Genomic DNA, 144179 nt, shown 5'->3' on the forward strand with positions numbered 1-144179 from the left:
GGGATGGACTCTGATCAATGACCATTAGAACTTAAACCCATTGATTTGTTATAATGCATGGGTTTGTGGTTTTGATTATTCCTCTTACTCCTTATGAAAAGCTGCCATGAAACCATAGTGAAGAATGAACTTTTCCGTGTTAAAATTGTGTTGAAAAATCTGTGGTAAGAATGGTGAAATTCCTAGTTTCTAATCATTCTCTTGATCTTGAGAGGATCATTTTTCAGGTAGTCAGACTGAAAGTGGGAAGGGACTGATTTAAAAAGCATATTATGAGAAGACACTCCAAAATTTTAAAGCTGCAAAGCTAAGCCAAACTCTTGGTTATTATTAGCTGATACAAAGTTAGTGAAAAGTATTTGTAACAGAATTAAGAGAAAATAGTTTTCCCCCCCCAATCTCAAAACATAGAAGTGGGGAACCACTGCCTCCCAAATAATAGCAGCAGTCATAAAGGCCTCATCTAAGGACTGTGTCTTGTTTGACTTTTAAGTAAACATGAAAGATACCAAATTCTTAATTCTAAATAGCATTTAAGTAGAGAGAGTAGCAAACAGAAAACACAACTCAAAAAGTCCCATTATTTTACCTCCAGAATTGCCAGTAAACATGTTCTGAGTGCTCTTCAGATACTAAGGACAATTCTTCTGCCTTAACATCACATCACTAAAAATTAGATCTGTTATTTCTAATAACTCTCTTAAACATTGTTCTTTTAAAGACATTCCATACATAAACAAATGGTGGTATTCATCTAAGAAAAGTGTACAATGGCCAGAAACAAAAGCCAGCTACTAACAATGTGAAACTGAACTTTGTTTGTGTTTCATCTCTCTCAGGTTACATACATATTTAAAGGTTCCCAAGACCAAGGCCTCAGGTCTTTTTGCCTGAACAAATATCTGCAATGTTACAAAGGTAAGGAGGATTTTGAAGCTGTGAAGGTATTTGATATCTTCTGATATAAGAAAGTTAATTTAGTTGTTTAAATCAAAGCAAAATGCAAACCTCAACAGAGTATTAATAACCTCAGCCTCAACAGAAAGGCATTTGATTATGTAGAGTGGGATTTTTTCTGAAAATCATAGAGAAACCTCACTCCAGAGTAATGTCAGACGCTGAATTTTTCCCTCTGTGGTGATAACGTTCAGTGCAGCAACAGATTAACTTTCAGTGAGGAGGAAACAGATCTGGTTGCTTTTGTTGGCATTATTATGCTCAAGCTGCAGACACTCTGGTATACTCAGTAAGATTCTGAAAGGGAATTGAATTTTCCATTCTTTTTTTTTAATATACAGGATCAGCCTCAAACATTTGAGCACATTATACTTGTACTGCCCTGTGGGTCTGGAAAAGACACATATGGTCGCCAAGAATTCCATGTAGTTCCAGAATGCTGTTGAGCGTGACGTTTTCTGATGAAGATCATCTATGATTTTTTTCATCCGTCTGTTTCTGCTGTCCAGTTGTTAAAACCAATTACAGCTCATTCAGTTTTCTGCCCACTATAGCTAGACACAGTCATAGGACAAAACTCCCATAGAGTGTAAATGCTCTGATCAGCATATTAAGGGTATCATGTCAGAATGGTTAGCACCAAGAATTCCCACTGAGAACAATGAGAAAGGATGTTTGCTCATTTAATTGTCTTCTCTGATGACTGAACAGGTTATGAAGTCCCAAGGACTTATGAAAACATAAGCTTCAGGTTCTAGCCTGGAAGCATTTATTGTGAGGGATCTTGTTTCCTTCCATGTGGTCATGTGAGAAAGCCTGTTTCCCATCTATAAGGTGTAACACTAACTTCACTAATCTCTCATCTTTCTTCTCAGTCTGTGCCTAGACTCACAACACTGTATCTTTCATTTGCAATAGGTAAAAAAGAAAAATATTGTAGGTAGTCTTCTTCAGTTCATTACTGCAAATATAACAATTCTATTGCAAAATTGATGACTCTTCTCAGTGTGTTGTCCTAATCACTTTCTCTTCAAATTCATCAAAATACATTACCTATAACTCAATTATTGCTTGCCAATGACTGGTCAAAGGGCTGCTGTGGTCTTGTTTCTTTTAAACAAACTGTTTTCTTCTTCTTTTTCAAGGAGTGAGGAGAAGGTAGCTGTTGCCTCTCTCCCTCTGCCAGGGGTTGTGTCTCTCACTGGGTACTGGAGCTTCAGCACTGTGATCAGGAGATGTTGTTGGTGGTGATTTCTTTCCCATGGCACCTTTCATGCTCTTCAGTGGCTTTTTTGTAGCAGCAGAGTGGTTTCACAGCTGACTTCAGGTGTGCTGTTTGAATACCACTTTTCCAACACTGTGGTTCAAATGAGTTCATACATTCCTGGCACTTGCACACAAGCACGCTGGAAATGTATTATTTAAAGCCTTCCTTCCTTGGTGTTTCAGAAATAAAGGTGTAAACTTTCTTTAGAGGTCTGAGAAAAAAAATATTTCCTTTGCTCTTGTAGGAAGAAGTGAAAGGCCAGCCTTTGAGCCGTGTGTAGCCCCAGAGGGCCCTTGTGCCAGGAGAGGTGAGAATTACTGGAGATAATATTGTCATCTCCCTCTCTGCATCTGAGGATGGTGAAGCCACCGAGGCATGCTGTGCTGACACCTTGCCGCTACAGTTGCTAGAGGGACGGTGTGACATTACCAGAGCAACCATGCATTCCGCATCACACTTTCTGCTGGGCTGGGGAGGTAGGAGCTGCTTTAAAATTTTTATCATGTCTCTTCAAGATTTAGGATGCTTCTGTGCCTTCTACTATTGCCTGATTTACCAGTTGCTTGTGGTGGAGAGCAAACAAGGAAGCTGAAAAGCACACCATGTGGTAAACATATTTTGAAGGGCATTGTGAAGATTCAGCATAAAGACCATGAGGAGAGCTGGCTAGATCTTGTTTGGATTTTCATCAAATGTCCTTTTTCCTTCTCCCAGAAATACTTCACCAAGGAGTGCCCATTTGAAGGAAGGTGTGAAGAAGAGCCCTTTTGAGGGCCAAGACTCCTTGTCTCTCAAGGGTGTAAAAATCTGCAATTTTCCAAGCCAGAGTCTGGAGGTTTTTTTATTCTGCAAGTCAAGAATTTTGCAAAATATGAGTCTGTGAAGCCTCTCAAAAGATGGGCTTTTCACTCCATTACAGAATGAAAACAAGTTTGAAAGCTTATGAACTGGAATTGCTGGTCTCCAGATAGCAGTACATGATGAGCATTTCCCTTACAAAAAAACGGGTAAATACTCCAGAATATTGCAATAGCAATCCCAAGTAGAGCCGTAAAACCAATGTACAGTGGATGTGTTGAAGCAGAATGGTGACAAACTGCAGTAGTTTAATAGAAGCATCTGTGTGTGTGGCCATGTGGAGTACAGATCCAGTCAGTGTGTCACACACAAGTGGCACCTCTTGTTGGAGCCATGTCTCTGTAAAGCAATAGAAAAGAGCTGAGCTTGTTGAAGCATGGGATGTAAGAACATCTGCCCTTCAAAATGACAGTAATGCATCAGGTAAATGGAGGTGAGCTTGAGCTGCATGCTGCATCTGACATAATTAAAGGTGATGGAAAAGTACTGCTGTTGTAATGGGGAGATATGGTTTAATATATCTATCACAAAGAATGACTTTGTAAGAAGAGTGGAGCAGGAAATAAAGATGCACCAGATTTGTACCAGCAACAGGACTTCCCAGTACGCATTCTGCAGCATTCATCAGACACTTACTTGGTAGCACCTGCTGCATGACTGTTATCTCTGGGCATGTTTGAAATGTTAAGCTACACTTCCATGGACTATGTCAGGTCACACACATCTTGTTGCAAGGGACAAACCATGTGCAGTGGCTTACCCCTCTAACTTCTGTTCTTAGATGAAATCTTTGGGTAACTGTCAGGACAGTATGAGAAGTGACAGACAAACCTTAGATCAGGTCAGGGGACAAGGGTGTCCCCTGTTGTATGAGGACAAGACCCTGACCTTGTCCTCATACAACAGCCTCCTCCCCAGACTCTATAAGAAAATGGTTTTAATAAAACAAGACCTGTATCAAAATCTTAAATGGAATATGCAAAATAAGAATAATAAAACAGGAGTGATGCAAGTAACAGAGTTTCATGAGGAGAATGTGAAGCATGCAAAAGAAAAAAAAAAAAGAAATCAGGCCAGGCAAATGACTGCACAGATTGCAATTTAGATAGAATAAATGCACTAAGACCAGCAAGAAACCCATTTAAATATTCAAGCTGAGAAAGAACCAAGGCATGCACCAGAGTTTTAGTTGCCTCAGTCATTAACCAAGCACAGATTTTAAAGATGTTCAATAAATGGAATTGACAGGTCTTCACAACACAGTTAATACGGGAATGAAATGACAAATCAGAGTAAAAGGTTACACCCAATTGCTGTGCTGCAGCAGAAGAAATTTTATGTGGTGATCTTATTTCAGGAAAAAGAAAGAAAAAATAAATAAATGGGAAGGAGGCAAGTTAAGAGACAGAGCCTGAATAAATCTTATGCCTTATTCTTGTTATTAGAAATAAAAAATTAGCAAACATCGACTGGGAGACGTCACTGAAGCAATGCAAGACATGAGGAAAAGGATCCTTGAAAGAATAGAGAGACAACATCAGCTGACTGGAGATTTTAATGTAAAATATAGCAGATCCACTATGAACACAGAGACATTCCCAGCTCCCAGGTGGAATGCTTGGTCTGGTGCCATGGCTGAAGTGCTATGGAACAAGCAAACCTGGACACCTCTCCCAGGAGGGAAGGACTTGATATTTACCCAGACAAAGCCTGCAGTGAATCAGCTCTGCTGTTGGCATCTTTTGTATCCTTCTCAAGCTAAAAATTGCTGAAGATGGCTTGCTGAGTGGCCTCTGGTCCTCCCCACTTCCCCACGCTGCAGATGCGGGTAAGCCTGTGATGTCCTTCAGACTTCCTGGGGAATTATTGGGTCCCTTCTGGTGGAGGGCCAGTGCCACAAAGAACTATGGTGTATCAGAGCTTAGGCAATGGCACGGGCAACTCATTGCTACAAACACAGGGGTTCTTGGCTGAAGCCTGCTAGTGAGAGTGCAGGAGTCTTATAAGAAGACTTGGCCGTATGCTGCAGAGAGGGAGCAGCCAGCCAGCAGGGCTTGGACGTTGAGCCCTCTAGGGTGGCAGATCTGGGAATTCCTGAAGGAGAATAACAGTCTTTACTGATGCTTTTGCTTTTATTGCATTCAGGAAAATGGGCCTTGGGTGAAATTTTTCCTCCCTTTTTGGGGGGGTAAGTAAACAAGATTATTTTAAGATTATGCCAAGAGTACAATTGACTTACGCTGCTGATTTCTTATGCTAATAGAAACAACTCTGCAAGGCTTTGAAATTTTGGCTAATCATTCAGCCAAAATTGCTACTCTATTTTAATAATAAAGACATCTATTGATGATTTTGTTCTGGATTCACTAATCCAATCACAAATGCCTTTTCTCTGTAGTTTCTTTGTACTCATATTTCTTACTCTTTTTTTTTTTAATATAAAAATAATTGGAAAAGCCTCAATAAATAGATTACAGGAACAGAGAGGATTTCCATTACCATGCAAGTTCTTCCCCTTTCAGCATTTGCATGATGATCATTTAATAGCAGAACACAATTAGGGCAACTAGGGAAAAGTGTATGGCTCTGGGTTACGTGATACTGCCTTCATTTGCCAATACTGTGAGTGCACAAACAGACCCACAAAGCTGATTTCACTTGAAAATCCAGATTGGACACTGGTGCAGATGTTACATTGAGACCTTTTGTGAATAGAAATGCATGTCTTAGAACTGTTCCAGGCTCTTTTTCTCCTCAAAATGGAAAGATGAACTGAGGTCAACTGTTTCTTTTTTTTTTTTTTTTTTTTTTTTTCCTAGTAATTTTACAGACACGATTATTTTTAATCCAGTTTTCTGGTAAGAACTAGTTCATGCTCAGCAATTTAAAAGTTCCCTGCTTCTTTTCCTTCCAAAACTGCTGTGCTGCTTTCTGCGCATAGCCCTCTGCTCTCACCTCTCCTGGTGCTGTGGTCACTACCTTCTCCTGTCAGGTTTCAGCTGCTGAAGCCTTATGGATACATTCTCCTGATCCTTTCAGCTCAGTAGAGGGGGAGATTGCACTTGAAAAGACAAAGAGCTGACCAAAAAATGTGTAGGTCCAACTCTTAGTGATCAGATACAGTGGACATCTGCCAGGCAATTGAGGATGTGATAGTAATGGTCTGGAAACAACAGAAATGGGTTGTTTCTGCTATGGCTGCCCCACTTCGTCTCTCCTCCCATCTCCCTTCCAAATTATAATCCATACATCTACCATGGCCCTGCTGCACACAAGGTGTATCCCTGTGTTCCCACCACCTCCAACCTCCCTTCCAGGCACCAGGTGCGAAACACTGCTTTTGGATTTAGAGAGCTCAAGACACATCAGGAGATCTGGTCTTTTCCAGATAAGGGACAGACCAGCTGTGCTGTGGATGTAGAAGAATAAAGATCACTACACCCTTGTCACATCCAGCAGGAAAGTGCAGACACAGGGAACTGTAGGGATGTCATTTTCTCTTTGCTTATATCTAATTTTTTCACACTGCTGAAACCCTTTTCAGGGGAATACTATTTTGCAAGAATTTAGTCTCATGAGCTGTATTTCTCAACTGGGCAAATTTTTTCTATATTCATGTGATAAGATTATTTATAAGGACTATAACAAGTACTATTCATTTCACAGATTATGACTGCAGCCTCCACACAATGGATAGTGTTGGGGTGGGAAAAATAATTCAGTCAGAAAGCTCAAGAACTAATCTGTCATATTTACAGGGAACAACTTATTAAAGAGGTTTCTGGGAGGCTAAAGTTAACATTTTTGTGTGCAGATGATCTGAAGTGGTGGTGGCAGTGGTGAGAATGAGGTAGGACATGAGAAAAAAACTTAGCTTTTCTTCGCTTTGTTTTTGTGATAGTTTTGTTCAGTGTGGGACTTCACTTTTTACCAAAGATATTTGTGGTTTTGTGGGATGTATTTTCATACAGGTAATATCCTAGTCATAAAAGTATTGGGTTGCCAAAGAACTTGTATTCTAGCAGTCTTCCCTTTTCTCATGCCTGTAGGGGAAGGTGAGCTCTGCTTTATGAAGGGGTGATTTTCAACTTCCTGGAAAGCCGTCCCACATCCTCCAGTGTTGTTTAAAGGTGAATACAGCTAGTGGAACAAAGGTGTGTTGCTTGTCCTCCATTATTCTGGAAAGCAACCCTGCTCAGTACTCTTTAGGGACAAGAGACTCCTTGTGGTTCTGCTTCTGTCCTTCTCTGCAGTGTGGCAGAGAGCAGAGGCAGGGGTGCAGTGGGGGCACCAGTTGAGTCAGAGGTTTCCCCCTTTCACTGCTGAGCTCCCAGGGGAGCATGTGATTGCCCACACACTTGTGTGCAAAGGAGGCAGCAGAGTTACCTGGTGGGACTGGAGTGGTGATTCCCCACTCTGCCATGTCCCACAGCTCCCAGGCTCCCCAGCTCCTGCCTGCTGCAGGGCATCGGGCAGGGCAGGTGAGGGATGATCTTTTCTCCTCAGACAGCATGTGCAGAGGTCGATGACAGTAGCTTCATGCTTATTATTTTTTGCCTATAGCTGCTATGGATAATATTAAAAAGGAAAAGGTGACTCATAATAACTTGTTGTTGCTTTCCCTCGTTGTCTTTTTTAGGGTGTATCGATGTGTGTGCCAGTTTTATCAATTAAATAGCAACCACTTCAAGTACATTTACCGTCTGCCTTTGAAATGCCAGCCCCATACTGTACTTACCAATTAAGCATGAGCAGATTAATGGGATGCATTGTTCTCTTGGGTTAACTCCACCATATTGTCATTAGGTGGATACGCCCTCATGAATCCCAGTCTTCTTTCTGTGAAAGGAAAAGAAAGTGCATGCTCAAAAAGTAGGGCAATTTCTACCAAGCAGAATCAGCTGAGAGGAAAAAAAGAAAAGAGAGTCTCCTCCCTCCCACTTTGTTTTTCAGTTGTTGTTTAATTGTTTCTTTGACCCAGTGGTTTAGTGATTTCACATCTATTTAATTAACAGAGAAATGGATAGAGCGCACTGAAAAACAAGAAAGGAAGATCAGATAGACAAATGGTCTCTGTAAGTTCACAGTTCTTAAAACAGATGTTCACCTCCGCTGGCTATGGTATATCATTATCTCCAGGAACCCTGAAGAGAAAGCAAAATCCTTCATTACTTGTAGGAAAAATAGAGCAGGCTTACAGGACTAAAGAGATACACTAGCCCATTCCATCAAATCACATCTTGATGCTGTTGTGCTACTCACAGGTCAAGAAGTGTGTGTGTCTGGGGGAGAGTGAGACTACAGATAAACATTTCAGATGTTTGTGGAATGAAAGACTATGAAGATATGATGAAGAGGCAGTGTCTAAAGCAGAAGCAATAAAATGGGTGTGAGGTTGGGACAATTCCTCCTTTATTTGGTGCAATGGCAAGGTGGCAATTATCTCTTGGACTTCTTACTTTCTTTTTGGACAGGATCAGCTTATTCTTGGAGCGGGGCTGCCTGTTCCCTGCTTGGCTATTCTTTATAGTTGCCGGAGCATCCTGATTCAAAGGTTAGGTAGTGTGTACAGTGGAAAAGCACATTGCCCCTTGCTTTCTTTTCTCTATTCTTACTGTACATTGCAGACATAAATAGGTAAAATGTCAATCCAGTGCTAAGCAGTCTTCATCCCTCCTACCCAGAAAAATCAATAATTATGGGAATTCCTCCTCTTCTAGAGAGATAAACAAAAACGCAGGAGAATTTTGCCTGTGCAGTCACATCTCCATGCACAAATGAATGTGCAAATGCCTGCACAAACCCACCTGTGCAGAATGGCCACTCTGCTTAACTCCCTAAGCCTTGCATCTGGCTTCCCCACCTGTGGGGCAAGAAATTCTATGTTCTGCTCTGTAAGCAGTTGTGATGGCAACCATGAAAGAGTCCCTTGGAAATGTGGCCTGAACAGTTTGATTACTAGTGCCCCAGATTTAGTTTGTCTTGTGATTATGCTTTATCACTCTTACTGTCTCCACTAACTTTTAATCACAGTTGAGTATTTCCAATCTGGCTGACATTTCTGACTTCGAGTGTATTAAAGGAGTGTTCAGATTCCCAGATAATAAAAGTGTGAGGATTTGCTAGGCAGGAGGCACTAGAGGGACCCTCTGTTTCCCCTCTGGCTCCCACCCTCCCCCCTTGCATCAGAGCCCTGGTAGCGGAAAAGAGATGTTGAAATCAATATAAGAATAAATTGCCACGTGGTCCTTATTGTGGAGGCAAGGTTTCTACAGAAAATCCTTGTAATCAGAAAAGAGGGAAGATGAGATTAAACTGATTAAACTGAGAAAGTCAAAAAAGGACAACTTGAAAGATTAGCTTGAGGACGACTGAAAAGCATAATCCTCCATGCATGTTAAGTAGAACAGTCCCTCTCTGTTATCAACCCCTTCATCTGGTGACCTTCTGTTGCATTAGCACAGAGCTACTTGATCCAAGGCAAATAGTGAAAATTGAAAAGCCAGAATGCCAGTGATTACAACAGGTATCAATATTACTGCAGTGATGGTTTGTTATCATTAGGGAGCCCCATCAGAGCTCATTCTGGAAGCAAAAGGAACAGAAAATAACAAGGCATTACACTTGTGGCAGGCAATAGAAAAAAAGACCTGATGTTACAATGGAAAAACCTTTTTCATCTGCTTCCACCTCTAAAATTACAGTGGCAGAACAGGAAAAGAGATGGGGGGAAGCAGTACGAGAAGCTCATCTGTGTTCTTGTGTCAGGGAACAATTGAGCCTCAGTGGGTCGCATGCAGTCGGCGTGTGTTACCCTTTTCTTCTGGAGTGAGAGAAAACAAAAGGCCTGTGTCAGTTTTACTGGTTCAATGATTTTTTTGCCTCACACACCCAACTTTATGGCAAATCTGTTCCTGTGCAGTCCCAGCAGCAGCAGCAAGGCTGGCTCCTCTGCAGCCCGGCCAGCAGCTTTACAGCCCTGTGTTGCAGGGCTACATGTCCGAGCTCAGCACTGTAAGGTTCATGGGCAGCATTTAGTCTCTTCTGCTTCGGAGATGCAGGAAGATCTGGAAGAAAAAAGCAAGTCTGCTCTAGCTGAGGGTTGTTGAGTCCAGATACATCACATCTCCAGTCTTAACTAATAAAGTAGGACTCTTCCTGATAAGACTCACATTTAGTGCTTTGGAAATGCACTTAGCACCACATTGGCATAAAACCCCCCCATTTTTAGAGGGCAGTTTCATTGTCTTTTAAGTTGGCAGAGGCCACAAAAGCTAGGAGATAGAGAGTAGCACAGGCTTGTGACTGTGTACTTCACCAGTTACATTTGCTATGAGTAATGCTTCACATTTGTGCTTGTTTTGTCCTTTTCTCTGTTTCCCCCTCCAAAGTCTGTCTTTTTTTTCCCCACTGTTGCCCAAAAATGCAGTATACTCAGGCACTCTTTTCTCTGTCAAAAGCATAAAAGTCTGCTGTGGTATTCATCTCTTGTAATGTTGCTGATGTAAAAGAAGAAGCATGACTCTGAGTCATTTAAATGTTTTGACTGAATCCTAGATTTGTCACTGAGTTGCTGTTTCATTTTGTTCAACCTGCTGCAACTAAGTGCTTCTGTTTCCCCTGCTGCCTTTTGTTGGTCTCTCTCAGTTAAGCAGTGTGTTCTGTGGAGGTCAGAATTGTTTCTTACTGGGCATTTGGCAAGGGCTTACAGGAATGCAGCTCCAGTTGGAAATCGATAAAAATACTGTGCTCAACTCCTATTAATTGAAATAGAAAAATAATATATATTTTAATAATTTTTCATAATTTTTAAAAATACAAAGTACCATTTCACATTGAAAGATCACAAAGCATTATTGTGACAGCCTGAAACATTTTGAAAAATCTGGGGGGAAGAAAGGCCCTGCTACTAGTGAAATTCAATCCAGCTCCAGGATCTGTAGGATAGACCCATTTCTGGCAAGGCTCTTTACTATTCATTTGAAAGATCTTATCTGCATGTAGCCCTAATGTCAGTAAAGGGAACTGATTGCTATAGTCTTACCTTGCCTTTCTTTAGCAGAGAAGAAAGGATCCCACGACACTTTTGCTCACAGAAAGCTTTTGGCCTTCTGTCAGCAGATGGGGTCAAACCTAATCTAGGCAGAAAGAAGCAGTACTGTTGCCTTGGGAGAGCTCCTACTTCTACCATGCCTGAATTTGTCCTCAGTTGCTTAAGTCTCAATGAAAAGAGGTTTTCAGTTCAGGAGGTAAAGGGATTCATTAGATCTCATTCCCAGAAATGTCTACCTGATTGAAAAAGAGTCCCCTCAGGGGTAATGCTCATAAGCAGGGGAAGGCTGAGGGGCTGAAAAATGACCCATTTTGAAGTTTATCTAATTAGCTTCAAATGTATAAGTTGGGTGTTTTGCTAGATGGATTAACGTAATTATCTTAGTGCACCTATTCATGCTAGGAATGTCAGAAAACGAGAGAACAGAGAGGCTCAGAAAAAAAATCACAGCAGCTCAGCTTGTTGACTGCCCTGACACACGAGTAATGTGCTGCAGATGAAAGAGAGAAGGCTGGAAAAGCACAAGGTGAGAGGAACTGCTCCAAAGACAAAATATTGACAGATGACCTACAAATAAACTGAGAGGGATCCACCTTGGCCCAAACTGCCTACACAAAAGTACTACAGAAAAAGCATCCCATGTGCTTGCAGTCACTGCATAAAGGCAGAATCCTTCTTCATACACCAGCAATTAGATCTGAGGGGTTCATTGTAAGCTCTATATCTTTAGTTTTGCCTCTGTCACTGAGCCATATTTAAAATGAGTGAAAGGATTTTTCTTTATCTTGAAAGTGTTTTTTCTGATGGATAATGGATTACTATTGTATTGTTTGGTTACAGTTTTTTCTGATCTGTTGATAAATTAGAACCCACACATCTCCTGAGATCAGTTATAAAGTCCCCTGAAAGACAGTAGACAGCTATGAAAAAGCTTTTCCCAAGAAAGACTTACAGTTAAAAAAGGAAAAAATAAAAAAAAGAAAGAAGGAAAAAGAAGAAGGAAGAAAGAAAAAATAGAAATGAGGACAACTTCTTTATTCCTAAGCTTGTTTTTGTATGGGGTTGTTGTCTAGGTACGCATCTGCTATGAAATATATCAGGAGATTGGAAAAAACCAGCATTGCCAAGTAAACCTGAGAGCAATTGATGATCCCTCCAACCATTTCTTTTTAAACAGTGAGCGCTCCAATTGAGCAGTTTGTTCCACTCACAGAAATCATATTGCTAAACTGGGACTAATGGCCAGACTGCCTCAGTGTCCGTGCATCACGCAAAATCCAGTGGCATCTGGAGTTACTCACGCACCTTGTCGAATGCTTTCTTTGCTCCTAACTCACACTGTCTCCATGCCCCCATTCTGTAGGATTAGCTGAGTTTCCAGCTAATGGCATTTCTAAGTGTATCAAGTGTGCAATGTTAATTTCCCCAGCATCTCATTGACTTTTTAGTCAATATTGCTGTGATCGTTTCAGAACAACTCTCCTGTTTGAAGTATTGTAAATGAGTTTAATCACTGGAATGACCTGGTTTCCAGCAGGGTTGGGCACTGTTGATAACAGTGCAGTCACCAGGTGATCAACACCCCCTCTGCCCAGTGCTTCACTGGGGCTTTGAGTCATGCCTGCAGATTTTAACTCCAAGATTAAAACACCCTTGAGGATGTTCAAAATTGGCAAAATTTTTCCAAAAATGTATTTTTTATTTGGAAAAGCCTGTTTCACCAAAATCTAAATTTTTCATGTGAAAACTGAAACTTATGATTGTTTTTCATGAAAATGCATCTAAGGTTTAAGCACCAGCTAATGATCTGGTTATTGGTTTGTGAAATTTATCTGATTTAATTCAACGTATCACTTATAATAGAGCAAGTCACCTTTATCATTGCAGCTTCCTCTTGTGTTTCCATAATGAAAGGATCAAAATCAAGACACAGTATTTTTGTTTTAATAAAATTGAATGGTTGTGATTTACCTGAAATCATGATTCTTCTTTTTCTTGTAATGTTATGTCAGAAAAACCTTATTTTTCCATTTGGAATTTGGAATGAAAACAAACCCCAGAATGTGGCAATTTCAGATAGTTTGAAATGTCCAAATGCCAACCAGCTTTATCCGCCTGCTTGTGTTAAAGTCATTTTACAGGTAGATCAACTTTCTCCCTTTGTTGATTTTTTCCTGCTGCTTAAAAGGCAAACATTTGTCCTTGAGTCACAGCAGAGGGCAATCAAATGGGTTGGAGACCAGCATTATGTCCCTAGCTTTTGTCTTTGACAGAGCAGAGAAGGTAGAGGGAGATGTGTTCAGACGTTTGTGACATGTGGTGGCTGGTGAACTTTCAACTTCACAGCCACGTTCCTTCCTCATATGTACTCCTTTGCTGTCAGTTCCTCTCGGCATCCCGGAAAAGTGACTACTGGCACCCTCCACCTGGAGAAGGTGGGCTCGTCCTGGCTACAACAGAGGGACATTTGTTCTGAAGAAGTGGATTGGTATAAACATTTTTGTGTGCACACCAATGAGAGAACTCCAAGAGACCTCAAGAGCCAAAAGAAGAAGAAAGTAGGTAGGAATTAAGCGGCTGGAAAGATACAAAGAAATCCCGACCCTACAATTATGTGTGCATTTTAAGCCTGTGAGAAATTTCTGGGCGCGGCATGAAAAAGAATTAGAAGGTTCACACCAAATAGCAGGCTGCTTGCACTGCCAGCTCATGGCTTAAGGCCAGACTCCCACCCAGCTGCCATTGCCATTATGCCCTACAGGATACTTTAACTGTTATACAACTGGATGGATTTTAGCACTTTCCTGGTTAAATCCTCTTTGCTTTTCCAAAGGTTCTGGTTCAGAATGCGGTCTTGATTTTGGAAGTGAATGAGAACTGTCATTTTTAGGGAGCTTTCAGACTGCCTGCTTGGTGCCATCTATTTAAGACATCATAGAAATCCTTTTAGCGTCTGCCTATTTGAACAAGAATGTGGCATTTTAAGAGCCTTGCTTGTTGGTGCACTACGTTTACGGTTGAGACATAAGCTCTTTGACTAAACACTAACAAATGTAGCCTGTAGCAATAAACAGGACATATAAAAAAAGGTAACTGCTGAGGAAGCGGCATTGAGCCAAGGTTAAGGTGCAGAGTTCATGTTCTATGGAAGCTGGTGAGGAAGAGCTACGTTTGACAACTACATGCTTTTTAGGACATGCATGCACAGACAGGGTATATTTGGCATGTCCTGATGTTCTTCTTGATGCATAGACAACTCACAGAAATCAGGACATCTCTTCATTACATTTGTTATTTCTTATTATTGTTTAGCACTGTGTACCCTCTGAGGGCTGACCTTCATAATCACAGAAGCTGAATTCATATAGATTTTTGCTTGACTTGCTGGAGATAGATCACAAAAGATTTGCCTTTATCATCAATCCAGTCCTCTGCTAGTGCTGCCATTCATAGCCTTTCATACCTCTTAACTATTGTCCCTGCTATGCCAGCAGGAAACTTTTCTCATTTATTGCATATATCTCCTCATGTCTAGGCAATTTCTCTTTCAGCTGACACTTTCCCCAGGCTACACAGGTCTGTGTTTCTCCTCTTTCCATCCATCTGCAGATGGAGTGCCTGTTTGCTCCCAGCCTTCTGAACAGACACTTGAATCTGAGTTTTTCACATTTCAGGTGAATGTCAGAAGGATGATACTGTTAGACGTCTCAGCTGAGGCTATCTTTGATTTAGCAGTTGAAACTCTTAAACTTGAATTGTTAAACATACAAACATTTAAAGAAACTAGCTTTATAGTCCCATGGTTAATGAAGTCATGTGAGACACAGGAGAACCAGACTTAAGCCCCACTGTTCTGCTTAACATTTAGTTACTTGTAAAGAAAATCTCTTCTATATAGCAGAGCTCTGATGATTAGGCACTGTGAAAGAGTGGCATGGGAGGGTCTGGGCTTCCCAAGGCTTCTCCAAGTGAGTCCAGCGACACTGTTGTGGGAAACCATATGTCTCTGCATCAATTGCTCCCTGTGTACAGTTTCCTAGAAATATGCTGTTATAGCAGCTGCATTTCTCAGGGCCCCATGGATCACAAATGCCCTCAGCAGAGCAATGCTTGACTCAGGGGAAGAGGTAATACAGCTGTAAAGCCCAGAGTCCTATATTCTTCAGAAAATGTCTTTCACTTCTTTTCCAGTTCTCAGATATTTCCTCGGTGTTTTCAGTGTGGTTGGCATGGTAAGATGGAGGCACATGAATTTGTCTACCACAGGAAAAGAAGATGCTTATTTGGAGGAAAAGTTATTTGTTTGGACACAAGGAAGACTCTCTGGGTTTTATGTATTAAGAAAGGTTTTCCTGTTCTGTACTCTATATTGAGCTGGTTCATTGGTTCAATGTTGCTGCAGAGCTGCTTTGCCTCTGCCAATGTGGAATCTCCAGGCCACCAGAGAGAAGGTATGAACAGTTTATTGCAGTGTCTCTCCACAAAACTGTGTCTTTTCTATGGCTTTTTTTCTTAAAAAAGATAAAAATCCAACTCTGTCAACAGCTTGTGCTTACTTTTTCACCTGTTCTGTGCTTTTTATTCCTGATATATGATTGACAGTCAAAACCTTATAAGTAAAAGCCAGTGGAAAAAAAAAAAACTTTAAAAACATACACTGTAGGATAAAATTGTCCCTCTTCCATTTGATTTCACCAAGCATTACATTTTCCCAGGTTTTTCACTTCTTTCCCTGTTTGTAAAATCAAATGGGTCAGCCTTTCACAGTCTGTCAGGTGGTCAAGAGGATCAGCAGTACCTGGTCTCTCAGATCAACCCAAAACATGGAAAAGTAAATAAGAATGAGACATTTGGAATTATTATTCCATTTGGGATCATACAGACATTGGCTGTATTACATCATCAAAATCCCATGTAGCAAATGGAAATAGCACAGGCTTAGTTCAATGACATCAAAAACCTGTTTGAGCCTAGCTGTAATGCCACTTCTCTCTCCTGCTTCCTAGTCCTCCTCAAGACTCATCCTTGCCCTGATGTCTGTCAGGCAATTACAGAAGGCTAGACTGAGGATCAGAGGGTGGCCACTTTTTTAACTTCCAGCATTAACATGTGAAGACCTGAGCAGGTGTCCACTCTAAATAGGGTGGGGAGAGCATGAGAAAGATGTTGCTCAGGGCAGATGCCTTGTCTCCAAAAGCAAGTCCTTGTGCTCTGTCCCTGATGGTACAAGCTTGCTTCCCAGCAAGGAGCAGCCTGTGGGGGAATGCTGCCTCCTTCTTCACTCCAGCCTTTACCATCGTGACTCAAGAGGCAGCAGGTAGGGGAGGAAACACAGGGGCAGTGGTGGCCAGCCTTATGAATTGGGCTCTGCACCCAGCTGCCCCTCAAAGCCCACCTCAAGGGGGTATGAGTGAGGTGCAGATGCTCTCCTCCCCAACCATTCCACCCCCTTGACAGGCTTGGAGCTCTGTAGTGTGGCATTACCCACCACAGACAGCTGCTGCAGGCAGTGAAATGACCTGTATTGTCTACAGCAGAACGTGTGAGGACCAGGCAGGCCCTTGCTGTCCCTGAGAACATGGGCTGGTGGTGACTGGTGGTGACCAGGGCTGGCACCCCAGGACCTGGGTGCACCTCCTCACCTGCTGTTTACCCCCCATAACAGGAACAACCAATCTGACTTTTCAAGGTCTTTCCCCAAGTCTCACCTCTTCTACTCCCTCCTGTACCTCTTTCTTATTTCGGGACCAGCCTACTTTTGGTCCCGTTGGCTTTGCCTATGCTTCTGAGAAGCCTTGTGTCAGCTGTCTGTGTCACAAAGCTGCAGGTGGATGCACTGATGCCAGCAGGAGCTGTGCCAGTCCCTTCCTAATGCAGCACAAGAGCAGTAGTACTGATGCTGTGGAAGTTGGTATTGTTGTCAGTCACTCCTTGTTTAACTCCGTTTGAAATGAGCTCCGTAAAACTGAAGAATGGCCTAATAGTTAACTGCAATTTGGCTGAATGTCAGGTAGTGCCTTTGGGTCTGTAGAAATTTGCAGTGATTAAACCACCTTCTTAAGGAACCTCTTTTGCTGAGCATTTTGAATCTGTGCTTTTAATGTCACTTTCGTATAGAGTATGATGAGTGCAGGGCACAAGATGAAGTCAGTGTTGTTCTTTGAAATCTATATACAGCAAAATATTAAACGATAAACTATTGACTCCTAGATCCATGACATGTCTAACAAAGGTGGGGCATGCAAGATACTTATTTCCATAATTGATGAGAACAATTCCAAAATAACACACAGACAACCACATTTACGAAACAAAGTAAATTGTACTTACTGCTTCTTAATGTCTGCACTCATTAGGAGTTGAGGATTAATGACCCTTTGCCACTAAAACCCCCCCAAATATTAAACAGTTGGAGCCTTGGAGGGAATGCAAACAGTAATTGTTGATCTTTGGGCTGGCAGGCTTTCTCTCCTAGTCTCTCTGTTTGCTGGCCTCAGTAATGGCTTGCAGCCTGGAAACAAATTTTGCCTGGTCATTCCCAAACTCCAAGATATGTGGGATCTTCTGCATTTTTTAAGGAATACATGATTTGAAGCACTCTACAGGCCCCTTAGCTGTTGTGTCATGCACCCCCACACTTTGCAGCTACAGAGACAACATGAAGTGCCTGGCAGAACTGGTGCTGATTCACCATCCCTTTTAAAAGATCTCAATAAAATTACCCAGATAGATGATATCAATAAAAATTAAAGGCCTCAGTAAAATTTTTTTGCAGACCTCTGTAAAATTTACCTAATGGCTCTAGGCTGGACCTTCATCTGTTGTAATATAAAATAGTTCATTGGAGTGGCTGAAGATGTGTTCTGATGCTGTAAAACTGCATTCTTCACACCAAAAGTTGCCACAGTAGTTTTTATCCCCTTACGGTACAAGTAAGTCCTTGTAGTTGTTACTCTAAATAAAGTTGCAACTTTATACAAAGTGCTGGCAAAACATATAAAGATCAGAAGGTATTTCCAGATGTTTACAAATGAGTAAGTGCAAGATTAATCAGGTTGCTGCTGTTGTTGTTACGGATGTGTGCAAATGTGACCAGGAACCCTAGTTATGGAATGGATGCTGTTGTGTTAGCTGCCATTCAATGTCAGAACAAAAAGATGATTTGAAGACTCTTTTGGACAGAGACCAAGTTTTACATTATCTGTTCTGGAGAAATGCGTGACTGTAAATAAAGGCAAGTCATCAAATACACTATTTGCCCACAGCTACTGTGTATGCCTTGCATGCTGCAGACTGGATAAGTGTGCAACATTCGCTGTCAGCACAGGTCTGCCTAGATTGAAAGGAGTTCTGTCGAGTGCGTATGTAGCCAGAGAGAACCTTTTGTTTGTACAAGAAGATTACTGACACTAATTAAACATTTTCTTTATTTGGAAAACAGACAATTCATGACTACCTACATGCCCCCAGATTTACACAAATAGTTGATTACAAACCTCTTATGTTCTGGAAGACTGAGAGGGAATTCCTATTTTAGGCATGCTGAAATGACAGAGGTAGGCAATTCAAGTAATGGCCTGTTAGTCAGTTATTAGATATTGCTCTTCAGCAAAATTGCTAATGATGATGGTCTTTCCATGCTACCTTTAAAAGAGTGCACAGTATATTCTGAAGAGAGATTATCTTTGCTACAGAAGGCCACTAGCTTGAATACTGTCCAAATCAACCAATTATCTGTGACAATCAACCAACTCTGCCAGGCCACACAGAGATTAGTTGCTATATAAAGTTCCCTGCTTTAAATTAAATGGCTAATGGTACAAACGTGAAATTACTCAGGAGATGAGACTTCATTTTTAGAGGAAGGATAAACTTTTAGTAGAGGTGGACCAGCTCCTGGGGGTATAAGAACCATTGTTCTGGGTAAGTATCTTCGTCATCCTTTAAAAGCAGTTCATAAAAACTGTCCAAGCATAGCTAATCTAAAATTCTTCAACTGACATCGTGGTGGCCAGGTATAACTAGATGCTAATCTGTTCCTAACTGCTGAGCTTTTCAGTCTGAACAGGCAGAGGCTTGTCCATCAGAAAACCATGAAGTTGGTCATCCCAGCTACTGGAGAAATCCCTACTGGTTTGATGGCTTTTTTCATTAGTGCAAACACTGATACAAGCACGTGTGCAAACAGAATGGCTGTCAGTCATCAGTATGGTTGTAAGTACCACTAAAGCTTCCCACATAATTTTGGGGATTCACAAAGTATCTCAGGAATGAACATTCCACGGCTGGGTCCCGTTTACAGGATACAGATTCAAGTACTTTTTGTGCATTAATAAAACATATATTGTATTATCTTTCTTCCTTCACCTGATTGTATTGAGACAGTCTCATATTTTGTTAGTACTTCTAGCACATTGATAAAAAATTTCTTTAAGAGAAATGGAAATCTTTATATTGAAAAGTAGTGTCTTGACTGATGTCTATAGAATGTGCTTCTGCTAAATTACTGCATTTACATTACAGATGAGAATTTATGGTATAAAACCTGATTATTGTGTTTTCATTTAAAAATATAAAATGACATAGATACATAGAATGGTTTGGGTTGGAAGGGACCTTAAAGGTCATGTAGTTCCAACCCACTTGCCATGGGCAGGGACATCTTCCACTAGACCAGGTTGCTCAAAGCCCTATCCAACCTGGCCACTTCCAAGGAGGGGACATCCACAACTTCTCCGGGCAACCCATTCCAGTGTCTCACCAACCTCACAGTAAAGAATTTCTTCCTTACATCTATTCTAAATCTATCCTCTTTCAGTTTAAAACCCTTACCCCTTGTCCTATCACTACACTCCCTGATAAAGAGTCCCTCCCCATCTTTCCTGTAGTCCCCCTTTAAGTACTGGAGGGCCACTATAAGATCTTCCTGGAGCCTTCTCTTCTCCAGGCCAAACAGCCCCAACTCTCTCAGCCTGTCCTCGTAGGAGAGGTGCTCCAGCTCCCCTATCATCTTCATGGCCTCCTCTGGACCTGCTCAAGCGGATCCATGTCCTTATGTTGGGGGCTCCAGAGCTGGACATAGTACTGCAGGTGGGGTCTCAGGAGAGCAGAGGGTAGAATCACCTCCCTCTACCTGCTAGACACAATTCTTCTGATGCAGCCCAGGATACGGTTGGCTTTCTGGTCTGCGTGCACACATTGATGGCTCATAGTCAGTTTTTCAACCACTAATACCCCGAGGTCCTTCTCCGCAGGGCTGCTCTCAATCCACTCATCGCCCAGACTGTATTTGTCCTTGGCCCTGACCTATGTGAAGGACCTTGCATTTGGCCTTGTTGAACTTCGTAAGGTTTGCACTGGCCCACCTCTCAGGCCTGTCAAGGTCCCTCTGGATGACATCCCTTCCCCCCAGTGTGTCGACCGCACCACACAGGTCGGTGTGGTCAGCAAACTTGCTGAGGGTGCACTCAACTCCACTGTCCATGTTGCCAACAAAGATTTTAAACAATGATGGTCCCAGTCCTGAACTCTGAGGAATGCCACTCATCACTGCTCTCCACTTGGACATCAAGCTGTTGACTGCAACTCTTTGAGTGCGACCATCCAGCCAATTCCTTATCTACCAAGTGGTCCATCTGGCAAATCCATGTCTCTCCAATTGAAAGACAAGGATGTCATGTGGGACAGCATCAAATGCTTTGCACAAGTCCAGGCAGATGATGTCAGTAGTTCTTTTCTTATTCACCAGCACTGTAACTCCATTGCAGTAGGCCACCAAATTTGCAGGCACAATTTGCCCTTAGTGAAGCCGTGTTCGCTGTCACCAATCATCTCCTTATTTTCCATGTGCCCTAGTACAGTTTCCAGGATGATCTGTGCCCGGCAAGAGGTGAGACTGACTGGCCTGTAGTCCTCCAAGTCTTCATATTTTCCCTTCTTAAGAATGGGGGTTATGTTTCTCCTTTTCCAGTCAGTGGGAATTTCACTGGACTGGCACAAATTCTCAAATATGATGGATAGTGGCTTAGCCACTTCATCTGCCAGTTGCTTCAGGACCTGTGGATGCATCTCGTCAGTTCTGATGGACTTGTGCATCTTCAGGTTCCTTAGATGTTCTCGAACCTGATCTACAGTGGGTGGTCCTTCATTCTCCCAGCCCCTGTCTTTGCCTTCTGTGACTTGGCTTGTGTGACTGGAGCACTTGCTGGTGAACACCAAAGCAAGAAAGTTGTTGGGTACTTCAGCCTTCTCCATATCCCAGGTAACCAAGTCTCCCATTTCTTTCCAGAAAGAGCCCACATTTTCCCTAGTCTTCCTTTTATCACTGATGTACCTGTAGAAGCTTTTCTTGTTGCCCTTGATGTCCCTGGCCAGATTTAATTCTATCAGGGCTTTGGCTTTCCTAACCTGATCCCTGGCTGCTTGGACAGTTTCTCTGTATCCCTCCCAGGCTACCTGTCTTTTCTTCCACCATCTGTAGGCTTCCTCTTTGTGTTTGAGTTTGTCCAGGAGCTCCTTGTTCATCCATGCAGGCCTCCTGGTGTTTTTGACTGACTTCCTCTTTGTCGGGATGCATCACTCCTGAGCCTAGGGGAGGTGATCCTTGAATATTAACCAGCTTTCTTGGGCCCCTCTTCCCTCCAGGGCTTTATTCCATGGTACTGTACCAAGCAGATCCCTGAAGAGGCCAAAGTCTGCTCTCCTGAAGTCCAGGGTAGTGAGCTTGCTGTGCACCATCCTTGGAGCCCTAAGGGTCTTGAACTCCACCATTTCATGGTCACTGCAGCCAAGGCTGCCTTTGAGCTTCACGTTCCTCACCAGCCCCTCCCTGTTGGTGAAAACAAGGTCCAGCATAGCACCTCTCCTTCTTGGCTCCTCTATCACTCGGAGAAGGAATTTATCATCAACACAATCCAGGAACCTCCTGGATTGTTTATGCCCTGCTGTGTTGTCCCTCCAACAGATAGCAGGGTAGTGGAAGCTCCCCATGAGGACCAGGGCTTGTGAATGTGAGGCTGTTCCTATCTATCTATCGAGGGTCTTCCTGGTCGGGTGGCCTGTAGCAGACCTCCACTATAACATTGTCTGTCCCTGCCCTCCCTTTAATCCTGACCCATAAGCTCTCAGTCCGCTCCTCATCCATCCCCAGGCAGAGCTCCATCCACTCCAGCTGGTCTCTGACATAGAGGACAATCCCCTGCTCCTCATCTCCCCTGTCTGTTCCTAAAGATCCTGTATCCATCTATTCCGACACTCCAGTCGTAGGATCCATCCCACCACGTCTCCACGATGCCAGTAAGATTGTAGCCCTGCAGGCATGTGCACGTCTCTGACTTCTCTTGTTTATTCCCCCTGATACATGCATTTGCATAGAGTAATTTAAGTTGGGCCACTGATGAAGCTGACTTACTGTCTGGAATTCCTTTGTGCTGCTCTTCAGGTGCTCTCCTGCTGCCCCATGATCCCTCTCTAGACTCTGGGCATCTATTGCTGGCACTGGCATCAAGCTGGTAGGAGTGGGATGCATTGAGGTTCCCCTCTCCTGACAACTTTAGTTTAAAACCAGCTTGGCAAGCCTAGATGCTCTTGCCCTTCTCTGTCAGATGGATCCCATCAGCCCCCAGTAGACCAGGTTTCTCAAAGCAAGTCCCATGGTCTAAGTAGCCAAACCTCTGGCTGTGGCACCAGTCCCGTAATCAATTGTTGATTCACCAGATTCAACTGGCCCTTTCAAACACCTTCTCTTTAACCAGGAGGATTGATGAAAAAAAGACCTGCACTTCAGAGTCCCTTACTACCTAGGGCTCTGTAATCCTTCTTGATACTCCTCAGACTGCTCCTGGCTGTATCACTGGTGCCCACATGAGACAACAGCAGCAGATAATAGTCAGTGGACCGTACGAGGCTCGGTAGTCTCTCAGTGACATCCCTGATATGAGCCCCCACTAAGCAGCACCCCTCTCTAGACAGCGCATCAGGTCAGCAGACGGGTGCCTCCATAGCTCTCAGAAGAGAGTTGCCTACTACAATCACCCGTCACCTTCTCTTAGTTGCACTGGTGGTTATACAGGGAACAGACTGGCTTGCCTTACTCAGATTCAGTGTCTCTCCTGATGTGACAGGTCTTTCCTCTTCAGTCTGCAGAGTGGTGAAGTGGTTCTGCAAGGGCACCTGAGGCTTCAGGGGAAGTCTATTCCTCCTGCAGGTCCTTGCCATTGCAAGCTTCTATTCTTCTGCATTACAGTTCCCCCTCTCTTCCATGTGTGTTGGTGGGGGAGTTTTTGGCTGTTTGGCTGTGGATCCACTGCAGAATGCACTTGGAACCATCTATCCAACTTCTTCTCACCCTCCCTGATGCTACAGAGCCTTCTCAACACCTCCTGCAGCTCAGCACCTGCTGCAGGAGGTCCTCTGCCTGGGCATAACTTTTGCAGACAGGTCTGCTGACTGTCCCTGCTCCAGGAGAAAGGTCCAGGTACTTCCTGCAGCCTGAGGTCTACACTGCAGCCTCTCCTTTCAGCAGCTCCATCTCTGTGGAGGCATCAGACACTGCTGGGTGCAGATCCCCCAGGCGGAGCTGCAGCCTTTGCTCTCAGACGAGTGCCAGCCATAACTGCCTTGGGGGTCAGGTAGCTTGAGTGCCCTTGGCCTGTGCAGATTGTCACAGAATGGTGCCCCGTTGCTGGGTTATATGGACTTCAAGCCTCTGCACTCGGCCAATGGAATGTCCCTCCTTTGAAGAGGTGCCCTCTCTGAGCACCCTCCCATGCCAACTGCTGTGACACACCCTGGCTGATGTGCCACACCATTTGCCCATCCTTATCCACATTTCCTGGCAAGCAATATTCAGACATTATTTTATCAGACCCTCCCGGCAGAAAAGTTTTCTCAAATTCCAGGCACTGGCACTGCATGTACTTTTAGTATGGAAATCAAAAATTATAAAAATCTCTTTGTGCTGCTGTTTAAACAAAGGTGTTTCCAAACAAGCCAAAGAAGGATGTATGGGTGGATATGGTGTTGTTTCATAATAAATTTGAATAATGTATGGTGGACTGAGTATGTTCAACTAAACCATAGACAGAGAAAACAAAACAACTAAGAAGAAGGAAAAATGGATCAAAAAAAGCTATAGTCCTGTTAATATTTCAGGGTTACTACAAGATAAGAGTACAAACACTACATCTGAAGAGGTTTGTCCACTAAGCAATGTGTTTTGGACAAACAGGTCAAAAGCTCAGGAACTGGGAATGACAAATGTTTTGGACAGCCACTTGAGTTGTTGACCTCTGGTTTAAGAGAGATTTTTGGGTAGCAGAGGAAACTGGGGTGCCAAAGCAGGATAAGCATGCTGGGAGGTAAGCGTTGTGGGACAGGTAGGTGTGGTGGGACAGAAGCTTGTCCTGTTGGGCAACAGAAGCTGTAGGGCTGACACCTGATGACACATTCAGAACCGAGATGAAGGACAGAAGCACATTTAGCCCTGCACACATCATGAAAAACTAAACTACTGATCAAACACATGAGCTTTAACTATGCTTGCTGGAAACCTTTATCCCCTCTCCCTGAAAACAAAGCACCACATGCAGCTCCAGGCAAAAGGAATACTTGTGCTCTGTGTGAAACTAGAGAAATGTCGATTTGTGACAGTCATACAATGAAAGGAATTTTGATTCATTCCGTCTTTAAAAAAGTTTCAAAAATAATTCAGTGGACAGGCAGAAAGGTTACCATGAAGAAACATGCCCCTCAGTCAGCTGGTGCATGGCTCCATAAACCCTTTGCCCTAAACCTCTTCCTCATCCTGTGCCCAGTCACCAGCAAGGCAATGAGTTTTGCCAAGGCAATGAAACGGGATTAAATAACAGGGCTAAGCCCTCATTGAATGTAAATGGGAGTAATTCCATGGCTTTCACTGGAGCTGACTAAGGATCTTGCCCTTATTTTTCGAGATGCTTCTAAGTATTGGATATAAACAACCTGCCACCACGGATACACTTTGTTTTAGAGTGGATTTTTCACTGCTCCAACGTACCTATTAATTGCAGTAATGTTTTGCTGCACTCCTTTGGATTAAAATGCTATTTCTAAGTGTCAGTTAATGGGTTTTAGTGAAAGCAATTTATTAAACATTATGTACTCAGTTTAAATCTAACAGGGTAACTAAACATTAAAGTAACAGGGGGGAAAATCTATATTGCTCTAATTTGTATTGTATGTTCTTTTCACCAAGTATAATTGCTATTGACTGCCTAAAGCAGCATTCTCCAAATCATGAATAACCAGAAAAAAGAAAAATTACAATTGTATGTAAAAAGCAGTGTCATGGCTTACTAACATAAACGTGGGATCAAGAGCCAAGAGTTATGCAATTTGATGCTCTGCTTTCATACTTTTTTCTCCCACTCTTAGATAGGGACATTAATGACTATCCAGCTCCCAGTGGTGTGAGGAGATGGTGAGCATAATAGATGCAGCACATGTTATTGGTAATGCAAACCACTATAGGGGAGCTAAAACCAGACTGAACAAGTGTCTATAATTGTACAAAGGACAAGGTGGTGTCATGTCACAGAGTGGCACATTTTTTCTCAGTGCTAGAGGATAAACTCTGTTTTCTTGAACTCAGCGTTGTCTCCCTCCTCAATGCACAGCAGGTTAGATTACCATAGCCGTAAGAGAGTGGTGTTCACATTATTTTGTGCGAGTAAGGGAGGAGCTGATTCCAAGGTATCACTGCTATTAAGAAGACTTCCAAGAAACAAATAAAGGCAAAAATCATACCTCCTTCAAATCCACAGGATTTTTTCTTTATTAAATAAAAAATATCTCCAGAGTTATGACTAGTATGAATGCCATTATTCTCTGTAATATTCCACCTAGTATTTGATATCCATCAAGAATTTGACTTGTGAGAGGAAAAACTGTCATCAAGAGGGTCCTCTTGATGCTTTGCCCATCCTACTGAGTGTGGTGGTTTAGTCCCTGCCGGGGTCTGAGACCACGCAGCCGCTGCCCCTCCCCCACAAAGGGAGTGAAAAACAAAGCCCCAAGACTGAAATAAGGAAAGGTTTAATACAACAGTGCAATAGCAACACAACCAACAACAACAATAACAATAACAGTAATAGTGATAGCAACGAACAGAGCAAAATAGCTACCAAATACAGCAGTGAGAAGCACGATGTACAAAACCACGAGTGCACCGCTCCCACGACCTGCCAGGATGTGACGTCAGCATGGTATCTGAATAACCTGGCTAGAGCTCCCCCCCCCACTGCTGGGGAAACTTAACCCTATCCTGGTTAAACCAGGACACTGAGTTAACCAAAACTTCATTATAGCCCTATGTCTATCCAGCATAGCCCTGCATAAATAATGTCCTGGAGATTCAGAAAACTCACAGCAGCCTGTAAAGATGGACGTCAAAGCTGGGGACCCTCATGCTCTCACGCTCAAGGGTTATCTGCAACATTTTTATGAAATCCTACTGACCAATAATGATGCACTCGCTTGATCACTACCATGATCCAAAGAACTGCTCTCCATTCTGACTGTTATTCACGGCAGCTGAATGCACGCCTACGAAAGAAAACATTGTTAGGAGGGGAGGTATGAGCTACTGTATAGCAGCCTTTTATTCACAAAAATGTAGACTTTAATATTTAGCTCATGTCTGCCTGTTAACTTTTGCTTTCTAAACACTAAAACCTGATATTGCTTTTAATTTTCTATAGCAAGAAAAATCCAAAGAAGAGTTATCATTCTTTATATGTTTAACTACTTGCTTTAAAGGTTGAAATGTTCATGCACTAAGTGTTGAAGCTTATGTGGTATGCAATGCATTTGTTTTGTGATATATGTTTTGCAACCTGCCTGCTCCTTCACCTGCACCCTGTCTGCAGGTCGATTCCCCCCTGACAGGTGCAGATTTATAGGGGATAAAAGGAGAACTTCATTTTCCTCACCCTCAGCCCTTGACTCACAATTCCCTTTCATGGCACACGTTTTCCCAGAGCAATGCTGCAGATTATTTCTGAGTCCCCATGCTGCATTTCAAAGACAGACAGAGAGGGAGAAGTTGGGACACTCAGAGAGTTTGGGTCTTGTCCCCACTGCTAGCCCCGCTCCTTTGTGCACAGCCACCATGTGGAGGGGACATAAAACCATGACTCTCTTTCAGCTGATATCTGGGAGACATCCACTCCAGCTTCAGGTCCTACTTCTAATTTGTATTACTCCTTAGCAACCAGAAAGTTGCCAGTTCTCTCCTAAAAGTCAAATTAACTTTTGAAGTAGGTTATTTTTTTGGTAGCCTGTGTGGATTCCATTTGCTGAAAATTACAGTGGTCTAAGATTCAAAATAAGGTGATTTTGGAAAATGTAGTGCACATCTTCTCCCAGGTTAATGTCAATGTTTTTTCACACATTTTTGTGGAAACCACTTGAGCTAAATAACCTATACAATCTCAGGCCTATCTTTTACCTTCAATACCTGTGCCTGGCCAGTTTCTCAGGGTGGGTTTTACATCTGACTTTTCCACTGAACTCAATGACAAATGTTCAACCAGCCTGCGCCAGCAAAAGGACAGTGACAGAGAGCTGTAGGGTAATACTATCTCATATTAGCACAGACATTTCTGCATGAACTTGTCACCTTCTGAAGTAGAAACAGAAAGTTCAAGGCAGCTGTAGAGGCTTAAGTTGTTTTGTGGCACTGGAGCTGGTAGATCTGAAAGCATAGCAACTCCTTGGGGCAGGACCATGTCCATTTTGTTTAGTATTTTATCAAGCTTGGCATTCTGTAAGTAAATAAATATAACGACAATGCTACGGTTCATTAATGTCTGCATACGGAGCCTTTGGCTGGCTGCATTATGCGTGTCAGTGCAGAGGGTGTAGAAACTCCTCTTAAGGAGCTGTGGCCAACAAAGATTGTTCAGCCAGCGGTGTGACAGGGGTGTGCAGGATTGATTCTTACAGTGCTGTTTACACTTTGCTAGCAGAGAAAGCAAACTAAAATGCCTTTAGACAGCAAATGTGGGACCATCCGTGTTTATTGCTTTGCCTGTATTGCAAAAAGTGTTCTTCAGTAACTTCATATTCAAATAGAATTAATATAAATTTCTTAAGGTATAAGCATGCATGCATGCATTCAAAATAGCAAGAATTAAGATTGTCAAATGCATTGATTGGAAAAAGATTCTTTGCTACAAAACTACACCGTATAGAGAGTCAAATAACAGGTAATAATAGAAGCACTTGGTGTATATTTTATAGGTATTTCTAGTTAATTCTGGGTATTTTCCCTTATTACCTAAACATTTAGATTTAGCTGGCCTGCTTTTACCACTTTGCATCTCCTTCTATACAGGAGAGCCTCTGTTGAATGTCGGATGATGGGATTATCAGCACCATTTTACTTTCATTCCACCTTCTCTCAAAGCAGCAATGAGGATGGAGGAGTTAGTTTGCTACTTGACAAATGTTGCAGGTGGGAACAAATTTGGAAAAGGTCTCTGGATCTGAAATCTATGTGTCAGAGTCAACTTTGTTAGTTAATTTCAGCAGTGCTTTTAAGCTGCTGATGCCAGGAGCTGGGACAATCCATAGAGGGGAGAATCACTCAGTCCTTTCTGCTGTGGCTTTTATATTCTTTCACCAGGCAGCAGTTACTGGCAGGTGTTGGAGACAGGATATTAAGTTAAACGAACCTCTGGTCTGACCCCATAGGGCAGTTCTTTCAGTTTTATTTAGAGCCATATCTCATAGTGGAAGAGTCCATAGCCCGATCCATTACCCAGTTAAAAGAACATGTTGCAACTCACTTAAAAGCAAATGCAGTCTTAAATTACACATACAGCAGCTAAAAGTAGCCTCAGCTAAAATTAAAGGGCGTGCTTTCCCAGAGGGGCAGCCAGCTCTGGTCGCCCAGAATGAGTCTTTTCCTGTGTGGGAGATTCTTTTTTAAGGCCGTATCTACTTATGCCAAATTGCTTCCTGCCTCAGAGGCTGTGCTAATGCAGGTGAAAAGGGAAAGGTGAAGTATTACACACTGCTATTACACACTATTTAAACAAATATCCTTTTTTGGACCTATGGAGGTTTGCTGTTTTTTTTTTTCTTTTTAAAGACTGAGCAGGCTTTTGGCAGAAGGATAATAAGGACTCCAGAAGGAATTCAACATGATGCTTTTTTATCATGCTGCCAGGGTTTCATGGGAGAGCCAGGATTGTGGAAAATGCTTTCAGTTGTGGTTCACAATAACACCTATCAACTGCTTGCATGTGGGGCTCCAGTGAGGAGCTACGCAAGTGCTTTGTGCCAGTCATAGAAAGCAGAGGTAACTTAAAGGGAAGATTGCTACACCTGCAAGAAAATGCTTAGGTAGGAGGCAGCCACCTGGACTAATGATTATTTTTGTAACAGATATTCTGAGGGAAAAGGGTTTGTTAGGTCATTTGCAGGGTCTAGGGGGAGGGAGGGAGGGAGAGGAGAGGAGAGGAGAGGAGAGGAGAGGAGAGGAGAGGAGAGGAGAGGAGAGGAGGGCAAGAGTTAGTTGAAAGCTGGACAGCATTTTTATGATCAGAGGTCTGAATTCAAATGCCTGCCTTTGGACAGGTATTAGGTACCTTTGTTGGATCTGTTCCTAAAACTGCAAGATAATCATTAGAAAGGTTTTGATGTGGGGAGGCCAACCTGAGATACAGAAAGTGTTTCCAAGGTTAACATGACTCTGCAGGACTAAATTAGCAATAATGTGACCCAAAGGAGAATGCATAGTACAGATCTGCCTGTCTCCCTCCTGAGAGTTAATCACACATTTTGTTTCATTTTTCTATACAGTAACTTCAGAGCCTCATTCCGTACTCAGTTCTCACTTCAGCTCTTGGGTGTATTTTGTTTCTGTTGTTCTCATTGTGCTGGCTAAATAATGCAGGAAGACTAATAAATTCAAATAACATTTCTGATTGGTTTAACATCAGTTTAACTATCTAGAATAATTTAGTGTTATTGGATACTTTATATGATGCGTCCATGATGTTTAGACTAGAAAACAATAAAATGCACTCAATTGATTAAGCTCTTTGCAGGAGTCTAAGAATTAGCATACTGTCGAATGGCAAATAATTTATAATTACCAAGAAGACCTGATAAAAGGGTTCAGTGCTATTGACTGCCTGAGTTGATAACCTTGATCAGCAAGCTTCATTAAAAGTCCTAGCTTGAACGTAACTCTGTAAAAGGCATGAGATGACTTTAACACGTTGTCTCTTGAATGGGACGCTGCTGTTTTAACAGACAGTCCCTAAGTGCTGCCTTTGGAGACCAGCACATGCTTCAGATTGAGGGGCATATTGCTAGGCTGACTGGCAACAGGTTCCCAAGTGGAAGGTTTTCCTGCAAGCAAAATCTCTGCTTTGAAATGAAGTCGTGCCGGATATTTATAAAGCAACTTACTGCAAGGTGTTGGCCTGTACTTCATTAACTACACATGTCAGAGTAGGAAGATGAGTTCTGCAGTGGTATTTGCTATACTCCATAGACTGTAGTCAGAGATACACTCTGGTTCCTTTCACACATTTCTCTGAAGTGACAGCTGGTTAAGCCAAATTTAAGGTTAGAGATAACATGTAGAAATGTGCGAATTAGTAGATCACAGCTTTTGAGGTGGACCTGTGGTCACTCGATCTTTACTGAGCTGGAGGAAGGTGAATAAGTGGGGCTTTCATGGAGTGGGGAGGGTACTGCATGAAAATTGAAAGACACTGATGTGCCTGGAGGGCTGAGAGCTCTGCCATTTAAATGGACTCTTCTGAAGCACATTCCCCATTCCCATGGCTCAGTTATGGCTGGCAAGTTCTCATTTAGTTTAGAACTGTCCCCGTCCGTGACTGATGACATTGAAACAAACTTCTGGTTGTTCTCTTGTTCCACTGGTGTGGGTGTGGACACACCAGCTTTCTGCTTCAGCTCACACCTTCACTCTAGCGAGCAGAAAGGTCTAGTTAAGTGTTTCACACAAGAGCAGAGTAAGTAGAGCCTGTGGCTGTTGTTGGCATGTAGCAGATTTGTGACAGCCACAGATCTGGCATTTCAAGTCAAAATACAACAAACTGATATGTTTTCATGCAAAGAACAGAATAAAGATGATGAAGGAGGACAAGTTGCTGGAAAGTTGAGGAGTGTAGTAAATGTATCCTTTCTTTGCCTGTGCTTTTGTGGCTTTTTTTTTGGAGTGGCATGGATAGATATTACTACTTTAGGAGGCTAGAAAAACTTGTATTCTTACCATCTGTTCTTGAAATGTTGAGATATTCAGTTTCAAAATGGACCTTTCGAATGTGTCATCCCTTCTGCCCTTGTTCTGACACAGCAGAACAATTGGTTTGAATGCTTGCCTCTAGCCATGCTCTCTTCAATCATCTACTCAAGGTTTCTTGCAGTCAGATCAAAGAGATGGAGCTTTGCAGAATACCTTTTATGGTTTTGAAGACACTTCTTAGGAGCACTGTGCTCAGCTGACATTTATATCTGGGCACTCGGCAGACACTAATAGGAATGGGAATTGCTGGCACTCTATGCAAAGAAAAGGCTGTCTTCCACATATTTTCACTGTATTTGCTAGGTGTCATATTAGAAAGGTTGAAGCTGTGAGGATGAATTATCTATCAAAACACTGCAGCAAATCATGTAGCAGCAAAACTGCTTTGCTAAGAAACAGAACAATTCTCATTTTCAAAAAAAAAATAATTCTCATTGCTTTTAAGACTGGAATGCAATAGTTTGAATGCATCTTATGTGTCATAAAGGCTCAGCTTGGAAGAGTGAGCAGAGAATCTAGTTATATTTCATTCTAAGATCACAAAACTTTGCATGTTTCTGCTAATTAAAAAATGCTTCAGATAATACACTCCAAACTCACATTGCTACAAGTGAGAAGTTTGAGGTAAACTTGGAACTTTGAAAGTTTCAAATCTCCTTAGAGCTTGGCGTTTTGAATTTATCTAATTGTGTAGTGCAGTATGTGTCTAATTCATACAAACAGTTCAGACATATGCAGCAATTCCTTAAAATATATTCAAAGTAATGATGACTAGCTTGTCACAGCAAAGTCTATGACAATAATATCTACTGGTATACATAATATACTACTAACAGTATTAGTACAAACTAATACTGTTTTGATTGGATTCAAATACCTAAACTCATGTTATCTGACTGAGTTTGAAACAGAGAAGGTAGGAGTTCACAAGAAGAAGCTATCTAACAATTAACATTCTTCCTGTTCTTGGAATGCCTGTTTGGATTTTATTTGCTCTTGCAGTTTATTTGAAGAATATCTCTGTGGATAGCTTCCAACTATTTGACATTTGCAATTGTAGGTTTCATTCTCATTGGTCATATCAGTGATATCATGTATTCTATTTCCCAGATGAAATGAACTAACAAATTTTATCTGAGATCCTTGGGATGAAATTCATCTGAGCTAGTCATTCTAGGCTCCCTTTCTACACAGATATAGACACTTCCAGAATATGAAACATGACCTTCTAAAACAGATCTCTAAAATACATCAGGTGATTCACATCTAGCAGAGTCTGCTTTTCTCCTTTATCTACAAAGGAATCACAGGGTGACTAGCTTGGATGTTCATGTCCACATTGTGGAAGTCTGAGGCTAGCTGAGAGGAATCCCACTCTTGATAAGTACAAATTTGATTAAATTCATACTAGAGAGTGCTGTAAAATTATTTTGTCAGAAATTTTATTGTTCTTATCACAGATTCACAGAATCATCTAGGTTGGAAAAGGCCTTGAAGATCATCTAGTCCGACCATTAACCTAACACTGACCGTTCTCAAATACACCATATCCCTAAGTGCTATGTCAACTTCTTAAAAGCTGAACATGATGGAAATGTGAACTGGTGGATAGTAGAGGAACAACTCAGCAGGACTGAGTTCAAGTAAAGTTGTAGATTTCTTCTCTGACCTCACGCAAGTCATATGGAGACAGTTTCCCTGAAAAGAAGAAGTGTTTAACAGAGCTTGTCTGTCTCACAAGAATTTTGTTGTAATTAATACAATGGAGGCTGTGAGGGGACATGTTTATCTAAATTTCTATTTAGATGACTCAGAGCAGATTAGTTTTTAAAATTAGCAGATGTTTATGGAGTTAGAAAAATTTGTTTTACAAGGAAAAATGAGATAGTCCATCTTTGTGGGGAACTTTTCACTGCCTGAGTTTAAAAGACCAATCCATATCAGGAGAATATTTTACCCCAACTATTCATGTGACAAAAAGAACTTAGTGTCAAAGTTGATATGGGGAATAGGGAAGAAGTGGCAGCTGGTGTAAGATTTTTCTTTCTAAATCACATGATAAATTAGGCTCACACATGTGTGCTGTGGAAGCACATGACCATAGAGGATCTCTGACTCAGAAAGAATTCATGAAACCACATGTCTGAGAGACACCTTATGTGCCATCTCAGAATGGAGGGAAGAAAAGTGGTCTATCCTTTGGAAAAATTAGCATCCACTGCTGCCTTTCACTTAAGATGGAAACCTCCCCTGATCACCATGATCTTTCAAAGGTAATCGAGGCCGGCCTCACAATGACACTGGCCAGCTACCTGAGCACTTGTGGGTGCCTCCCATCAGGTCCCAGGGACTTGTGTATGTCTGGTTTGTTTAAGTGTTCCCTACTTACTTCACAAAGAGTAAGTTTTCCTTGCTCCAGACCTTCCTCCTGATTTCTGGTGCCTGGGATACTGAAGGCTGGTCTTTCCAGTAAAAATAAAGGTGCAGAAGTAATGGTGACCTTGGTCTTCTCCATAGCTTTTTGTAAAGGTCCTCATTCCCTTTCAACAGCAGGCCCACATTCTCCTTAGTCTTCCTTTTCCTGCTGTTGTACCTCTAGCAGCTGTTGGTGCCCTTCATGTCCTTTTCCAGATTGAGCTCCCAGTGGGCTTTGGTTTTCCTAACCTCATTGCTGCACACTTGGACAGTGTCTTTGTTCCTCCTGGGTTGCCTGACCCCTGTTTTCCATCTCTTGCATGCTTCTATTTTATGTTGGAGTTTTTTCAGGAGCAGTTTATTCATCTATGCAACCCTCCTACCACCTTTGATTCACAAGGCAGCATGGACAATTCTAGATCTTGGAGAAAGTGATCCTTGAAAATCAGCTCTGCTGTCTCCCTCTTCTCTCTAGGACTGTTCCCATGGGATGCTTCCAAGCAGGTCCCTGAACAAAGTCCTCTCTTCTGAAGCCCATAGTTATGATCCTGTCATTTACCTTGTTCTCTCCTGCTAGCATTCTGAACTCTACCCTGTCTCATTTTATGAACTTATGATGCTGTGGTGCATCATTCTTTTTCATCTTTTTATACAAATTTAACTGGAGCATATTTTCTAATCCAAGACTGACCTCCACCTCCTACTCCCACTGCTCCATTGGGACTGTATGCGAATTTACCCTTCAGTAACACTGGAGTAGTTCTACAGGATCAAACAACTTAGAATAAATCTGGTCTGAGGTAAGAATCATGCCCCTCAGTCCTTGTGGCAGGACTGGCACTGGCTTCTATTACACAGTCTTCTGAAGGATTGTCTGAAATTGTTTTGTGCCTGGACTACCTTTATTTTATTAAAGTAATGAAAGAATACATCTTTAACAACTCCTCAACGCCCTTTATATTAACAAAGCATGCATTATTTCATCTCTGTCTAATTAATATCCTGTTTAATAGGTATCTCACTTCATGTTAGGTTCCTGTATTCTTAAGAATTTTTACTAATTTAATTGAGAGCAGTCTCAAATTAATTGTATAATTAATCTTGTCAAATTAGGTAACATTCATACAGCACCTTATTAAAGAAACTCGAATATTTTAAATTACCATGCTATTAGGCATTAATAAAGAAGTTCTTCCTCTGTATTGTTCTGCTTTATATCACAAAGAAGGTAATTGCAATATAAATTGCAATATAAAAGCTAAGTTCTATAGTACATTAATAATTAGATACACATTATTCCCCATTAAAGCTTTTTCTCTTATTAATTCAATCAGAGAGTGTATAAGCCTTTTTTAAAGCAGGAATAATAAAACCCCCAAAATACTAGGAATGAACTATTGTGCTGATGCCTGAACAATGGGATGGCTAGAACCCGAGCTGTAGCTTGACTGATGTCTTAGAGAAGCAGGTTTCTGAGAAACCTAGTGCTGTGCTGCAAACCACTTAAAGACACATGTAGCTGTGGAAAGCTTTCTTTGCATCTCATGTTTGGGAATAAGTGCATGTCAATTTCTTCACTGAAAGTGAAGAGGTGTGTTCCCTGATATGCTCCTGAGGATTACAGAGCACAGCAGCCTCCTTGCAGCGCCTGAAAGATTTGCCCCCAGAGACCTCTGGAGGTGACCATAAGGCTGATGTACAGGACTGGGGAATCAGAAGTGGCGGCTATGATGTGGGAGAGGAGAGCGGGTGGGCTGAGGAGAAGGGAATGGATAATGAGAAGCACTATCAATTTTTTATGAGTATATGAAAATTGTACTCAAGGTCAGAAAGCCCAAATACTATATTATATCTGTGGGTGCCAAAGAGATTTTCATTTATATAATATATTGGTCTAGTATTTTAAATCCTTAGTCTTAGTGCCTGTAGTTGTGTATACCAAAAGTGCCCATTAGATTAAATACTTTAGGCACAAGAAATCATCCATGCATGAATGCTGAACGAGTAAAACAGCATTTCACATAGGGACATATGCTTGGGTATAATGTGTGGGATACAATAAATTGCAATGTCAGCCATACATGTAGAACAGCCTGTTCTGATAAATTCAAAGTTACTGCTGAGAGGGAAAACCATAAACTAGCAGTGTGAAAGCTGCTCTCACCAGACAGCAAACATTATTGGCATCTTGCAGGTGCGTCATGTGAGAGTTCACGATGTCATCTATGTAAACACGTTCTACCACAGGGCAGTGGATTACCTGCCTTGGGCAGCCACCCATGCAAGGTAGGGACAGAAAATGCAACTTCTTTCCCTCACTTCCTCTTGCACTCTTCCCCCCCCCCCCTTCACCAGGTAAATTCACCCCTGCATTACCTGGAAGTGCACTTTTTGGTGGTACCTTTGAAACAACTCTGTCAGATCGGGCTCTAGCTCCCTTAAGCAGAGCTTTGTGAATAACAGGTCATGTATGTATGTATGTATGTATTTATTTATACAATTGCAATGTGTTTTAAAATAAACCAGAACATTGTATCTATGACATTTAAAGCGAGGGGGGGGGGGGGGGGGGGGGGCAGGGGGGGAGAGGGATGAGACATTGAACTGAAACATTGCAGTCAGCCTGACACCAAGTGTTCCCATGTGCTATTTGAGGCTAGACCTTTCTCATGGTCTTTTTATTTAGCTCTCTTTTTCTACAGAAAAATCCTATTTCAGAACAGAAATCCAGATTTGTTTTGAAATCTTACCAAAAAAACCCTCCTTCATTTTTCTTGGCTGAGACTAATCACCAAATGTGATCAACATTTGGAAATAGGACTTATATTCCTCTTCTGCCCCAAATCTGCTGTCGCTTCTTCTTGGTCTCTCTCTGTTTTTCTTTTCTTCTTTTTTTTTTTTTTTTTTTTTTTTTTGTTGTTTTGTGAGTAAGCTGGCATTGAGAACATTCACCCAGGTCTGCCCTTGGAATCCCATTATCCCAGTGGCCAGCCTACTAGACTGATTAGATATGATGTAGCTGTCCTCTGGAGTAGGGATCCATGCTGATACTTCAAGATTATTTCTCAAAAATAGGTTGTTTGCAAGATGCAATATCAAAGAATCTTTTTCCCACTTATGTTTTGAGGACAGAAGTTTCCTAGATTTGTTCTTGTGTGATAGAGATTGTGATAAAGCACCTAGTCGGTGCAGACAATGAGCAATAGTCCAAAAGGCCGTTAAAGCCTAAGAGAGTAGGCAAACCTGCAAGATGCAAAGTTGGGAAAGCCTTCAAGTTCTCTTTTCCCATCAAGTGTGTTAGATAAGACAAGCTGCTGCAGAACACTGATAAAAACTACAAGAAGAATTCCTCTGAATAATAGGACTTCATAGCTCAGCAGGTGGTTTGCTGCCATCCTGAAGAGTGAGTGGCATGAGGAGATGGCTTCTGAAGACAAGTGGGAGAAAAAAAAAAAGCTTAGCACAACATGTTGCAGAGAAACAACTTCAAAGTTTTAAGCACAAATGCTGATTTTTCACCATACCAGCAAAAATGTCACATACTGTGAAAATCTAATGTACTACACATCCATGTAGCTGCTACTTGAGTGAGTAATTACTGTGGGAGTGACACTGCTGTTACCTGATAAGTCTTGGACAGTTAAACACTGAGCGAGAGCTATGTGGTCACTGCAGAGTGTAATGCCGAGAAGGTATTGTGTTGGACTGCATCCATCACTTTCATCCTGGCTGTAATCTTAAGTCACCAAGACTTGTATTTTTAAAAGAATATGAGCACCTTGCCACTCTATCTGCCCTCTTCAAGGAGTGTGAGATGTAATGCATGTCTGTTGCTAGTGATATTTTTCTTTGTAATTCAGTAGGATTTGAATCTGATGGAGATCAGTTCTTGATGCTTTTTTTTTTTTTTTTTTTTTTTTTTGCAGAGCTGTCATTCTGATTTGTTTGTGGGTTGTTGTTGTTTCAGGGTTTATTTTTGCTGTTGTAATGATATCTGAATAACCCTGGTGCATCCCTGCTCCCCCACATAATCTGTAATATTGGCCATTCTGCACTGCACTACTCCTCTTGGGGATTTGACTTCAGTCCTGTCAGCCACACTGTTCAACTTGTCACTGGCCTCCTGCTGGTAAGACTGACAACTCCAGACTCGGCACATCTTACCCTTCGAAGAGGAGTGGGGGGAGAAAATGTCCCAGAGATATATTTCTTCTGTTACTTTTATTAAAATCAATCTTGCTCACCTGCAGGGTTTCTTTTTATTATTTTAAACATTTTTTTCCCCCACAGTCATTCCACATTATTGTTCAATGTTAATAAAACTGGTTGCTTGCAGTGAGGAGAAAAAAAATGCTTTTTATCAGGTGTGTATTAGCAGAACATGCTGAGTCCAATTGCCACCTCTTGCAGTTAGTCATTTGTTTCTTACAGCTCCTCTCCTTCCTCTCCAACATCCCACCTTCTAAAGCAAATGGATTTTGGGGAGCGAAGCCTGAACGCAGATGTCAAGCCCTGGAGTTGTACTGCAGTAAATTGGATCACACAGGGTGTACCTGTTTCCTTAGGGCTCAGAGCTGACCCATTTCTAGGTAGGGACCTGGACATGATTTTGTCTTGAATCCTCCCAGTCTCTCTGCCTTTGGCCGCAGAATCCACTTTCATAAATTACTAGTGTCAGGATCAGTTTTGAACTGCGGGGCAGTGGATAGTAAACAGGACAAACGTATAGAAATATCTGGGCTTCCTTCAATACTTTTCTTTGATGCAAGATGTTTCATGAAGTATTTGGTAATACAAGAAAAGCTCTCCACTGGAAACAGCCCTAAATTCGTCATCTCTTTAACACATTGACCTAGAGCAAATCTCATATTCACGTTCAAGTAATTACCTTAAATGTTGCCCAGGTTTGTGGTATACACAGAAAAAATACTTGGGTTCAGGTCATCCTGATTCTGAAACATTCAGAGTGTGGAAAACTTTAGGTATTTAGGGAGAAATTGAAATGATGCTACGTAGAGCCTTCGGAGCAGACATGAGAGCAAAAACTCTGCTTTGAGAAAGAGAAAGAACCTATTTATTTCTGCCATGCTTAGATTCATCCCCAGAGGCAATTCCCAGCACCTGCCAGAAAAGTAAATGTTGCTTAGACTCCACCCTTTTGTGAGACTCAAGTAAGGATGATGAAATTCTGTTGCAAGCATTAGTAACAGCAGCACAACGAGATTTTCTGACAAGCTAGTAGGAGAGCTGAAGTAGTTAGTTGCATGGGAAATGTGTGCTTGGACGGATAACATTATTACAGCAGTGGTGGATGGACTGTGAGAAACATTTGCAAATCATTTTGAGGAGTACAGGTGGAAGACTTCACATACCGTATGTTTTGGAGAACAGAAGGCTGATGTGGGTTCAGATTTTTCATAAGTACAGGCTTCCTGTAGACCTTTGGACATGTGACTGATTTTACCTCTTTTGAATGAAAATGAATCATATACTTCCAAAATGCATCCCAGCTGCTAATTTGCCACATGTGCTTCCAGAAAGAACTTTGGCCAACTCAGTTTTCCCCTTAGAGCTCTTGCTGTGGCCCAGTTCTAAAGCTGCTATTGAGGGTAAGGTATCAGTTCTCTGCTGCTGTTCTGAACCACTGCGGCCTTCTGCGAAAGTAGTATTTCTGTTCTCCCCAACATCACAAATCATTCTTTGAAACAGAAACTGAGTCAGCACACACATCTTGCAGTCATGTAGGGTAGCTTCCCTGCCCCGGAGTAGAATGGCCATCTCAAATTTTGTCTTTTCCTTCCCTCTCCTCCTCACTGTTACAGGCTTTCATGACACCGGTAACAGGACAGCCCTGGCTGCACTTCTAGGCCCCCAAGGACATGTCTTCAGGAAACATGCCTGTGGGAATGGTACAGGAAGGTCCAGCATGCAGCTCTCCTCCCAGCCAGTGGTGTAACAGAGCTGATGCTGGAAGGGAAGGAAAAGGGGTTTGGTCCTTTCCCAAATATTGGCATTTTCCCCAAGAGACTCAACAGCAGCATACGGATTCTGCTCAGTATGAGTACGGTCCTGTGTTGTACAAATGGGATACACTGGCCATACTGAGTCTGTACGGCAACTAGACAAAGCATGCATATCACTAAGGATGCATAGATCACTGAAGATGCATACAGTTCAGTAGGGACTTCAGAATGAGTATTTCCATTAAAGCAACTCTGTTTCTGTGAATCTGCTTACAGATCCTTTCAATGAGTGGCTGTAGAAATTGGTCTGGAGGACTGTCTGCACCAAAGATTTTTTCTAAAAGAAACTGAGGGGAGTTTGAGGAATAATGCCATTTTCTTATTCCAGTTTCATTTCATCTTTTGGTGTCAAAAGAAAGCAACTATGAATCATTGTCATGTCCAAAGCTGCTTCAGTGAAATTTTGGAGCTGTCTGCCCAGAACAGCACTAAACCAACATGACAACAATCTAGGATGTAATATATCCCATTAAATTCAAGTTAGCCCACTAAGCTTTCATCTTGGTACTCCTAGTAACTTGCTGTCCTTCAGAAATGTCCCTGGTTGATGGAAGCTCCCTGGGTCTGGCTTGCATGGTCTGGGATTTCTCCCACTGCAGGTCAGGAGATAGTCCAGTGAAGCAGAAAACATAATTTGCTTTGCTTAAAACCACCTGCTCCCAGCTGATTTTTTTTTTTCCTGTGAAGATTTTATTTGGGGAGAGGGATATGAAGAAGGGAGGAGGGGGAGAATGAAAGGCAAATGCCTGCCATTTCAGGAGACCTGAACATTAAAGACAACAGTGATCTTCTTAATGCATGCAAGACTTTCAGAACTATCAGTGTTTCCTGACATGCCACTACCAATTAAGGGCAGAGCTATAAGCTCTGTACTTTTCAGTGCTATGCAGAGAGTAGGAGAATACCACCTGGATGGCTGCTGCAAGAAAATGTAGCTACTGAAATAGATCTAAAGGGAAAGTATTAAATGGTTGGGTTTTAATATCTGGATTATTTATATCAGGGTCTCACTGGTTAGGATAAAAACGTCTTCCATTTTAAAGGTCAGGAAATGCCATCCAGTCCTGCTATGCTAGATAGAATATGCACATACTAGGGTACCATCTGATTACATGACCTTGCAGTATTTTTTCTGTGGGCACAGGAAGTGTTCAGAGAGCAAATAAACAAACTGATGGATGATGAGGCAAGGTGCGAGGAAAGAACGAGCATCCCCTCCAAGAGTTTCTATTCCTATGTGTTCCCCAGATTGTTATGAAATATTAGACAGAAAGGTTAGTCAAAACTCCAGAAGTCTCACTGACAAATGATTGACCCTTTGTAATATTTTTTTTTTTTTTTGCAATAGTGAAGAATTTAGAGGTGGAGGACTTCCAGTTTTGTTTTTGTTTTTTTAATTTCTGCCTTGATTCCAGAGAGCACCAACTATTGAAAGCAACCCTCTAGAGAAAAAGATATCGATTTCCCCCTGTTCTTCATTCTGTTTGAACTCTACAACTTCCCTAATTCCCCCAGGGAACAATTCTCTTTCCTACAGAACTACACTCAGTTTCAAAATTGACTTGAAAACAAGAAAACAAAAATCTGCCTTTCTTTTTCTTGTGTTCTAAAAGTTCTGACAAGGGCCTTTCTCCAGAGAGCCATCTTCTTCAATCTCTTTGTGTTTACTGTCACCTGCCAGCATTTTGTTCTGCGTTAAGGAGACAGTAAACTAGCTATGCTGCCTCCTTTTTGTGGCTTCTTCTACCCACAGGCCAGCTTCCTACTACATGTATCTGAATCTGGTCTTCAGCTTGATCCTATTGATTGCTCTGATTACTTGTCTACATGCAGAACATTAATATTATTTCGTGGATATAGACTTTAATTGCCTGTATTTTTCTCTGCCTTTCTCTCTACTTTCTTTTTCAGTTTGTTCTGCATTTGGGAAAGATTATAGGCCATGATTGTGTGTGGGGCATCACACAAGAGCATTCTGTAGTGAGATACTCACTATTAATCTATAGTAGGAAGCCCTTATTTCTGCTGGAGCTCTGTATTAAATTACCTGGATACTTAATTAGACAAACTTAATTTGGTTTTAAATATCCACATGACTTGTGCAATTATTATTCAGCCTTTTAACTTCCTTCTACCTATGATATACTCTCTGATAAGGGTAGTGACACACACACACAGAGGCAAAAGATGTCTGTCTCTGTGTCACTCCAAGCATCATGTTAGTGATATTTTATGAAGTATTTTGAGATCCTCAGACAGTAGGCGTTTCACTGAAATAAAGAGCAGTATCAAAATATTGTCTTATTTGCTCCCTTATTATATCTATACACTAGTCATGCTTTCTCACCCGGCCTGGGGCCAGAATGCTATTCGGAGCATGTACCTGGGTATCAGCTCCTATGTGTAGCATACGTTTACAAGGCCAGAGACCTTGCATGCTTTTCACCACTTTTATTTCACAACATTTTTTTTTTCTCATGCAATAATTCACTTTCGTGATTGTGCTCAATCATGACTTTCCCTCTGGAACACGGCATATGTTGTCTCTTTCCCAGCGAGCTTTTTTGCCCAATGATGTCAGATGGATATTCAGTTTCTAAAAAGCTGGTGTTCTTCTCCTTGCTGTTAACACAGCTTGCTTGCTTTGTCGAAAATCCTACTCTGAGAGTGGTGTCCTTGTGTTTGGTTGTGTAAGAATTTTCTTCTTTCCTAGGGCTGACCTGGGCAGAACTGTTTTCTTTCAAGGCAAGCATCATCCTTTGCATAAACGTGTCACAAGTTCTGGTAGAAAACATTCAGCAAATTTGAGAAATCACAAATAACAGGACACAAGTTGTTCTACTACAACAACCTTTTGCACAGAAATATTCCCACTGTAGCAGGTCCCAACTGTAGAAATAATGGAGATAATTCTCCAGAGAATCCATGTGGTCAGTGATTTCTTGGATTCACTCTGATAATAGTCTGAATCAGTTCTCTCTTTATTAGCTCTACTTCTAAACCTAGAGAACACCGTGTCACTGAACAACCTCTGGGCCCATGTCCCAAATTCTCTTGGAAGCTGTTGTTAAAGAAGATAGCCATCTAACATCTATTTGAAGGGAAAAATCCTGTCACTCTCTCATAGCAGGAGTCTAAAGCTTAGTTTTGTGTCTTTCACAGATGGAAAACTTGCACCAGTACTCAAGTCTAAGGGACCTGATGGGATACACCCAAGGGTGCTGAAGGAGCTGGCTGGGGTGCTCGCCAAGCCGCTTTCCATCATTTACCAGCAGTCCTGGCTGACCGGGGAGGTCCCGACAGATTGGAAACTGGCCAATGTGATGCCCATCTATAAGAAGGGTCAGAAGGATGATCCGGGAAATTACAGGCCTGTCAGCTTGACGTCGGTGCCTGGGAAGCTGATGGAGCAGCTCATCCTGAGTACCATTACACAGCACATGCAGGACAACCAGATGATCAGGCCCAGTCAGCATGGGTTTATGAAAGGCAGGTCCTGCATGACAAACCTGATCTCCTTCTACGACAGGGCGACCTGCTTATTGGATGAGGGAAAGGCTGTGGATGTTGTCTACCTTGACTTCAGTAAGGCCTTTGACACCGTTTCCCACAGCATTCTCCTGGCGAAACTGGCTGCTCGTGGCTTGGATGGGCACACGCTTTGCTGGGTAAAAAACTGGCTGGATGGCCGGGCCCAAAGAGTTGTGGTGAATGGAGTTAAATCCGGTTGGCGGCCGGTCACGAGTGGTGTCCTCCAGGGCTCGGTTTTGGGGCCACTCCTGTTTAACATCTTTATTGATGACCTAGACAAGGGGATCGAGTGCACCCTCAGTAAGTTTGCAGATGACACCAAGTTGGGTGGGAGTGTTGATCTGCTCGAGGGTAGGGAGGCTCTGCAGAGAGATCTGGACAGGCTGGAGCGATGGGCTAAGGCCAACGGTAGGAGTTTCAATAAGGCCAAATGCCAGGTGCTGCACTTGGGCCACAACAACCCCCAGCAGCGCTACAGGCTTGGGGAGGAGTGGCTGGAGAGCTGCCAAGTCAGAGAGGGACCTGGGGGTGTTGATTGACAGCCGGCTGAACATGAGCCAGCAGTGTGCCCAGGTGGCCAAGAAGGCCAATGGCATCCTGGCCTGTATCAGAAATAGCTTGGCCAGCAGGGACAGGGAAGGGATCTTACCCCTGTACTTGGCACTGGTGAGGCCGCACCTCGATTACTGTGTTCAGTTTTGGGCCCCTCACTACAAAAAGGACATTGAATTACTCGAGCGTGTCCAGAGAAGGGCAACGAAGCTGGTGAAGGGTCTGGAGCACATGTCGTATGAGGAGCGGCTGAGGGAACTGGGGTTGTTTAGTCTGGAGGAGGCTGAGGGGAGACCTCATTGCCCTCTACAACTACCTGAAAGGAGGTTGCAGAGAGCTGGGGATGAGCCTCTTTAACCAAGTAACAAGTGATAAGACAAGAGGTAATGACCTCAAGTTGCTCCAGGGAAGGTTTAGACTGGATATTAGGAAGCATTTCTTTACAGAACAGGTTGTTAGGCATTGGAATGGGCTGCCCAGGGAAGTGGTGGAGTCCCCATCCCTGGAGGTATTTAAGAGTTGGGTCGACATAGCGCTGAGGGATATGGTGTTGTTGAGAACTGTCAGTGCTAGGTTAACAGTTGGCCTAGGTGATCTTCAAGGTCCTTTCCAACCTAGATGATTCTGTGATTCTGTAATTTTGCATTTAAGGAATGTGTACATGAGACATGTCACAAAGCTAGGAGTTCTCAGCTGAAGAGCTTTTAATACCTGTTTAACTTGTAGCTGGCTTAGTCATGTACTATTTTGAGATTTTTCTGCTTCGGAAAATCTCATTTCAGTGTTAAAATTTTAGTGGTGCTGCAATGTTATTTCCATGGCGCCCTGCTTAGCTCCAGGTCACTTATATTTTGTCAGTCAGTCCTACAGTGTTAGTTATTTATCTATCACTTAATAACCATGCTGCAGAGAATAATTTATCTGGCATAGCATGGTAATTTGTACTATAATTTCACCCCTGCTGCTGCAGACTTGCATTCCGTTACAGCAATGATTGAGGAAAATTAAGATTCCTAGGTCACATTTTGGGCTCTGTGTTTTCTGCCTTTCATAATTTCATTTCACTTCATCATCTTTGATTGAAGAAAGAGTTCATCTAGAAATGTGAGTGGTGGCAAAAATCACCATGTTGTTCAGCCCACTAGGACATAGTTCATGAAGACAAAGGGAAGAGGACAGTGCAGTCTTGAAATTGGCTCAGGAGACTCATACACCAGCAAAGTTTCATCCATTGTAAAGGCTCTGCAGACAAGCTCTAACTATGTTTTTTGTTTCTCACTTCTCTTAGAAATGTAAATAAACTATACGCATAACACTGATGCACCCTTTTCCCCAGTCTAGCCAGTGTTAATGCCAGTCAGGTATAGAATCCAACTTTATCAGACACTCATCTGCACTAATTTAGGAGACGTTTATCACAATTAAGTGTGAAGCAAGAAAAGGGAGTAAATACAAAGTAAAGAAAGGTGAAAGAGAAGGTAAAAAATATTACTAAGAGAATTGTTTTTACTCAGCCTCTTTTACAGAGCATAATAGACATACATTTTTTTTTAAACCATGACTTTTAATATGATGATTAGATGGTGGAACTTTTTGCAGTTCAAGTGGCCAGCCATCACAGAAATACTTTATTTCAGGTATTCACTTTCAGACTGAGGAAAAGGTGAGGGCTATAACTTGCATTGGGCAATGGATTTTATCCATTGCCTACTAGTAAGTACTACTTTTTTGGCTGTTCTTTCTGTGGAACAGAGAAACTTTCACATTCGAATTTTCTCTAGTTGTTGCATCCTTCAAGAAAGGTGTTAGAGGTGGTCATTTTTTGATACAAGCAAAATTGATTGATATCTGCTAAAATGAGGCTCTAGTCAGACTTCTAAGTGCTAAGGAAATATAAATAGTAAATAGAATCAGCAATATCAGGTTTTTTGAGATTAATTCAAATGTGAGCCCTCCTCCGACAGTTTCAGGGGACTTGCTACAGACCTACTTCTGCATCCCTAGCATTTATTTATTTATTTTTAGATGGCATTATTTTTTTTTCTGGAGAAGAGCTTCTACATAAATTGCAGATCAGCCAGTCAGTATCATCTGCTTATCCAGCGTTGACACCGAGTTGCTCTTCTCTCTGTGTTTTGAGTAAGATGTTCCTGTGTTTGCTGTATTATTTACTTCAGCTCTGCTTCTGTATTGCTGAACAACCTAGTAAGGAAAGGCTATTCTCATCATCAATCATTTCTTTCTGAATTGCACTTTATCTTCATAGCACGCTAAGCTTGGTTAATGGGTACTTCAACCTGGTACCTCAAGTCTAATTCTCAGAAATTACTTATATAGGACTAGGGAGTTCAGCTTGGATCCGTATTTCTTTGTTTAAAAAGGAACCTGAGAGGTAGATATCTGCTAACAAATACAGATGTGGTGAGCCTACAGTCTGAATGATATTTTTGTTATTTGTAAGTAATAAATAACATTGTGCTGGTAAACCAGCTGACTATCTTTTTCATTATCACAATCTCAGACAGTCTATCTAGAAACAGTTCTAAGCACATACTGGTGAGTTGTCTACACAGTAAATGAATCAATGAAAAATATTAGGTAGAAGAGGAACTCAGGAGAAATTGCTGTGTGGATACCAATACAGACAATTTCTTAGACATTAGTTAACTCCATGGTATTTTGGACTTGTAGTTTATGTTTTATCTGAACTGTTAATGAAGGAGGAAATATTCATGAAACCTGACAGCATCTGGAAATGAGCAGGGCAGCAAGAGTTCATCTGGCAAAACTGCTGGTTTTCCACCATCTGAAATGTTGATGAAATCTAAACATCAAACCATCAGTCTGAGGAGAACTGCAATCAGCCATCTTGATTGTGGTGTGGATCCCCATCTTGGTTTATTTGTTAAGTAGCTTTTTGCTTGCTGAACTCTCATACATGGCTGTGAGGTTAATTTATTGGGAAACATTAGTTCTCAGTATAGTCTCTTGCTGCCTCTTTCTGCTACTTCCCTTTCAAGGATGACTTCCTCCTCCCCACCTCCCCAGTCTTATTTTGCAGGTGTTCCTTCCATTTCTAGCTCATACTCTAGCAGGTGGCTAGTCAACTTCAGCATGACTGAGTAATTGAGCTCAAGCTCCGCTTTGGCAGGGAATCAAGCCTTACAAGTTTACCTCTAAACTTTATGTCTTTTTGTGTATTTAGCCTCTCCAGGTGGTGGGTGATAAGCATCCACCCTTCCCCTCCTGCTAATTTCCACAGAAAATGCAGGCAAGCCTTCCTAATGGTCTTTCAAACACAACAAAGATTAAAAAATAAATTAAATGGTCCATTATTAAAAAAAAATTAAAAATAGACTGCATTATTATAGAGTGTGGATTAAGGAGCTATAAAATATGCCATTTGGCAGATCTTCCTCTTGTTGCCTGTGCTGGCCTTGGATGCAGATAGTATCAAACGTTTATGAGAATTGCCTTTGACTACTTTTGGAGAAAGGCTGGAGTCAAATAGAACCAGCCCTAGAAAACTTCTGGAAGTCTGTATCATTTACAGGACTGGGCAAGGTGGGAAGAAGGACAGGTGGAGCAGTTTGTGCATTAAAGTTTGGTTTTCAGAGCTCACCTTCATGTGGTAAGAGTATGATCAGGAGAAACTCTGCCCTAGTTCAGTTCTGAGTCCATCCACACAGGATGCTTTGGAAAGCCATGAGTCCTGGTCCATCTGTCGAGGAGTGCTAGGTTTCAGGCATTTCACTCGAGCTTTAAGTCAGCTAAAAAGCTTGTATGTAGCCACAAGTCTTTTTTTAGACCTTTTCTGAAATTTGAGAGCAGGTTAAGCCCTCCATGTAAATACAGCCCAAAATAGATACTGGCATACTGCAAGAAATGTTTTAAATGCAGAAACATTTTAGATACCAAGATAGATATGAAAACTAAATCTTTGTATCTGTCTTGTGCTAGCTTTACACTGATGTAACAGCAGATTTTAATCTTAGAGACATATCCATCCATCAGCATATTGCAATGATAAGAAAACTAGTCATAATGGAAGAAATTGCCACAGCTGACCAAGTCCTTGGAGTACAGTAAATCCTGGAGGAGTTGTTCTCTTTATACTAACACCAATTTTCACTCTCAGGTGAAGAAAGATTACTCTGCATTTCTATAGCACCACATAAAGATTTTGGGCACAGAGCCTGGAAGATAATTTAGATACCAGGGCAACTGATAGGAGGGAAGTGAACAACTCCTCTGCCTTTCTTTTCATTTTTTTAAACTCTTAAATTGCTTTCTGGCAGTGCAGAAGAATCTGAAACCTCATATGGAGTATCCATCCTTCTCACTCTGCAGGCCGGATGAGACAGTGGAGTGAGCAACCTTTAATCACTGGGCAGAGGTCATCTCAGCTGAGCCAGGAATAAGAACACTTCCACAGTGTCAACCCATAGCTGAAACTGAGAAAAATACTTGGCAGTTTGTTCTCTATTGGCAAAGGACACTTTCAGGGGGTCTGTTTTTCCCAGCTGCTGGTTTTCAGTCTTCCCCATGCTACTGCTGTTTTTTCACTCATTCAGCTTCTATATCTGGCCCCTTTTCATGCCCTTTTTGTCCTCATCCATCTTTGACTGTCTCCCTTATGGATTGCCCTACCAGAAAGAAAGGGTTTCTTCACCAGTGGTTTGTCCATGTACCAGTGTTTTGGTATATACCAAAGTATGTGGTTCCTCCTACCCCCTTTGCCTCATATACAAGTCTTAGCACCCTCTTTTAATTTGAGAAATCTTTTCAGATTTGCCTCCTTTTACTTGTGTCTGTATATGCCTATTGCCCTTTGCAAAAGAAAATAATATGACTTCTCACAAATTTTCCTCTTTGTCTCTAGGAACATTTTAACATTACCCTTTATAAATGCAAATAAAAAGCTGAGATGATTGGGACTTCCAGTGCCTGTAAACTGCCTCACATTGTCTTGGGATCTACTATCATATAAATAGCAATAAAGCCAGTGATTCAGAAGCTTAGCAAAGGAGTATTTCCAGAATGGACAGAGAAAGGTGAAGTACTGGTCCTGCTGTTTTTCAGTGTCCTCTTGTTACAAGAAGTAGAACATACTGGTCTGGCTCTGACTGGCTTACCCGAAAATCAATAGAAGATGTCTGCTTTGTCTAAGAACGTTTGCTTGCCTTTGTAACTACAGTTGTTCTGACTTTGAAATCTACAATCTAGATTATTCCCTGGTTGCATAATTTGAAGTTAATTATTTGTACATCTGCTTACAAAATCTAATGATTTTAAAAGGTTATTCCTCTATGTACTCAATCGGTTATTTAGATCATTTGAAAGGTTATGTCACTAGCTGGTTTCTTACCCATTTGTTATCTTTGAAGATACAGTTTTTATAGTGTTGTTAGTTTAATTTGACCGCTCAGTGACATTCACAACTGTACACTGGGATGCAAAGCCCTTTAGCACACCACCAAAGTATCCTGCTTAAGTGAGAGTTGCAGGCTAAGGTGTGCTTTCTGCAGTGATAGCTGCTCCTGCTGCCTGCAACCCCACCAGACACCCTCTGGAGCAGCCAGTGTGAACCTTGGTCACTGTCTCATGGATTAAGAGCAAAGAAGCATTCCTAGTTCTGACGTACAGCCTAGAGGAACGCTGTAGTATTAGCAGAAGATATAACTGCAGTCTCAGAGAAAAAAGAAGAAATATCTATGTGAGAAACAGTGCTCTTTTAATATTATTATTGGTTTTGTATACTGGACTTGGTGGTTTGTCTGGATGAACTTCCAGGGTGTTCCTTTCCATCAGGTCCTGCAGCAAACCTCTGAGAACTGAATGGAGGAAGCAGCTTTGTCCAGACAGCCTTCTCCAAAGACGCAGGCTTCCCATTTCACAAAGAATAAACTTTTGGGAGAAAATGGTCCTCTCTTTGTGCTTATATATTCCTGTGGAAGAAACATAGCTGCACAGACCAAATGAATCAGGATCTATGACTGTTACATCATTCTAACAAGTTTTATTTTCATATCAGTGGAAAAGATCCATGTTTTGTGCCCACCTAAACAGCTGCTGTGTGCGTGTGCATGCGCGTGTGTGTGTGTGTATGCATTTAGAAGGATGCTTTACTAAATGAATTGGATCTCCTAGAGAGACACCTGGGGATAATGTGTAGTTGCCTCCCACTGGTCTGCCCAGTTACATCCATATTTATAAACAACTTTATCCTCAGAACAGGAGCCATTAAATCACTATCCCTGAGGCTGCTCTGGCTGTGGTAGATAAACGTAAGTATATCTATGTATTTTTATGTCTAAGGATTGTAAGCCTGCATAGAGAGTTAAAAAGGGCAAAAGTTCAAAGCAGGATATGATTGAATGGACGGATGGTAGGAAATAGGATCAGATGAGAGAACAGTGCCTTGCATGGAAGGAAGTCTGCTCATTAGCAATGCAGAGATGCTCTAGCCAAGAGCCAGGCAAGTGTCTCTGAGGAGCAGCATTTGAGAAGTCTACGGGCACCGGATGCCGGTGAATAGCAGGAAGATGACAGAGGCACCCCAAAAAATTCTGGAAGTTTTGAGATGTTTCAAAGGATTGCAATGAATGTGCTAATCTGACCTGAGTAGAGAGTGATGCAGTTTATAAAAGTAAAATCAGGGGTTTCCATCTACTTTTGTTTTTACACAATGTCTATCTTGCATTGTATTCAAATCCTTATATTTAGCTGGTTTTTTCTAACCTTCTATTCAGCTGGGATCAGTCCTGTGGACTCAGAGTTGCATGGAAGGACATTCGTTCCTACTGGGGACATTGTTCAGTCCCATCATGATACAGGTATACTATATCCCTGCCTGTTTCTTTGAGTTAGTGTGGTTTTATTTCAGTTCCTCTATATTTGTGTTACCTCTCTTGCATCGCTACCATGCTTATGGAAGGTGTTTGCTAGACAGTTTTGGAGACTGAAAGCTGCTTTAGCAGGTGAGTTGAATGGCCTGAAGCCAAATGCAGACTTCAGGATACATTCATATGGTCTAGACAGCACATTCTGATACTCCAGAAGCTTCTTTTGTTTTGTTTTCTTACCACATTTTGTGTATGTTTCTGGCTACAGTGATAGCTTGAGGTAATCAATGTTTAACACATAGAGCAAGCCCATGGTGGTGGTGGAGCAGCTAATCCTGAGAACCATTTCCAGGCACATGAAGAGCAAGAAAGTGATCATGAACAGTCAACATGGAATGATGAAGGGGAAGTCACACTTAACCAACACAGTAGTCTGCTACAAAGAGTTGACTAGCTTGGTGGGTGAAAGAAGAGCAGTAGATGCTGTTTACTGCAACCTTTGTAAGGCTTTTGACACTGTGTCTGGCAACAAACTTATAGACTAGCTGAAAAAGTATGGATTAAAGAAGTGGACAGTGAGGTGGATTGAAAAGTGGTTGAATGGCTGGGCCTAGAGGGTTGTAATCAGCAGCACAAAGTTCAGTGGGAGGCAAGTCACTTGTGGTGCATCCCAGGGGTTGATACTGGGGTCAGTACTGTTTAACATCTACATTAATGCTGTAGACGATAGGATAGAGTGCACCCTCAGTTAGTTTGCTGATGATACAAAACTGTGGGGAATTATTGATACAGTGGATGGCTGTGCTACCATTCAGAGTGATCTCAACAGGCTGCAGAGATGAGCACAGAGGAACCTCATGAAATTCCACAAAGGGAAGTGCGAAGTCCTGTTTCTCGGGTGTGAAGGTTATATTGACTCCAGCTTGGCCACAGGGTCTATTTTATGGTGAGAAGAGTTCATGCCTGTTCCATACAGGACCTCTTGTCTGAGCTCAGCCTCAGAGACACCTGCTTCAATTATACACCTGAGTACTACAATAGCTTTTTTTGGCAAAAGATTTCTGATTTTTCATAGGAAAGTCCTCCTGCATGTGCCAGATGAAGTGGTGATTAGAAGGTGGAGATTAGTAGATGGAACAGTGTGCAAAAAAATGCCTGCTATAATCCAGAGAGATTTATGAAACATTTGTCCTACTCCATGATATGACCCCTACATTATGGTCCTTCTTCTCTGTAATGCATGAGGGAAATCTAATGTCCTGGCTACTTTCACTTCATTTTTCTGTTTTTTAGATCACACAAAAAACTTGTTCTTTTTCAAAATATTTGTTTATTTCTAACCATGGAGAATTGGGTACAATAGCAACATGCCTGCAGGCTGCAGCCCAACATTATTGTACTTGTTAACGTAAACCAGTAAAACGGTACAGGCCAAATACTGCTTTGTTATCCCTTTGTGACCTCCTTGAGTTCATAGGGGCTGTAAGGGGTAAAGAGTAGCTGTCTGACTTCATGTAACTGGCTGAAATAGAATGTGTAAACTTAATACTGACTGTAAGGCAATGACCATTTATTTTGGATTCATGTTACTGACTGCAGTTATGTTCAGCCCAGGAAAGGAGAATGTTGTGCTGCCAGTGCTATGATGAGAGAATGTTATGAGAAAAAAAAATAATTAAGCTATTAAAAGAGAGCATCCTGAGATAATTTAAGAAATCAAAAACTCTCAGGGCAAAGAAAATAGCTGACCCAAACTGAGATAAGCACAAGAGAGGGCTTATAGGGCAAACTCATCTCTGAAACAATTCCTTTCCCTTTAGTAGAGCTACAGTAGGTATAAACTTGACCTATATAGGTGACCTTGCTATAAAAGAGGGATGTCCAAAATCTTAAAATATATTGTTCATAATTTTAGAATTGTTGCCTATATAGAGCAAGAACTGGCCATGTATTGCGCTGACTGGCTCATCTGGGAATGCATGCTACAAACTGTGCAAGCTAAGTTAATGGAAATAATGAGTGTGGGTTTTTTGTAACCTGATTTCCCAAGAAAACAAACCTTATACAAGCACCCTGTCTGAGTGTATTGTCTCAGATATTGAGACAAATATACACATTGTCTGATAACTTGAATCTATTGACTATTTTCAAGCAAATTTAAAAAATGAATAGAGGTTAAGAAATTAATTTATTTCTACAAATTTTGTGAAAATTGAGAGAGGCCCTTCTTACTGCCTCTATCAGTGGAAAAACCAATAATCTGACCTTTTATTTGAATAACAAATGATTTACCCAAGAATGAGATTTGGTTCCTTAATTCTGCTACTCAAAGAATTATTTGTTTCACTTCTCATCTCTACTCCTTTTTCACATGGGAGGTCCCTACTGAAACACTGAATTACTCTTAACTATCTGTGGGTATATTTTCTACTCTTAATTAGAACAGTCACATATAACCTTGTGTTCATAACAACTGGACATAGACTTCCTCTTTGGTACATTTTGCCATCCTGAGCAATCACTGTCAAAGTGCGTACAAGGCTGAGATGTGTGAGAATAGAAAGCTTTCTCTATTGTCCAGTTATATGTATAGCTTCCAGGTTGGAGAACCTGGCATTAAGCGTTATATAAACTCTTAATTTTATAGACTAAACAGAGAGGAAGAGAAATTGAGGGATTGGGCTTGCTCAGAGCTATCCAGAAAGCTAGTGATGAGAACCAGGACTCAAATCCTGATGTCTAATCTGAACTGTATCTTTTAGCCCTACAAGCCTCTTCTTCTTAGCTTTAGTCTACTGCTCTTGAGAAACAGCTGATGTCAGAAGTGTATCTGTAAAGAGACTGTCTTTCCTTTCTTTTTTATTTTTTCCCCTGCTGTTGAAATAATTTCCTGTCTTAGCTGGTTAACCTTTCCTACTCATTTCTATTTTCCATGTAGTTTCTTATTATAGTTGCAAGTTAATCACAAATCTATTGAGAGACTTCTCTTTAATCTAGCAGCCTTCGTTTACTTTCTGTGTCATTTAGAACAGTTGTGCTATGGTTAAGAGTGTCCAATTACATTCACTGCAGGAGAAAAAAACAAGAGATCAGCAGCCTACGATTTCAGTTGAAGATATCATCAAATGGGAAAACAAATTAGGTGCCTAAAAATAAAATTAAGGATAAGGATTCACATGCCAGATTTACTTGTACTCAGTGACACAGAATGACTGGTCAGATAATTGTTAACCTTTTCTCCCTAAATAAGAAAAAATGGGGTGATTTTTTTAAAGCAGTTCTAAACCAGAGAAGGAGAGGCAGCCTTGTAGAATCTGTATGGATGATGTATTTTAGAGCATCTGCCACTCCAGTTTCTTAAATCTCATTGTGCACTTGCTGTCACATAGGAAAACACCAGAGATTTCTCTGACTCAATCAATAGATTCATATCCTAATACAAAAATTATTTAAAACCCCATCTTCTGTATGGTGATGGTGGAGAAACTGGTGAAAATGGGGATGTAACACAGGTTGACTAGTGGGTTACGTGCACCTTTGCTTGCTTTGCTTCCTCCCTCCCTCCCTCCCTCCCTCCTTTTCTTTCTTTCTTCCACTGTCCCTTCCTTCCTCCCTCCCTCCCTTTCTTCCTTCCTCCCCTTTTCCCATCCCTCCCATCCTCCTGCCCTCCCTCCCTTTCTCTCTTCTTAGGGATCTGCTAAATAATACTTTGAAGTACGTCTGATTTCTCCCATCCAGCAGTCAAAGTGTCCGTACGTTAATCAGTGCTCTGAAAGCTCCTCGGTTAGGAAAAACTTATTACCTGGACAGTCATGGTTTCAAATGCAGGCTTGGATACATAATATTTACTCATACTTTTCTACATTTCTAGAATATACAGAAAGTGGTAAACACTGATTCCGTGATGCACATGATTGCTGTAGCCTGTCACTGCCTCACATAAAGCATCTGCCTCAGAACCTTCCAATAACTGCACCATGAATGATCTTTAGCACCAAGGTGCCTCTTTCCTCAGCAGGTCAACAGATTATTAAAGCACTAGGCAACTAAAACAAGCAGTTCTGCAGGTAGAGAGAAAATGAATAAAAGTCTCCGTCTAGTTGTCCAAATAATTAAATTTCTCCTAGAAAAATCAGAGATGATATCCCACTCAGGAATGCTTGATAGAATGAATTTGACAGAAGAGCAGCTCTTTATAGCTGAACTTCAGATATTATTAATCTATCAAGCTCTCCAAAAAGGCCAGGAATCACATACTTCCCAGAATATGTTCTCCAATGGGCAAAACCAGGCATGAATCTGAACCATGTTGTCAAATACCAGTCCTTATAACTTGTCTGCCATGAATGTTCTTCAAGAGTAAATATAATAGAGTAATTTTCCAGGCACCAGATTGATTAAAATTGCAAACTACAATTCAGAGCTTGAAATTCAGCACATGAAACAGCTTAAGCTCGGATTCATTGCCCAAGTTACCATGGCATCTTCTGAAAACATAAAAAGCAAACAAGCCCAGCAATATAATTGAGCCTTTAAAGGGGAAATCTGTCCTCAATTCAAAAGTAATAAAAGGTCAATCTGTTTCAGGTCTGTGGGGCTTAAAATTCTCCTGGATGAACTGAAGATAGGTTGCTGGTCTGTGCGTGCATGTGTGTGTGTGTTCCTTTAACATGCCCATACCCCATTTCTCAGCTTTCAGCACATAAATCAGAGTTTGCCAGTACTTATATGAAAGTGTAAATAAAAGGGGCTTGATAACTCACTGCACAATGGCAAAAACTATAGTATTTCACAGGCAGGACCGCAGCTGCTATCCACCTACCCTTGAATTGGCTCAATATATCCTGTCCGGGTGGATGTTATTGACTTGCCTCATTTGTCTGTGCTAACAGGCCCTCTTTGGAGAAGGGAATGGGGGAAGTGAGACAAACCATTCTGAAACTGCCCTTGCAAGATTCAAAGGTAAGTACTCCAAACGCTCAGTCATTGCAAGTCTAAGTTAGTCATCACATGATGTATGCACCTCCTGGTTTTGGTAGCTTGCCGATGTCCTTCATGGGAGCAGGGCGTAGTATGGGCAAGCCCTCTTCCACAAATGTGCGGAGGTGCTAGGGGCTGCAGAAAGGTGAGTAGGACTGGGCAGATGGAGGACAGGCTCTAGGCAGTGCCTCCCTGATATGGTATCTGGCTCTGGGGAAGAGCAACAGCCCTTGAAGAGCTGGCTTTGCTGCACTTGTTCAGGTGTCTTGTAAATATATACATATATTTACTCACACGTATATATGTATCACTGCCTACTGAAGCATTATTAGTGATAAACAAATAGGAGCTGAACCCAAATGCAGAAGAACCCTGACTATTTCCACATCATCTGATTTCATGAAGCGTAGAAGATTTGTTCATTACCAGAGAGTGTGGAATAGGAGGAAGGTAAAATTACAGTCTTTTCAAGGTAATGTGTAGTACGCTGCTGTGCAGAACTCTGTTTCTTACCTCTTTCTGCACAGAAGAAAGCATGGCTATACAAAAGGAAACTATGCTTTGTAATCCTAAAATGCAGTAGCACTGTATTCTGGGCATTCCACTTTTAAAGTAGGAGTTAAATCAGAGTAATTTATGCCCAATTGCACTAATATATCCTGATAGCGAAGCATTTTGCTTCTGGCCCCAGATTACTGTTTTCATCACCAGATACTTGTTCCTTTGGTGTTTATGCTTACACACACGATTAAGGTTTTTTTAGCATTTGTGCATTTTTCAATACCTGGATATTCTTACATTAAGATTGGCTCTTCATCGATCCTTGCAAGCTGGAACCAAAGAATTCGTTATAAGGCTCCTATAATTCCTGCCCAGCCTGATAAATATGGGCTATGAGGCAATGCAATCTGCTGAAACATTGGTGCACATTTTAAACAGTCGTCATGGTGTAAATATTCCTAAATATAAGTCCATGGTAATCTAATACAATACCGTGATCTGCAATATGGTAATTACAACTGTGACTTGACTCATTAATTTTGGTAACAGTTGTTAAGCAGCTCATTAGGTGGGTATCGAACAGCAGACGTCAATCTGGGGAGCCTCTCAAAACCTTCCAATATTTTTCTTTTCACAGCAAGGAGCATGACAGAGGAGGGGGGAGGCTGGACTTAGGGACTTCTGAGCTGTTAAGTTCTGGGCACTTCATGATCTTGGCAAATATTGTGCTAGCACTGTGAGCCAGAATTAAGAAAAGATATGATCATGTAGTACATTTCAACTGCCGGCCTCGATTGCTCACATCGCTTGTATTCCAGCAGACCCCCCAGTTTCTACTGACAAACAATGGGGCTAACAGAGTACACCCCTGTATAGGATTACACAAAACTGGTCTGTGCTTCCACTTGTTCATTTTATGTCAGACTTGTGTGTGGTTTGATGTTCTAATGGGATGATTTTTGGTGCTTACTTGTATTAATTCAGCTATAGTACATCAGTTGGAAATAAACATGCATTAGTTCCTCTTCATATATCTGTATGCTGGTTACAGTGAACAAGATCACAAAATTCACAGACATGAAAATTAAAGCTGTCAATGGCAAGCACATGATGTATAACATCTTTAACATATGCTTAATCTCTCTGCTTCTGCATATTTTTCCAATTCACTCTTAGGCACTTGAAGAAATGGTGTGATGATGTCCAAGACTGACCAAAAATGGACAGTGCTGACCAGATAGCCACCCTGCACAGAGGGAATTAGGTTTGACTTTAAGTATTTAGCTTTTCCCCTTCTTCTGAGGTGTTTCTTGAGCAGATTCCTCAAGGGAATTTGAATAGACTGTTCTGAAGCTGACTGACTACAAACAGCAATGACAATACACACACACAGGGCCAGGTTCAGCCACAGTGTCCGTAGATTTGCACATAGTTTAATCTTTGAACTGAATGAAGCCTGAATGTTGTCAAACTTGTCTTCTTCCCCCTCCACAAAACCTGTCCAGCCAGGCACAGCAATGCCAAGATCACTATCAGACTCTGCAGTATAGAGGAAAAGAGCTGGAACTATTTGAGAGTTGTTAGTAAAATCTCCCAGTCACACTCTGCAATGCTTCAGCAGGAATAGTCAGGAGCACAGCATCTAAATAGTGTCTCCTGCCCAGTATATCACAGGTGGCTTTCTGTTGGTGCATTTGCCCTCCTGTCTGCAGCCATGAGTGAAGTCTGAGTCTCCACAAATCAAGGACCATCACTGTGTAGTGTTGCTTCAAGGCAATCGTGTTTTGGAGCTGGCAGCCAGTTTCTGGGTTGCAAAAACTTAATCTGTTTTCTTATTCTCAGTCTACTTTCCTGTGTCTCTTCCTTATACCTTTCCTTCTCCATAACATCAGCCCAAGACATATCCTGCTTCTGACATATAAACATTTCTCTGCTAAGTAAATGGCAACTTTCTGATATGTAGGCCAATTAAACCAATAGTGCAATATAGCTGTCTTCTGGACATTTAGGTATTTTTATCCTCTGAGTCACTGGGTATATTAAATAGTGCTCCTATCCTTTAATCATCCCCATTTCATTCTTGATAAACAGTGATGCTGAATAACACCATAGATCCTATATTACTAGGAGAAACACTACTAGTGGCAGCACTTGAGTGACAAACACTGGTATGTTTATGCCAAACTTAAGCTTAGTTTAGAGACGAGAGATCTCTCTAAACTCCTTACTGTGAGTCTGTCCAAGATGTGGTTTGCTGAATCTTTGCAAGCTGGGCTTAAAAAAAAGCTTCCAGTGCCTCGCTGAGTCAGCTGGACAGTACAGCCACATAGTGTAAAGTATCTCCCATCTACAGCAATACTACATTTCCTTAAGTTCTCTGTTAACATCTTCCCCCCCCTCGCAGACCCCACACTGGCTCTTAAATAATGATATTGCAAATAACACAGTCAAAATGGTAGGGTTTTTTCTTCCTGACACACTTTTTACTACTCAGTCACATATGGAATAAGACTTTTAAAAGCCTGCTTTTCCCCCCAAGAATACAGTTTGGCTGCTGTTGAATGCAAGCCTTCTCCCCTGGGTCACCTTCAGTCTGGAACAGCATTTCTTGTCTCTGTCTTGCTAAGTTTCCATCTATTTTCAAACCTTACCGGCAAAATTCTCCTCCTCTGCTCTTTAATTCTGTAAAATAAGTTTTAGTAGGATACTGGTTATATGAAAGATACTACAGGTTGGATCCACCTCACCTAATAGCTTAAGCTTAAGCTATCAAAAAAAAATGATTGTCTATTCCAAGTTAGCTTTCCAAGTTCCTTCTGTAGTCAGTGGAGAGATAAACGATTTAGCCCATCCTAGATAAGTATTAGAGGACAAACTGCAAGTTACATAGGACTGGTTAATACTGTGAAGTCTGCTCCCTCTGTCTTAATTGTATGACCAAGGTCTAAATACACCTCAAAGTCAGTCTGGATCTGAATTCTGACAGCCCACCTGGTTTCTCAGTGCACTATCAATCTTACATTTTTCTAATGAAGTTTTATTTAATGCCAGTCTTAGCCAGCCTTTGTTATGTGGAATAAGCAATTTATTTTTCCCCCATTTGCTATTTTTCATGTGTCCGTGCAAAGAGGAGATACTGGATTTTATAAGTGCTTCAGCAAACAATTGTCTTAAGTCCTGTAAGAGTGGCACCACAGTTCAAGTGATAGAAAAAAGGTGGGCACTTGATTGATCCTTGAAAGTGTTACTAGCACTTCCCTGCCTACCTCCTTTTGCATCACTCACTGTCACATATTTTTAGAGCAGAGCACTTTTGCTCCTCCAGCTCCATTGTGCCTTCTCTTTGCTGCACTGAGCTATTTGCCAGAGGTGGGAATTGTAGAGAAAAAGCCCTTTGCCAGATCTTCACTTCTTTGTCTGTGATCCTTCAGTCCCTGAAAACAAGAAGCTCCACTAAATAAAAGTTCTGTTTAGCTGTTAGGCAAGTGCAAAAAACCCACAAATCCGCAAAAAGTTGCTCCACTCAGACCCTCAGAGATTCGAACTATTTCAAGCCTGGACAAACACAGAGCTGTTGACTTCTGTTTGAAGCCAGACCAGCCTGTCATGACCTTGTGGCACCTTTGGTGTAGGTGTGCATGTGTCTGACTCCAGGCTGCTGGGTTGGAGGGGGCGAGCCCTGGGGGGAAACTAAATGTCTTGTAGCATCAGAAAGGTGGATAGAAAGGGAAGAGGGAGAATGATGCAAGTCCTTTGAAGTGTTTGTTTTGCCTCAGATCTTGCGTTTAATGTTTATATTCCTCTCCAATGAGTCAGATAACTGTCTAGTGAGCAAAGGAAACTGTCTAAGTAAAGTTTTTTTCCTACCTCTTTTACTAAACCCAGTCCCCCAAAGTATCTGTTATAGCAGTTTTTATTTTGGAATTTCATTCTCTTCCATTCTTTTTCTCCTATGAAATCCTCCATGAGATACAGCACTTTTTCTGCTCTTCAGATTTGGTTGCACCCCAGAGGCAAATTTTCTGAAAAATGTTTCTAGCTATCAGTAAGTTATTGGAGAAAATGGATAAGGACAGAAAAAGATTAGGAATAAATTCTGCTTTGAGGAAGCAGATTTTGTCAGGTATTCCTTATTTTTAAATAGTTCCAAAATACAGAAATTCTAGTAAGCTGCTTCTTCATATAAAGAAAAATAAATTGCCATATGCTGTAAAGTAGTTGAATTAGTTCATAAACTGGGTATGCTGTGTGTGGTTACTCAGCTACAAGCCACTAGATACAATCAATAATTCTGCCCTATCATTGTGCCATAACAATATTGCCTAGGCATAAAGGGCTAACAAGATCCACATCTATTATGGACTACTGTCTCAGTTTTTCTATTGCAATTCCTTACAAGCTACTTTTTTCTGTGTGTCAAGTCTCATCTGTGGGGGAAGAATAATTTAGAGGATCAGTAATGGGATGTGGAACATTTTACCTCCAGGTCACTTGTTTGAATCTAACCCTGAACCAGTAGTGATTGAAAATCATTGCCATCTGATTGCTTTCTTTTGCTGGCTTAATGGATATGAACCATTGGTCCTAGTCTAGAGCATAAAGGATGTGTGTCCACATCAAAAATCTTCCTTCGGATAGTAGTTAGCTCCTTTGCACTCCCAGCAGAGAGAGGGCAAGGGTGATAGTGAATGAATTGCATTACCCCCATGACCTGGAGGTAGTCTTTTCACATAAGTGAGATATTCTGGTAGAGTTATGGAGAAAACTTTATTGCCTGCATGATACTCTGCAGAGAGACAGCAAACCAAGCCTCTAAGTCAGGTGATGTCACACCTTTTTTGAGTGCTAAATTTTCAAGAGACTGGAAGTATTTTGGGAGTGATTCTCTAACCTGCACTACTAACCAAGAAAAACTTTTAACAAAGATTTAAGGATCCTGAAAAAATTAGGAAGTGTGTGTGAGGAGGGGACTGGGAGAAAACAAAGGCAGAGGTGACGGTCATACAGAAACAGAAAATAACTGAAATCATTACATTATTGGCCAAGAGTTTATAACTTGGCTAATGTACCACATACCAGTCCTTTTGGGATGGGTTTTTAGTAATGAATCTCAGCTTCTCTAACTGATTCAGTTTAACTATGATCATTCCCTCGGCTTCCCTTGTCTTACTTTTTTTGGACTGAACGATGAGGTTGCCTGTTAGACACTATCTGTAACTCAAGAGGAATGTGCCTGGAGAAGAGGGTCCATATTTACACCAGAGGGAGGAATGGATGTTTTTAGAAGGTGTTATATAGCTCTTTGGGGTTTATAGGGTTGTTCTGAGAATAAACCATCTTCTTTACTGTTACCTGAGCTGATTAATGGTGGTCCACAAGGGGCATATGGGCACAACTAAATGCAAACGGCCATGCCCACGACGCTACCTTTCCTCTGTCTCATCAGGCATGAGGCACCTCAAGTCCAGAAGCTACAAAACTGTATTTCTCAGCACTGCCACAACTTATCTCTAGTTCTCCTTTTACAGGCCTGTTTGTTTTCTCAGGACAGCAGATCAATCACAAGTATGAGAAATACTCTTATTATTTTATTCCACAAGACCAGACAAAGAAAAATCAGATTAACTCTGTGAAGAACAAGCAGAGGAACAGAGGGTTTGTTATTACTCTAACTATAAAGCCCTGCCTTAATCACAGAGCTTTTCATAATTCTTTGTCTGATCTACTTAGGTAAAATCCTTTTTGAATTAGTACGAGTAATGACAAAGCTAAAAGCTAAGATAAGACTTCAAGATTTGGGCCCATATGATTTTTGGGGTTTTGGGGTTTTGTTTGATTTTTTTGTTTTGTAGTGCAGGTCCTCACATTTCAGTGCAAAGCAGTGTTCAATACCAATTCAGGAGAAAAAAAACAATGAAAAAATAGGACTGTACTGCTGCCTTCTAGGAGTCAGTAAGAATAATGTCTTAGATTATAAGAAAGGGCAGCAGCAATATCACCAGTGCAAAGAACAAGTAGCAACTTCTGGCTGCTTTATCACTGACTTTTTTTTTTTTTTTTTTGCCAATTTAAGATCAAGATCTTTGAAAGAATTACATTCTGTCTTAGGAGGAACTGACAGAAACACATTTTCAATTACCAGCGGGTGACAACAGAACAACAATGTTGGTACTTTTTTAAACAAGGTTATTTCTTGGTTTACAGAGGTGACTATTTATAAATGACTGAACAAGATTCTCTTACAAATGATCTTATTTAAAAAAAAAAAATATACCCTTATTGTGGGAATGGAGATGTTCAATTTATATCATACACTCTGTTTCAAAGGGCAAAGGGTCTTTGTGCACGGGAAAGTTGCAGTAAAATTATTTTGAATTGATCAGTTCTTTAAATAAAATCTGCCAGTGTGATGGGGTCTCTTCTGCCAGCCCTTTGCATGGACACAATCCTGCCAGACTTCAGTGACCCCCATCTGGGTTCTGTCCTGTGTGAACAGGGCCTTAAAAGAGAGTGTGGTACAGTCTGTAAATCACCACCTCTTTGAAGGAAGAACAATACTTTACTGTGGAGCCACACAAACCAGCAGGGACATGAACCTGCTTGCAGATAACAGATATTACTGTGGTATTGTTAAGGAAAATAAAGAAATTCTGCAGTTTTTCAGTGCGCTGAAATGTAGGCTTTTAGTGAGCTAAGCAGGAGGGAAGGAAGATAGAGCTCTTGTTTCTATGTGATTGTAATGAAGAAAGAAATGTTGCTAAACCATTCCTGCTTAAATATTTATCTAATTTCAGCTTTGTCAATATAAAAACCTGAATTGTACAATAATATGACCTGGAACAAGCACCATTCTGGTGGCTAAGCACAGTTCAAAAGTGCTGGAAAGGAATATATTACACAGATGCACATGAGTCAGAAAATGATCCAAGTGCAAGGCAGCATGACTCCCACCTAATGGGGCACTTTGTGAGGTTGTAAAACAGATGATATATAAATTACACCAGAGTAACAGCCTTTGGTATGTAAAGTCACATAAACATGGCAGGCAGTGTGGTACCTGGGAGCTGGAAGCTGAATAGCAGTAAAGCAGCAAACGACTCTGTGACAGATGCATCCTATTTTGAATTATGTTGATACAATCCCAAACCTGGCTGGCATCAATACTGCAGCTACATCCATTTATGTTAGGATGATGGCCCTGTCAAATGCTCGTCCTTTTTGGTACTGGTTTAGTGTGTTTTTACAAATCTGGCAGTGTCACGGTCATGCATGCTCTGAAGTCCAAAATGGAAGGGATGACAAACCCGTTGAAATCTCTGGGCAATGACAGAAGGTTGGAAGGAGTGATCTGATGAAGTCTGCCATTGAACACCCACCCTGGGAGATCAGGTGTGATAAAGGACTTGGTGTTGATGGAGGACTTTAAATACCCAAGCATCTTTTGGAAAACTGGTATGGTGACAGCCTGTTGAGCTGTCGATCCTACCCTACCTTCAAAGAGCTTATCAGCATTAAATTGCAGAAAGGCAGCTTGTGTGAGAACAGTTGTGAAATAACAGAGGGCACAATTCTTAGGAATAAAAAGTGAGAGAAAGCAGAATAAACCTAAAAGGCTACGAAAACCCATGACCTTGGGAAAAAATTGAAGCAGGGGTTCAAATAAACTAGAAAAGAAGGGTGTCCCTGGGGACAGTCAGCTTAACCTATGCAAAAACCCTTGTGAAGAGGAATAAACAGTGCTTCATATACTCTGAGTAGGACAAGGGGAAATAAGTTTAATTGCCCAAAAGATTAGAATTATAAAAATATTAAAATATAGGGGAGAAATTGTATTTGTGAAGACAGTTAGGCCCTCAAATGGATTGCTTAAGGAGGATGTGGAATTTCCCTCTTGGGATAGCTTCCAGGGACAGGTTAGACAAAGCACCATGAACAGTCAAGTTAAGCTGATCTTGCATGGGAGGCACAGAGTCTGCAAGGCTCTCTCTATGATGAGGGAATTCACTTAGACTTCTTCTAAGAGGAGAGCTGAAGTTTGAGAATAAGGCTCAAACACTAGCCTTCATGGGTAAAAAAGTGTTATTGACATTAAGGATTTTTTCCTTCAGAAAGTCTCCCACCTTCCTCACTGTTCAGGTTGAAAATTTTACCTATACAAAATTGTCCAACCTTTTATCTTTCTTCCTGATGCCATTACCTTAACTATTTCGAAGATATCTAATTTGGGTTAAATAGCTTTGTTATATAAATAGTTTTTGCTTCAACGCTTTTTGACACACCTATCATATTTTAGGCTTTCCACAAAGAATAATTTTTCTTTTCTGTCTTACTCTTTCTTATCCAACAGATATGTTATAAATTGGTCCAGCACAACAAGTTTTGTAGTTTAGCTGCTTACAAATTGTCACTGCTCTTTTGGTGAGGGGAGAACATTTTAAATTTTGATAACAAAGTGCTTTGCCTTCACTGAATCTGACAAATTTAAAGAAACTGAATCTTAGGCTTTTGTTAATAGGAATAACAGTTAACATTTAAAATCTAAATGGATATTATGCACTATATCTGGTCTGGAGAGGTTGTCTTTTAAAGTATCTGGTTTGGAGAAAACAAACCTTGCAATTGTCAGCACAGGAAGAATGTTAAATAAAATACATAGCTCCACAATTTCCCTTCTTTATGAACAAACCCAGAAAGGGCAAAAGCTGAAATTTACTCCATGGCACTCCTAGGACTCATTCTACTGGACTATGCTTGCTACCCAGAAAACTCCACCTCTCAAATCTCCGGTTCAATAGAAATTACCAGCAGTGGAAGGAAATCTCCATTAAATCCCTGACCTTAACACTGTCATCAGACAAACATGTGCCAGTCATGCTTATCTTAATTTTGCAGCAAGATCTATTCCAAAAAGGCTGAGATGTTTCATTTTCCTCTGGACTGATCATTTTCACTTCAGTTTATAGAGAAAGCTGGTTCGTCTGTGGACATAATGTTGAAAGCACTCCTCCCCACAACCTCTGTGCTTGCTGTTGAGCTTGAGGGGACATGAAAGACTTTTCCTGGCACATGGAATGGTCCCAGGCTCCCTCTTTAAAGCAAAAATTATATATTCGCAGTTGGAGGACTGGTTCAGATAATCACTGGTCCAGAGGCCTGGACTAGTACTTAGGTGGGAAATACCAGATTATTTTTTTCCAGTGCTGCTTCCATAATTTTGTTTCTAGACCAAGGTGGAAAAAGGCACACAAGAAATACTTTACAGTAAGGCAGAAGAGTCTAGGGGAGAGAATGGACTATGTGCATATTTTATAAAAGGCTTTATTTTTGTCTTAATTTTATACAATAGCAAAAAATTTTGTCTCAATAAAGTTCTCTCTTTTTCAAAATGTTGGACAGTCCCACAAAATCTATTGCCAGTAACTTGTTGTAGATAATGCACTGTGGCTAAATGTCTTCTGTTCAATATATTTTACTACATGGAAGATACACATGAACCAGTTTGCTAGAATGGCTAGTGGTCTTTTTTGTTGATTTTTTTTTTTTTTTTTTTTTTGTGTGTGGAGAAAGCAGACTAAGACAGAATAACCACTGGAGGCAGCATGGCACCTTGGCTACTTTTCAATTAGACAATACAGTACACTTTACATGCTGTGGTGGGTTGACCTTGGCCATCTGCCAGCCACCCACCCAGCCACTTTCTTACTCTGCCTCCTCAACAAGATGGGGGAGAAAATGATGGAAAAGTTCCTGGCTTGAGATAAAGACAGGGAGATCTCTTACCAATTACCGTTATGGGCAAACCAGACTTGACTTGTGGAAATATGTGAATTGGGCATAGGTGGCCAAATGTTGGCAATGGGGAATGGTATCTGGCATAGTGAATCCCTGCAGGGCCCCCATCCCACCTCGGCTTCCAACACCTGGCCACCTGTATCTAATACATGTGTACTGACAAAGTGTCCCTCTAGCAGAGAAATTGGAAGTGCCTTTACATTGAAGACCTTTGAGCTCCCATTACCTTAGAACAAGGAGTCTCAGGTGAGTAAGTATAGGACATCATTCATAACACAGGGACAATTTTCAGATGCAGAAAACTAAGCAGCCAAGTCCATATTTTAGCCTTTAAACTGACCTGCAAATAATTTTAAATCAGCACTCTACCCACTAGGTCCTGAGATGAGTTCCTAAACACTGGTTTTGCACTTGCAGTCTTGCAGTATCTATGGTCTCTTCAGAGATTGTGATTTTCCTGATTTTCACTAGAAGCACTAGATTAGTCACTGCTCCACTTAGAGGTGAGCCCATACTGGGCACTAGGGACCATCCCCAGAGAAGACAGCCTTGCAAGCCAGTGTGAGAATAGCTGACAGCAGGTTGTACTCATGAATGCCAGGGAAGGAAGCCTACAGTGGCAGCGTGAGGGTTACACAACTCCATAAGATGGCTGCGATACAGGACTTGATATTTCCTAGCTCACATCCAAAGAGGAGCAAATGCACTTTCTGTCAGCATGATGCTTCTTTATCTAATTTACTCTCTGAAGTCTATAAATTTTTCTTCTTTTTTTTTATCTGTCACTGAACTATGTGTGAAAATATGATGGTGAGATGCACCAAATGAGCAATGGCAGAAGGTCAGTTAACGAGTTAACTATGTCTGCCCTATGCTAACAAGTACAACATAGGCAGGCATAGAAGATGGGGGAGATACAAAGGAATGACCATGCTGGCTGGTTGCATATGGCTATGAAAAATGGAAATATACCATTTAAGTGAAATTAAGGCTTCTTCTCATGTTGTTCCTTTAGGCATCACTTCATATGATTTCTTCCAGCATCTCAACTGGCTTAAATATCTACTTCAAACTTTTTGTAACTCCAAACCTGCAGTCTGAAGTTTCACCAGTGCAACGTGGCCACTAATCAGAGCTTATTTTATCCAGATGTTGAGCAACTGTCATTCTTAATTAAATGAACAGGAGTTGAGACTGTGGAAAAGCATGCACTTTTAAAGGTGACTTGCAGTGGGATGGAAAACTGGAATTTTGCCCTTTCTGCTTCTTCATGATGTGAAAGAAAGGCTAGAAAACTTTCTCCTTTTGAGTCTGAGTTTATTTTATTTAAGTGATGTGCTTAGAAATATCAGGAATATAAAAATCAGGCATTTCCTGGTTTTGCTAGGGAACTCTTTGGAGGCTTCATCTCCACATATTATTTATTTGTACTGAGGTATGGCTGAGCAGGGATCAGTGCTGCACTGTGCATGTGTGACTTGTATAGCATCTGGCACAATCTTTATTTGCTCTTAAAAGCTCTGTGGGTTTTAAATCTTAAACAAAGGAATGTTTTCTCACAAGGTTTTTTAGGTAGAGCTGTTGAATCAGTGTGTTTGATTTAAGAAGGGGAAACAAAATTCCTTTGCCATTTCATCAGTGTAGGCAGAAAATGTTTTGGCTTGGCCTCACGTGATGTTGGTTAACCTCGGAAACATTCAGTGTATCATTGTTTATGATTAAAATATGGTTTTTATAAATGTTTTTAGAACTGTGAACATAATAGTCTTTCAAATATTTGGTATATATTAGTAAACTTTCTCTGTAGAAGGTGCTAGTCATCAATGGAAAAGATACTTTATTTTTCTTTAGTTTCAAGAAAACTAAATATTTTGGACAATATGTTTAGATAATTAGAATGTTTCAGTCAACAAGTTTCCTCTACCTTTTTGATTTTTGTTGCCATAACAAGATTGATTCTTCTCCTGGTTTTATGTCTTCCTAGAAAAAACGAACCAAACCAAAACAAACTATTACAAGAAATGTAAATTGAAACTCTAAACTCTAGAAATAAAAAATAAAGACCCAAATCAAGATATGTGAATTTAAAAAATAGCAAATATTCAGGAACCTTTATGAGCTATGTAATAAAGAAGCAAATACAGATAGAGCTCAATTTTGTTTTCATTTGTATGGTACCTCTGAAAGAAATTTAACTCAATTATTTAAGTAGAAATCTGTCTTTTGGAGCTCCCTCTGTTTTCCCTTTCATTCTCTTGGTACTTCTGGCTACTCTGAAAGCCTTAATTGTGCAGATACAAGCTATCTCTTTCAGCTGAGTCAGAGGCACCTATAATATCTGAGCTGTTCGAATCAGATGGGAAAAATGTAAACAGGCTCAATCATGCATGTAAGCTTTTTCACAGTATGCAAATATAGAATATAATTTGAGAGTTCCAGAAGTGCAGAAACTTGTATCGTATGCATGGTAAGATCAGGGTTAATAAAAGAGGAGTTGAAGCAGAAAGCTAGCTTCCACAGAAACGAGGAGCAGAGCATGAACGTTTTTTTCACCGAACAAGGATTAATCAAGCATCTATGACAGTTTAAAAAGACACTACATGCAACGAAGTGTTGGTATCTTTTCATCTGTAAGGAGAAGATGATCCACAAAATCACTAAGGCAACTTCCCTGGCCCTGTGTGCACAGCTGCTGTTGATTTCACAGGAAACCAAAAGCATGGAAGAAAAGGCAGAACACACTTTTATAGATAAATATACAGGGTGATGTTTTCCTTTCTCTCAGGTTTAAGAATCTAGTGGATGGGTGTACTAGATTATTTTGTAGTACATGACATTTTAAACAGTAGCTGGAACCTTTAAAACTGATTAGTGTAGAGTAGTGTTCATCCTGTGATGCTGGTCTTTATCTAACGGGCTGGAAGCCTTTGCTGAACTGAATCATTTGACTTTACATTTTCCTTTGGCTATGGACCACATGTAATTGCAATGAGAGTTAATCCTGATAGTTTTAGCATTCGAATGGTGTGGTGAAGTTCCAAACCAGAACTTTTTTTGTATGCAGCTAATATGCTTCCTACTTACACTGTCAATCCTGATACTTCATTCCTGTAAACATATGCACTGTAATTTCTTTTTGATCAGCAATTGAGTTACAAACATTCTGCCTAAATTGTCAGGGGTTCTTTAGATATTGTGAGAGAATATAAAGATCTCTTTATCTCTAACTTCTCGATTTATTTTGGATGCTTTTATCTTAAAGATGTAGGACAAATGCCTATTTTGTTAAAAAAGCTTAGTCTCAATTTTTGTATAACCTATGTTTAAAGAACATTACTGCTTTTCACATATCTTTTCACTTTAAAAAGCAGGCAGGCAGGAAAACCTCTGCTTTTTAGCATTATATTAGGAGTTGTGGCATTCAATCTAGTTAGGTGTGACTAAACCTCAAACTAACAATTGGTTTTAACATGTTGTTTGTGATCTACATAAACCACCAGTAATCTTACTCACACTGAGGAAAAAAACCAGAAAAACTACAACTTTACTGAAAAAAAAAATACAGTGTGAGTTGATAACTACAGCTTTATTGATTTTCAAGAGGAAAAGTAAATTTTAATAGGAAAATTGGCTCTTCCAGTTTCTCCTCCTTGTATAAAAGGGAGCAATATTAGAGGGGATTTAAGGGTTTCACATTCAGACAGATGCGAAGCAGCTGATTCAAGGTACACCATAGTGAAACACACTGATCATTAGAGAAATGCATGAATTTTGAAGGGAACTATGACAATGAAAACCTTATTTTATATTAAACAACACCCAGAAAAGCCCAAATCTGGAGGCATTGAGACAAGAAATAGCGCACAGCAAGTCCTAGGAGCAGTGATAACAAGGGACTGATGCTAGGGTGCTATAGGATTGCATTGCCTTGCATGCACACTCTTCTGGTGGGTTGTCTTTTCCAGGCTGTAATCAGGAACTTACCCTTGCCTTGCTGGAAGTAACAGTCTTTTTCCATTTTTAACTATTTTTATCAAATTAATTCAATAGACCTGACAAATTGGCATGCTTTTTATTTTCCCCAGAGTTGAGGGGTTTGCATAAGACAGAGTTGTAGACAAAGACTTTTACTTTTTGAGATCTAGGTAAACTTGGGGGTCCTGTCTGCTAGAAGGATTTTGAGAGCTGGTACTGTCAGCTGTCAGGATGTAGGGGACAAACACGCCCTGTCAGGAGTTCCCTGGTGTCCTTGGAAAAGAGGCCTGCAGTGATGGAGATCCTGTGGCTTCGGGAGCTACATATTCTTGTGCAGATGGCTTACTTAAACAGGAACACTTAAAAATAATGGTGGTAGCATGAATTTTCCTTCAGCTCTGGTGCTTTTTGGGAAGTCACTGAAGTTGTGAAGGTGACCACTGTTTAAGGACATCTGACACCCTTCTGCACCCAGGTTTTTTTGCTGACTTATTGAAAGTCAGCAATTTTTTCCCAGAAAACCCTAAGTTGTAGGCATGCATGCAACAAAAACGTGGAACTGGTATAATTTCTTTCTTCAGCGAAGGAGATCTGAGAAGTTAATCAGAAATTAGTCTTTTACTTTATTTATGAAGCAGAATTGTGCCTTACTGGTCCATTCTGAGGCAACTGACTCTGCCTTGGTCTGTCCATCACATTGCAGCTTTCTAAAGGAAAGCATCCCTGCAGTGGGCAACACGTGAAATGAGCCAGTGGGTGTGAAAGTTTCATCCCAACTCCCTGACTAGAGACTGGTTGACCTTGTTGAGTATGGAGCTTTCTAAAACTCATTCAACGGGTATGAGAATACTTGTGCATGAGATACATCCTACAAAAAATTGGTATGAATTTTGCTTCAGGAATATCTATTAGGATTGCATTCTCAGACTAATCATGTAATGTTTCTTGAAAATGCTTCATTTTTCACAGTTTTCTAAACCAATGGGGGACTTGGACAAAAAGCCTTTAATCACTAGCTATCTCTATATACTTTAAAGAAACCTGTAATAGACAGTTTGAAACTGTATTATGCAATGTTGTATAATTCAGTACTGGACACACTTATGAAATTTTAATCTAAACCCAATATTGACTTAAACAGACTTCATGCTGATCTCTTTTTAAGTACTTTTCATTGTAGCTCTTATTGTAATACTTAAAAGACAGGGTGCAAAATTCATTAGGTTTTGGATGAAATATCATATGAATGTATCTTTTGTATGAGGGAATAAACAATTAAATCAGAGGAATAAGTAACTGAACTACTCTACCTAGATAAATGTAAACAGCTGATATCACTAAAAGTCAAGCTAAAGTATTGGAGAGAGAGAAACAGTACAGTCCCATGTCAAACAATAATTGCACAAATTGTCCATTAACTGCCTATATGAATGCATTAATGTTTTCAGTTTAACCTGCATAACCTTGATATCAAACCAGAAACAGTTAATTCCAATTCTCTGCCCTTGTTATTAAAAAGACAAATGAACAAGAACACAGAACACTTCAGTCATTTCGCATACTGTAAAAAGGTTCCTTTTTTGCCATGAAATCTGATCTTACTAGCTCTTATTTGTGTAACTACATAGTCATCCACTTCAGGAGGGCTTCTCCTGAGCTTACGCTTAAACATGTAGAAAATTAGAAGTAATTTTTATACGTTCTGAGGACCACAGCCTTGAGTGTAATAAAGGAAATCCTTGTCCTTTAGATTTTTGACTAAGAACACAGGTGATTTCCACTCTTCTTGATGGCAGCATCCAAGGCTGAGGGTAAAGTAAAATCATACAAGTGAATCTGCATCTGTCTTGCTTACAGTAGGAATATAACATGCTAGCTAACATTTTTTTCTTGAGAATATTCACACTTTGACCAGGGTGACTTTAAAACTTTTTCAGTTTCCTGTTCCTTACAATTATTTTAGGGGTAGCTCCTAGTGAGCTCCACTAGATCCTGAAGGAATTTTGCCTTGAGAAAATGTGAAAAAGACAAGTCTTGACGTTTAAAACTTGAACAGCTGAAAAAAATCAGAGTATATTGACTTGTGGCAGACGCTTTCCCAGCACTGCTCTCACAGTAAACTCCTGATCCTACATCATCTTGCAAGTGCAGATTTTCCCTTCTTGCCCATCTATCCCTCCCCTGGGTGCTGGATTCCATGGAAATAAGAAAATGAGGCTTCATTAGCATTTCTGCAAGAGCCTTTGATCAGATGTCTCATTTAAGGGAAGAAAGGAAGAGTGGAAGGAGAAGGCCACATGGTTATTGCTCCTTGTTACTGCTGGCTGTTCTCTTCAGCCTTCCTGTTTCCGATGCTGACATGTCAAAAATCCCTAGAGATGCCAATGTTTTTAAATGAATACACAGATTCGCTTTTCATGTATGCCTTGGTTCTTTAGAATGGAACAAACTCCCCACTTCCATCTGTATCTAATTCTTGCTGGATGCAGCATGGATGCAGCCCTCCTCACCAGAAAGTCTAAATGATTGATAGATCTTTGATCCTGTCATGCAAATATCTATGCACCTATTACGTTTGTGTGTGAATGTGCACATGAACTTGGGTAGAGAGATCAGTTCTGACAAAGGCAGTAGTTACCCACCATCTCAGTCTCTACTGCAGGTGATTGGGGTTAGCAATAGCTGGCTACCTAAAAGGAATAAGTATGATTTTTCCTACTTCTGAGGTGAAATCTTCACCTTGATCTAAATTCTTTCTTACTGGCAAAGGACCAGAGTGGTTAAAAGAAACTGAGAGAACTCTGGTTTCTGCCACCACCAGAGGATCACAGCAACAGACCCTGCACAACCATCCTATAAAACTATCTCCAGAGGATCTGTTTGTGAACAGTTGTTAGGAGTGGAGTGTGGAGGGCACTAAACCCCCCTCAAGATGCACTGCAGAGACTCCAGGCACTGCTTTTGCCACAGACCCATGCTGCATCACCACCATAGCCTATGCAGTCTAGAGACTGTTCTGGGTTCTTGGAAGAGCTGGGAACAAAGTTGGCAGACAGCCACCTTTGCCTGCTTTTGGTCTGCCAGTGTTATGGATTAAAGCAATGCAGTCCAGATTAAAGAAGGCAACTTCTGCTTCCAGAATGTGTTGCCGTGGCAAAATGTTGGGAAAGAAAAAACAAATGGAAGAGTCTGTTGTTAGCCTTCTTTCCTCTGCCTCACTACTTCCCCTCATTTTCTGCAACATCCACAAGCAATGGCTTCTGAAGTTACTTTGAATGGTTTACCACCCCTCTGTTTCCTCCAGGTCTTCCTTTCCAAGGATATTTTAATGTCTTATCATATGCATGCTGTGCATGTTTTAAAAAATTAATCCACTATTGTGTCCAGCTTTGCATACAGACACTTTCCCTTCCTTATTTACCTTGTCCAATTTTTACAAAGTAAGTAGCATCTTCCAGCATCGCTTTAGATCTTATTTCTATTCTTGTGTGTCCAATTCAAAAAGCTGTCTGCTCTTTGTTCTAGCCTGACAAGTTGGTTTTTGTATGCAGACCAACCTGGCTGGAGATTTTCAGCCTGACTCCAGCTATCTGAGCATAAAAGAGACAAGGCTCATATATTCTTACAATTCCCTCTCCGCTCGTATAAAATATAAATTACAGACATGACAGATTAACATTAACCTGTTACATCAGTTGGGGACTTAAAAAGTTCCTGCCACCGTACACATGACTTGTATGTTTGTCCCTTTGTCCAGCAGCTCTGTTTTCCATTTGGATAGTCTCTGCCCTGCTGACCATTTAGTTTGCTACAGCACTATGATCTTTAGTTACTACCATAACAATCTCAAAGTTTATTAATAACCTGCAGTGCTTTCAGACTGGAGGGAGGAGGTGATCTTAGAAGATCTTAGAAATTATTGCAGACAAGACAGCCCTTACCTCTGCAGGCAAATATCCTCAGTGGAGCAAGAGGAAGCACCAAGCAGGAGAGATATCCCAGCATCAAAATCTGGGATGCACCCCAGGGTGAGTGACTCTCCTGTAAGATCCTGTTTGGAGTCGCCTGTAACTTCATGCTTCACCATTTCATAGGTCATGAAGTGAGAACTGCAGATATCCTGGAGACAGCAAAGTCTATAGGAGTCTTCCAGGAGGAGATGGATAAGAAAAACCTCCTCAGCTGAACATGGAAGGTAAAACTGGCCCTGCCAGAATAATACGAATACTGAATAGAACACTACAGTGCTATGGCTTTTTGCATATGTGTAAATGAAAAATCAAAGACATACACATACACACAAGCCTATTGTATATGCTGAATGAAATAAATGTTATATATAAATGCATGAATACAAATTTATATTTAAATATGTGAAAATAAATTGTATTATTACTATGATGTACTATGTCTCCAAAAATGCTCCTTTTTTCCCTCATTTACAAATATAAACACTCACAAAATGTGTTTTACTGAATGCTTGGATACTATTTGGGAACAATAAAATTGTAGCTAAGGAAAATAAGAGGGTCATGGTCTTGGCTTTTTAACGTCATAACACTGCAACTTGTGATTTTTTTTCCCAGAGGACTCAAGCTTTCTCAAAGCAGACCAGCTCCCTTTGTGCTGCTTTTCTCTTCTCAAGTTATGCTTAAAACGACCCATAAGCAGAGTGAGACTGGATGAACATCTCTTTCTTCCACAGCCCTGTGAATTTTTAATGCCTGGCATTAAGGTGAAAATCATCATTTCTCTCTGTCTGCTGGGCGATGGGCCATCAATTAAATTCTCTTTTGTCCATATGTAAAATAGCTAATGGTTGCAGCTTCTTTCCATAATAGAGCCATTAGTGGTAATCTGCCCCTCTCTGCCAATGGATTTACTCAGATGGGTATAGATGAATTGGCAATAATGTGCCATATAAACCTGGCTCTGTAGATGTCCTGAAAACAGCAAAGGTCTCTCAATATGATAGTTTGCTCCATTGTATTACTGTTTGATATGTAACATAATTATACACTGGTGTGGCTGTAGTTGAATTTGCAAATGGTTTTGTATTCCAGGATTTCAGTTTACACAAATCTGATTCATGATCTGACATAATGCATATATAAAATGTGTTCAATTTGGTAATGTGCATCTGATTCACATTGATTGTACTCAGCACTGGTATTCAAAGCCCTAAATTATCTTCGCTGTTTGCTAGCTTACAAATACAGCAGATAACTGTTAGGAAATTTGAAACCCTTTGTAAATATGCCCATTTGACTGCTACACAATTAATATTTTACTTTTTATTTAAGACTTGTCTTCTCTAAAGAACTCCAGCTTCTTCACAGGGGGTGGGGGGTGCAGGAGGGTATGTTGCATTCTGTGGTAATGGTAAAGCAAGAAGGGAAAGCAAAGTACAGGCATCTTGTGAACAGTGATGAATGTTTCAGTCATGCGCTTACCCACATCAGTGTGCAGTGGCTGAATAATCAGCAAGATAAACCATTGTTTTATTTGTATTTGCTCTTTGACAAGTTTAATAAGCTAAGTAACTTATTCAGTAAAAACCAGCAATGATCCAGGCGAATGTGGTTTTATTTTTTATTTTCCCAGGGTTGAAGAGCATTAGTGTATATCCAGCTGTTACCAGATTTGTCATTGTTTTGAACATATAGAAAGACTACAGCAATATGGAAAAACTCTGTAATGGTTGGGAAAGCTGTAGAGAGGATTTATAAGTGAAGTTGCCAGAAGAGGCAATACATTTCTTGCACTACTTAAATGTTCAATGATTAAAAATGTGCCATCAAGAGAGCACTTCTGTCCTGAAAGTAATTCACCTAATGGCCAGTGTTTACTCCAGGTTATATGTAAAATGTTTGGGGCTGTTTCCCTTTTCAACAATGTGAGGGATGAAGAAAAAAAATGGGCAGAAGAGATGTGGGAGAGGTGTTTCAAAAGCTATTGCCAGTAGTCGCACTCCACTCTCATTTAAGTCTGAAGCGGGATCCCAAAGAGTCGATACTGAAACAAAGTTAGACCAATACTGAATGCTCTTGAGATTTCCACCATCCTGTATGTTTGTGTGCACACATTTAGGTTTATGTATGTACGTATACATTGTAATTAATGTATCTGTGTCCAATAAACACATAGACACTTCTTTTCTCTCTGCTTGCTTTTCTTGACTGGCTCACTCGCTGCAGAATGTTTCCAATTTGGGTCATTTATGTCCTCCTGCCAGTTTTCCAGTCCAGTGTGATCCAAATTAAATAACCTTCTATTGTGCCATTCCTGATGAATGTCAGATTAATCTTAGCAGAATGTGGGACTTTGCCTGACAAGATGATTGCTGCAATATTTAAACAACCCTTAGGGCCTTAATTTGCTAACAATTTATGGCCCACCCTATATGTGAGTGCCGTTTCTGTCTCCTGAATGTCCAGGTGCACTCTGCTATGCAATGTACAGTAAACTGATATTTGGTGACATGCACTCACTCTCTTTGCTACAGGACAGAGTGCTGTAGAGCCTGAGAGGGCTTTGAAAATGCACCACCCCCCAAACTCCAAGAAGAAATCTCATCACAAAGAAAAGGAGAAAAATGCTGACAGCAGTCAGTAAGAACCAGGTAAGGGAAATCCTCTTTTGCTTGCATTTAAGAAGAGGAGCCGTGATCTGCATGGTGGTGACTATCCCCACCAGTGGCGAGGAGCAAGCGAGGAGCACAGCCTCTGCTCACTGCCAGAGCCAGCAGTGAGTGTGGGCACTGAAGGAGCTGGGGCCAGCCAAGGAAAACCCTCGCTGGAAAGCCCAGTCCACAGTGCAGACACCAGACGAAGAGGCCAGAATAGAATCTGAGAAGTTTAGAAGGAATTTAAGAATGAAGCCAACATTTAATGAGGCTTGGGAAGAAACTTCCCCTAAGGCCCTGTTATTGAATAGCTGCTGGCTGTAGGATTTCTTCATTCTCTTTTAGAGCAGCTGGTACTGGCCGTTGCTGGAGACAGAAAAGCTGACAGGGTTAGAGATGGCAATAGCTGTCTTTAAGGCTTATTCTAATTTGAGCTAATAGAGTACAGATTCTTAGCAAAGGACGCATCATGATGAAGACATATTTACAAGGTATGAGTGAAGGGAATATCCCACTTTCCCTCTCATATTTGTGTCCAGCCTGTCCCAGCATACAGGGTTATGTTTCACTTGCACAGTGTGCCTTTTTCTGTCTTGTCTGTAGTGTCATAAAGCAACTGGTAGTGTTTAGTGGCTCTCTGCACCAGTAGCTCCGTCTTGAGGGACTGAAATTGATGTAATTTATCATGGCAGGTGAATATGCAAGCTGTGCCTCTTGCCCCATCGCACAATGTAGCAGAAGAAGCAATAGACGAGGAGTCGGAAATAGCTCTCTTTTTTTTTCTTTTTTCCAGCTTTCTGAAACGGCAACATCATATGTCTGCATGGCTGGAATATCTAGGTACAGTAGCTCCTCTTAATGGAGCTGTGTACCACCACACACCGTCAGAAGCTGTTGGTGCTTTATTACTGAACCATTCACTGTGCATGTATTTTGCCAGAAGTGGTAATGAAGAGTGCATTTTGTTTTGTGACATTTTTTCTGAAAGAAAGAATTCCTTCCCCTCTGTTTATACCTTGTCTTGATGCTTTTGTACTGTCACGTAACACTGAAGGACCCTTAAATCTTTTATTTAATAGACATATCCCAAGCAAGACTGAGCAAACGGATGGAGTTGTCATTGCCTGGATCAGTATGTTTTCTCCCTCCACACTTACTGTTCCCTAATCATACAGTATCACCCCTGGCTTGATAGATTCATTAAAAATTGTAGCTCCAGGCCTTTTGATTACATCTGCCAGTTCTTTCAAAAATTTAGGATGATTACCAGGTCGCCCTGACTTGACTGCAGTGAGCTCCTTGAGTTTTGGTTCCAGCTCAGCTGTGTTACTTTGTGTTTCCACAGACTTGTTTCCATTAACCTTCTTGCCTGTACCTCCACTTTCAGCACCATTTCACTAATCTGTGCCAGAAAGACAGGAAATATGGGCGTGAGTCATACCTGCAGGGGGTATCCAAGGGATACATAATCCTACTCATGCTTTGAAGGATCCCTCAGCATGAATATTGCAACTTGAGTTCAAATACACTGCTGCTATTATTTGGAGGAGAGGGACTCTGCAGGACTGGGAGGAGAAAGACAGAGAGTGACATAGTTTTGTCTGGGTAGGGACGCATTTCAACCACTTCTAGAATTTGTCCCAATTAGCCTGGCTTCGCACAGGTGCTGGCCCCACACAGTCCCCAGGGCGGCTGGTGGGAAGTGCAGCTGCTCTGTACCTCTGCAGGCCAGGCTGTTTGTGTCTGGGACTAATCAGAAATGCTTCAACCATGAAAAGGTTTGTGACTTTGAGAATATTTTACATATCCCTGTTAAGAAACATCAAAATAACCCTAATCCCTTTGCAAACGTTAAGTCTTAACACAATCTTTTACTTGGCACTGTATCCGTGGGCAGGCATATACACATGTTAACAGGGCTAATGAGCAGAACAGTCAATAAAATAAAATAAAATAAAATAAAATAAAATAAAATAAAATAAAATAAAATGAAATAAAATGAAATAAAACCCTCCTGCTCCCAACAGCGCAGTCTTATCACAGTTGGGCTATATTTTTCTTCTGCAGAATTCAAAGTATTGTTTTAAATTCTGCACATCACAGCCATACTAAATATCCCCTTAGACAAGACACAAAGCTGCTGAGTAAGACCCCTGCAAATCAGGGATGCTTTTTCATAAGACCAACATGCATAATTTATATCTGCATACAATTAGCCTGTTTACATTTATACATCTTCTGTTTCCTTTTATGTGAAATATTCCACAGGATACTTGGTAATGCATTCAAAGTAACCTGGTTTGGGTTTTTTTTGTTTCTTTTTAAAGGCTGCAGGACTAAACAATTTATAAAACCTCACACCTAATAAATACTTTATATGAATACAAAAGTGTTTTCTTACTAGGTAGCAATGGCTTTACATTAAAAATAGTTCTGCTTTTTCCCAGTTTTGAAGCTCTCTCAAGCAATAGTGTATAAACCCTTGACACATTTTTAAAATGTGTTTAAATTGTGGTTTTTGTGAATGCATTCAGGGTCAGAGTCATAATTATCTCTACAGAACGGATACAGCAGACCAAAGTCCTTTCATCACCCCTGATCTGAAGGGTCACTCCTTTAAGACTGAAAGATCCTTTAGGAGGTTTAGACTTGCTTCACTGAGCATATTGAGGTTTTCTTTAACCCTTCTGTGCCCGGCCACTCTGTGGTGTCTCTTGGCCCAAATGAGGTGGCAAGGCTGCATATATATAACAGATGATAATGAAGAGGCTTGGTGTGATCATCAGAAATACAGCCAGCCCACAGGAGAAGCTGGTGAGTGCAGAGGTAGGGCATGCCTGCACTGCACAGCAGGTAAGAAGATGGGGAGGGCTGACACTGGGACTGCTTTCACCAGGCAATAGAGAGCAACTAGAGGGGAGTGAGGATGAAGAGCACAGTTTGGGGCAGGGGAAACTGGTCTGAATAGGAGATGGCATGGAGGAGGAGATGTCAGGGAAGGACAGGTGTCTGGGAGGGAATAAGCAGGGACAGAGGCTGGGAGAGGTGCTCAGGAAAGGAGACTAAGATTTTGGAAAAACTGTTTCTTGCTGAAGGGAAAGAAGTCCTATTGTTCCCTGGGTAGAAAAAACCATGTGCCTTTTATAAGGATAACATTTAATAGAGGAGACACACGAGTTAAATCCCTTTGTAAACAACTCATTACTAGCTTTGCACTCACATGCTTACACTAGAGGAAGTCACTGCTATTGTAAAAACACCTACAGAGGTATAGCAGAGATGCTCTGTTTCGCAAGCATGGCATGCTCAGCACAATGCAGTTTTGGGTTCCCACCACTATCCAGGCATGTACCGCTCTGCAACTTCCACAACCAGCTACTGAACTTTGGATCTGAGTGCCTAGGAACAGACTGGCACTGCCTCCCTCAGCACACCCTGGCACTTACTCCTAGAGCATTTGTTCTTTGGAGCAGATTTCCTTTTCATATTCCACTCCCTACCTCTCCCCTCTTTCTTTTTACAGTATCCCTTGAGACCACAGTAGCTATTTTCTGCCCATGAGTCAATGGTGAGAACAGTGAAGAATTTGGTATGGGATGATCCAAGAGGGAGGGAATTACTGGTATTACTTTGCACTCACTCAGCACCAACTCTCCAAAGAGCTGTTATTGTAACATAAAACACAGCTGGAACATAAACCATTGATCCTTATGAGTTTTTTCTTCAATCAATATTTCTTTATAGGGAACTTCACTTAGGATGCAATAAAGAGGTACATCATAACTGTTATGTGCCACAGGATACAAGGGTTCATTTTAGATGCTCTGAGTCCTGCTGGTATTGAAAGGGGACCGTGGTGCCACAGCAGGCCAGAAGATGATACACTTGGAGATTGGGCCCTACAGTCCGTGATGCTGTTGGCGAGAACTAGGACCTCTGAGACAGCTCCTCAGGGCACAACTCTTGAGTCTGCTGGTGGCTGCAGTTCTTGACCTCTCCCATGCCTTAGTCTCCAGGAAATTATTTCTCTGTTACATTCTTACTCATCAGCTTTGAGACTCACACTTCCCTGGCTGAGGAACAGGATGACTAAATACTGACCAAGACAAGTCCAAATTCTCTAAATTCTTATAAAGCTTGAAGGATTGAAAATGGACATGGAAGAAATATGAAAAAAAAATCATTCACATAGAAACAAGTTGCTTGGCATAATAAGGCAATTAAAACATCCATCCCAGCAGTACATTTTTATAAATGAGTTCTGTCAGGAGCTGAGGAAGAGCTCAGAGCCACCTCACAAGGCAAAAAGGGAAGACTGTCAGATAGGAATTAGAGTTCATACAACCAAACAGATGCGTTGTCCTGTGCAGCTCAGATGTGGAGGGTTTTTTTTGCATTTTCTTTGAGACTGGAAAGCACCAAACAGCATTTGTTATAACATGAAAACTTGTCTGTCAGATACTGAAATAGACCAAGATCAGTTCATATGCTTACAATTCCATGTTTGATGCTAAATAGAGAGTTACTGTTAAAATAAATGGAGGAAAAATGCAAAGGAAAAAAAATCCCAGGACAAGATAATCTTTGGTCTGATTGGTTGCAAATGTGTTTTTTTATTTTGCTTTTATTTTTAGGAAAGCATTCTTATCCCTTGCCACTATCCTCTGCTGTTCATTGTGAAATTAATAACAGCCAATTAATGTTACTGAAACTGAGTTGAACTTTTGTTGCTTGGTTCTGCCCAAAGATCCTGGTCAGTATGTGGCCATCACTACTCTGCCATTTATAATTTTCTGCAAGCCAGTGACCAACAGACATTGTCCTGTCTCAAGTAGCCCAAGGATTTAGTTAAGTCTCAATGACATACAACAAACAGCTGGAGAGAGAGAGAGATTATAGAGGTCAAAGACAAAAGCAGAATGTGATAGTTATAGAGCACTTCGTTGTTTTAAGATTAACAGATACTGGCAATTATCCTTTGACTCTTTACAGAGATGCCCTACAAAGCGGGAGGGGTTATGCACGGGACTACATCTCTCTGTGTTGGCTCATTTCCAGTTACCATCTGAGGGTAGGGCTGTGGTAACCTTTATTTGTTTCCTCTGATTTTCTGAATCTCCCCTCAGTTTGGTTCCCAACACATGGCAGAAGAAAAGATGCTGCCTGTCTGCTCTCTTCTCAGCTCTGCCCCCATCCCCACTTCAGCCCCAGAGGTTTTAGTGCTGAGAAGGTGCAGCCCAGGTGGATCCAGTCATGGGTGGGTATGGGGATTCTCACAGACTGGCTAAGATCACTGCACTTGAAAACTGACTGAGAACTGCAGATCTCACTCTGTTTTGCTGAAGAAACAGGTATCAGCTGTCCTGTTACAATTGTTATAAAGAAACTTAAAAAACCTTGTGAGCTTTTGAGTAGACACCTGTGAGTTAAGGGATTGCTGCCCTTGAAGTAGCAGGGCTCATCCACCCCATTTTCATGTTTTCTCTCTAGCTATTCCTCCCTTAGTTTAGATGCACTGTGAGAGACACGAACATTTGAGACAAGCGGGAACGGTGGTTGACTTGCTAAATCAGAAGGAGGTCAATACTAACGTATTTCTGAGTCACTGAACTGTGCAATGAAAATTCTTGTGATTTCAGAGAGACAGCTAAGAGCATGCACAAAGCATATGCAATGACACATACATATATACACAAGTGTATACAAGACTTATACACACACATATAGCAAACGCACACACTCTCACATAAACAAATACCACAGTGATGTCCAATGAAAGAATGGGTATTTTCTCATACAATTCCAGATAAAAGGATTGCTTGTTCAATCTACTATGTTGACTATGAAGAGAAAACAAGATGGAAGCGTAGGCAGAGGTATGAGGTGGGCAGAGAGTGTTAGAGAGTTCAGGATTATATCTTAGTGCAAAAATGCTTTGGCAGAGCACATAGGTGTAAAAATATGAAGACAGAAAGAGAGGGAATTCAATTTCTTCCATTTTGAGCCTTTATTTTACTAAAGAGGTGAAAAGTTCTTAAAACATTGAAGAGAAAGGTTTATGGATTGTTTGAGCTGTGAAAAACTCAGTTTAGTTCACACAAACATTGCTGATTTTCTCACTTTCTGTTGATATGTTATGCATGGAGTTATCACACCAGTGATATTTCACAATGTTTCTTAGATCCCAGAAAGGTCATGGGATCAGCTGCTGACAAAGTTCTGCTACAAATTCTGATCAGACCTAGAGGATTCAGTGCTAGATAAGGTATGCTTGAGCATTTTTCACTTTGAAGTTCACTGAAAAGTTTAGGGAAATTACATGGTATTTGCTATTGAGCACACTAAAACAGAAATCATGTTTGAAATGAAGGTGCTCCTCACATCTATCCAGAATGTTATGGAGCATCGGGTGGAAGTATTAGGAAAACCATGCCTGCTGAGTAATTTGAGAATAAAGGATTTGCTACACTGTCAAAGGATAAAGATCTTCTGGTCTCTTTGAACAAATCCATTCCTCATACCCTAAAACTCAGCAATGAAAAGTAAGCTATCTGCACAAAGAAAACTGGAAATCCTTTAAGATGTGTAGTAAGCCTGCCATTTAATGAGCTACGTGAATGGTAATCATCAGTAATTGTGTAAAATATTGGATTATTCACACAACAGAAAAAAGAAAGAATCTAAAAAAGCACGTATATATCCTGGAACAAAAAGAAAAAAATAAGCATAAAAGAATGGTCAGTGAGTAAAAAATGGTTAAATGAGTTTCTGTTTCCAGCCTTAATAAATGACTCTGACAATTCCTGCCTTTTCTTGATTTGTAAAATAGTTAAAGAGCTCAGCATGAACACTCTGTCAAGATTTAAGTCTATCATAGAACTGAGATACAACCATTTACATTTTTTTGTTGTTCCTGGTCTGCTACATGCTCTGTCAGAGAAGATTTAGTGTAGCAATGAGCAACTAAGAAAGGGGGCTTGTACAGAATTTCCTCTGTTCTATCATTTGATATTAATGCTGGAGCTCCAGGAGACACATTCAGGCTGGCTGACACTCATACATGCAAATCTAAAGTAGTCCTACAGTTCTGCAGCATCTTTCTGGGCACAATCATCTTTCTGGGCACAATCAACTCTGTGTTTCCTTGGTGCTAAGTTTCCTTTGTAAATGGTCTTCATTGAGAACACTTTACTGTTTCTGAGAGAGGAAGGGGACCTGTGACAGAGTTTTCCCAGGGCCCTGAGTGTGTTGAGGAGGCAAAAGTTAGCCTATTCACATAACTCCACCTGTATTGCTGATGAGGGAGGAGTCCAGTTTACACACATAATGTAGAAGCAGCTTCATAGTTTGTTCCATATTGACCTAATTTAAAATGCTTTCTGACTTGCTTATCCACAGCAACACACTAGTTTAAGGAAAAGAATGAGTGCCTGAGAGATGGACAGAGGGATAGAGATGGTGCAAACATGACATGCTGGCCATGGGTAGACTGAGAAGACCATTCTCCTGATTTATTGTCTAAGTCGCTGTCTAGGTATGCATCTGCTGCCCCCTCTGAGCATGCCTCCTGGGGTGGTGGTGAAGTAAAGAAAGAGTTATTGAATTCTCAGTCACAAGAGATCAAAGAGTCTACTGACACTATGGTGTATGATGCCTCTCAAGTGACTCCTGAGATTTAAGACTTAGTCTTGTTTATGCCATGAGGTGTCTATTTTGCACACAGATGGGGTATGAAGGTCTTGATTTTCGGCCAGCCTGCACAATGCTGGCTTGGTTTGCAGGTTATTGGGAAGCTTGATGGGATGGTGATCTGAAAGGGGTTGAAACACCTCTGTGATACCAGCAGTGGGAGAGTGAATTTAGTGAGGGTAGGACTGAGCATCTTCATACCCTGCCAGGTGGTGAGATAGAGGGCTTACAAACAAGCCTTGATGCTTTTATAACATTACTAGTCTTAATTATAACCAATAACAAACCTACCTGGAGGAAACTTCTGTGGGTATCTTTTGTGTGCAATTTTGTTTTAATATATGTTTTTACTCTTCAGATACTGCTCTATAAACTGATCTCACTGCAGACATTTGGTGATATTTATCTGTATAGATGAGGAGTAGGTGAAGGGGGTTGGGGTTTTCTGATATATTTGAGAGATTCCTAGGTACTTTGAAATATGTATATGTTACAATATATATCAATATAGTCATGCAAAACAGGGTGACTGGGCAATGTAAAAAACATGAAAGGAAGTGTTTAGACAGAATAGCTGGTGAAAACCATGATTCTGTACTGAAGCATCTTTCTGAGGAAAACTGGATTTAGAACGCTAAACTGCTGGTGTAATAAGGATCTAGGCTTCATACAGTGTTCAAAAACATTTTCAAATTAGTTCTAAATAATGCCATTGTTTCAAAAATATTCCTGAGTAAGGTGAAAAACCCTGTTTCTTAGGATGAGATCACCACTATCTAGATGTACATTTTGTTGCCGAGACACAAAAGCAATTTTAATCTAATGCAGGTGGCAGCCATGTGTGTGTGTGGGCAAAGTGTCATATTTGTATGCTGATGTGTCCTTTGTGGGTTGTTTGTCCCTCTTGTAACTGCTGCCCCTATCCAGCACGCATCATCCACAGTCTTCTCAGCCCCTCTGCTCCTTTCACACTTTGAATTGAGCCCCTTGTTCAGGAGCTAAGGATAAGAGGTAGATATAGAGTTCTCACATGTGAAAAACCTCACTTTACAATGTTAGCTGATGCTCTTGATCTTAATAAATCTCTTAAGTGTTTCAGTAGAGAAGAATGGTTGTCTTGTTGACAGTTTCATTCAGACAATATGTTGATTTTTTTCAACAAGTTGGAAGAGTGACTGGAAGGACAAATTGCACAATGAGGATTCAGAAGATGTGATCTCTGGTTTCGGCTCTACCACAGATATAGTCCTGCCTCATACCTGACAGTGTCTCTGCTTCATATTACTAATGTATAAGTAGGGATATTGCATAACTTAGTGGGTGATCTGAGATGTAGTTTAATACTGTTTGCACACCCAGTTAGGTTTTCTAATGATCAGTGGTTGAGAAGTGACATCCATATTTTTCCAATTGATCTTTGCCATGAATCACAGAATCATCTAGGTTGGAAAGGACCTTGAAGATCACCTAGGCCAACCATTAACTTAACACTGACCATTCTCAACTACACCATATCTCTCAGCGCTATGTCAACCCGACTCTTAAACACCTCCAGGGATGGGGACTCAACCAACCCCCTGGGCAGCCCATTTTCCAACACCTAACAACTCGTTCTGTAAAGAAATACATCCTAATATCCAGTCTAAACCTTCCCTGATGCAACTTGAGGCCATTCCCTCTTGTCCTATCGCTTGTCACTTTGTTAAAGAGACTCATCCCCAGCTCTCTGCAGCTTCCTTTCAGGTAGTTGTAGAGGGCAATGAGGTCTCAGCCTCCTCTTCTCCAGACTAAACAACCCCAGTTCCCTCAGCCGCTCCTTGTACGACATGTGCTCCAGACCCTTCACCAGCTTCGTTGCCCTTCTTTGGACACACTCGAGTAATTCAATGTCCTTTTTGTAGTGAGGGGCCCAAAACGGAACACAGTAATCAAGGTGCGGCCTCACCAGTGCCCAGTACAGGGGTAAGATCCCTTCCCTGTCCCTGCTGGCCACGCTATTTCTGATACAAGCCAGGATACCATTGGCCTTCTTGGCCACCTGGGCACACTGCTGGCTCATGTTCAGCCGGCTGTCAATCAAGACCCCCATGTCCCTCTCTGACTGGCAGCTCTCCAGCCACTCCTCCCCAAGCCTGTAGCGCTGCTGGGGGTTGTTGTGGCCCAAGTGCAGCACCTGGCATTTAGCCTTATTGAAACTCCTACAGTTGGCCTTAGCCCATCGCTCCAGCCTGTCCAGATCAATTTGACTGATAGCATTGAGTTAGTGGACCAACGGCCACTTATATCACTGGAGGTTTTGATCCAAAAGAACTACTGAAGTTATCACAGGAATTTTTTGTTGGGCTCATACATCAGATGCCCAGTGCCTTAGCCGCAATATTGTCCCACTCACCTTGAAGAATGAAAAAGCCAGGCTTTTTCAAGGGGCAAAACCTTACTTTCATTACAGTATCATGTTCTCCTGAATTGCAGTGATGATGGAACTTCATACTGAAAAATATTCCATGTAGAAAAAGCATGATTCAACCCCAACAGCTGAATTTATCCTTTTCCTTAGAAAGTAAGTGGCAATATGGAAAGAAGTATTGAAGAGATCCTATACACAGTTTAATTCTGGTTGGGTTTTGTATCTTCGTTTGTTTGTTTTCTTAATTATCAGTGACTATGGGTTTGTCTGTTTTCTTACTTATCAATAACTATGGGTATTTTGCTCTAGTCTGGCAGAAGTAATTCCCTGTGGCAGGTAAGCTGATTCACATAAGCTTGTGTAGCCCAGTGTAGGGTTTTTTTAAAACAGTCTTTAGTTACTCAGGGCATTGAATTTACAGTCCTTGATTGTAAAATAAAATGCTTGAGAAGGAAATGTGTGTATTTTGAATTAGTAGAATACATATCAGAGTTCTCATTTAAACTATATATCAAAACAAGGATATGAATTCAGTAAGTGTGATCTTCAGCTGAGACATCAGTTTACAAACTGGTTAATTATGTATCTTAAATACATAATTATAGCAAGGAAAAGATCTGCTTGTATGTCAAATAACTGGGTACTCTATCACCACAACTAAAGGAATTCTCCAATTGTTTGGGAAAGGCATTTTTCCCTCCTTTTCATTTTAAAGATCAAATAGAGCATACCCTCTATTTGTTTGTCAGGATCAGAAAGCTAAGTTAAGAAGACTTTTAGAGAGAGGGGCTATTTGCTACCTTGCTGTTAAAATCATTTTGCTGTCTGTAACCACAATATTTTCAACATTATAATGCTAGGCAGGAAGTACAAGATTACTAGTTATCATCTCTTATTTCACTGTTTCCTTTTTCATGTCTTATCTGGCCTAAAATTTCTGTAGATAAATGCAGTTTCCAAGTTAAACACAGATGTGGTGCAGTGTAATTCTGGCAGGTGCTATTGTGTATGTGCTATAAGAGGTGTTACCTGATCCTGCTTGTCTTTAAAGCTGAGAAGACAAGAGGGCTGATTCGGCTTTCCCTCAAATATGCACAGTGATGTAAAAAAGAAAATCTCTACCAGCAAGTAATTTTTGGAGGTGAACTAGGCCCACAGTGAATAGTCTGTTTTCCAGTCTTCCTGGACTCTCACAAATATATGCCCTCTGTTGTCCGGGAATTATGCTTTCCTTTGCAATTTTTGAATGTGCATTACAGCAGTTTGTGGAGATGCTGATACAAAAAGGATAAAGGTTAAGGGTGTTCTAACAGGTATCACATAGAAAATAGGTAGGGGAAGAATAACAGGCACTATAATGCAGAGATTAAGAGCAAGAGTGTTGCAAGAAATGATGTAAAGATGCATGCAAATAGGAGAATTAAATAGGAAAAAATAAGATAGTAGGCCATGATTGAAAATGGTTAGCATGAAAGCACAAGGCAGGCAAAAAAGGGCTAAGACAATACTTATTGAAATTTCATTCATCAGATGAACAAGAAAAACAGGCACCTAATTTTCATGAGCGTCCTAAAGTTCAGCAGGCATAAAATCATACAGTTAAACTACAGAATACCAACAATTTAAATCATGCATACATACATATAAACAAGATGTTTAAAAAAATAAATGTAATCTTATTTTAAACAGCTTATGGTCCCCTCCAGAACTAATTTAGCCATTTTGTCTGTAATACCCTGGCATGGTTCCTGTAAAAATGGGAGCAATTTGAGATTCAGCAAATTGGTTAGCAATTTAACTGAAAAAAAACCTCAACCTGGTATATTCAAATAATGTTAAAAGGTTTTACTTAAATTCACAAATCACAGAACTCAGGCATGACTAAAGTGGTGATACTTAACTCCCTCCACTCTGCTGAAGGATTACAGTAGCTATCCATTGTCTGCAACCTCTTTTAACACTTAAATCCAGCAGATTAAAGATAGGATTTTGATAATTGAGTAATAGGTGAGAAAGTTTGTGAGAAGAATAATGATAAAAGGAGCCATTGTCACCAAATTATCCTAATTTGATAGTTGTACTTATAGTTGTGTGTTGGATAATGCCCAGGAGCTGGAAATATTTTAAAATCCTTTTTAACTTATTGACTGTAATTTTTCTTTTTGAGTGATATGTCTGTTGTGCCTATATGAAAGATGCTTAGAAACTGGAAATAATATTGAAGTTTACCAACATCTTTTTTGTTTTAACTTCTTCAGCATTGCCAACATGATTCATCTGGTTATCAGAACACAATGATTTGTGAGACATCAGATGCTTGGCTAATAAAAAGTACTATAACATCTAGAAAGCATTAATAAAAAAGATAAGGAAATGGCTGCTTCTAATAGAAAAGGAACAAAGTCTATCTTCTTATTATTCTCTGTCATAGGCAAATATGTTTAAGGAGTTTTGACAATTGTTTTGTTTTGATTTAATCATAATAGTCCTTACAGAAATATTAATATCTACCATTTAGGTAAGATGAGTAGAAGATGTAATGGCTTTGTGGTAACAATTATTACAGAACTTTGGCACAATGTTAAGCTTTATTTCTCAAAATGTGTAGCTGTGAACTTGAGTACCAATAGATTCAATGGGATTTGATAGACATTAATGAGGCATTTGAATTTCAGAGAGTATGTGCTTTGTTGAACCGTGGGATAGGGTATTGCTCTGTTACTTTTTCAGGTGAACGTTATTTTTGAAACTGTTGTCTCAAGTAGGCACTGGATCAGCTTTTAGAATTGCTGATCCATTATTCTGCACCCTTCAAAGCCCAGCAAAGCCCTGTCATAACAACCGATTTCTCAAGTTTCTAATTTTGCTTTATATCAGATCTGGTCCTAAGACAATCAGGAGGACAAGTAGAGATACGTCAACCTGATAGCCTATTGACAGAAGAGTTACATTACTCAGTTCTTTGATATTAATGGTTTTGTTGATAACAATGAATACTGATTTTCACAGATTCAATCACTAGCGCACAAAAATTAAAATAAACACACTTTCTATATCCATTTGATGTTTTTCTTGGACTGAGATCCTTCTGTTTAATGCTTTTTTCCTCCAAACTACTAGCTTGCCTTGACAGCTTGGCAAGTCCATATTGGCATTACCAAAATGTTCTCACAGATTTCATGTTCCATGACTTTCTCATCATAAGAAAACATACATAAGACCTCACCTTTGAAGACTTCATAAACCCAAGCTCAAGAGCTGTAAGGAAAATAAATTAGTCTCACATACCTTGTAATGGCATATATGTCATACTTTCCACTACAGTGGTCCACCCATTCATTCAGAAATACTGATGAATCCTGAGTATTTCCAAAACTTTTGATTTAAGACATCAGAAAATGTTGATTTGAGATCACAAGATGGTAGGTCAGTCACACAAATGCTGATAAGACATTTCCCATCTTGGCATACAGACAAAGGCAGGTTACCTACAAGAGTTTAAATGCTGTAATACTAGAGATAGTATACCGTGACTGAGGGATGAAAAATTATAGCATAGCAGAGAAGCAACCCTACTTGAGAAATGGAAGTTAAACTATCCTATATGTTTGTGCTGAAGGAAATTATTATTTGTAACATGAACCAATTACTCATGTTTGTGAGTATGTGCCACTTTCTGTTTATGGTACTAATTGTTAAGGTAATTTAAGACTGAACATACGAACTTTTATAGCCTTAAATTTTATGCCTTCAGAGTAAAACATTGTTTAAAATATTGTGATTAATATATTCTGGGAATGTATTTTTCACTTGGATTTTTTAAATAATATTAAGATGAATCCCACTGTGGATTATGTCAGTCTTGTCAAATTCTATCATGTCAACCATCAGAAAGATAAATGGAAGAAAGGATAGAAACAAAGACGTAGGTTACTGAGCAGGAGACAAATCAGGACATATATATAGTGAAAGATAGAGAAGATGACATAAAAGGATGAACGAAGAACTGACAGTACAGTGTGGAGCAGAGGAGGAGAAAAAAAACAATGTTATAATGAAAAGGAAAGATAGCTCTATACAACAGTGAAAATCTCCAGTAAGCCACCTCCAGTAAACAGTCTAAAAATACTTTAACAACCTTAACATGCTTAAAGATAGTTTTGGGGTATCTCAGTACAATTTTGTTTGACCTTTATTTGTCATTCCCTTCCTATCAGAAATCTCAGAGAGAGGTTTCCCTGGATCATACACTATTCAAAACTTATGTCAAGAAGGCATTAATGCATTGTTGGTGTTTATACCATCCTTGGTTTTAACATTACAGTGGCTCAACTCATTGTTCATGATAGCGGCTTTTAGTGCTTTTTCCCACCCAAAAAATATGTCTCCCATCTGTAATTACATCTTGTCCCATCTATTTTCTTTCCAGATCTGTAAATCATGAACTACACTGTTAGTAAGTACAAAGAGAATGATAATATAAAGCACAGTCTTGATTTTATGTTAAAATATCACATGGCAGTACAGATGAGTTTCTTGAGATTATGGAGAACTGAGGTTTGTAGCATTACAGCAGATTAGTTGTTTCACTGAATGGGCACGAGATGCCTGTCACCCTGGTACCCAGGCTCCTGTGAAAACCCTGCTGCCTGTAGTGAGCTGTTACTACTGCTATTCCTCAAACAGGTGTTTTCAAATATTTCGATTGCTTCCATGGCACGTTAAAAGAGAGAAGATTTCATGGATTGTGTTTTCATTTCTTTGCTGACTGAGTAGCATCCCAGTGGTATTTACAGCAGCTGATTATATGGAAACATAATGTTAAGGAAGTGCATTTGATTATTTTTTTTCTTTCTGTCATCTAATGTAATTTAACAGCTAGAAAGAGGAAAAGCAGACTCATGTGGTTTGCCACCATCCTGATGACAAGCAGCATGTATCATTGTGGTCCACAGAAACCAATTTGGGAACCACCCTCTAGGAGTGAGCACTATATGGGGAAGGGTGTTGTCTGCGGCTGCTCTTGGACATGAAGCTCCATGAGGAATTTAGACCTTTCTTTCAGAAGTGAAGCTGGTGGCAGAGCTCTAGTGAATACCAATTCCTTCTCTCCCAGTGGTGAATGTTGTCCACACAAATCTGTAATCATAGGCATTTTGTACCACTGTCTGTCAGCTGTCATGGATCTTGATCTTACAGTATGTAAACTCTGCCCATGAATGTTTTTTAAATGTAATCCATAAATCTCAGTGTTTACTTTAGAAAGGCAAGTCTACATTTAGCAACAGTAAAGCAAGGTTTTTGCCTAGCAGAAGACTGAGGTATGTTTTTTCACTCACTAAGCAGCTAGAAGTGCACACTTCAGAAAGACTGTTGGAGAAGGCTGTCAGAAAGAAAATCTTCTTCATGGGGCACTGCAAGGAATCCACTGAAGGAAAGTGAAAAAAGAAATATACTGGAAAGCAGCACAGAAACAATTCTCATGATGTGGCAAAGGTGTTGAAGGAAAACCAAGGCAAGAAGAGAAGAAAACCAAAAATACAGTCACAGCTTTTTATCTGAGATTAATTTCTGCCTCCCACATGGGAATAAATATTATTTTCATACTTAATAGAACTTCAAAATTCCTTCAAGATTCCTTTTTTAGTTGAGGGCTAATTTCAATTAACCTCATGTTTTTCAACTCTCACATGAGTTTCCCCCTGATAGCTGCCATCTAGATATTGAAAGGAATGATGCCACGTACAAATCCTTTAGGGAGAGGCTTCAGTAATTTATACTGCACTGATATCAACTGTGTACAAAGCAACACTTGTAGGTTATGGGGTTCAATAATTGACCCTAGGTTAATGATAAATATATACTTTTGCTAGGAGGTCATAAAGCACCCCAGGGTAGCTACTAGACATATAAGGTGTCTGATCATCATGTCTTAACATCTCTCAAAGCATTGAATGGTGTCATCTTTTCACTAGAAATGATTTTTTCCCAAAACCTGTTTTGTAGATTGTCATTAAGAGAAAAATCAAAAGGATCCACAGATAAAAACATAGCTTAGAAGACTGTAACATCAACTGACAAAATCCAAGAGGCTGAAAATGCAATATAGGTCATAGCCTGTGTTGTTCTTCACAGTAGCACAAGAAGAAGGCGAAGTTCCACTCCTACCATTGAATTTCCTGGCTTTTGTCATTTTTGTCATCATGTTACCATTGATAAACATTCAGCAGTGCCAAAGGAGTGTGTGAAGATGATAGCATAAATACAGTATTATGATGCATATGATTAATATAATAGGAGAAAACATGCACAAGCTACTGCTGTACTTGACTTGTTTGACTTTCTTTGGTTGAGCTACAATCTTCACTTAGTTTCGAGTGTTAATGTGAAGTGGGGATGAGGGAAATGTGCTAATTCTTGGAACCATTGCCCTTCTGAAAAGTGACAAGGTGAAATTCTCTAGGATACTTGAAATTTCAGTCCACTAGTATGATTATAGCATGTTGCAATGCAAAGTGGAATTTCCTAGTTAAGAATGTATCTCAGGTTCCTAAGCCCCAGGCCAGTGAAAGCTGAGTGTACTGTGAAGGTGAAAACGTTCAATCTCCAAAGCAAGAGAGCCATCCACATCAATTTGCAGCAGGCTAAGTGGCATCAGCTATGGGAGGCAAGCTTATAAAGTCTAGCTTAGAGAACTGTGCTGCAGAAGTTACACAGCATAGAATGAAGGAATCTGCATAGACAAATTAGAGACTTATAGCTAAAGCGCTCCAACACCACTAAGTCTATAGAAGCATACTGCTGCAGGAAGGAAGACGATGTAGGAGAAGTAACGTCTCCTGTATAGCATTAAATAGTATTGACTGCATTAAGGAAGGAATGTGATTGGTTTATATTCTGCAGCAGCTGGGATTTACATCAGACCATACATTAGGGAAATCTGTGAAGTAAGCTTTACTTGTGGTATTGCAAAACTTTGAGATTTTACATTTGCAAGTACATGTAAAAATATATATATATGTAGTCTATGTGAATCTGCATCCCACTCCTCCCCCTGAGATTCACTGAGGAGTGAGCACCAAATCTGAAAAAACCACCCCTCAGTCAAAGCAGCCAAAATTCTCCTGGTACCACCACTACAATGGCACTGATTAAGCACATGGATTCAGCGCAAATTTAAAAAGAGGCCCAGGCTGCCTCTTAAGTTTTATGGCCTCTGATGATTTTCTAAAAGCACATAGACTATGAATTTCATTATTATATTGGCATCTGAAAGCAGCAAGTTTTCTGATTTCAGGTTTCACTTTGCTCTTCTGAGACAAGCGATGCAAAAAATTGAGTTAAAATTGGCTGGAAGGAGATAATTAGGTAACATTTATGGAAGAGTACTTGAAATTGTGATAATACTGCACTTTCAAGAGAACTTTAGAGCCTTCAAATAACACCTGTTTGTATTAATCTCATCTTATTTTTTTTCAGAATAAGCTTAATTGTAGAGACAAAATCTGAAAGCAGAAATTGGAACTCATACTTCCATGTATTGAATGTAAGGTGTCAATTTACGTTCCTTTCAAAAGGTGTACAGAAGTGAAATCTGTATGGAATCAAATTGGTAAATGGATGACACGTTATTAATGTTATTACCTATACACAGACCCATATCCATATCCAGAGAAGCCCAGATGTAGGAGGACCTAGTATCTGGACAGTGACCTAGAACCAAGGTTTATTGCCGACTTTATAGAAGATTCTGAACTTCCAGGAAGATTTCCCTTTAGCTTTAAGGAGTTTTAAACTCCAGCTCCAGACTTAAGTGCTTCTTCCATTCCTAAAATTTTCTAGTATTTGTTGTATACTTATAGCAGTATTAGCAACTGCATACCAATAGCAAGTGTTGTAGAAAATGTTTTTCCTTATAATGAGAGCAAATAGTAACGGAAATCCTTAAAGATGCAATATAACTTTTGATGCACCATGGAATGATACCTGCTGTTCTCATTACAAATATCTGCTGCTGTGGCAAAAAGAAGCTATATCGACATAATTTAATATATTGTATATATCCAAACAGACAGCCCAGGACGGCTTTTTCTCACAGATAACTTTCAGCAAATATATGCATTTATTTTTTTTTCAGCTATAGAACTGAAATGGCATATACATATTTGAAAAATAAACTTATTGTTACAGGAAGAAAACACAGTGGCAGAAACTGACAAGAGCTTGATTAGTGTTCTCTGTCCTTACTGGTATCCTCAGTTGTTTCTTTACTAAAGGGGCTCTCTGAGATGCTGAACACCTGAAGATCTGCTGGGTTCATAACTTCAGGTTCCCACACTTGAAATTTTTTGTTTAAATGTTCAAGATTTCAGGCTATAGATTTCAAGCACTTTTATTTAATTGGAAGCTAGATATCATACATTAAATTCTTATGAACAGTTTCAATAAAATATTATATATATACACTTATATGTTGAGATTACATGTCTACAGCATTTTTCTCCTCCTTGGTGAATGTCAAGCCCAGCCTACACTATTGGATGTCAAACGTTGTGGTGTTCCCTTTTTAACAAGTTGCTCTCATCACTTCCCTCTGACCCAGCAGCTCTTTGAGGAAGAGGAAATAAGAGGTTCAGTGGAAGCTACATGGTAAGTAAGTATTTTCAAGGAACAATTTTCTGCGTGACAAGTTTGGCATCTCAGATTATTAGCTTTAAGTTGTGTTGTTCTGTCCAGCAGAGCAGGATTTGAAAAAGAGAGTAAAAAGATAAAGGAATGAGTACTAGTCAAGCGATTTGTCTTGATTTTGATCAATTCTTTAGCAGTCTTCAGGCACAACATGTAGAAGGGCTTGTTGCTGTAGTGCACTTGCTTCGATTGTGTTCCTGGTACCGGCATGGCTGGACAGCTAAACCAAACTCAACAAGGTTTAGAGATAAGCAAGAACAGTACAAACATATCTGTCCAGAGGCATGTTTAAGTGGTTTTCTCCTCTCACGAGCTTTATTTATTTATTTATTTATTTATCTGAAGTGCATGCCATCCTTTAAAAAGAAAGAAACAATAGAGAAAAAACTAAAATGGTGGTCCCATAAGCCTTGAATTATAAAACATGAGCAAATAGGTGGGTGACCTATATTATGGCTGAAGGAGACCCTGGAAATGAGTTGGGAAGGGAAATAGAGTAATGGTAATTGCAAAAATTATAATAGTGCTCTAAAATTTTTGTTGGCACTGACTTTGGAAGCAGGAACAAACCTGAGACAAGAATCAAACCTAGAGAAGGTGGTATTATGGCAAACCAACACTTGTTCCTGATGATGTGTGCCAGAGTTGGAGCATAACATCAGTTTCGTCCAACACTCTTCTCCCACCTTGATGGTGAAAATTGTTATGCTACAGTGGGATGAAAACCAGGGGACTCTAAGCAGGTATGGCTGTGACTGCTGTCATTCTATTTTTTTATTAATTACCACATGAGTTTTATAAGACTCTTCTTGCAAAACTGTACTTCAGTTTTGACTAAAAATTTTTAACCTATATCATCACCCAATTAAGTTTTGTTAATGGAAAAAAATGATGTAGAAGTCAGGGAACAATTCAACCTCCCAGGCAGTACTGACATGATGGTTTGACATGGTTTTACATCTGTTGTGTGTACTTCAAATAAACATCAGACTTCCTTACTTTTCATTTTACCTTTTCCTTTTCTGAAGTTTGACACGAATATGTCTAACCGTTATGTTATGAAATATTTCTAGGTCCAGCAACACATGAAAAGCTTTGATCAAATCCCTCTCTGTTCATACAAAGACCTCTCCTTTTTGTTCCATGTTTTGTGGAATTGAAAGGCTGCTAGGATAGTAGAACAGTCTGTTCCAATATGGAAGAGTAGATGCTTTATATAACAATTTCAGGTTGCAGAGCACAGCATTATGATTCCCCTCTGGGAGAATTTCCCTGTGGTGATATGGAACTAGAGTCATAAGCTTTGTGATTCACAAACTATACCCAGAATTTTGTACAAAAATAGCTTAATTAGGAGGGCTGTCTGACAGATACATGAGACAATATATCGCCACTAGAGCTAGCCAGGAATTTTGTGACAAAATGGCTTTTCATCATAGAAAAGTGATTCATCAAACCTAAAACTTCCAGTTGAAACTTTGTCTTTCATACTACCTTTTGGAGAAGGGTTTTGAAGGCTCAGAGTAGAAATACTGACAAAAGTCAGAAAGCTAGTCAACACTGCTATGACAAGGGACCTCATCAAAAGCACCTGGCCTGGTTCAGGCTGGAGACTCAGCTCTTGACCTTCCAAATGTGCCTCGCATACTCTGACTTTTCTCTGGAGGGGTGTCTTTCTCCTTCAGGGGAGCTGTTCTGTTTTGTGCCAGTTAAAATATTGTGAAGCAGGCACCTGAACCTTGGTCTTCCATGCTCCTGGTGACTTCTCCTACACAGTAATATACAGTGATTTCACCCTGTGATGGCACATTGGCTGCTGAGATGCTTGAAAGGAAGGAACTCCAGCAAGGAGGCTGAGCAATGAACACTTGGGCATTCATCTGCACTCAGGAGGAACAGCAAAGCAAGGCACTCCCACACCTAGGTGAATCCATCAGCTTCCTTCTTATCTTCTTTCCCCCTCTTGCTGAAGAGATTGAGGTGGGAATTGCCTGTCCCCTGCTAGTCTTCATCACATGCTTCTGTTTTTCAGTATCTGTTTAACATGCAGCTCTTTGCTCCTGAGCTCTACCACAAGAAATATTCTCTGAGAAACCTTGGTGTATTGTGTTACCATGCCTGAGACGAAATGCCTCAGGTGACAAACAACCTGTTGCTGCCTGTGCCAAAAAGGAAATATTTCTTTCTGAAAGCCCCTTTATTCCCTTGAGTGAGGATGCCCTGCGAGGAAGAAATATGCATGTGAGTGCTGGAAGAGCTGAGATCTGCTGCCAGCATCAATGTTGGGAATCTTAGGCAAAGCAATTCTAGATAAAATGCATTTTAATTTAAACATTGCCTGCACTGTTTCTTGCAGCTCTCTTTTCATCCCTAAACCTTTCTTTTTTTGTTTCTTCTGTTAGCTCCTGAAAAAGCTATTTTCTCTCTTAATGTACTGATATCACTTCTCCCTTTGGAAAATTTTTTCCCTTTTGTCCAGATCGCTGCTGCTTCTTTCTGTTCTATAAAGATCTCATGCATACAGCAAAAAAAGATTTTAAAATGTCTTTTCAAATGCAGTTGAATTTTGTGGATTGTGTTAAGCGTAATATGTATTCAAATGAACATTGTTGCCCTTGCAGTCTCAGCTATCCTTCAGTCTGGTTGTAGAAGTGAACTGTAGCACAAAATTTCTCAATCACAACAATGTGGGGGTAAGGAGTAAGAAAGTGTGTCTGATAGTGAACTTTGTCTTTCTGAAGGTCAAATAGATCTGACTACATCCATATCTAACTAGACATTGTACTGTGAGCAAGACCTTTTTGCCACTTGTTGTTTTATAATTTTTCCCCATGATTGGATCATGTAACACAACAGGCAAAATATATAATGAGAGAATTCATTGTATTATTTATACATAAGCAGCAACATGAACAGTTTTGCCAGTGAGTGCAAGTAACAAATCCTGTTTTTAAAAAGAAATGTGTTACAGAAACTACTACAACTTCCCCTCCCCACAAGTGCTTTTTATATTTTGAGTCCAGTTATCGATCATAAGTTCTCTAAATAAGAATTTTTATAACATGCTGAGGGAAGGAAAGCATGATGCCAAAAATAGGCATTCAGGATTATTATTAGTCTGTTTCCCAAAAATTGTAAGATCATCTTAAAAAGAGTATGTTTGGGGTTTTTTTATATTTGCCTGTTTTTTGTATATTAGGATTTGTTCTTAAATCACTTTGTGTCACAGTAAGGACAAGGAATTTTTTAAAAAGGAAAAAGAAAACAGATTTTCACATAATATCTTCAGTTTAGGAGATCTAGGAAAATCACCACATAGCACAAAACTCTCAATAAAAATTGCAAGAGTTGACAATACAGTCTCCAAATTATCATTTTTTTAACTACAGGTTTCTATCCTGATAGACGAACATCCAGAGTTCAAGTCTAGCATATAGAATAGTACAAAAATTCATCCCTCCTGAATGCATGAGTTCCTTCCTAACTAGGACAAGAAAACTATTTATTGTCACTTCTATTTGCACTGCAGCAAAATATGACACTTTAATTCATTGTAAGGATCGCACAAAACAGTCTCACAAAGGCTGTATTTGGTCTACAACAGTAACTTTTGCTTAAGAAAAACAATTGCTATTTGGAATAAGTTCAGCTGCTCTACAGACTTTTCACAGTCTAGCTGTCAGAGGAAGATTCATGGACAGGCCATTAAAATGTAATATTTCAAAAGTGAACTCTATTGTATGCTTATCAGGTATTTTTAGCTTCCAGAACTATTTTTATTGTTTCTCAAAGACTAAATAATATATACTCAATGGGAGAAATTCTTCTTTTTCTTACCACTGAGTGAATCCAGAATAACTCCATTCTATTGAACAGCATCACTTCAGCATAAGGGAAAACAGGATTAGGTTCTGTATGTCTTTCAGTTCATTGTGTTTCTGTATGTGTACTACTGTATTTCACAATTTTCCTAGTGTTAGTTAATAAAGTATATGTTTTTTTCCAGTTCAGGCAATTTTGTTTCTCTTTCTCCTGTAGGTATTTCATAGAATACTCTCTAAGCACTTATTTACCAGTCTCTGTAATATTTCTAGATATGGTATAGAGGTATTTTATTGTCTTCCTAATGTTAGTTGATAAAGTAAGTATTTCTCTGTTATTGCAATACTGTATCTCTTTATATATATAAAGGAGGTATTTCACACTTCCATGGTTGGGAGTATTCTTCCATTTGTCTGCAATATTTCATTACAGTGTATTTGAAAGTTCCAAAATTGATTTTTCAGCCTGTAATGTGTTTTGTACAGAACTTTCTTAGTCTTAATATTGATTTCACCGTATCTTTGTGTCTAAATTTTTTGTACTTCCCAATTTTCTTTAATATTAGCTTTGGGTATAAAAGGAAGTGTTAAGTCTTGCTCTTTGATGCTTCTTGGTCTTTCTGAGTCTCCTCTCCTAGTAATGCTAACTTTAGTCTTAAATTGACTTAGAAGGTAGGAGTCCCTCTGGCTGTCAAAAACCCCACAAACAACATTAAAAAAATCTAACCATCAGCTTCCCTGTGTTAAATCTAGGAGACGGCATATTTTTCCCCCACTCATGCTCCTGCATTCCAGTTTTCATCTCTCTTCTTCCTTGCTTCCCAGTTTTCTGTTTCTTAGTTACTTGCTACATTGTTCATTATCCTTCAGTTCCTTTTCCACATGTTGTCCTTCAGTTTTTTTCCCCTGGCATCTTACCCAATTATGCTATTCTCTGCTTGTTCTCTTCTAGCCTGCTTTTCTGCTCTATTTCCCCATTTTCTATCACAGCCACATTTAAGGAATGCAGAGACAAAAGTTTTTTTACTAGGGGCAATTTAATATTTACTGCAAAAACTTGAGAGATGTAGTGACCGTATTTCTAGGAAGTATTCTAGTTACAGCTGTATTCAGAGTAGTGGGAGAAAATGGCATTTTGGTAAAGGGGAAAACCTTACAGATTGCTTCAGGAGGTAAATTTTAAGGAAACAAAGATAGTTGTCACACTTCTGGTAATCCTGTAAACATCGGGAGCTCAGCACATAATCTCCTGCTCTGCAAAATGTCCTTTCTCTGCTACTCTTAGTTTCTGCAAACAGTGAGGTAGAATGGGAAAAAGAAATGGCCTGGGAGGAGGGGAAAGCATGTATGAACCACAGAGGGAGATGCAAGCTGCATTTTTTGGTTAAGGGAAAGATACGTCTCTGGTGATTTATTCTTTTTTTTTATTTTTTTTTTTTTTTAATGAAGCTAATCTGATATTATGCTACAGCAAATGCAATAAATACTGAATTATTTTCCACATAATGAAAATGTTCCAAAATACTCAAAACAGCCTCTATTTTTAGAATGTTGCTTTCCATAACAGTATTTACCTTTTTCCTCTCTGTTATGACATGCTGTAGTGAATGTAGAGGGAAGGGCATGACAAAGCAAGCTGGAAAATTGGAAGTATTTGGAGTTGCAAATGGGAGGTATGGGACTACAATGCAATGGGCCTAGAATTATCAAAATCATTTTGCCTAATTCTGTACTGGGCCTTAACGTATTAGGGAATGTTCAGCTTACTTCTCACAGAAATCTATGAGCACATTGCCATGTACTTCTTATGGTAGTTCGCTGTTATTTATATAGGTATTTCTAGGTTTCATTTTGTAGTTCACTGTGAGTCTGAAACAAGAACTAGATGCAAGTGATGGGTGGACTGCACAACTACATGATTTTTTCCACTGTGTTATTTAAACCTATTGCACTAAACTTACTATGAGGTTTCATTCCCTAAATCTGATGGCATGTAAACTCCACATTTATAAGGTGTAGGCCATACAGCACGGCACTGAACTTTAATTGATCAGTGTAAGTTTTAAATACACCCATTAGGAATATTAATCAATCTAGAATTTATATTTAAACCCCAGTTTTGCAAAGACCAAAGTATCTATTTAATTTTTTCTAGGTCACTGCATGGAGTTCAGAGAAATTACCTGTAGCCTATGCATGTATTTTTGCTAGATCAGGGTCTCTGTTAATATTTTGCATCAATTGTTTTAAAGTAGTTTTTCTAGATTTCAGAAGTACCAGAGAAACTACTTAGTATATGGGACAGGTAGAAAAGGAAACTTAAAAATATTTGACTATGTTTGTCAACACATTTTTACAAATATGTAGTTGGAGGTGATGAAGAAAGATTACTTGCTCACCTCTGATTATGACTAGAATAAAAGATTTTAGCTACAACTTAACAAATAGTAGAAAAGAATATCGTTCCAAGTAGCTTTAGCATGCAGCGAAGTTATGAAAAGACACAGAGCAGTGTCACTATAATTGCACTACATGCAGTGGAGAATAAAACTTACATGGAATATGTTTGACTAGGTGAAATAGGTATCAACAAACCTAAGTCTTGACTGGTAATGGTGCAACAAAGATTTAAGTGAGTCAGTCCAATAATTAATTATGATGTAGAATTTTAGTCTGGAGTTACCTCGTGATGATGTTATACAGAGGGAAGTTATCAGTATGACAAGTTATTTGATCATCTCTGACCTAACATTCTTGCAGCAGAAGATCCCATTTTATACGAGGAAATTAGAATATGGGGTACCATTATTAATAGCTTAATTGAGTGAAAAGAGCTTAAAGTACTGCAGGATTTTTTGGACAAAATTCCAGCCAGGCTTTTGAAAAGAGCCTTTCAAAACTGCATAGAAAACCCTTTGAACATAGATAAAAGGTATATTTAAATGCAAGATTTCGTCAGCCATTTTGGTTCTGAAGGGCTTCATGGACCACATGGACACAGTGGACTAAATACAAAACTCTGCAGAAATTTGTTCTGATTTTGACCTGTATACATACGTATACATGTGCATATACTCAACAACACAACTGAAATCCAGGAAACACAGATAAAGGGTTCTCTGGAAAAGGGTGTGGCTTTCTTCTGTTCAATAGTATTTGTGGAAAAACTAATAAATAATCTTTTATAGAAAAGTTGACTTTTAGGCAGAACTAATTTTCATTTACTAATTCTGTCTTCATAATGGGGCACATTCATCATAACTGTGTTGTAATTAACTGAAGTCATTCAAGGTTATTTTTGCCTAATCATTCGACTGAAAAGGGGAACCTCTGAGGGATTTGAGGACATTTTGCTGCACCACAAACACTTTCCTTAGGTCAAATGTTTGCATGTTTCACGGTTCCTCCCTGTGGTATGTTACTTTGTTTTGCACTCAGAAGACTAAGAGGGAGAGAATTCCTAAAGCAGAGTTGTCATTCAACAATGTAATATTTTAAATGGCATCTTTATGGTATCTGAAAGCATACACCTACCATAGAGTGAACTGCAGAGCACTGAAATGGATAAAGCCCATAACCTGGGATGGAAACTGTAGGTGCCTCCTGCGAAGTGCCGTGGGATTGTTAATGGCTGTGAGTGGGAGCTTATCCGGCACAAAGGGTATTGCTGTCTTTGTTGAAGGCAGCTGGAGAACTTGGCTCTTTACTCACCACGGCCCTAACAGGACTCATACGTGTGCACACTCCTGTTGGGGCACTGACCAGGCGTGATCCTGTGTAGCTTGTCCTGCTGGGCAAGTCCACAGCACCAACTGATGCTGCCTGGCTCTATAAACTGCAGAGAGGTGCAAGGGCCTTTCAAATTTGTTCATCCTTATGCTTCATGAAGATGATGTTATTTTTGCTCTAAATCAAGAGCTTAAAATACCACATGAAAAAAGTAATGAAGATTTGTATCAGCGATTTGTATCATCCTATAAACTAAAGGAGATGGGAGAAGTGAAAATAAGGCTTTACAGGGAGACACCTTAGGAACATGCCAAATTCAGAACAAAACCCAGTGTATTTCAGAGCTGTTAAATTACTAATATAAAATAACTTAGGAAGAAGCTGGGCTTGCATATGAACATAGAATGGTAGATTCAGATTTATAATAAGAGGAATCTTGTTTTGGAACACAAAGTATTTTTTCCTGTCAACTTAATTCTTTTTTCCCGTTTAACACTAGAACCAAAAAAGCTGAATTGTAATAATATGTTTGAATGAGATATGCTTTATGTAAACAAAAACCGTAGGGAAGTTGACACAGAAGCACTGAAATCTGACTATCACTGAAGCACACTGAAATCTGACTATCAGAGTTTGACTCACTTAAAAGCTTTCACACCTATGTCAGCATTCTCTTTGTTATGTTTTTTGTTTTAGTTTATTTTTATTTTAGTTTACATCCTACTGTAAGTCTAGATGAAACTTTACAAATATGGGAGAAGGAAAAATCAACATTATGTACAACTCACACTCTTCATTGGGATATGAATAAGTGCAACCCTGATATAAGACAGGGAGGAGGTTTGAAAGTCAAAGCGAAGACAAATGTTACAGACACTGTGCATTTGTAGTGTATGATAAAGAAGGAAAGGCAATGCATTTAACAAACGCTGAAAGTGGAGCTGTTTCAAGCAGTGGGAGAGAATGACTTTTAAATTGAAAAGGGAAATTCTATCTAAAGCCAAATAAATGATAAAGCCACTATTCTCTTACAAAAGGCATGACATGTTCTCGAAAATGAGAGATGAAAACACCTGGAACCTGATAAAGACCATATAGAATGTAGGACATCAAAAAACATGCAAAATCTGAGATGGAGGCTTTATCTTACAGATGCCTATTAGACCGACAAGACAGAAGCTGTCAAATACACAGTTCTAGTATAGGAAAGATTTGTGGGGAGGAAAAATATATTTTATCCCCTTATGATATGGGGAAAAAAGAACTAACGTCTCTCAAGCACAGAAGTACTTCACCAGGACTGAAGTAGAAGCTTAAAACAATAGCTTGCAGTAATAAATTGGTGGCTTGTGTTAAAAATGTCAAGCCCCAAAAAGGCACATTGGCTCATGTTTGCTTTAAAAGTAGCTGAAATCTAGGTAAATCTTGGCACAACTGTCACAGAGCAGGTACTTCTGTTTTTATAAATGAAATGGAAGCCTCAAAATACATTTCATTACAAATGATCAGATTTTCTTTTCTTTATGCTTTCTGTTTTTGCTTTGGATTATTTTATCTTGAGACATTTTCCTTATTTTAAGAAAGGGGAAAACTTTAGACCTCATGGTCAAAAAAAGATTTTATTTCCTTATAAAATAATAAAATTGGAAGACCTTTTTAAAATAGCTCATGTTACTTTTGTGGTCATTCCTGTAAATATTCCAAAGTGGTGGATAATCTTAATGCATCTACTTTGACTACAGTTGTCTGGCAGATGCTTTTATGGTGCTCTTGCTCCACCGAGGTTACTGGGCTTTCAGATTTCTACTCAGATTCTGTAGAGAATTAGAAAAATGTTACATATATTGTTTCATAGCTGTACTCACAATGTGCAACACAGAACATCACTTACAATTTAAGGGTCCATAAAACAGAGAGCTTATTTAACTCCTTTGCTTCACTGGGTACTGAACTTGCAGCACCCTGTGATAGTGAATTTTATGATTCTTCAGACTAAAATATGACAAACCTTAATTTATTCCCTGAGACATTAGAACTTCTTTTTCATGAGGATATTGGACTTCAGGCAGCAATGTTCATTTGGTACCTCAGTACCCAATTACAAGACCATATAAAACATTGGAAGTAAAAGGAGAGCAAAATCTATTTCTAGAACTGCAAATCTTTTTTTTTTTTTTTTTTTTTTTTTTCCAAACAATCAAAAACCCCTTAGTCCTGTTGAATTAAAACCTACATTTTTGCCAGAATCACTGTGCAACATGTTGCCAAAAATGCTGGGAAGTCAGCCTAATTTTCAAATATGGGCATCTTAATAGGATATCCATATTGCACATTTGGGTACTTACATGGACACTTAGATGTGTAAATGCCCACTCTGTGGATCTAAGTGCTGATTTGAGCATTCATGTCTGAGATTTAGACATCCCATTAAAACATCCATATTTGATATTGGACCCATAGTGTGTATACGTATTATTAATGTTTAAATAGAGCAAGAGCATATGAGCCAACAATGTATCTTACGTAATACTGGGTAGCTGAATGTATTTCTACTGCACACACATTGGATATGATAAAACAACACCACTGAGACTCCCAGTAAATGTACAGACAATGCCTTGCATGTATGTTGGATAGAAAAACCACGAAATGTCTGCACTGTAAAATAAAAAGAATTTTCAGGATACATTTTTACTTTTAAATACATGCACTATAATAATGTTACAAATATAAATATAGAAATAAACACTGAACCTTATCTTTGCTGTGCATAGTCCTGCTAGAATGTGGAGAAAGGTCACTTACTGTAATAGAGTTGTTGGCGGTTTAAGATGTTTCCCTAAGCAGCAGTTGCCCAGTGTATTGGATATTAAGCATTCCAGACATACCAGACACATAGCCTTACTCAGTCAGGATTTCACGTCTCTACCAAGCTATTTCATGCCTTCCCCTCTTGCTCATTGAACAATCTTCTTTTATGTTTCTGTGGGGCTTTCCAATCATTCTTCCATGTACTATAGCTTAAACATAATTTTCTGTGTTAGAAGCAATTCAAGCATAAAAAACCCCATGATTAAGCAGGAAAAAAATTGCAGTCAACCCAACCTCCCATGGAACTCCTGAGAGCATTGTGAAAATCTTGTGTTTGGCTTTTACCTCCAATGTGCAGAAGTGTTTGATGTTAGGCTTGGAGGGGTAGGGAAAGTACCAAAATACTGTGACAAACTTGAATGGGCTTTTTTAAAAAAAAAGTAAAACAAAAAAACCCAACCTGTTTGCAGAAGGACTGGTCTCGATGATGCAGGAACCTGAAAGCTCTAGCACAGATGTCCAGGATCTGTATTTCTAAGGAAGTCCTGCAGCACACAGACCCTTGAGACAGGTGGTTCAGGGGCCCTTTGCATGGCAGCCCTGCCTGGGGATGGAGAAAAGTGGTGGCTCCTCCTCATCTGCTGGGTCCCAAGAGTGAAGCTGAGAAGAATCACATCAACTTTGTTTAGAGAAGGTGCAGGAATCCTCCAAGTGGCTTTCTTTTTATCTGGAATGGAAATGGGAAGGTGGAGCTGTACCAGGCTTTTCCTGAGGATGTTCATTGTGGGTATAGTCTCCGTGATCAATGGCCTCTTGGGCTCTGGTTTTTGCAGAGTTGGAGCGAGATCTAAAATATGCATCAGGTACGAAAAAGCAGATAGTAGCTTATGAAGACGACCATGGAGAATGAAAGGATAAGGGAATGTGTAGGAAAACACATGGTTCTTAGCATTAGTTGGGTAAAAGGAAAAATGGCACTCTGGAAGCAAACATACAAGATAAGTAAACTGACAATTTTTTCACTATAAAAAGATCTTATTTTAGTCAAACTCAGCTCAAATTACAACAGAGTGAAATAATTTTAAAAGATTCAAGTTACAATTATCTTAAACAATCATGCAAGTATAAATTGAGTTAGCACGCCAGTATTTGAATTAATAAACTCCAACTATGGGTGATTTTTAGACCATTCAGTTTACGGTAACTGGGAATAAACAACGATTTTTAGTATTTTCAAATACACAAAGAGGTTGCCTAAAATACACTACGACTAATTTCAGGCAATATTTTTTTTCAAGTTGGCAGTTAGTTTTTCTGTTCTGCATAGCTTGTAGGATATTTTAATGCCATTAGTTGCCATGGTAAAATGTATTGCAAAGCCATATTCAGTTCTGGTGCAAATGAATACAAGTTTTGAGTTGTTTTGCTTATATAAGGCCTGATAGGTTAGGTCCATTTTCTTCCCTGTACTTGAACATAATGAACATTCATTTTGTCACTGAAGAAATTATCATTGTTCATTGTGCATAAAGTCATAAGGGAACTAAATGGTGAACAATATTCTTGATTAATAAAACTTTTAAATTCATTTGAAAAACACTGACTTAAAAAGTAGCAGCTGTTGATGAAGAAACATGTTATATCAATAAAGATAGATTACCTTTATGTTACATTATTATGAATTTAAAGTTAAACATCTATGTTTTAGGTAGGACAGGTCTCCAGAAAGTAATTACTTTTAAAATATAAATTAAGGATCACACAGTTGATATGATTTAAAAATAAATGCCTGACTTCAAGAAAGGATTTAAACATCTACATGAATATGAGAGCAGTTCTTCGATTATAAAATAGTGACATAGTAAAAAAGAATATTTAATAAACTAAATAATCTTGCTTATAATCATACTGTATCAAACATTTCTGGACTTTTATTAATTTTCTTTTTTCAGTTTTTTTCAGTTTACTGATACTACTGTCATTTTAATAAGGCTGCCAAAGGTTAGCCATCATATTTAACTTTAGTAAGCCAAAATTTAACACTTGAGTACAAGCGTCACCATATTTTACATATTCACAAACACTGAAAACCCCCAGACGTTGGATTTTTGTCTGCTGGAAGTTGCTATATCAGCCTGACACTGCATTGTTTCACCAGCATACAATAGGGAAAGTCAATATCATGTTACCATGCAGACCTAAATTTTGAAGTATGCAGTTCCACACTTGTAGGCTTTTTTTGCTTTTAGTGGAAAAAACACCCCAAAAACCCCTAATGTTTCACTGAGCACTAAGGAAGGTATAAAGCTTCAGTGCAGGTCACTTACACCTAGTATTGTAAAAATTCTCTGGCAGTCTGGAAAAAAATTGTAATTTTGAACCATTTAGGCAAACTGAAAACCAAACAACCTGATTTCAGAATAGAATAGAATAGAATAGAATAGAATAGAATAGAATAGAATAGAATAGAATAGAATAGAATAGAATAGAATAGAATAGCCTATTTCAATTGGAAGGGCCCTACAGTGATCATCTAGTCCAACTGCCTGACCACTTCAGAGCTGACCAAAAGTTAAAGCATATTATTAAGGGCATTATCCAAATATCTTAAATGCCAACAGGCTTGGGGCATCGACCACTTCTCTAGGAAGCTTGTTCCAGTGTTTGACCACCTTCTCGGTAAAGAAATGTTTTCTAATACCTAGTCTGAAAATAGAATGTTTCATTATGAACAGTGTGGATTTTGTTACTTCTTGGGAGGATGAAAGGATATGTGGCACAAAAAGTTTACCTAAATACTATCTGCAAGATGGAACAGAGTATAGCTGTGTGCCCACGAACGTCATAAAACATGTCCTCAGGACACTCACCTGGGATGGAGGAGACCTATACTGAATTCCTCTTCTCCTCAGGTACTGTCTAAAAGTTTTCTGCTTTGAATATCTTGTTAAATAGTCAATGGCTTTAAAAGACAGCAACAGGCTGGCTTTAAAATGGGGCAAAACCACTCAGAGAAGTGAAGCAGCCATGTTCCTGTCCCTGAAGCAATGTATTATTTTCTTTAATGGGGTGAAAAGTAAACATCCTTTCAGTTTCCTGCTTGGCACCAAAATATACATCCAGTTCTTAGCCCCTGGATCCAAAGGTTTTAAAAATTTAAGAAATGTCAACATGAACTGTTCTGACATAGGACTGTGGTTTTTTCTTTGATTTTGGTAGAAACTATTAATTAAATATGACTCTCATTTTTGTGTGGCTCAGACCCAGAAAAATTATAAATTCCTTTTTTTCCAAAATATAAATAAATTACTGTTCTATTTGTATCTTACAGGTTGGGAATTGCCAATATCTTCCTTAAATGTGATAAACTGGCTAATAATAGAATTCAGTTAAATACAGTTCATTTTTCCTGTGGCTCTCTTGAAATAGAGATGGTCTGCTCCCCGATTCCTGACTGCTGAAGATGGGCTGTTCTTGCTACAAGCCTTGCATTCTTTAAAGTAGGATTACTGCAGTGCTGAAATACAAGTGGTATAAAACAAAATTATATTGCGATCAGGTTTCAATCTGAAAATGTTCAATGCATCAGGCATTTTTCAATCCAATCCAAGTTTTATGAAGATTTCTTGTTGTTGTTTTGGTCTTTGGCATTTGAAAATAGGGAAGATTATTTGTTCCATTTATTACATTAAATGCCTGGGTTCTGTGTTCATCTCTGAAGGAAATTGATTGTGAACAGTTTCCTTTGAACAGAAAAAATATCTGTGAACCTTGATCATCCATATATCACTCATCTGCATCATGTTTTGCAACTGAAATTGTACTGCAATTAACAATCTAATCTGATTCTGCAAGGAATCTTATAGGACATTAAATGCAGTTAAAGAGAGGGAAACAGCTTCTTTAAACTTCTAGTCAGTTTATAAAAACTTGGCAAATCCTTTGAAATGTCAGTAGTCCAGCTTAATGCTGCATGAACAACCAAGGTTGCATAAGTGATAAAACTTGATGAATATTAATCCAAGTCAAGCACTATGCATGGAAGACTCTTTTTTCCACCTGAGACTTTTTTCAGTGAAATACTTCATTATAATGAAAAATTAATGCTTTTAAAGATGAATCCGAGGGAACAGAGAAGTGGAGATATATTTTTATTGCAAACTGGTCTGTTTATAAAGCATGTTGTTAGCGAGGCAGTAGTTTGAGTGTATGGCATATTCAGACACCATCAATCAGCTAATCAGCTAATTAATTATTAGACACATTTCACCTTACCTTTCAGATTGCTCTTCTTTTTTTTAATTTTTTTTATTTTTGCTTTCTTTTGGGTCATAAAATTGGCAGAGCATTTTATTTATTCACTTTTTAGCAACAGATTTGGATTTCAGAAGGCAACTTCGCATCTCTATTTTTATCTTTCACAGGGCGTTGGTTCCTTCTGGGGGATGGGATCCAAAGCTTCTTCCAAATGAAATTTTTCCTGGATGGTTGCACTCCTATTCTTCTGTGGTTGATATTTAGCACCACATGAACAAATAAATAGTTACTAACCTTGTGGTAATGGCTTTTTTTTTTTTTCTTTCCTCCGGGCATCTTCCACATATTACCTTTGCTGAATTTTAAATTGTGATCACATTTTGGCAAGACAAAATTACTTGATTACAGTCTATTTAATAAGCTACCGGAGACAATTTTACTCCTTCAACTAATTTCATTATTGCATGAATTATTTAATAGAAGCTATATATTCTGTTGGTTTACAACAATAATTCTACTATATTGACTTTTTCTGATTCTTAAATGCTCTGTCTTGTTACTCAATGTTCTTTGAAGGTAATGTATTTGTATGGAACATACCATGTAAACCTGTGTGCAGATATAGGTGATTGCTACCTTCAGATCTTTTTAGTGTGAGATTGAGGTTATGACAGAACCATTTCTATGTTCAGGAAACTTTGATCATTCCTTCACCTAGCTCAAAGAGTATTTTTTTCATGCTTTTATCTGTGCTTGAAAGTTTTGAAGCCCTCATATCAGTGAAGTATATGATCTTTTCACATTTTGGGGGGAACTGCTGTGTGTTATACTGCCACCGGAATGGTATAAGTGGTCTTTTGCAAGCATAAGGTGTGTTTCCACACTGCAAGGTTTTCTTGCAACAGCTAAACAGGCAGACAGGTCCAAAAACTCAGTCAGCTGCAGAAGGATATTAAGACCTCTTTCAAAAACTAATTTAGGCTGCTCTGGCAAGTCTTTACAATGCTGACAGCTTATGCAAGGCAGGGGAAGATGATACTTTGGATATAATTACTTATTTTTCTGAGGTATGGCCCATGATCTCCCACATTGGACTTTATGCACATTTGACAGTATTACTTCATTTACCTGAAAATGATGTACTCCTAACTACACTTCCGTTATGTTTCTCATTGCACTTGTTGCATCTAATTTAGCTCCTCTTCCCTCTGCCATAATTATAAGCAGATGGAAAGTGCATTTGCCTCTGTGGATTTGAAAAAACATTGTCTGTCTTACTTAATGTTAAAGCAAGAAAGAGAGAGTAGTACACGCTGACTAAAAGTGTACGAAATCAAAACTGACAATTTGGTATCTCTGACTGATTGAAAGGTCCCAGGGAATGACCTATCATCTTGGATTAGATCAGACCTGGAGACAGAGTCAGGGCCCAGTTACTCTGATTTCCAAGGCTGCCTCTATTGTCTCTATTATTGATTACATCACACTTACTTGCTGACCTACTGTTGTGTCATAACTGCCTCACCCAAAGTAACGAGCATCAATCAGGCTGTTGGGCAGCAGACTGGAAAATAAGAGGAAAAAGTTGTGAAAAAAGGGGAATTGGGTGAAAGATGATTCAAGAAATAAGGAGAAATCCAAAAGCAGAAGCAAAGCTCCAAGTAAAAGCCAGAAATATTTAACTGAGAGATGGAACATCAATTGAACGAGACCGTGGTTAGATAGGCTGTTAGGTGATGAAACGGTCTGTGCCTGTTTTAAACATACTATTTATCAGTGAGAGAACCATAACCAGCAAGGGGCTTGAAGAAAGGAGAAAATGTGGCTGAGGAACTTCAGATTGTCTTGAGACACTTTACCGGCGAGTAAGAACTCTTAGTTTTCTATCTTGTTTCAACAAGTTGCAACTCTTTAGATGTGATTTGGATGAGTGCACAGCATGACTAAGTTATATCAGGGCATGGGAGTGAAAATTATATCTCCTTGTGTGAGAAAGGATGTATAATTTGATTGTTGAAGGGAAATTTCTCAAAGCTGAATTGCATGAGGTAGTAGCTTTAAAATCTGCTAGAACTGTTTGGAGAAACCAGTGGTATATTTTAGTAGTCTAAAGTAGATGTGCAAGAGATGTTTCATTGCTTCTTTGCAGACATTTCCTTTGCATTCTACATTTCTATTTCATACTCTTTTCTAGGTAGGACTTGAAAAGAATTGTGAGTAGTTCTTGGTAGTAGAGCTGCCCTTTGAGAAAAAAATAAAAAAGCTTATGAGGTTAAAGCTTGAACCTAGGGAAAAAATGTTTTTTAGAAGAGGTGTTCCTGATTCTGATCTGAATTGCAACACTGATATATGGCAAATTTATTTATATGTCAGTTCAAGATCTTTAAAACAGAAGTAAGTTCTTCCATAATGCAGAAAACTAAATAGTTTTGTTCCCAGAAAAGAGGCAATAGAATGATGTAAAAAATGAGATTGCTCATGGGAGGCTTGTTACCTAGAATAATATGATGATAGGTGGTAGGAAGAATTAATGGCAGAAAGAGTAATAGGACAGCTTAGAGATTTAAGACAGAACTTTTTTTTTTTTTTTAAGTAAAGAAAGGACTGAAGGTCATTTCACATTTCAAAAAGATCTGTAATTTCATCAACATCTAAGTCAAACATATCTCATTTTGCTGGATGTTCAGCTGTCCAAATAAAGCATTGAAATTTTAAACAAGCAGAAAGTTATCAAATGTTTTCATAATTAATATTAAGGAAAAGTCTGAGTTTCCTGCATGTGGTTGATCTCTTGTTATTCTTTTACACTCGTTAGCCCTAGCATGCTTCACAGAGCACCGAGTTAACACACTCACTAAAAAATGGTGCAGTTTTAGCCTCTGTATTTTATTTTTTCTGTCTGTCTTTATTCTCTATGAGCTGAGGCGCTTTCAGCACAGTTGATCATACTCTTAAAATGCCATCTTTCTTGACCTCTTGAATCTCTCATGGTTGCTCTCTTACCTCTCTAATACCTGTCTCCCAAAGAGCTGCTAAAAGAGATTATTATTCATCCCTTGATTGGTTCTTCCCTCTCTGTTACAGAAAATGAAGCTGGTTCCCTTGTCTGTCATCTTTTTGTGTCCTTGCACTGGTGCTGCCTTAACTTCAGAGAGTAAATCTTTTGGATCAGAGTCCATCTTTTCACCTGTTCATGGGCAGGGCCTCACTGGCTGGAAGACTGGTCCTTCACTAGGTTTCCTAGGCACTTTGGTAATGCAATGAATTAACAACAATCATAAATCTAAGGTCTTTTCCAGTCCACAGGGAAAGGAAATGAATACAAATGAGTAAATGATCAGCTGAAAATAAGGCAACCCTCCCTAGTAACAAGGAAGTGACAAAAAAATTGTGTTGACTGTATAATTATTAGTAGAACCAGGTGAAAATACTGCCTTTGGAATATATTATAGAATATAACTCTTTATTGACTTCATCTTTATATACACCTTAGAACGTTCTAACTGCTTGCTATTCAACTAAATTTTTATGATAAAGAAGATGATATGATTTATAGAAATCTTTCCAAAAATCCTGTTACTTCTTAGGTGAAATATTTTCACCTCTACTGAAAAGTAGAATACAGAGATATCCCAGTTTTTCCAAAACTGTACCTTTACTCTTTTTTGGTTTTAATTTTTTGCTTCTTTTCCTCCCCCAAGACTTACACAAGGCTGTATCTGAGGAGTTATGTTTCCAGGGTGAGGCATTCTGCTTTGCAGATTTTGCACTACAGGACATTTTCTGGATCAATGACTTGCTCAAGAGAATTTGTGTGCATATTTACAAAGTCTTGTCCTGTCTGCTGCAGCAACCCTGATGCTGAACATACTCTGCAAATGAAGGAGATGTAAGCCTCAAGTACAAATGAAGGTTCACTGTAGTTGGAGCACCCTGATGTTGGAAACAGGTTACCGAATCAATCATGCAACTGAATGTGCCACCTTTTCTCTAACAAAATATCATTGTGGAATTAGACTAGTGAATCCTTGACTGACAGAAAAAAGCATGAGCAAGACGATTAATTAAGTAGTCAATAGCAAACTTATTCCAAATGTTTGCAATAAGCAATATGACTGAGTGTGTAGAAGCAGCATTGCATTTAAACCCCAGATACTTATCAATACTGGTAGAAAGCACTCCAAGAAATTGGATGTTGTTTGTAGTGGATCATTTCAGCAGTGATTCATCAGATGCTATCACATATATCTGACAGAACTCAAAACTGGCAAATGTTCTAATGGAACATAATAACAACGATGAGTCGTACATTTGTAGCACTTACTAAAAAGAATTCCAGGATTGACAAATTGGAGTGTCAATGTTGGCAGACTTAAAATGAAGCATTTGTACAGTATATACAGTACTCGGAGATGTGGAATAGATTCCAATATGAAATGCAGAGAGGTTTCTTAACATCTTTATGAAGCTTCATGCCAAGATGGTGCCTGATTTTTATCCTGTCACTCACAAACCCCTTTGCATCTGTTGTTTCAACGTGTGAACAGTGACCCGGTTCAAGCTGCTGCTAAAACTTGAGCATTAATTAATAAGGGGGAAGCTGGCTGATAGATAATTAAGAGCAGAATAGGAAATTTTGGACAATATATTTGCAAAACTGCTCTTGGAAGAAAGATGTAGAATGGTTTAAGAAAAAGCTGTTTTGAAATGAGATATTTAGGGAGAAGTAGTTTCAGAGACTATCACACATTTTCAATCAGCGTGGAAGGCTCCAGCCTTTCACCTTCCTGGGAAACTTCACTGTAGTCATCCCAGCTGTTAGACTGGCCTTGTACTTGACTCAGAGTTGCATCTCCTCTCTCAAGAGCACATAACCAAAACCCAGGTTTTAAAGGGCTCTGGCTTATCAGCACTACTTAGAGTTACAGGTCTACCACAGGTATAACTGCTAATCTGTTTCTTCATGTGGACACCCTTATTGTATAATTAACAGAGGGGTTCCCTTACACCAGTACGCCTAGAGCCTTCAGCTGAATATTATGCTTGTACGGCAGGAAAGTCCCTTTCCATCAACAAGAATTGCTTGAGGCACAAGCCCTGCACCATTTCTATGTGGGCCTTTTATCTGGAACTTGTTTTAGATCTGTTTGTCCAATACATTTAAAATTTATTTCTTTGTGATGTCTTCTAAGAAGACACTTACATTATGTTGTGCTAAACCATTGTCCTTTGCCATCTTGTGTCTATCAAAAATTCTTCTTTGAAATTGTTATTTATTTTTACCTTCTTTTTTCTTATTTCTCTATAGCTGAACACAAAAGGGCACTAATCCAGATAAAACCTTTCCACAAAATAAACACAGTCTCATATGTAGCTCTACAGAAAATATTTTGTAATTTTGTATGTCCCTGGAGATTTTTTTATCTACTGTTTACTTCACTTTAAAATACAGTCTCACTAATAGGATTATCTGAAAATTTTTTTAACAGTTGAAGGTGATCAAGTTAAGTGGAAAAACTGTATACACACACACAAATTAGTTTACACTCATCCAGGTTTTGACTGACATGTAAAATCATGTTAAGTAACGGTTATATTCAAAAATACTCACCACAGCTAAACTACCAGCCACAAATCTCGAGGAAATAATCCCAAGAATTTTTTGAGTAATAACTGCTACTTTACACTGCTACACAGTTGCTGAAACACATAAGGCACAACTATCAGAAGACACAAGAAGGGCTCTGGGTTTGTGAGCAAATCAGTCATATTTACTTGGCCACATGATACCGGGACAGGCAGAGTGCCAGAAAGCAGAATTTTCTGTGAAACAGCCCTGTGTACTGCAACAACTGATTCTTAAACCATTGCTGCTGCTTCTTTCATAGATCCCAGGTCTTAAAGAATAAGGAAAACAAGAGCTGAACACATTCATCATAAATCCTACAATTAAACTCAACAAGTTGATTTATGGCTTATGCCTTGATCAGTGTCACACACAAACATCCACACACATGGTTATACGCACACTATAAAAATGCATTTCAGGTATGAAAGAAATAAAGATGCTATCAGAAATAAAGATGTTGCATACCTGAACACAATGACTGGCTATGTACTTTCATTTTCTTCACTTACTTTCTTCTAAGTTCTAGCACTCCATTTCTAAACTTCAATTTCAACAAAGATGCCTTGGTGGTCATTAAATATTGAATCCATTCTGCAAGGAGGATGGCTTCTCCTCTGCAGAGGATGAGATCTAGCAGAGCTAATTCTGCCAGTCACATAAATGTGATCTTCCTCAGGCATTTGTACAATCTTCCATCATGGAAATACATAAATTTGCATTTGAGTGCCTCATTCCCAAAAGGTGAGTAAAAAATTATTTTCTATTCTGTTTATCTGAGGAGAATGCAATTGTTATTTCACTTCAACTTTTTTCAGGTAAGTACTATAACTTTCTTCTGTGCAGCCTAGTGCTTGCCTTCTGACTGAGGCAGCTGGGTGATATTTTGGCCACAGGTGCTGGGTTCCTGCTGAACTCAGCAGAAGCAAGGAGCCAGAAGCAGCTGCCTTCTCAGAGAAAAAAATCCCACCAATCTGAGGGGCAGAGACTCTGGTTTGCAGAAGGGGCTGGATTTTCTCTCTGATGACAGGCAGAGGCTCCTGGGTCACTGCTCCCTCTGTAACCTTGCAGCAGAGACCCGGCCCACAGCAGCATGCTGCTGAGCTCAGCAAGGTGCAATGGGCCTTACAGTCAGGCTGGGAGAGGAGCAGACCTGGAGCTCACTGCTTCACACAGCCTGCAGAAATTCAGCAGGAAAAGGGGTTCCTGATGAGCTCCTCCAGGCACCCTGCATGAACCCCCCCTGCAAGGAGATGCAGAATTATTGCAGCATGGTGTCTTGGCGTCCTGCCTCATTCCTAGGAGCTCTGGCCAATGGTGCCTTGTACGTATCAAAACAAATCACTCCTTCCAAGGTTTGAATAGACACCCAACATGTAAACATCACCTTCCCAGGGCTGGGAGGGTTTCCATTTTTTTCTCCTTTCCTTGAGCAACAATGTGAGAGCCCAAAGCATATCATTCATTTTATTTATGCTTCTGTAACTCAGGAGTAACTCCTTTACAGTCAATAGAGGATGAAAACAGTGCGCATCAATTCCCAAGGCAGTTAGGAGGCTGGGCAAAAGAAAAAAAATCTGCAAATAGTACTGCCTCTGAACAGGATGTTTTTTCATAATGAACACAAATGGAAAATTTAATTATTTGCACAATTCTTGTAAAAAACTCCATTTGAAACAAAGATCACTCAGTATTTATAATATTGACAGATATGTTCTATGAGGTGAAATGGCTTATTTTGGTCCAAACTTCAAAATTAGATTTTTATTTTGTAATAAGACCTTGTATAACTCTTGATATCTGTTATATGGAAAGTGATATAATTTTTAAAAAAACTTTATAACCTAAAAAGAAAGATAGTATTGTTTGAGAACTCATTTTTTTTTCCTAATATTTTGATTTCTATACTGCCTAAACACTACAGTCTCTAGTCCCAACTTCTTTATGCATTTGACTGAAAGGTGCTGATGATATAAAGCAGCAAACCTTAAAAGGCTATGAAAAAAAATCTTTGAAGCAGTTCTGTTCTAGCAGCCTACAACAGGATGGGCTGGAGGGCTAGGATAAAAACAAAACATATTGAAAAATATACACTTGCATTCATTTCAAATAACCATAATTACCTACATTTTTAATGACATGTAATCAAAATATGATGTGGGAGAGGTGTCTTTGCCACTGCAAAATCCTTTTCTCATTGAAAAACATAATAATAATAATAACAACTACATTTAATGACAATCAAGACGCAGCTGGATAATGATTTTATGTGCTCTTTCATAACTATTTCAAGGTGTCAGCTCATCTGAATATCATACTTTCCATGGGAAGCTATTCTGCTTTAACATGGCTGATGTCAAGGTGAAGGGTTTAACCTGTTGTGCTGGGTTAAGAACAAAAGGAATATGTTTGTGTCCAGAATCTGGTGGAAATTAAAGGCCTGTGGACTGCTGACAGGCACTGTTGACATCATGGTGAGAGATGAGAAGTTAGAAGGAAGGACTGTCGATGTCTGTCCCCTTAACATCAGGGTAATGGAAAGATGAAGCACTATGTAGCTTGTGCTGTGTTCTGCCCCAATCCTGACTGCTCCTCAGCATAGATTTTGTTTCCTTATTTCCTAGGATTCACAGGTTTTGACATATGTCTGCAGGTCACTCAGTCTTGAACTACTGTCTCCCAGAGAAAATTATTCTGTTTAAAGCTGATCTGGACTTCATTCTTGAGAATCACAAGAAACTCTGAAGTGTCTCATTAAACCCTCCATCCAGAATATTTCATTGTCATTTGAAATTTTGTGGAAACCAGAGGAGCTCTCCAGCCTCAGAAGCTGAATACCAGCCATGAGAACCAGAGGGGACTTGGGTGAAAGAGGTTGTGATCACTCAGTTCTCAAAACTCCTATTAATACCTGAAATCTGCCTGCTTTCTCCAATTAAGCTTTATTATGCTTCTTCCTCCTAGTGTCTGCAGTTTGAAGCATATCTCTGAGCCTCAGCTTCCCCATGGCAGTTTGGAGGTGGCCTCTGCCTGAACTAATTGGGAAATTTCCCTGTTCCCATGCAGAAGAGCTTATAGTGTTGTGTCCTCTTCACTGAATAAGGGGTAGAAGCACCCAATTTTCCAGATTTGTCCTGCTAGAAGGAACGGTTTCTACTTAGGCATTTGTATATCACTAAGAGCTTGGGGTGGGAATCCTTTCATTCATTTCTTTTCACATATGACTCTCTTAAAAAATCAGATCTCAGCCTTATATCATATGAGTTCAGTCATGGCATTAGCCAGACAAGGCACATAAAACTGAAACCACTTTGTACTTTCCAAAGTCTGAACACTGAAGATGGATTATTCTCTGTATGACTGGTGCAACCTGCCACAGATAAAACCTGTAGCTAGTATTTGTTGTATAACGAGGAATTCTGTGTTTACTGCCAGAAAAGGATTAGCCATTATAAATAAAGGGAGAGTCTGGAAACATCCTCAAGGCAGCAACATTCCAAGGCATAAAAAAAGAGAGAAATGGATCTCTGGGAGTTGTGCACATCTGTTGAAAACTAGCAGGCAATTCCCACCTCATGCCCCTGTGTTTTGGGGGCAGAGATGCAGGGAGAACTCCTGCAGATTAGTGTTTAAAAGTGCCTTTCCAAATATTAAGCAGCATGTCATCCTCCTACCCAAGCAGTGTCATTTGTACATGGAAGGGCCTGGACCCACAGCTGAGGTCTCCTGGGGTAAAGGTGTGGAGGAGGTAATCATCAAGAACAACTCTTCCCCAAGCAAACACATAGAGTACTTCTTGCTACAAAGCAGCAGAGCTGTGCATTTTTCCTCTTTCTCTGTTCTGCTGCAGTGGGCCATTCCCTGGAGCCTTCAACCTGCCAGAGTACCTGGTGACGGTACCTGGCCTTTCAAGCTTTACATGCCCTCAAAAGTGTGTGTGCATGTTGTTGCCAAATTTTAAGTATAAAGTCTGTATTTTTGTACTGTTGTTTAGCCTTTCATACAGGAATACACTTCCATACTATAGTCACCAGAGAATAAAAACAAAGTACTTACTCAGCAGTATTAAAATATAGTAACTTCTGAATATTTTATGACAATGCTTGAGGTGTAAAACTTTACCAGAGGCTGCTACTAAATAATTGTGTTAAGGAAATTAAAAGAACAAGTGGAATATAGTAGGAGAATGGTGCGAATTCAATCTACCTTTACCATCCTCTCCTTTTATATTTTCTTTGTACCACAGAACTCTGTTATCATTTAGAGATGATTAACATCATTGTCCAATTAAAATTTAAAACCTATAAATATATTAAAAAAGCAAGCTTTCTCTGTATAGTGTATATGAAATAATTTGCCACAGCAGGCTGTCTGAAGCAGAAGAGGTAGAACATGACACAACATGTGGTTCTGTAGATATATAAAACTGGATTTTCCCCTGAAGCTTAAAAATTAGTCAGTTCCCAGACTTTGGTGGCATGTTCTCTTTAGCTGGAATGGGATGACACAGCATTATTACTATTTATGACCAGTTATTTCATGTTTCTATATGTATTTATCTTGATCTTCTCTGTGTTGATCACTTAGACCACTGGAAGTTTTACAGGATGTTGTTGTTCAAACTTATTTGGAAAATGTGCAGCCAAAATATGTACAATAATTTTAAAGTAAATTAATGCAACACTAAAACAGGAAAATGTGCAGTGAACTATAAACATGAATAGTTGCATTTTAAAATTCTCCTGCTCTTACCTACTATGAAAATTATTTTTTGTTAAAAGTTTCCTTTACCTTCCTGCTCTTCCAAAATGTTTTTTGGTTGTATTCAATTTTTGTGATTCAGCTTTTCTGCTCTGCTCCTCAGAGATCTTTTAAACTCTTGGATCTTCTCTGTTTCTCTGATTTCATGAAGATAAAGAAAAAGAAAGCCTCAAACCTTAATTAGTTTGGCAAGATATTCACACTGAATGCTCTTTATCAGCATGATTGGATTAATAAAGTTCATTAGCAAAGTATTTCCACTACTTTTTTTTTTTTTTTTTTTAACAGAGTGTAGGCATTATTAAGCTTCAGAGCTAACAGTCAGAGGAAAGCAATGAGACAGATAGAGCAGGTCTGTCAGTTGTTGTGTGTGCAGGCAGACACAAACTCCACATTGATATGATCCTCTGGATGCAAACAGACATTTGGTGGTCTGTTTTTGAGGTGAAAATTTTCAAAGTGTGTGGTAGATCTTAGGGTTATGCCAGAGTCCAGAAGGTGTGGGGTGAGCAGCACCATGGCAGCCAACAGCTGAGGTGCTCCCCACTTTCCTTACTTCTCTTTTGTGGAGGTAAAATATTTGCTTTCCCCAGTCACACTCATTTCTTCAAGTGCAGAAATAGCTACCTTATGGAGTTGTACTTTACACAGTACATCTCAAAATCTTTTCAAACCCAAACAGTTCAGCAACCTTAAGAACTGTTCTTTACTTGTACGAGTAGCTTGTATAGTGTATATCAGCCTGGTCCACCATTTTACCATCTTTACAATAATCATGTATTCTATCATATAAAATAAGATCTGAAACAGATACTGAGACATGGCTAAAGTGGTGCAGGTCATTCATCTTTGTATATCTCCTACAAGTTGCCTGAATTGTATAAAAGTGACCTCTGAAGATGCTTTTGCATGCAGATAAAATATCACAATGTGCTAGTAAATGAATGGTAATTAATGTGTGGTAACATACAAACATAGAAAAATGGCTCTAGTTAGAACTTACTTTTATTGTCTAAGTAATGAAGTTTATCTCAACCTGCTAAAACCTACTGACTACATCTGCCTTGTCAGCACTGTCATATTACCTGTATTTGCAACTATACAGTTAAACACCCCCCCCCCCCCCCCCCCCAATTAAATATCTTCTTTCTTCTGCTGATGGCAGCACACATAGGAGCTGTGCTTGACTTGTGGTTATTGCTGTTTTCTGCCTCTCACCTTCACTTCTCAGCCCTATAACGCACTCTTGTTAGAGGTCAGCTGTGCTAATGCAGCCCCTCGCTTTCCCACTGCTGCTAGCCCCACAGGGCTAGCACCCCCCAACCATCAGGGCCTCACCCATATGCCACCGGGAACTGTCTTTGTGGAAGATAATGTCATAACTTTGAAGGAGTCTTTGATGGCACCTTTGATTTCCTTACCCACCCTTGGGGGTCCTTAAGGACGGGACTCTCTGAGGGTATGGCTGTGCTCTTGGATAACTCCACAGTTAGTCTGGCATGTGATAAAAGTTTATTTAATTTCTACTTCTTCAGGCTTCACAGCCTGCTGGCTAATCTGCTAATTGGGTTGGAGAAAAGCGGGGAGGAAATGGAAAAAAGGGGAGTAGTGATGAGAGAGGGTGAAAACACATTGCTGTCGGGATTAGTAACAGGTCCACAGAGGAGCAGGTCTTTCAAAAGGTTTCTGAAAGATCAAGGTTTGCTCAGACCTGTTTAAATCACATAAGAAATGGCAGCCTTTCCTAATAACTTGTGGTCTCACTCTGTACTTTAAAGGAGCCAAAGGAAAGCTACCCATGCACTAACAAAATGTTGGCCCTCTGTCAGAAGTTATGTAGTTGTCTAGAGCAGTTCTTTAGCTGCTCCTATTTCCAAATCACCATTTTATTATAATTAATGTGTTATTGTACTTTTAAATATCATTTATAAATATGCATAAACCTAAATAATCTGTAGCAGAAAGGAATTGGGAGTAAAAACATTATGAAACCTATGCCTCTCCAATATAAAATATTATAATATAAACATATTGCACATAATTACATATAATGACAAATGTGTCTCTGTGTGGTGTGATTAGTACTGCCGTAACAAAAGAAGAAAGAAGGAGAAGATATCACTCTAATTGTCAGCTATGTCAGAAAATACAGATGAAACATCTCTCTCTCACCATTATTCTATTTACTCATTAAATAGTCACTACAAACTAACCAACAACCTGTATTCAACTATAGAGTTACATAAATCCAAGAAGGGAATATAAAAAAAATGATCACCCTTAGCCCTTTACTGGGGACAATGAGCTGGATTCATATTAATCTATCTCATTTAGACAAAGAACATGTGCAAAATGACTCGTCAACTTCACAAAGAGCCGAGGAGCTTTTCTGGAGTTATTTAGAAACCAGATGACAAATTATGCTCTGAGCACATCTTTGAAAGACTTTTCTATTGGGACACCTAGAAAATGGCTGGGGAAGAATCAAATCTAAACTGTATTAAGTAAAAAAAAGATCTTGAGTAGCTCTAGGAAACTTTCATCAGTTTCTTAAGACACTCTTTCTGAGAACATACACATGTGAAATACCTTTGTGAGGATGTCTATGGAAGACTCCCCAAGAATCACAACAGTGAGCCTGGGGCTAATGATGTAGAGTTGGCTGGGACATTTTAACAAACTGAAGCCTCTGTAAAGTTTCTCAAACCCTGCTTGGGAGGAAAGCATCTACCAGTCTAAGAGCAAACAACAATCCCCTGGTTTGGTGGGGTGGAAGAGGGCAAAAGTAAGGTCAATGTTCTAAGTGAAGTAGGTGAGTGGGCTAACCATTGGACTGTTGGCAACTGAATGATGGCCCAGTCTTGCCATCTCATTTTTGTAAGAGATTTCTGAAGATCTCATTTTTATCCAAATATGTAACAAAACCAACTCCGTGTTTTTTCATAAAACAAAAGTTTTGTTTTCTGGACAGCTTGGACACAGAGCAACTAACACCAAATGCTGAGATGAATCTAAATGTCCTGGAAATAGGATGATAAAAGTGGTATCTTGGAGTAGGCATGAAGTTACCTTGGAGCAGATAGGAAGTACATTTTAAGAAATATAAGCAGTCACACACATGTCCAGTCCTAGTACTGTGTTACATTTCTGGCCTTCCAGTCTGTTCAGGAGCACTTTTGAAGTACATGCATTAAAGCTGTGGCCAGCTATGCACACAAAGTGGAACAGGAAAAAATACTCCATGTTCCCTTTCACATAAAGCAACTACCGTGACAGTGTAAACCAGTAAACAGTAAACAGAAATATAAAGGTAAGCCATATTTGTCTTGGCACACATAAAAGTAATTCAAGTAAATGTAGAACCTGCTTATAAGTCTAAGTCTATTGCTGGCTAAATGTCCACAATAATTTTCTTCAGACATGAAAAATGTACACTGTCTTTTTGAAACTGTAGACTGAAAGAGAGTGCTTCTGTAATTGCTAACACAGTAATAGACATTTTCTGGCTGTCCACACCACTAAATTGTGGAAAAAAGTACCCATCTATGAAATATTTTGTGGAAATTATACAGTATATCTCCCCTCTCCCTCTATCTTCCTTTTACTTTTTTTAAGAAAATTAAGTAACTCATGAAAGACCAAATGAATATCAATGAACACACATGCTTCTATGCTTTTTTTCTGCACACAAAAGAGAAATGATCAGAAAGCAGTATTTACTACAGTGCTTTCTTTCTATAAGAGCCCTTGATTTTGCCAGAAATGAAAAATACTTATCATCTGCCTACAAAATCACATTTTTTTAAGTGAAACCAAAATATCGTGGGAGTGACAGCTCCTTCAAACAGAGAGCGCAACCATGCGACAGTGAGGCCAAAGAGGAGAGAAGAGAATTTCAGATCCATAGAGGGACCTTCCCAATGAGAGACCATCTCTTTACCCCCAGATGGTGGGGGCTCTCCCCTGCATCCTGTTAGCTTTCTCCCTGCTCCCCACTTCCCAAAATGACCCTTTCTTTTGGTCCGCCTGAAGGAGGAGGAGCAAGAAGGCCTGGAAAGAGGGAGGTTGAGCCTTGTGTGCTTTGGTGGTACAAGTCATTGGTCTGGAGTGATAGCCCACTCATCACAGGATGGGATGCTGGCTAGATCTGGTTTTCAGCTCAGAAATCTTACATGATATCTATGGTACCAGATACAGTTCAAAACAAGCCCAGATAGGATTTATTTGCCCTTTTTGAGGAGCCCTTTCTCCTCTGTTTCTGCTGAATGTTCTTCCTCTCCAAGCAGTACCCAAACCTACAGCAAACTGATTCACTGAGCTGCAGCAGGAGCTAGTGGTGAAAATACTGACCAGTTGTCCTTAACTCTGACAAGAGAACATAGCACTTCCCTGGTAATTCAATTGGTGTTGTTGGGGAAGGAGTGGAGGATATTAGAAAACTGAAACCTGATAAAATAACCTAATAACCTGAAAGTAACCTCAACTAATTCTAGCCAAAAAAGAAAAAAAAAACAAAGCAAGCATCAGAAGAGGCTGAATCAACCCAGTTGATATTTTGACCAGTCTGCCGCTGCTCTAAAAGCAGGGCTGGCTGGAGCTCCACACCACCTCTTATAGCCTGGGCTTCAGAATTACTCTGCAAGCAGTGAAGAACACTTTCATAGTGAGAGTCAGGAAGCTTTACTGTCCAAGGAGTACCATGGCTGCATCCCCGAAATGGGAAGTTGGAAGAACCATTGCAATCACAGCCAGTTTTTTCTTTGCTTTGTGATAAACTGCTGGCTTGTGATAACAGCTGCAGCATCTCAGCACACATTCATTTTGCCATTACAAATACTCCGAGGAGAAGCAAGGCTGTATTCTACAAAGATCTTGTTTCTTGTAAGTTAGACTCAGCTCTAAAGCCTAGAGCAATCTCAGGCCTCTGGGATCCTTTGTTTATTCTTAATTGGCTTTTAAGATCTGAAAGAAAAATTTCAGAATGTCACTTTTAGTCAACACAAGGCTCACATTTCTCAGTCCCTTTTGTAAGTGTCAAGATCTTCTGAATTTTTTAGTAAATTCCATTTTGGATTACAGGCTTGATGTGGTCATTTTTGAAAATTCTATTTCAACATTTTATTTAAAATGTGCTGTGAAAAAGGTATAATTTCAAAGGCACTTTTTGTAGACAGCTTTTCCTGAAGCAAAGTTTTTGGGAGGAGATTTCAAACATGTAGTGTTACCACTGACTTAAAATGTTATCTTATGTTAGATCTGTTTTAAACTCTTCTGAAAATTACATTTGAGCCCCAACAAAGCCACCTATGAGGAGTCTTGGAGCAGAAGAATGCTGCAATGCTGGAGCATGCAAGTCTCCATTCAGCCTCGTTTTCCATCACAGTTACAATTGAGATTCGCTGTCTGAGTAGAAGAGACTGGAAACTCTGCAATAGGCAGGTATACAGGGTAAGCTTCTCCTCCTAACCCATTTGCTAGAGGTTGCCAAATCCTACCAGCCATAAGAATTTTATCACATTCCGAACTATTAGCTTTAACGCTTTTACTAGCATAACACTGGATATTTTTGTCACTTGTTAATGTTGTTTTTTTGTGGCTTGTTACATTTGGTGTTTGCAGAGCTTTCATAATTTATTGCCTGATTATGCCACTGAATAGCATACACAACTCTTATTGACTTCAAGGGGAGTTTCACACAGAGAACATGGCAATATAATACAACACTTCTAAAGTACTTCCTATAACTATTCATGACTTTGTCTACATTGGTGTTAAGATGTAAACTGAAGAATGGAAAATTATTCCTGGTAATTCTTTTGTCATACTCTACTTCTGTGTTATGAAGACAATAAGAATTTGCAACATTATGGTTCCTACCAGAACAGAAGAAAGTAAATAATTTGTCAGTTAAGTCCACAGAAGCAGACCAGATAGAAATGTATATACACAGTTTTTGGCACACGTAAGATTCAGCAATAACTGACCTAAACTGGTCTGTAAATGGAAAATGGCAAGTGCTGGGAAATCTCCAGGAACAATAAGTGATTGCAAAGCAATTTTCTGGTAGTATGGTGCAAGCAGACAGATAAATTTATAGTCAAATATCCCCAGCTCCCTGCTGAGCATAGTATGATGGCTACAATTAGAGCATTGGACAGCAGTTTTAATGGTTGAGGCACTCTCTGTTCACAAAGGTAATTGTTGCTTATTTGCGGCATTTGGGAACAGATATGTTAGATCATTGAACTAGCTTCAAGGAAGGCTGTCCACCAGCATATGAACACATAAATCCTGAAGACAATCAACTTCAGGGCTCAAAAGATGACCCAGTTGAACTCATCAGCCTAGGAAGCTAGAATCTGTACTGATAAAGAGGTGACCAAGAGGAAGACAGAAGATTATTCCCAAAATAATGCAAGATGAATGACACCTCCAGATCAGTGACTTCTGAATTATCTTCCAATACTTTTTGATAGCCTGTTTCCCTAAAGGACAAAAGGTGATTTACAAAGGTGTCTGCTGAAGGACGAAGAGGTACTGGTTTGCCCCCCAAAATACGTGTTTTGTTAATAGAATGAAAATGATGTTTTGTCAATACAATGAAAGAGATAGATCTCAATAAGTATGAACTGTAAGTGGTAAAGACAGATGTTTTCTTACCATTGTTGAGAAACTAACTGCATTATGGTGGGAGACTAAGTTGGCATTTAAGTTATTAAAAAATTATTGTTTCAAGGATCTCAGCTATTCAATTGCTATCAAGGAGGAGCAATTTAGAAAAAAAAAGTCTGAAGGGCAAAGACTCTTCCTTTCCACATGATGATCATTGAGGATGATGAAGAAAGAACACCTCACTTAAAACAAGGCAACTATAACTTGGGAGTGTCTTCAAATGGAAACCTTTGCCAATCCTCTTGCTGAAGACAAGTCTATCCAGAATAGGCACTATACCCATCTTTGAAAGGACAAACGAAAATGCTGGGCTTGTAAATTCTTTTTGGAAGCATAAAAAGTAGATTTTTGGTTCAGGAGATCTTTGATTCTATGTGCAGAAAAAGTGAATTTCATCAGAGGTTAGAAAACAGGCTCTGGAGACAATGCACATTGCATGAGGTGTCAAAGTTAGGAAAATCATGTTCTTCATTTAGTATTTTGGTAGATTATCTCAGCAGGGCTTTTCAGGAAGGATATCAAAGCAAGACACAGGAAAGTGTTCAGTCTATGTAATCCAAGAAGTAGCATAACCCTGGCAAATGAAGTTTAGCTGTGAGAAAAGCAAAGGGCAAAAATAATTCATTCTTCTGGCATTGTCTTTTAACCTGTGTTACATGAAGAATTTAGTGAAGGAAGAACTTGATATGAGCCTTACATCATATTTATTGAGTTTTCAAGGTTCCCTGTCTTAATAGAGCTTTTTCCCTGCTGATACTGCCTCCGAGACATTTGTGTGCATCTAATGTAAACAGAAACATCCACAGGGCCTGTGGGCTTCTTATGGATGTGGAAGGAAAGTGGTAAGACCTGTCACTTGCATCGCTCAGAAATGGGTGAGGGATAAGAAAGCTGTACTTCCATCTGTGGTAAGGCACCATTAACTGTTTGAAAAGTTCAAAACCTCAGAGAGTTAAAATCAGAAGTTGCAGCTGCAAAGCGCCTGATTTGGAGGCAGAACTTCCAGTGAGAAATTTTGGCCTGGCACCCTTAGAGGTGTGAAATGAGAGAGCCATCTAACTGACTGTTGAAAGAAGCAGGACTCAGTGGTGATACCGAAATGCCTGTCTGAAGCAAGGACAAGAAGCCATTTATTTTATTTAACAGTGGCAGTTGCAGGCAAACTTAGCATCAAGGACTGAGGAGATTTTAGGTCGCTCCTTTCTTTCCACTGTACCATAACTTCTAATGTGCCAAAGAGGACAGGCAAGGCTGAGTTATGATCTTGCACGGCCTTTTCTCTCCTAGTCTCCTTTCTTGACTCTTCGTTCTGCTTCTCCTTTCATGATTACCTCACCACACCCTTTTCTTTCTCATCAAGGGATGAAGTAAGGTATCTACTTCATGAACCAGGGATCAATGCAGCAAAAGGAAAAGGGAGACTGCTGCAGTTATAGAAGAAATAGATATTTTACTTTCCAGTACATGAAGCAAGAATACTGCATTAAGACAGGATATGTTATCAAAACATATTATATACCTGTTGTTAGCTGTCTTTGAGTATACAGCACACTGGTTTTAAAGCCAGTGAAGTCAATGGGTGAAATTCTCTTCTGTAACACCTCTGAAACCCAGCAAGTTTTCAGTGATGCTGCATGTACCCAGGGATAAAAAATGATCCAAAGTGTAAAGTGTATTCTGGAAGATGGTTTGAATATGTTATGATCTGAATTTCATTTCTTAACTTATACGTGAAACAGACATATCACATATATTTTGCCTTTGTTTTACTAAACAATGCATTGGAACTTGATCAATTGAATAATAAGATAGAAGGAATAACTGCAATTAAAACTCTAAATAGTAGCTTTTGGGGGCTGAAAGAATTATTGGATTATGCTAATGTTCAGCAAGTACTATAGCAGCAACAATTTTTGTTAACTCAAGACAATGGTTAGGGTCTTTCAAATTACCAGTGTCAAAAAGATCACTTCCAAAACAAAAACTTGGTACATTCACAAAAACTCAAATTTACACAGATATAACCTGATCAACCTTCTCAAGCAAGGCAAACAATCAGGAAACAATTCTCTTCCTTTACTTAGCAGATTATTTTAATTATACTACCTGCAATATACAAAATCATGTAATGCAAAAGCAAATTAAATACACTGATGTTTTCTGCTACCTCAAGAACCTTCTTTGCCATGTTGTCTTTTGTTATAGCAATTTGGAAAGCAAAATTAAACACCTAAAAATGGCAGCAATCTCTTTACTAAACAGGAGCTTTTTAAAAAATTCATTTTAAAGTTATCTGCTGTCTCATTTGTATTGTTTAGCTTCTTTATTTTCATTCCAGAAAGGCTGTGCCAAAGTGGTCCCCAAAATTTGTCAGTTAACTATTTCACTAAACTTAAAGCTGCCACCTCTGGTGATTAATCAAATTTTTCTCTAAATAGGATTAATTCGGGTGTATCTGTGAAGAAGATTGTCAGAGTGCACGTCCCTCTTCTCATCTGTCCTCAGGTCTTTTTTTCTTGCTGAATTTAAAATGAAGCTTGAGCTATAATCTTGTATGGCAGATACTGGATCGTTCCTTTGATAAACATCTAAAATGCTAATGAATGTGGGCTGCGGTTCTGAAACAGCAAAGCAAATGATTTGACAAGAATCTAGAGGGTAAAAAAAAAATTGGAACTTTCTGACTTAAAAGAAAAACTCTTTTTGTTCACATAGACTATTGTTTCCCCAAGAAAAATTTTTCTGCTCTGCAGAAAACAGAAAAAATCCTACTACATCAAAATGCGGAAGCATGAAAAACTGATGAGCTTTCAGATTGTCCTCTTTTGCATGCAAATCATATCAGAATTTCTCATTAGCATAAATGCATGAGCAACTCTAAATGCTTTTAATTTCCAATCTCAGCCAGCAGAGGAGTAATTTGTCACTGTCAGGGTGAAAATCTAAAAAGAAAAAAAAAAGGGAGAAGGACTCCATGCTAAATTGGAATCATATAAATTTTTGATTTGCTAATTGACTGATGCTGCAGTTCAATCAGCTGCCTTGAAGGTGTAAATAATTCAGTGTACAGTCAGAAATAAAAGCATAATGTGCTTCTACTGAAGGCATATTAGCATTCACTGCACCAGGACACACCTGACCATGTCTTTTTCGTAGATACCCTTTAGTCATGTTCTAACTCTATGCTGGCAAGTACACTACACTAACAAATAAAACTACCTCTGAAAATATTTAGGCTTTCACATCAAGAAACATGCTTCAAGAGATAGTTTAAAATATATTCACTCTAAATAATCTAGTATGTCAATCCTAATACTTGCAGAAATGGTGGAATACATTTGTATAACACTAATGCAATTATAAAGCATAGAAAGTGCATAAATGGAAATCCAACACTTCTATCAACTTTTAATTATCTCTTTCCCTTAATCAACTGCTTTAAATGTCATATGCAAAGTATATTTATTGCAAAAATGCTTCTCATCAGTGTGTGTACACTAAGGGTGTGTTAGAATCTGTATAGTTAGTTGCAATAGTTTGTGATTTACAATAGAGGAACAATATTGAGCTGCTTTGTACCATTTGTGTTAATAAAAAATTATTTATTTCAAAGATGTTGCTTAAGTAAAACCTATTTTCAACTGACTAGTCATTTCCTCCTACCTAAATCAAATAAGATTTATAGCCATCTTATACTTTTGTAATGTAATTATACTTCCAAAACCATAAATGAATAATTAACAAAAAGACCTTGAATATACAGTTTTGGGCCCCTCACTACAAAAAGGACATTGAATTACTCGAGTGTGTCCAGAGAAGGGCAACGAAGCTGGTGAAGGGTCTGGAGCACATGTCGTATGAGGAACGGCTGAGGGAACTGGGGTTGTTTAGTCTGGAGAAGAGGAGGCTGAGGGGACACCTTATTGCTCTCTACAACTACCTGAAAGGAGGTGGCAGAGAGCTGGGAATGAGTCTCTTTAACCAAGTAACAAGCGATAGGACAAGAGGTAATGGCCTCAAGTTGCTCCAGGGAAGGTTTAGACTGGATATTAGGAAGCATTTCTTTACAGAACGGGTTGTTAGGCATTGGAATGGGCTGCCCAGGGTAGTGGTGGAGTCCCCATCCCTGGAGGTGTTTAAGAGTCGGGTTGACATAGCACTGAGGGATATGGTGTAGTTGAGAACTGTCAATGTTAGGTTAATGGTTGGACTAGGTGATCTTCAAGGTCTTTTCCAACCTAGATGATTCTGTGATACAAAAACACTCATATGGAACCTGTATGAATAGGAGATCCAGTTTATAGTTTACCAGGTGCATTAAACTAATTGTTAATATCTCATGGACTGGTGGATGTGAAAATCAAAGACAGCTACACTGACCCACAAAATGACTAGTTGCCTTAGTTGTGAATTATATTTTGCACAAATTCTGATTGTAGTATTTTGCTGACATAGTACAAAAATGCATCACATACACCTTATCTGTTCTTTAGATGCGTCATCAAACCTGTTTTTCCTGTCCTCATCCCTCCAAACTTACACTTAAAACAGGTTGGGTTTAAACAATTTATATTAAGACTTTATCCCAGGCAAAGAGCAGATTTAATTGCCAGTAGCAGTCTTGCAATGGTTTTTGCAATGGAAATCTAGGTTTCTGATGATGAAAGGCTTACACCAAATTCCCCAGTGTTTTCAACAGGGATTTAATCTGAATAAAGTCTGCAGGATTATGTTCCAAGGTGTTCAGTTTGACTGAGCATTTGATTCTGCTTTCAGTGAAATCAATGATGGCATTGATTCAGTCATTCGCACCTTTTACTTGTCATAAATTGCACATTTCCTTTTAAAATAGTGTTAAAATATGAACAACAATAGCCAAGTAGTGAGAATACATGAAATATAATGGGTTGAATACAAGCTGTAAGGATTCAGTTTCCAAACAGTCAGTTCCTGTTTACTCTGATAGTTGACTAAGGAAGTCTAGAAGAAAAGATCTGAAAATCAGTTTTATGAGTATATTTGTTTATATCCAGGGTTGTGGAAAACCCAACTGGATTACAAATCTTCAAATTCCTTAATAGAGCAAGGGGAAAGCTAGGGTGAAGAAAATCCTGTGATAGCAGCCCAAGTATCCCCACCATGCTGAGTATAGCTCAAACACCTACAGATCCCACCCTGGCCCAAAGACCTTGCAGTGCAAGCAGAAGAGACACATGAGAGCAGGCAGAGAAGATACCCATGGAGGTAATTTTGGATAACAAAATGTGGATGACAAATCTGACAGTAAAAATGAACGCAGGTCAATCAGTCTCCACATCCCCTGAAGCAGGGCCACTGTGCCTGCCCTGGGCTGGTGGTGGTCTGGGGCACTGGTGAGCCGGCACAAGAGCCCTTGGGAACTGACAGTCCCGAGGGCAGATGGTGGGGCCCCTCTGCCCTCTCTGCTGCATTGGTGAGCCCAGGAAAGGCACACAAAGGGGTTTTGTTTGGACAGAAATTATTTCTGCAGGCCCTGCTCCTTTCTACAGGGTCTTTCATGTTCTGGGATCCCCATAAAAAGGGGGTGTTGTGGGAAAAGCCTAACTAAAATATGGACATCTCACCACTGCTTGGTTCACCATTCAAAAGACAAACTGTTTTGTTCTGCTGGTCAGGGATAGTTACAGCCCTAGGACCGAGTGGAAAGAGAAATGCATCATCAAGGGGAAAATGAGCTGGATCACAGGATTAAACAGTGGGGAAATTTCCTGGAGTCTAATTCAGACTGTAAGTAGGCAATTAAAACTTTGCTCTAAATGATGAAAGCAAAAAGTATAGAAATTGCAAGGATTTTTAAAAAATAACTTTTCAGACTCCCTTTAAATATTTGTATTTTGGTCTTTTAAATCTCTTATGTAGCTGTCTCTAGTTCTCTTGTGACTTGTGCATTATTCTGGAAGCAACTGTGGCAGCCTTTTAGATGCAGTAGAACAGAGATTAGTGAAATGAGTGAAATTCAGTCTTGCTCTACCCAATTGTTCGTATCTATATTTTTGATGTTCATATGGAGCACAACTATCATCTCTGACAAAAGCATTGCAAATAAACATGATTATGGTATTACAATAGTTTAAGACTCACATTAATACAAACGCTTATCTTTTTTAATATAAGGGAATATAAGAAAGAAAGGCAAATTTGGAAACATGTTTTGTGAGCAGGATCTGTTTACTGTCTGGAGAGCAGAGGGGCTCGGACTCTTCAGCCATAAAACCCTGGCCAAGTTATTGTCTGGCCACTGGTACAGGTCCAAGGGTTAAGCAGATTTTACAGCCATGAAGTTCCTGTGCCAGGCAATCCTGGATGGGGGTAGGTGCAGTTATGCTACGTCAGCTTTACAGCATACCAGGACAGGGCTCCTGAGTGGATATGCTGCAGTCCTGTGTCCTCTCCCAGATAACACTAGTGGGAACGCATGTGCTGGACCAGACTGCTTGGGTTCACCAGTGTGCGTCACAGATCTCTACTTGGGCACTGACCAATACCAACAGAAAGACATACTGCATTTGTTTCTGTTTAAAAAAAAACCAAAAAAGACTTACCCTCCCTCTACCTCATTTCTCAGATGAACAGCAGAAATGGGTGTCTTCATTCATTTGTTAAAATGCGCTGCCACTGATTGATGTGGAATACCGTAACCTTCCTGAGGTTGCCAAACCCATTGTTCTCCCTCTCTCCAGCAAGTTTTACTCCAACTCACTGCATTCATCTTTAGATTAAAAACAAACAAACAAACAAACAAACAAACAAATAAATAAATAGAAATCCCTTTGAGCCCAGGTTGTATCCTTCTGAATGTCCAGAAACAAAGATATGGTTCTGACCCTGGTAAGAAAAGCACAGTATGGTGATCAGGCTCACGACTGTTGTAATCAGGTCAGCACCGCGTTAGGAGGGATTGTTGCTGCTGCTGCCTCCCAAGGTTTGTGTGGTGATGAGGGGGTCTGATTAAGGTGCTGAACTCCAGGGCCAGGAGGGTGGCTGCTCCTAGCCCAGAGCCTGAAGTGACTATTTTTGGAAGAGAGGAATCTAAGCACTCTTTTCAATATTCGCTGCTGCATTGCTTATCTGGCCTCAGTAAATTCCAGGGTCAGGTTGTGCTGGACATGGAGCTTGGAGACCTCACTGGGACGTCACCAGCTGTGGGGAGCATGTGTTTGGAGCTCAGAACTGATCCTAGTTCATCTATGTGGATTTAGCCCCCAGACAACATTGTGATGAGCACAAACACAAAACAGGACCATGATTTACCATCACAGGAAAGAAAAACACTTTTTCAGCATGAAGGCTTGGGCCTGAAATGTGTTATATGATTTTATTTCACCTTTCCTTTCCTGTTTTTTACTTATGGTAAATTCTCTCTGTTTCAGATGATTCTTAGAGCTTTTTTTCCCATAGTAACATGGTTCACTCTTGCAGAAATGTATGCAAATTAACTTTTTATGAAAAATGGGGGCAGAAATAAAACATTATGCTGCTCTTGCAAAATAAAAAATCATTAGTGATTGCCAAAAGCAACAAAGTTGATCTCTTGACAGCATATTGTATATAATTACAAATTTTCTATTCTATTTCAGTTCTGTGAACAGTAGAAGAATAGCCCTATCATAGGACACAAAATAATTCTGACACCATGGTAACTCACTCGTCTACCTCATTCTGACCAGCTTTACATGAGCATTGTTTCAGACAAGCCACATTTTCAGTGGAGCTTTGAGAAGGAGGGAGAGAGCAAACACTTTTTCATTACTTGAAAAGTGCCAAGGATGCTATAAGCATACCTCAGGCAGATTTAATTGTAATATTAATTAACTGGTTCACTTACTCACTAATTAATCTGCTGCCCCCTCTTTTTCACACTGATGTATTTCAGAAGCAGATTCAGAAGAAACGTTAGAAAAGTTTCTTTCTACAATCTCTGAACTAAAATTTGCAGAAGTACGTGTACAAAAATTTTATTAGGATCAGTGTCAATGTTTAATCTACTACCTTCATTTGATCTAGTTGTTTAAAAGTAGGAAGAGACAGCTAGTTATTGACTTGATAGCATGACTAAAAGACAATCAAAATATATCTCAAGAATCAATCCTTAGAGTTGCTATACACTAATAAACATACTAGTGTTATTCATGTAACAGGTAATGCTGTCATGTCTTCGACTACAAGCATTTCTCAACCACAGAGAAATACACAACAGGTATTAATATTCAATTAGTATTATAAAATACACAGAAAACTCCACATAAGCTGTATCCTTTACACTCTGCCTCGTTATTCATCTCTTCAAATTTTTTCAACTGCTTCATGAAATAACTGCTCCCATGTCTACAAAAGCCAACGCAAGAAAAGCGTTCCCGCATTAGTGGCATTCCCATCTTGTTGATTTGGAAACAAGACATTTCTGTCATCATAAAGAGGAGACTGCCAGCCTGCTGATGAGATGCACAGCCCTGTTACTTGTTCAGTAAGGGCTAATAACACTAGAGTTTAATCTAAGGTACTCATGCATAGACCAGGTTTAGAAGCATTTTCAGTATATTGGTTACAATTTCTCTTCCCTTTTGACAGAAAAGCATTCCCAAGAGAGCTTCAATTTATAAGCAAATGGGGAAAAAAATCATATTTTTCTTGCTGCTTTGCTAATACAAAGATGGAGAGCTTCTAAAGGGGGAGCAGGTAGAGAAGAGCATATTCAGATCTCCTGCTTTAGGTTAAGGTAAGTATATAACTAACTCCAGTGCTAGCTAAAGGGCCGAGACAAGGATTACACATGCCACAGCATGACGAAGGTGCCACTGGTTGCAATTCTAAGCACTAAATGCAAACATCTATTATCACCTCTTGGGACTTAGGACCTCTTAAAAAGGAAGACCAGCCCACAGAGCCTAAATGACTTTTCCAAGATCAGATAGCAAACCTGAGGCAAAATAGGAATTAAGTCAATGTCCTCAAGTACAGGGAGACGCTTAGCACTGAGCCACATTTTCTGTCTTTGGAATGTTTTTAGAGGTAGGTGGAATAAGTATCATACATAGAAGAAATGATGACATAATATAACTTAATGGTTTATTGACAATGTCTTGGGACAGGCTTCATAGTTTTCTCATGGCTTCAGCACACTAAGGGTAAATTATTTCCCAAGCCATGATGTATTTCTTCCTCACTAGCGTTATTTAGATAAAGAGACAAAATGAATCCTGCTAATAAGCATTGTTAAAGTGCTTCACATGGATAGTCCAGTGTTTTGTCTCAGATCTTACTCTGAGGGTTCATGCAAGCTTATACTTCCAACAGTGGTGACGAAATCAGTGTTCATTCAAGTGAACTGCCTCTGAGATTGCAATAAAGTTAAATCACTTAACGTTATCTTTTTGTTGGAAAATTTTTCCCTATCAAAATTGAAGAAAAGTTATTTGGTTTACAGACAAAGGTGTTAACTTTATTAAACTTATGGTACTAGGCATCTTTCAGTGGACAATATGAAACAGCCAATGATCCAATTTATACCTGTAAATAGGAGAAATTACCAGAGAATAACACTTCAAACAGAATGGGTTCAAAATGGTCTAAAATATGTAAATGAATAAATGTTTAAGACTTTTTGGCTGGATGACAACCTAATTCCACCGTTTTCATGCATTTTCACAAAAGTTGTGGCTGAGCGAGACATGTGGTCATTGTCACACATATCCTTACAATCACATGTTGATAAAAAGGAAAGTAATTCTTAAATTTGACAAATTATTGTACCAAAGAGACACAGGAAAAGCACTGCGACAGTAAGTTGCTCATACATTATATTTCCCCCAATTCTTTCTTTGTATACTGACTCAGAATTCTTTGGTGTCATCAGCCTGCCAAAACTGGTATACTTCCTCCAAAGCTCGGCCAAGTAGAACATTTCGCTTTCCATTAAAAATCTGCCTGGGAACATTACGTATTTGCTATCTGAATTGTTAATATGCATTGCAAGTAAACGGTCCAGCTGTCAGACAGTAAAACAATGTACATTTTAAGGTAAAAAATTGTTTTTGAAAAAGGCACAGGTTGATAGTTGAAACTGCATTTCAAATTGAATGCATTTACACCAACTGTTTCTGGAAGTGCCTTCTCCAAATTGTGACTTAGTTTCTTGAAGAAGCAGGAGGACACTTCTCTTTTGTTTGTAGCAGCCTTTCAGGAAAGTCTGCAACGGTAAATGATCGAGGTAATCTGGTGTTCTGCTCTGTCTCAGCAGCTAAACCCTTTCAATAAATTAAACTTTTCATTAACTATAAATTGACTTTTTTCTAAGCAAAGTGGTAGGTTTTTATTTCTATCAGTTTTGATCCCAGACCCTATTTACAGAAGAACAATTTTGTGTCAATTTCTAATTCTACCAGCTCCAGATTTTCAGTAATTTTTGTAGCCTTGGACAATATTCAGCATCCTGCAATGTCTTGTGTTCACTAGAGAAAAAAAAAACCAAGAAGGAAGTTAACCCACAGAACTGAGAGTTAATATAGCATGTGCCAGCATATCACTCTCTCTTTAAGATATAGTCCTCAGTATAAACAGAAATTTTTCAGAGCACACAAGTCTCAGAAAATACAATTATCTGAAAATTGATGGAAATCTTCCTTGCTTTCTGGATTAAGAATTTACCCTGCATTTCTCCACTTAATAACTGCCTCATATTAAAGATGATCTACTTTTATTTTTGTAACTTTATAAAAGGAAGTGGCAGGTTTGTTTGTGAGGCAGTAGCAACTCCCTTTCAAATTGCTGATGAAAGCCTGCTTCAACTTGGTGAAATAAGACATACAGTGTATGTGAGAGGCAGTTGTCATAAGAATTGTATCTGGCCAGGTACACATTTGTATTGCTTTCTGGGTGGGAGAGTCTTCAAACATTAAAAAACAGCCCTTTGATTCAGCCAGGGCATTTTCATCTCTTAAATCGTACTGTGAACATGTTTTGCTCACTGAAAAATGCAACCTGAGACTTATGAAACAGATTAGCTACTGAAGTCTGAGTGAAGTGGGGTATTTGCCACCATCTGGTTGTGAACCCTATAGAGAAGCTATCAATGGGTCTGCTTGCTATTTAAGTGGTAGCCATATCCATGCTGGTGTCCCAATTAGGAAAAAAAAAAAAGTTTTTTAATTGGAAAGACAAGCTCACACATTTCCAAATTTTATGGCAGGCCCAGATGAGACAAAAAAAAAAAAAAAAAAACACAACAGAAAAAAAATGGTTATATCAAAACTGGACTTTTTTCAAATTGGCACAGAAGTGACCATATTTTATTCAACGAAATTCTGAACTATCCTGGATGAGAGAGGGAAGAAAAATATTTAATTATTTTTCTGATATAAAGAGGGAAGAAAAAGCATGTGGACTACAAAATGGCACCTTTCCAGGAACCTGATGAAAAATCTGTTATCTTTTGAGAAAGAAATTAACTTTTCTAGGTTTCTAAAATGCACAATGATAGTCTTATATACTGCCAGCATTTTTAAGATTTTTTTTCTCTGCATCTTGGAGAAGCTCCTGTTGTCCTAGTTTAAAAGGTAGCCTATATTTACTAGACCTGAAGGAGCTGGCTGGGGTGCTCGCCAAGCCACTTTCCATCATTAACAGCAGTCCTGGCTGGCCAGGGATGTCCCGACAGATTGGAAATTGGCCAATGTGACACCCATCTATAAGAAGAGTTGGAAGGATGATCTGGGAAATTACAGGCCTGTCAGCTTGACATTGGTGCCTGGGAAGCTGATGGAGCAGCTCATCCTGAGTACCATCACACAACACATGCAGGACAACCAGGGGATCAGGCCCAGTCAGCATGGGTTTATGAAAGGCAGGTCCTGCTTGACAAACCTGATCTCCTTCTACGACAGGGCGACCTGCTTATTGGATGAGGGAAAGGCTGTGGATGTTGTCTACCTTGACTTCAGTAAGGCCTTTGACACCGTTTCCCACAGCATTCTCCTGACAAAACTGGCTGCTCGTGGCTTGGATGGGCACACACTTTGCTGGGTAAAAAACTGGCTGGATGGCCGGGCCCAAAGAGTTGTGGTGAATGGAGTTAAATCTGGTTGGCGGCCGGTCACGAGTGGTGTCCCCCAGGGCTCGGTTTTGGGGCCACTCCTGTTTAACATCTTTATTGATGACCTAGACAAGGGGATTGAGTGCACCCTCAGTAAGTTTGCAGACGACACCAAGTTGGGTGGGAGTGTTGATCGGCTCGAGGGTAGGGAGGCTCTGCAGAGAGATCTGGACAGGCTGGAGCGATGGGCTAAGGCCAACTGTAGGAGTTTCAATAAGGCCAAATGCCGGGTGCTGCACTTGGGCCACAAGCCCCAGCAGCGCTACAGGCTTGGGGAGGAGTGGCTGGAGAGCTGCCAGTCAGAGAGGGACCTGGGGGTCTTGATTGACAGCCAGCTGAACATGAGCAGGCAGTGTGCCCAGGTGGCCAAGAAGGCCAATGGTATCCTGGCTTGTATCAGAAATAGCGTGGCCAGCAGGGACAGGGAAGGGATCTTACCCCTGTACTGGGCACTGGTGAGGCCGCACCTCGATTACTGTGTTCAGTTTTGGGCCCCTCCCTACAAAAAGGACATTGAATTACTCGAGCGTGTCCAGAGAAGGGCAACGAGGCTGGTGAAGGGTCTGGAGCACATGTCGTATGAGGAGCGGCTGAGGGAACTGGGGTTGTTTAGTCTGGAGAAGAGGAGGCTGAGGGGAGACCTCATCACCCTCTACAGCTACCTGAAAGGAGGTTGCAGAGAGCTGGGGATGAGTCTCTTTAACCAAGTAGTAAGCATTAGGACAAGAGGTAATGACCTCAAGTTGCTCCAGGGAAGGTTTAGACTGGATATTAGGAAGCATTTCTTTACAGAACGGGTTGTTAGGTGTTGGAATGGGCTGCCCAGGGAAGTGGTGGAGTCCCCATCCCTGGAGGTGTTTAAGAGTAGAGTCGACATAGCGCTGAGGGATATGGTGTAGTTGAGAACTGTCAGTGTTAGGTTAATGGTTGGACTGGATGATCTTCAAGATCTTTTCCAGCCTAGACGATTCTGTGATTCTGTATCACCTGCAATGAAGGCATAACTCCTTTCTTATCTGATTCAGAGATCACTGACTGATTTCTTTCAATTCTACTGCATACAGCTACCTTTCTCTAAAGTAACTAATGCACAGCTACTTACAACCCTTTACCCCTGTACAGACCAGATACAATTACATTTTTAATAACTTTATTTTTAGCCATTTTCCTACAAATGTGTGTGTTACTGTAATTCTCATGAGCATTAGGTACATGGTTACCTGAAGTCTTAAAACTGCAGCAAACTGTTAGGCCAGTATTATGGCTAGAGGCATCAGTACTTAACATATTTGAATAATTTTATTTTTAAAATATTCCATTTGTTTTAATCTGAAACACAAAAATAGTCCTATTCCCCGGTAATATTATAACTAGCAAAGAGATTAAAATGTCATCAGAGCGTCAGTTTGAGTTTCATTCCACCAGTGCAAGATAATGTCCTTTGAACTCTAAATATAACAATGAAATTTCAATTAATATCTTTCATGTATGTTGGATTGCCATTAGCTAGAATCATCCATTCAGTTTGCCCTCAAAACTGAAGCCACATTTTTTTTCCACATACATCAGTGGTCAACCAGTATCTTTTAAGTGTTAAAATGTGGACTGGCTTTGCCATACTTTTAGCATAGATAGATGAGATTATATTGAAAACAGCGAACCATGTTTCTGTTCCTCTCACCTGCATATTAATGTGGGAAATAATGGATGATACTTTATATTCTACAGCAATGAACTATCAGATGCTGAAAAATAGGACCAAAATCCTTATTGCCTTGAATATACCCAGTTAAGTAGCCATTTTTCCCAAGGAAACCATAAAAAATTTCTGGCTCTGGATTAGCAACAGAAATACGTCTAACTCAACAAATGCAGAGCATGACACTTGTTCAGCTGAAAAAAACGAAAACATTAAAGGGAAGTGTAAAGAATATATGATATATTCTGAAATGCTAAGTTACAGCATAGATGTGTACATATTATAGAAATGTTCACATAATTCTATGTCTTTCAAGGATCTTTTCCTAGGTAAATAGGCAGCACTTCCGGCAAAAGGAAAAGCACAATTCCCAGAGAGCCTTTTTTTGCCTAATGAACAGCTTTATCTGAAGACATGTAGCAAATATAGTGCAAACCTGCAATCAGACTCCTAGGGTTGGATCTATGGCAGCATGCACCAGAGTCAATATATCTCTAAAACAACGCAAGATGCTATGGGTAATGTTTGAAAATTTACCAATGCTGATGTCATACCTTAGAAATATATTGGCCTTAGTCTCCTGTGCTCAGGCGATTTATTACCCTGACATGTTACAGACTCCACCTTCCCAGGCTCTGCTTAAGCAAAGAGGCCAGAAGGCAGAAAGCCAGTGAGGTGACTGAGGGTTGCTATAAATGCACCATCATATTACAATAGATGAGGGATCCCCTGCAATGGATAAGAGTTGTGGAATAGCTCTACTTCCCTTTCCATACACCAGCCGACAGAGCTGAGACTGAAAGGAGATTAAGGAAAAAACTAGAGTGCAAATGTGACTCTGAATTGCAGTCTCTTTTTTGATCTGCTCATGGGATGTTACAGGTATGTGCTACTTTCAAAAATTGGACCAAAAATTGTAGGCTATAGTCTAGATGACACATTTGCAGTCTAGCACCCTAGTCCATAACGTGCAATTTTTCATCCATTTTTTGATTCATATGTGTAGTATCTGTTAGCAATACATATTGGAATGTCAGGCAAAATCCATTAAAGTTTTATATCCATAACTTCAGTGTGAATTTCGGTAAACTGTCTCCTGTGTACATGAGCAGACTGCATGTGCAGTATTTGTATTCTTAGTGAAACTAATGGAAATATTTGAAATATCACAATGAGGATTGGTAAAATTTAACAAGATGCATTTTTTAAAGATCTGTATAGTTGTTTAGGTAGAGGTGGTATGTGAAGGAACTATCTGATAAAGGAAGAAAAAATTAAAGATTCTCCAAACCTGCAATCAGTGTCTGCTTAGCGCTAGGAGGTCTCAATCCCAAGGAAGTAAATTTTTGGTGTTGGTCCTTCCCAGTGCACTTAAAAGCCAGAAGGTTTCACCTTAGGAAAGTTCATCAAGAAGGGCTGCCTACTTTACTTACTAGAAGGTATCTGACAGATCAGCCCTAAATGCAACAAAGCAGAAGAGAGGAAGCCTGGGATGAGAGTGACCAAGATTTATTTATAGCCTTCCCTATGTTGATTTACAACATCTAACTCCTAGAAGCACATTCTGACCACTAGCTTCTGATGCACTACAAAGTAACCACTCTCAAATTTTCTCATAAAAGCTGTTTTACTGATATAGGAGACAGAAATTTATCACAGCAGGACCTAGAACATGGGTGTCCCAAAAAAACACACTTCCTAGCAATCAAGCCATTTTTCCTTCTCCCTAGCCAAAGGAAGAAGACTTATTGCAATGAGCCTGACACAGAGGGAAAAGCTCCTGTTTGCCAGGAGGACAGTGTCCTCCTTGACACTTCCTAGCAGCTGACTTAGATGGCCCCCTTATTAAAGGTCTGGCATCTGTGTTTAGGTGTCACACCAGGGACAGCAAGTGCTGTAATACTAGGTACAGTTTTATGTTTGGATCTAGATGGTGATAATTATTTGGTTCAATCCAGACAGTATACAGTTTGCCTGCCTCATGGTGGCTGCAGCCTCAATAGGCCATTGTAAAACAAAAATATAACCTACACCCTACAAGTAACCTAAACCTCACCTTCAAAGGGAAGTATGCAACTCGTGCTGGTAGCAAGAATCCCTGTAGCATTCACATGTAAACTAATCTCAACAGTGTAAATATTTTCTTAAAGAGAACTGTCTAGGAATATTGTACATTTTAGATGTTATACTCTTTTCTTCACAAGGCTCAAATTCACAGATGTTATTACTACGTTGTACAATCTCAGCATTTGACTTGGAAGAGTGAGGTAAATTCATGGCTCTACAGTAATCAAATGGGTGTGATCTGTAGGATCTGGGCTTCGATAGGTTCTAAGATATCATACACGAGACATACATAAAGAGAGAGTTCAGAATGTGCATAAATTTAAATTAACTTTAAATGGGGTTTTAGTGTTTTCCCAAACTAAAAGATTGCAAAAATGTAATTACTAAACAGATCAAAACGTCTCATATTTGAACTTTATAGTTTTGGGTCATTGGTCATCTGTCTTTTGCACCCTATTTAAATTGTTACGTTGTCTGTTACAAGTGAGAAGCTTTTCTAAATAAAGTTAAGAAAACTTTTTTTATTTTTTTAAGAAAAATAAAGTTATGGAAAATCCAAACCAAGACAAAGTTTGCATGGGAAAAAACAGAACATGTCTTATCGGCAGCAGCTTCTTCTGTCTAGGCTGGGCTTTCTGGTCAAGAGCAGACAGAGATAAAAATCCTGTAAGAGTGAACAATGTAGCAATGAACAATGTTATATGGAATATGGGGGTATGAGAACAGCAACTGAGGACCTTCTTGGCTGTTAGCATGTCGATCAAGTGCTATAAACACAAGGCTACTGGCTATCCTATGGCCAATGTCTCTTCCTAAATGTGAAAAAAACTTCTGTGGGTTTCAAGTCTGACAAGCACAGAGCAGGATAAGTCTTGAAAAATCACAATTCAATGGGACAACTCATTGTTTCCTGCCCAGTTCTATTCACTAGCTCTTGGTCACTATAGAAAAAGATAATGAAATATAGAAATATAGAAAAAGAAAATGAAATCTGATGCTCTGACATAGTTTCCTAAAATTTATTTGGCTAAACAATTTACAAAAATTAAATTATTTGTAAAACAGTCATTCAACATTAAGTTTCCAATAAATCTCACATGTAGAACATACAGACCACTCTTCTGA

At 39.7% G+C, this 144179-nt stretch overlaps 2 long non-coding RNA genes across 2 annotated transcripts in view; both read left to right on the forward strand.

Annotated features, from left to right (window-relative positions):
* The window catches only part of LOC141940936 (uncharacterized), a 3671-nt gene extending 455 nt beyond the window's left edge, over positions 1 to 3216 (forward strand). Inside the window, exons 2-4 of the long non-coding RNA XR_012628166.1 lie at positions 840 to 918; positions 2469 to 2700; positions 2939 to 3216. This is a non-coding gene — a long non-coding RNA (uncharacterized LOC141940936). The remainder of the gene's footprint in view (positions 1 to 839; positions 919 to 2468; positions 2701 to 2938) is intronic.
* A 21-nt stretch (positions 3217 to 3237) lies between these two features.
* On the forward strand, positions 3238 to 5452 carry LOC141940935 (uncharacterized). Its single transcript, XR_012628165.1, has 2 exons — positions 3238 to 3505; positions 4528 to 5452. It is a non-coding gene; the product is annotated as an uncharacterized LOC141940935 (long non-coding RNA).
* Positions 5453 to 144179: the final 138727 nt, after the last annotated feature.

The sequence above is a fragment of the Strix uralensis genome, chromosome 3 (assembly GCF_047716275.1).
Source record: "Strix uralensis isolate ZFMK-TIS-50842 chromosome 3, bStrUra1, whole genome shotgun sequence".
NCBI lineage: Eukaryota > Metazoa > Chordata > Aves > Strigiformes > Strigidae > Strix > Strix uralensis.